This window comes from Nannobrachium achirus (genome assembly GCF_963921795.1).
Source record: "Nannobrachium achirus genome assembly, chromosome: 15".
Classification (NCBI taxonomy): Eukaryota; Metazoa; Chordata; class Actinopteri; order Myctophiformes; family Myctophidae; genus Nannobrachium; species Nannobrachium achirus.
In genome coordinates, this window is record NC_137822.1 from 57,472,363 (window position 1) to 57,601,918 (window position 129,556).

At 42.6% G+C, this 129,556-nt stretch overlaps 1 protein-coding gene across 1 annotated transcript; it reads right to left on the minus strand.

The window, feature by feature from the left end:
• Positions 1-28,437: 28,437 nt before the first annotated feature.
• Positions 28,438-85,348, minus strand: map1b (microtubule-associated protein 1B; the record flags this gene model as incomplete). Its single annotated transcript, XM_080743748.1, has 10 exons — positions 28,438-28,735; positions 30,235-30,473; positions 31,089-31,280; positions 31,883-32,004; positions 33,132-33,782; positions 33,927-38,173; positions 39,610-39,750; positions 49,125-49,207; positions 79,875-79,976; positions 85,234-85,348. 10 exons carry the CDS (start codon positions 85,346-85,348, stop codon positions 28,580-28,582), a joined length of 6,048 nt encoding a protein of 2,015 aa, XP_080599874.1. The 3' UTR covers positions 28,438-28,579.
• Between the last annotated feature and the right edge of the window lie 44,208 nt (positions 85,349-129,556).

Consider the following 129,556-nt stretch of genomic DNA (forward strand, 5'->3'; position numbering starts at 1 on the left):
CTTCTTCCCAGTGCGCACCCTGGTTACTTCCTCCACCCCCTGCAGAGAGGACCCAACGACAGAGCCAGCTTTCTTCACCAGTCTGTTTAGGTTAAACGTGTCACCTGCTCTGTTGTTGCCACCCCAGCATGTTATGCCAAAAAAGAGGACACTTGCCATGACAGACTGATAGAACATCTGTAGCATCCTATTGCACACCCCAAACGATCTCAGTCTTCTCAGGAGGAACAGCCTGCTTTTCCCCTTGCTGTGAATCGCCTGCGCGTTGTCCGACCAGTCCAGTGAACTATTCAGGTGTACTCCGAGGAATTTGTAGTTATCCACGAGCTCAACCACCTCACCGTTAATGGTGCTTGGCACCGGGGGGACTCTCTTGGAGGTGCGGAAGTCCACCACCATCTCCTTAGTCTTGCTTGCGTTGAGCTTGAGATGGTTGTCCTCGCTCCACTGCACAAAGTCCCTAACCACACCATCATGCTCAGCCGTGTTGTCACCCGAGATCTTGCTGATCACTACGGTATCATCTGAGAACTTCTGCAGATGACAGGTCTTGGAGTTGAAGCGGAAGTCCGATGTATAGAGAGTGAACAGGAAGGGTGAGAGCACAGTTCCTTGAGGGGCCCCCGTGTTGCTCACCAGCACATCGGACCGACAGCCCTGCAGTCTCACAGACTGTGGTCTTTCTGAAAGGTAGTCTGTGATCCATGCCACAAAGCCCTTGTCCACCCCCATCAGCGTAAGCTTCTCCGCAAGCAGAGACGGCACAGAATGGTTCAGGGTACATCATAGTTCTGTTACAGTTTGTTCATTAGGCTATCTCCTGTTTACCATTTTGAAATCAGATGGCAGTTTATCTTGTTACCAGAAAATATTTTACTTCTCCATGCACATGCTGTCAGTCTGGGCACAAGCTGAGTCATGTAGGATAGATATTAATGTATTCCTCAGCTGTCTTCCACAGCTGTGACTTAGCAGTCGGTTAATTCTTGCTGTGCGTCTGTCTGTGTGCGTGCCTTTGTGTGCGTGTGTGTGCGCGCATGTGTGAGTGTGTGTGTGTGTGTGTGTGTGTGTGTGTGTGTGTGTGTGTGTGTGTGTGTGTGTGTGTGTGTGTGTGTGTGTGTGTTTATGTACTGTATAGCCGTGTGTTTTCCATTGTCTCCCCCTTACAAGTGAAGTCTTTGTTATTTGTATAACATATTGCACTGCGGAAAGATGATGTAATCTAAACTGGTGGTTCTCAACATGGTGTCTGCTGTCTGGGGACCACCAGGCATCCAAATGGAACTGTATGTCCGCCTCTCAGTGTTAAATTAGAGGAGTTTACACTAGTGGAGGTTGTGGCCCAGAGATCATTATTTTAAAAATGGCACGGAATGTAGATCTGTGGTCTTTGGCAGCGACCGGGCCAATGGCGACTGAGATTAGGTGCACACAAACTGCGAGGACGCACGGACGGACGGACACACGGACGGAGGGGAAAACATACTCTCCCCCTTGCCTTCGGCTGGTGGAGACAACAACCTGCAGGTGGTACTGTATCTGTATCCTCTTTGATTTATCTCTGTGTTAGTCTCGCGTAGCCAGACAACTATTCCACAATCTCTGAATGCTATATAGAGTCTGGAACAGCAGCTCACTAACGGCGAGTAATGGAAACGGGCATTACCGTTCAAGAAAATATATTTTAAAATGTCATTTCTGCTAAGCAGCAAGCTAAACATGCTTCACTTCCGCTTTATCTCGCACTCATCATTTCTATTCCGGTTTGCCAGACTGTATGCCGGGAGCATTTGACCAGGCAACAGTCTGGCCACGCGAGACTATCTCTGTGTGGACGCAGTGTTGGGCATATTGCTTTCGGTATATTAATAAATATCCCTACTGAAACATTTGTTATAGCAAAGTGACTGTAGCACAGTGATAAAGAATGTCATCTATAACATAAGCATTGTTTTCTTTTCTTTGCTTAGTTAGATATGTGATATACAGTAGTTGTGTCTTAAAACGATATACTGAATACTGTCCATTTTTTTTTGGGTAATTGGCCAGTTTAGTTTTTAATACTGGCCAGATAGGCCTAATGCCTTTGTAACGTCCCTGGTTTGTTTCTGGCTGGAGATCTGTGTTACGTCACCCAGGAGGGAGGTGCTCTCCATTCCGACATGTCGCCACTAAATGTAACCCTTTCAGGAATATTCGTCCTCTTCTTGGTTTCTTGTCTCTGTCTCCCGTCTAAATAAAGTAAATCTGACTAAAGAATCTCCTATTCTCTTTCAGTGTCCCAGGGACATCGGTTATTGTTGTTTTGAGAGGTGAGATAACTTTATTTGTTGTCTTAATTTGGAAAAACTGGACCAGTTTTACAGTATATAGTCAACCATCATATAAGCCCAATGTATAGTATTATATACAATAGTATGACAGAGCAAATCCTAGAGGCTACTACCTCATGTTTGACTGAGTTGGAGGACATTTACGGGATTATTCATTATCATAGCCATTACAAAGTTTTGTGTGTTTTAGGATATTTCCTTCACTTGCAGTAACACCTAATATCCTTTTCCTCATAAACATGGACAAGTAAGCAATACATCACAACTAGCACTCTCTATATTATAGCCTAGCAAACAATGCCGTGTTCATGAACTTGTTAGCCAGTCGTGGTTTGAGGGAAAGACAAAAGCAAAGACACCAAATCATTTCCATGTCAGATTTTTATTGTGGTTTGTTTCGAAGGTTTCATCGTTTCTTTTGCATGGGGTCACTTTACATCAAATTTCCCATTAAGGGAAGTAGATGAGGTTTTGCACACAACATCAGAAAAGCACTAAGTCATATTTTCACTGGAAACTAATCGCTAGAGAGGTTAGATATGAGTTTGGGAAAGGGAAGGGAGGATGCAAGATCACAAGACAAATATACAGTATACCACACGCACAGCTGCAGACAAACATGATTAACAATCGCCCGAGAGAAAGGGATAAAGAGTGATTAATAAAGATTTATAGATAGAAAAGAGAGAGAGTCAGCTTTTAGGTGTGTTATTGATTTGACGTACAGTATATGCTATAGAGATTCTATTGCAGGAAAACTGGTACATGGCAAAAACCCGATCAAGGCTTTCCAACCAAACTTGCCGCGCTGAGAACAACTGCTGTTTGTTCTTAATACTGCAAGCGTGGCCGGAATCTCTTGATCCTATTCCTGCTCTAGAGGATAATTCCATGTCAGTAGGTGATGTTTTGCTCAGAACTCTTTCTCAACCAAGGCAGAAACCTGATGTCAATAAATGGAATACATGGCCAGTTCCACGAGTAAACTGACCAGTGCATAGTACCAGAACCTGCAACGTAATATGCGACAACGTTGTGATAACTACTTTGTCAGTTTGCTGAAGGTGCTGCAAGTGGCTCCCCGGCTAAAGTTGATCTGTGGGCTCTCTGTATTGTCATCCATTTGCATCGTGTTGGTTTTAAAGTGTATTTTTCTCTTCAATACAAAGCAGTCAGTCTGCTTCTTCTGTTCTACTGGTTTTCTGAATGCTTACTCTCATACAATGGTTTCTTGCATGCCGAAAGTAGCCGATCTGCAAGATCACCGCGCATTGCTCCGCAGCACATTGTGAGCTTGAAGATCATCTATTTTAGGCACACAACACCATGGCATGGGCAATGGGCATAGCTCAAGCCTTTCTAGAGTGTTATGGGAAAGACAGAATAAATGGACAATGTCACTAGCAGACCGCTTAACTAATACAGTGCCTTCGGACAACAATAACTGGAATTAGCACACAATACTGCAGCACAGCTTGAAGTTCCTGAAATGCTCCGTATACTTAGTCAAGTTACTTAGTCGATGCTTAATATAGTTTCTCAAGCCTATAATTGTGAAGTCCACATGGCAATTCTGAGCAAATTTGATTTCCTTTTGAAAGGAAAAAAAGAAAAGAAGAAGCAATCCGGCCTCACATTGCTCATGCGCATTTCTTCCAACCGTTCACCCTGCCACAAAGCTATTTATAATTATAGTACAGTGCTTTAGAAAAAACAAGAAGCCATAGTAAAATATTCTGCTTGTGAAAAGGGCTCGTGGCCTCATAGCTCAGCAATTATACACCAAAAAAAACGTGGCGTAAAAAGATCAGATCTGGCACGCGGCTACACAGCTGAAAGGAGCGTTCAATTAACTCTGAAAGTGTAAAGATGTACCCGTTGTTCCAGAGGCGTCAATTGGGTATGGCAAAGCTATGGCAGCCGCCATACCTTGGCTACAGGGGAAAATGTTAAAATGTATTTCTTAAAATAAATGAATCGTGCCTGTTGCTAAGGTATGGCAACATGACTGGTGTCTTGCACGCGCGCGAGGGCGCGCGTGCAAGACACCAGTCATGTTGCCATGCCTTAGCCTTTTCTGAACTGACGCCACTGCGTTGTTGGTGGGAAGGGAAGCCAGGGCGAGGAGGGGCCGTCGCTGTCACTGCAACGCCACCAAACACTCCTACTGGCTGGGGCAGAGCCAGTCAGCACAGGGCATGTTAAGCGGTGAGGAGGAGTAGAGTTTTGGGTCACGCAACCATATTTAAAAAAAAAAGAAAATGGCATCATTCAACAGATTTTACCCAAAGATTTTTTTTTTTTTTTGTTATCTCTTTTTTCTTTTTCAGAAATTAGTAGAAACAAATGTATTCTAACAACCAAAAGAAGACGAAGAAGAAGAAGAAGAAGAAGAAGAAGAAAGAATTAGAAGAATTTCATAAATACAAATAAATATTTGGGCATTGGCATAAGGACTAGAATGGATGAAAATGCAAAAAAATAAACCAGTAAGGATCCATGTGTACACTTTCAGAGATAAACACATAAATAATAATAATAATAAAAAACAAATGAAAAAAAAAAAAAAAAAAACATATAAAGTTATCTTCTACAGTACAAGTTTTGTTTAACCTTTGGAAATAATAAATACATTTCACAGATGCAATACAGGCAAAATCCTTCCCTCATATAGCTACAAGCTATCTCGGCAGCGGAGCATATAAATTAACATATTAATCAACAGTCATACACTAAACTTCATAACGCACACGCACGTGCACATACACACGCGCGCACACACGCACACGCACAAACCCACAAATAAATAAAAACAACATAATATACAACTGTTTCCCATTATAAAGCACATTGCCTTGCAAATAATGTAAAGACAGCCATAATGTTTTATGATGATCGGTTAAAATATCCCATTAATTTCATCTAACGTCCCACCGCTCAACCATACATGTACGTCCCGCTGGCATTCATAATATTAAGCATGGCATCTCTTACGTGGTGCTTTGTTTAATATGTTCTAATTAGGTCTAAGCTTACGCGACCGCTACACAGCCCGCTAGATTAAGTGCATCGATTATTATTTTTTACATTCATTTAGACTCTAAGGCAATAACAGAAAACGGGTTAGTTGTGATCCTTTTGTGTGAATATTAAGGACCGTCCAGACATATTTAATTTGTTTTTTCTTATTTTCTTTTGTCTTGGGAGGTCAGATTTATTGTTCAAACATTTTGCTGTTCATTCCATAATAGTCCTGTCCAGTCTACGTGGGAATAGACGGAAGTAACTCGATTTTAGGGCCTTAAGTTAAGTGTGCCAGCGCTAGCATAACTAGATAATTGTTAGCAATACAAGATTATGAGGCCAGGATCGTGTTTTAGTTTGCATTTAGCCTCCCCCCAAATTCAATCCATTTACATCTGATTCCATATCAGGAGATATTCTTATTTAATCTTCGCCTAATGTCTTTATTATCATATTAGATATTATTAATTCATAGGCCAAACTATAGGCTGTCGTCATTCAAGTTATCTATTTGTGTACTTTGCTCTTAAATAGTATAATTTACTGAGCGTACACGACTAATCACATGTCCCTTCTAGTTTTGCATTACACTGTATGAATCATCTTCAGGAAGAATTGTCCACTGTCACCTGTTCTGTGCAGTGGTTCTCAAAAGAAGGGTCCAGGGACCCCTCCGGATTCCAAATGGACCCTAACAGGTCCCTAAATCTGAGAGTGGACAAATGGAACCAATTATCCCTTACGGGTCCATTTGGAGTTTTGTCTCATAGTTATGAGGGGTCCCTGAAATTAAACCCTTTGAGAACCATTGGATTATTTTCTATCGATCATACACCCCGTGAAGCCAAGAATTCATGCAGATTTTGTATGTTTTGACGCATTCCAGTATGATATTTCATGGACTAAAACTAGACTGAAACAAAAACGTTTCAGATGGCTAAAATATGACCAAAACCAAATGAGATTTGCTATATTTTCGTCCATGCCTATAAACTTTTTTTTTTTTTTACTAATTTGAAAAACAAACATAACATAAAATACTTCAAATAGCCGATCCACATCGAAACATGTGAACTTGTAGGTCAGCTATTTGAAATATTCCAAAATATTTTTCAAAATAGTAAAAAAAAAAAAGGCAAGAGAGTTTAGGGATAAGAGGTAAGGCAAGGACGAAAATAGAGCGCCAATGACTAAACTAAATCCAGATTTGCCGTCAAAATCATCACTGCTTGACGGGGTGTGTGACTGATAGAAGAAAAGACATCTTTGGAGGTGAAGCGCTCCTTGGAGGTGACAGAGTCCCTACAGCTCTATCTTACAGGCTGGGAAGGACTCGTCCTGCATGACCACGGTGCTGCTGCTGGCCAGAACCATGATGTTGAGCTCCTGCTGCTTGTCGTGTGTCTCCTGGTACCACTCCCTCATCACGTCAGAGTCGTGGGTGGGGATGAGGGTTACCTGTGGTACAGGGGCGCAGTGGCGTCAGTTCAGAAACAGCTAAGGTATGGCAACATGACTGGTGTCGCGCGCGTGCAAGAAATCAGTCATGTTGCCATGACACCAGTCACGTTGCCATGACATGTTGCCACCTTAGCAACAGGCATGATACATTTATTTTAAGAATTACATTCTATTTTTCCCCCCGTTTCTACAGTCATTTGGGCTGGATATGGCAGCCTGGAACGGTTGTTCAAGTGCAGCTAAACTTGGCATGTTAGTAAATGTGCGGAGAATATAATTATAATACCTTGTTAAAGTGACCATTTTGTAAAACTTTGCATTTGTAGTTATTTTACTGTAATTTTACAACATAATAACCAGCACAGATAGACAAAGAAACATTCATGGATTTATATTTAAAAAGTAACTTTTGTTTTCCCCCCTGGACCCAGGGTATGGCAGCTGCATACCCCTGCCATACCCAATTGACGCCCCTGCGTTAATGTTTCATCACAAAATGACATATTGGATCCCATCACATCATATTGACAAACATTTATTTCTGATAGAGGAACAATATTTTCATGTAACTGAAACACCACGGGAGAGCACCCAATCACCACATGGCAGTGATAATATGGATGTTTCCGACGTCAAGAGTAATCAGTGAAACTGAAACCTCGGCCAACAATAGTCTTCCTGAATTATTCAGATGAAACTCTATTATCATGACGAAACTCTATATTGCTAAAACAAATCTGCCATAGGGATGTCTGATATTGACCTTTTTACCGATAACCGATAACCGATATTGTCCAACCGATAGCGATATATGCTGGCTTTTTCACCAAAAGTCAACTAATTGTCAGGTAACATCACACATCTGTTCAAATAAAATAACTACAGTATCAATATAATATCTAATAAATCTATCAGAAATCTTTTTTTATGTCTTTATTTTTTTCATTTCAAGCAGAAAACCATATCAAAAGACACAAAGCCTCGCAGTGCGAGGCGTTGTGCTTATACAGTAGATCGGCTATTTTCACTAATTAAAAATAAAAATTAACGATAAATCCAAAACGGTTTTGGACATACATGGTTTCCACCCAACAACAGGTGCCGCGCTGCGAGCTTGTAGATCTGCTATTTTTTTCTTCTCTGAGGTGGTACTTGGTGTAAAAGGGTTGAGAACCACTGGCTTAGTTCATTTAGAATATTATAACTAAATACAATCTTTGTGACAAAGCATTACAGCATTATTTTCATTCCTCTCACCCTCAGTGCCGTCTGGTTCTGCCTGTTCCTCGCGCTGCTTCTGTTTGAAGTTCATGACACCATGGTGCATCACCTCCTCTCCTCCTCTCCTCACGAGGCACGTTGACCCACGTCTTGTGTCCAAATGTACACAGCGTCGTCTCATGTTGTCCCAAGTTGTTTAAAGAGCAATTGAACAGAGCAATGTGACATCTATATACATCCCTTGACATAGTTTGAAGCAACACTCAACTCATGCGTCTGCTCCCTATGGTCTGCTCCTAGGTAAACAGAGAAGGAGAGAGAACACTTCCTTGTCAGGTGATTGGGGAGAGCCAACCGGCTGCCAGGAGAATGTATCCCATGGGCTGGGGGGGCATGGCTGGCTTGATTGGTTACGTGGTTTGGGTTTTCTAGCGTAGCTGCCATGGCAGCTAGTGTCAATTAAGGGAGATAGGTTCTTATTTCACCAGACTCTACCTGGCTCCAGGGGGTTGAGGGGGGCCGCGGCCGCTTCGCGGCCGCAGCCAGAGCACGCAGTCCGGCTTGGGTGTCTGAGTCTGGAGCTCTGAGAGAAAAAAAAAAAAAAAAAAAAGCCAGCTGCTAAGCTGAGCTGACCTGTGCGTGCGTGCATTCAGTGCAATGTGAATGCATGTGACTAATTGATAGGAAGATAGAGAGATAGATAGATACGTAATAAACATGATTTGGTACAAGCCCAACTAAAAGGAGATCCCAGTAATGTTGTTGGCTTATTTCCACAGGGAAGTCATTCATGAATGAACTAATTATTGATATAGGACTGTCATAGGTATACAGTGTCATTGACAGTACAGTTCACTGGTACAAGGTCAACTAAAAGGAGATCCTAGAAAAGACTACGCTTATTTCCACAGGAAACCATTGAAGTATCTCATATAACATTGAATGACGGATAGAACAAAGCACTATGCAGGGGAAACAATTTAAAAAATAAAACAATAAAAACAGCCGATCTACAAGGCTGCATATGTGAGCTTGTGGATCAGCTGTTTTGGGCGCCGCCACTGTCGAGGCTGACAAATGAATGATTGCGACCGTCAGGTCGCAGTTACTATCGAAACCTCGAGCAGCTGTCTGTATGTCCGTCACACTTTTGCACTGCTCATATCTCTGCAACCTGCAACCTAGCTTTATTTATTTCATTAATTATTATTATTATATGAGGCCCCTGTCGAGACTGACTATTTATGTATTTATGTATTTATGTATTTATTTATTTATTTATTTATTTATTTATTTATTTATTCATTCATTCATTCATTCATTCATTCATTCATTCATTCATTCATTCATTCATTCATTCATTTATTTATTTATTTATTTCCCTCCCGACTATGTTTCCTTCCATCCATCCATCCATCCATCCATCCATCTATCCATCCATCCATCCATCCATCCATCCATCCATCCATCCATCTTCAACCGCTTATCCGGAATCGGGTCTCCGCCCCCCCCCCCCCCCCCAGGCGTCTGCCTATCGGCTAAATAAATAAATAAATAAATATATATAAACAAATAGCGTACATCTTTCTTCCTTCCTTCCTTCCTTCCTTCCTTCAATAAATAAATAAATAATTAAATAGCGTGCAACCTTTCTTTCCTTCCTTCCTTCCTTCCTTCCTTTCTTCCTTTCTTTCTTTCTTTCTTTCTTTCTTTCTTTCTTTCTTTCTTTCTTTCTTCCTTCCTAAATAAATAAATAAATACATAAATAAATAAATAAATAAATAAATAAATAAATAAATAAATAAATAGCGGTCCCCGAGGGTGTCATCGCGTGCGGGGCGGCGAGCCTGATTATCATGTATATGAGGCTGCATTAATTATGCTAATGAGGTTGGGGGCGTGGTTTGCATTAATTATGTTAATGAGGGGCGTGGTCTGCATCAATTATGTAAATGAGACTGCACAACATGCATTTGACGCGCGCTTTTTGTTGCTAATTACACACGAATGCAGGGGGGGCGGGGCTAATTAGCCTAATTATTCAAATTGGGGGCGTGGTCTGCATCAATTATGTAAATGAGGTTGGGGCGTGGTCTGCATCAATTATGTAAATGAGACTGCACAACTTGCATTTGTTGCTAATTACACGCGAATGCAGGGGGGCGGGGCTAATTAGCCTAATTATTCAAATTGGGGGCGTGGTCTGCATCAATTATGTAAATGAGGTTGGGGGCGTGGTCTGCATCAATTATGTAAATGAGACTGCACAACTTGCATTTGTTGCTAATTACACGCGAATGCAGGGGGGCGGGGCTAATTAGCCTAATTATTCAAATTGGGGGCGTGGTCTGCATCAATTATGTAAATGAGGTTGGGGCGTGGTCTGCATCAATTATGTAAATGAGACTGCACAACTTGCATTTGTTGCTAATTACACGCGAATGCAGGGGGGCGGGGCTAATTAGCCTAATTATTCAAATTGGGGGCGTGGTCTGCATCAATTATGTAAATGAGGTTGGGGGCGTGGTCTGCATCAATTATGTAAATGAGACTGCACAACATGCATTTGACGCGCGCGTCTTGTTACACGCTAATGCAGGAGGCGGGGCTAATTAGACTAATTAGACTAATGGGAGTCTAACTTAATGAGTGGGAGGAGTTTAACTTAATGAGTGGGCGTGGTTTCAACAAGAGGGAGGAGTCTGACTTAATGAGTGGGCCTAACGTAATGAGTTTTGTGGGCGTCGCACGCATTAATTATGTAAATGAAGCCGACTTATGCAAATGGGGGGGGGGGGGGGGCGTGGTTTGGAAATGCGTGTGGGCGTGGTGCGCATACATTATGCTCGCATACATTATGCTAATGAGGGCGTTAAGGCAGGTTTCGCAGCGCGTAAAAAAAGCAGACGACCGTATGTAAATGAAGGGGAGGAGCTTCGTGGTCGTATGCAAATTGGGGGCGGGGCATGGTTTGGAAATGCGTGTGGGTGTGGTTCGCATAAATTATGCTAATGAGGCTGTTAAGTGGCCTTTCCCAGCGCGTAAAAAATGCAGACGGCAGTATGTAAATGAAGGGGAGGAGCTTAGACGACATATGCAAATTGGGGGCGGGGCATGGTTTGGAAATGCGTGTGGGCGTGGTGCGCATACATTATGCTCGCATACATTATGCTAATGAGGGCGTTAAGGCAGGTTTCGCAGCGCGTAAAAAAAGCAGACGACCGTATGTAAATGAAGGGGAGGAGCTTAGTGGACGTATGCAAATTGGGGGCGGGGCGTGGTTTGGAAATGCGTGTGGGCGTGGTGCGCATACATTATGCTCGCATACATTATGCTAATGAGGGCGTTAAGGTAGGTTTCCCAGCGCGTAAAAAAAGCAGACGACCGTATGTAAATGAAGGGGAGGAGTTTAGTCGACTTAAAAAAATTGGGGGCGGGGCATGGTTTGGAAATGCGTGTGGGTGTGGTCCGCATAAATTATGCTAATGAGGCTGTTAAGTGGCGTTTCCCAGCGCGTAAAAAATGCAGACGACCGTATGTAAATGAAGGGGAGGAGTTTAGTCGACTTAAAAAAATTGGGGGCGGGGCATGGTTTGGAAATGCGTGTGGGTGTGGTCCGCATAAATTATGCTAATGAGGCTGTTAAGTGGCGTTTCCCAGCGCGTAAAAAATGCAGGCGGCCGTATGTAAATGAAGGGGAGGAGCTTAGTCGACATATGCAAATTGGGGGCGGGCGTGGTTTGGAAATGCGTGTGGGCGTGGTGCGCATACATTATGCTCGCATACATTATGCTAATGAGGGCGTTAAGGTAGGTTTCCCAGCGCGTAAAAAATGCAGACGACCATATGTTAATGAAGGGGAGGGGCTTAGTCGATGTATGCAAAAAAGTTTCGTCACCAACGCACGCACGCACGCACGCATGCACGCACGCATGTACTGTATAGCTACATGTGTGTTTTCCATTGTCTCCCCCTTACAAGTGAAGTCTTTGTTATTTGTATAACATATTGCACTGAGGAAAGATGATGTAATCTAAACTGGTGGTTCTCAACATGGTGTCTGCTGTCTGGGGACCACCAGGCATCCAAATGGAACTGTATGTCCGCCTCTCAGTGTTAAATTAGAGGAGTTTACACTAGTGGAGGTTGTGGCCCAGAGATCATTATTTTAAAAATGGCACGGAATGTAGATCTGTGGTCTTTGGCAGCGACCGGGCCAACGGCGACTGAGATTAGGTGCACACAAACTGCGAGGACGCACGGACGGACGGACACACGGACGGGAAAACATACTCTCCCCCATGCCTTCGGCTGGTGGAGACAACAACCTGCAGGTGGTACTGTATCTGTATCCTCTTTGATTTATCTCTGTGTTAGTCTCGCGTAGCCAGACAACTATTCCACAATCTCTGAATGCTATATAGAGTCTGGAACAGCAGCTCACTAACGGCGAGTAATGGAAACGGGCATTACCGTTCAAGAAAAAATATTTTAAAATGTCATTTCTGCTAAGCAGCAAGCTAAACATGCTTCATTTCCGCTTTATCTCGCACTCATCATTTCTATTCCGGTTTGCCAGACTGTATGCCGGGAGCATTTGACCAGGCAACAGTCTGGCCACGCGAGACTATCTCTGTGTGGACGCAGTGTTGGGCATATTGCTTTCGGTATATTAATAAATATCCCTACTGAAACATTTGTTATAGCAAAGTGACTGTAGCACAGTGATAAAGAATGTCATCTATAACATAAGCATTGTTTTCTTTTCTTTGCTTAGTTAGATATGTGATATACAGTAGTTGTGTCTTAAAACGATATACTGAATACTGTCCATTTTTTTTTTTGTAATTGGCCAGTTTAGTTTTTAATACTGGCCAGATAGGCCTAATGCCTTTGTAACGTCCCTGGTTTGTTTCTGGCTGGAGATCTGTGTTACGTCACCCAGGAGGGAGGTGCTCTCCATTCCGACATGTCGCCACTCCGACATTGACTTCTTATTGTCGGATTGGCAACACTTCCATAGAGGTTTAGGGTTAGGGATAGGGTTAGTGTCGGAATGGAGACATGTCGGAAAGGAGACATGTCGGAATGGAGAAATGTAACCCTTTCAGGAATATTCGTCCTCTTCTTGGTTTCTTGTCTCTGTCTCCCGTCTAAATAAAGTAAATCTGACTAAAGAATCTCCTATTCTCTTTCAGTGTCCCAGGGACATCGGTTATTGTTGTTTTGAGAGGTGAGATAACTTTATTTGTTGTCTTAATTTGGAAAAACTGGACCAGTTTTACAGTATATAGTCAACCATCATATAAGCCCAATGTATAGTATTATATACAATAGTATGACAGAGCAAATCCTAGAGGCTACTACCTCATGTTTGACTGAGTTGGAGGACATTTACGGGATTATTCATTATCATAGCCATTACAAAGTTTTGTGTGTTTTAGGATATTTCCTTCACTTGCAGTAACACCTAATATCCTTTTCCTCATAAACATGGACAAGTAAGCAATACATCACAACTAGCACTCTCTATATTATAGCCTAGCAAACAATGCCGTGTTCATGAACTTGTTAGCCAGTCGTGGTTTGAGGGAAAGACAAAAGCAAAGACACCAAATCATTTCCATGTCAGATTTTTATTGTGGTTTGTTTCGAAGGTTTCATCGTTTCTTTTGCATGGGGTCACTTTACATCAAATTTCCCATTAAGGGAAGTAGATGAGGTTTTGCACACAACATCAGAAAAGCACTAAGTCATATTTTCACTGGAAACTAATCGCTAGAGAGGTTAGATATGAGTTTGGGAAAGGGAAGGGAGGATGCAAGATCACAAGACAAATATACAGTATACCACACGCACAGCTGCAGACAAACATGATTAACAATCGCCCGAGAGAAAGGGATAAAGAGTGATTAATAAAGATTTATAGATAGAAAAGAGAGAGAGTCAGCTTTTAGGTGTGTTATTGATTTGACGTACAGTATATGCTATAGAGATTCTATTGCAGGAAAACTGGTACATGGCAAAAACCCGATCAAGGCTTTCCAACCAAACTTGCCGCGCTGAGAACAACTGCTGTTTGTTCTTAATACTGCAAGCGTGGCCGGAATCTCTTGATCCTATTCCTGCTCTAGAGGATAATTCCATGTCAGTAGGTGATGTTTTGCTCAGAACTCTTTCTCAACCAAGGCAGAAACCTGATGTCAATAAATGGAATACATGGCCAGTTCCACGAGTAAACTGACCAGTGCATAGTACCAGAACCTGCAACGTAATATGCGACAACGTTGTGATAACTACTTTGTCAGTTTGCTGAAGGTGCTGCAAGTGGCTCCCCGGCTAAAGTTGATCTGTGGGCTCTCTGTATTGTCATCCATTTGCATCGTGTTGGTTTTAAAGTGTATTTTTCTCTTCAATACAAAGCAGTCAGTCTGCTTCTTCTGTTCTACTGGTTTTCTGAATGCTTACTCTCATACAATGGTTTCTTGCATGCCGAAAGTAGCCGATCTGCAAGATCACCGCGCATTGCTCCGCAGCACATTGTGAGCTTGAAGATCATCTATTTTAGGCACACAACACCATGGCATGGGCAATGGGCATAGCTCAAGCCTTTCTAGAGTGTTATGGGAAAGACAGAATAAATGGACAATGTCACTAGCAGACCGCTTAACTAATACAGTGCCTTCGGACAACAATAACTGGAATTAGCACACAATACTGCAGCACAGCTTGAAGTTCCTGAAATGCTCCGTATACTTAGTCAAGTTACTTAGTCGATGCTTAATATAGTTTCTCAAGCCTATAATTGTGAAGTCCACATGGCAATTCTGAGCAAATTTGATTTCCTTTTGAAAGGAAAAAAAGAAAAGAAGAAGCAATCCGGCCTCACATTGCTCATGCGCATTTCTTCCAACCGTTCACCCTGCCACAAAGCTATTTATAATTATAGTACAGTGCTTTAGAAAAAACAAGAAGCCATAGTAAAATATTCTGCTTGTGAAAAGGGCTCGTGGCCTCATAGCTCAGCAATTATACACCAAAAAAAACGTGGCGTAAAAAGATCAGATCTGGCACGCGGCTACACAGCTGAAAGGAGCGTTCAATTAACTCTGAAAGTGTAAAGATGTACCCGTTGTTCCAGAGGCGTCAATTGGGTATGGCAAAGCTATGGCAGCCGCCATACCTTGGCTACAGGGGAAAATGTTAAAATGTATTTCTTAAAATAAATGAATCGCGCCTGTTGCTAAGGTATGGCAACATGACTGGTGTCTTGCACGCGCGCGAGGGCGCGCGTGCAAGACACCAGTCATGTTGCCATGCCTTAGCCGTTTCTGAACTGACGCCACTGCGTTGTTGGTGGGAAGGGAAGCCAGGGCGAGGAGGGGCCGTCGCTGTCACTGCAACGCCACCAAACACTCCTACTGGCTGGGGCAAAGCCAATCAGCACAGGGCATGTTAAGCGGTGAGGAGGAGTAGAGTTTTGGGTCACGCAACCATATTTAAAAAAAAAAGAAAATGGCATCATTCAACAGATTTTACCCAAAGATTTTTTTTTTTTTTTGTTATCTCTTTTTTCTTTTTCAGAAATTAGTAGAAACAAATGTATTCTAACAACCAAAAGAAGACGAAGAAGAAGAAGAAGAAGAAGAAGAAGAAAGAATTAGAAGAATTTCATAAATACAAATAAATATTTGGGCATTGGCATAAGGACTAGAATGGATGAAAATGCAAAAAAATAAACCAGTAAGGATCCATGTGTACACTTTCAGAGATAAACACATAAATAATAATAATAATAAAAAACAAATGAAAAAAAAAAAAAAAAAAACATATAAAGTTATCTTCTACAGTACAAGTTTTGTTTAACCTTTGGAAATAATAAATACATTTCACAGATGCAATACAGGCAAAATCCTTCCCTCATATAGCTACAAGCTATCTCGGCAGCGGAGCATATAAATTAACATATTAATCAACAGTCATACACTAAACTTCATAACGCACACGCACGTGCACATACACACGCGCGCACACACGCACACGCACAAACCCACAAATAAATAAAAACAACATAATATACAACTGTTTCCCATTATAAAGCACATTGCCTTGCAAATAATGTAAAGACAGCCATAATGTTTTATGATGATCGGTTAAAATATCCCATTAATTTCATCTAACGTCCCACCGCTCAACCATACATGTACGTCCCGCTGGCATTCATAATATTAAGCATGGCATCTCTTACGTGGTGCTTTGTTTAATATGTTCTAATTAGGTCTAAGCTTACGCGACCGCTACACAGCCCGCTAGATTAAGTGCATCGATTATTATTTTTTACATTCATTTAGACTCTAAGGCAATAACAGAAAACGGGTTAGTTGTGATCCTTTTGTGTGAATATTAAGGACCGTCCAGACATATTTAATTTGTTTTTTCTTATTTTCTTTTGTCTTGGGAGGTCAGATTTATTGTTCAAACATTTTGCTGTTCATTCCATAATAGTCCTGTCCAGTCTACGTGGGAATAGACGGAAGTAACTCGATTTTAGGGCCTTAAGTTAAGTGTGCCAGCGCTAGCATAACTAGATAATTGTTAGCAATACAAGATTATGAGGCCAGGATCGTGTTTTAGTTTGCATTTAGCCTCCCCCCAAATTCAATCCATTTACATCTGATTCCATATCAGGAGATATTCTTATTTAATCTTCGCCTAATGTCTTTATTATCATATTAGATATTATTAATTCATAGGCCAAACTATAGGCTGTCGTCATTCAAGTTATCTATTTGTGTACTTTGCTCTTAAATAGTATAATTTACTGAGCGTACACGACTAATCACATGTCCCTTCTAGTTTTGCATTACACTGTATGAATCATCTTCAGGAAGAATTGTCCACTGTCACCTGTTCTGTGCAGTGGTTCTCAAAAGAAGGGTCCAGGGACCCCTCCGGATTCCAAATGGACCCTAACAGGTCCCTAAATCTGAGAGTGGACAAATGGAACCAATTATCCCTTACGGGTCCATTTGGAGTTTTGTCTCATAGTTATGAGGGGTCCCTGAAATTAAACCCTTTGAGAACCATTGGATTATTTTCTATCGATCATACACCCCGTGAAGCCAAGAATTCATGCAGATTTTCTATGTTTTGACGCATTCCAGTATGATATTTCATGGACTAAAACTAGACTGAAACAAAAACGTTTCAGATGGCTAAAATATGACCAAAACCAAATGAGATTTGCTATATTTTCGTCCATGCCTATAAACTTTTTTTTTTTTTTACTAATTTGAAAAACAAACATAACATAAAATACTTCAAATAGCCGATCCACATCGAAACATGTGAACTTGTAGGTCAGCTATTTGAAATATTCCAAAATATTTTTCAAAATAGTAAAAAAAAAAAAGGCAAGAGAGTTTAGGGATAAGAGGTAAGGCAAGGACGAAAATAGAGCGCCAATGACTAAACTAAATCCAGATTTGCCGTCAAAATCATCACTGCTTGACGGGGTGTGTGACTGATAGAAGAAAAGACATCTTTGGAGGTGAAGCGCTCCTTGGAGGTGACAGAGTCCCTACAGCTCTATCTTACAGGCTGGGAAGGACTCGTCCTGCATGACCACGGTGCTGCTGCTGGCCAGAACCATGATGTTGAGCTCCTGCTGCTTGTCGTGTGTCTCCTGGTACCACTCCCTCATCACGTCAGAGTCGTGGGTGGGGATGAGGGTTACCTGTGGTACAGGGGCGCAGTGGCGTCAGTTCAGAAACAGCTAAGGTATGGCAACATGACTGGTGTCGCGCGCGTGCAAGAAATCAGTCATGTTGCCATGACACCAGTCACGTTGCCATGACATGTTGCCACCTTAGCAACAGGCATGATACATTTATTTTAAGAATTACATTCTATTTTTCCCCCCGTTTCTACAGTCATTTGGGCTGGATATGGCAGCCTGGAACGGTTGTTCAAGTGCAGCTAAACTTGGCATGTTAGTAAATGTGCGGAGAATATAATTATAATACCTTGTTAAAGTGACCATTTTGTAAAACTTTGCATTTGTAGTTATTTTACTGTAATTTTACAACATAATAACCAGCACAGATAGACAAAGAAACATTCATGGATTTATATTTAAAAAGTAACTTTTGTTTTCCCCCCTGGACCCAGGGTATGGCAGCTGCATACCCCTGCCATACCCAATTGACGCCCCTGCGTTAATGTTTCATCACAAAATGACATATTGGATCCCATCACATCATATTGACAAACATTTATTTCTGATAGAGGAACAATATTTTCATGTAACTGAAACACCACGGGAGAGCACCCAATCACCACATGGCAGTGATAATATGGATGTTTCCGACGTCAAGAGTAATCAGTGAAACTGAAACCTCGGCCAACAATAGTCTTCCTGAATTATTCAGATGAAACTCTATTATCATGACGAAACTCTATATTGCTAAAACAAATCTGCCATAGGGATGTCTGATATTGACCTTTTTACCGATAACCGATAACCGATATTGTCCAACCGATAGCGATATATGCTGGCTTTTTCACCAAAAGTCAACTAATTGTCAGGTAACATCACACATCTGTTCAAATAAAATAACTACAGTATCAATATAATATCTAATAAATCTATCAGAAATCTTTTTTTATGTCTTTATTTTTTTCATTTCAAGCAGAAAACCATATCAAAAGACACAAAGCCTCGCAGTGCGAGGCGTTGTGCTTATACAGTAGATCGGCTATTTTCACTAATTAAAAATAAAAATTAACGATAAATCCAAAACGGTTTTGGACATACATGGTTTCCACCCAACAACAGGTGCCGCGCTGCGAGCTTGTAGATCTGCTATTTTTTTCTTCTCTGAGGTGGTACTTGGTGTAAAAGGGTTGAGAACCACTGGCTTAGTTCATTTAGAATATTATAACTAAATACAATCTTTGTGACAAAGCATTACAGCATTATTTTCATTCCTCTCACCCTCAGTGCCGTCTGGTTCTGCCTGTTCCTCGCGCTGCTTCTGTTTGAAGTTCATGACACCATGGTGCATCACCTCCTCTCCTCCTCTCCTCACGAGGCACGTTGACCCACGTCTTGTGTCCAAATGTACACAGCGTCGTCTCATGTTGTCCCAAGTTGTTTAAAGAGCAATTGAACAGAGCAATGTGACATCTATATACATCCCTTGACATAGTTTGAAGCAACACTCAACTCATGCGTCTGCTCCCTATGGTCTGCTCCTAGGTAAACAGAGAAGGAGAGAGAACACTTCCTTGTCAGGTGATTGGGGAGAGCCAACCGGCTGCCAGGAGAATGTATCCCATGGGCTGGGGGGGCATGGCTGGCTTGATTGGTTACGTGGTTTGGGTTTTCTAGCGTAGCTGCCATGGCAGCTAGTGTCAATTAAGGGAGATAGGTTCTTATTTCACCAGACTCTACCTGGCTCCAGGGGGTTGAGGGGGGCCGCGGCCGCTTCGCGGCCGCAGCCAGAGCACGCAGTCCGGCTTGGGTGTCTGAGTCTGGAGCTCTGAGAGAAAAAAAAAAAAAAAAAAAAGCCAGCTGCTAAGCTGAGCTGACCTGTGCGTGCGTGCATTCAGTGCAATGTGAATGCATGTGACTAATTGATAGGAAGATAGAGAGATAGATAGATACGTAATAAACATGATTTGGTACAAGCCCAACTAAAAGGAGATCCCAGTAATGTTGTTGGCTTATTTCCACAGGGAAGTCATTCATGAATGAACTAATTATTGATATAGGACTGTCATAGGTATACAGTGTCATTGACAGTACAGTTCACTGGTACAAGGTCAACTAAAAGGAGATCCTAGAAAAGACTACGCTTATTTCCACAGGAAACCATTGAAGTATCTCATATAACATTGAATGACGGATAGAACAAAGCACTATGCAGGGGAAACAATTTAAAAAATAAAACAATAAAAACAGCCGATCTACAAGGCTGCATATGTGAGCTTGTGGATCAGCTGTTTTGGGCGCCGCCACTGTCGAGGCTGACAAATGAATGATTGCGACCGTCAGGTCGCAGTTACTATCGAAACCTCGAGCAGCTGTCTGTATGTCCGTCACACTTTTGCACTGCTCATATCTCTGCAACCTGCAACCTAGCTTTATTTATTTCATTAATTATTATTATTATATGAGGCCCCTGTCGAGACTGACTATTTATGTATTTATGTATTTATGTATTTATTTATTTATTTATTTATTTATTTATTTATTTATTCATTCATTCATTCATTCATTCATTCATTCATTCATTCATTCATTCATTCATTCATTCATTTATTTATTTATTTATTTCCCTCCCGACTATGTTTCCTTCCATCCATCCATCCATCCATCCATCCATCTATCCATCCATCCATCCATCCATCCATCCATCCATCCATCCATCTTCAACCGCTTATCCGGAATCGGGTCTCCGCCCCCCCCCCCCCCCCCAGGCGTCTGCCTATCGGCTAAATAAATAAATAAATAAATATATATAAACAAATAGCGTACATCTTTCTTCCTTCCTTCCTTCCTTCCTTCCTTCAATAAATAAATAAATAATTAAATAGCGTGCAACCTTTCTTTCCTTCCTTCCTTCCTTCCTTCCTTTCTTCCTTTCTTTCTTTCTTTCTTTCTTTCTTTCTTTCTTTCTTTCTTTCTTTCTTCCTTCCTAAATAAATAAATAAATACATAAATAAATAAATAAATAAATAAATAAATAAATAAATAAATAAATAGCGGTCCCCGAGGGTGTCATCGCGTGCGGGGCGGCGAGCCTGATTATCATGTATATGAGGCTGCATTAATTATGCTAATGAGGTTGGGGGCGTGGTTTGCATTAATTATGTTAATGAGGGGCGTGGTCTGCATCAATTATGTAAATGAGACTGCACAACATGCATTTGACGCGCGCTTTTTGTTGCTAATTACACACGAATGCAGGGGGGGCGGGGCTAATTAGCCTAATTATTCAAATTGGGGGCGTGGTCTGCATCAATTATGTAAATGAGGTTGGGGCGTGGTCTGCATCAATTATGTAAATGAGACTGCACAACTTGCATTTGTTGCTAATTACACGCGAATGCAGGGGGGCGGGGCTAATTAGCCTAATTATTCAAATTGGGGGCGTGGTCTGCATCAATTATGTAAATGAGGTTGGGGGCGTGGTCTGCATCAATTATGTAAATGAGACTGCACAACTTGCATTTGTTGCTAATTACACGCGAATGCAGGGGGGCGGGGCTAATTAGCCTAATTATTCAAATTGGGGGCGTGGTCTGCATCAATTATGTAAATGAGGTTGGGGCGTGGTCTGCATCAATTATGTAAATGAGACTGCACAACTTGCATTTGTTGCTAATTACACGCGAATGCAGGGGGGCGGGGCTAATTAGCCTAATTATTCAAATTGGGGGCGTGGTCTGCATCAATTATGTAAATGAGGTTGGGGGCGTGGTCTGCATCAATTATGTAAATGAGACTGCACAACATGCATTTGACGCGCGCGTCTTGTTACACGCTAATGCAGGAGGCGGGGCTAATTAGACTAATTAGACTAATGGGAGTCTAACTTAATGAGTGGGAGGAGTTTAACTTAATGAGTGGGCGTGGTTTCAACAAGAGGGAGGAGTCTGACTTAATGAGTGGGCCTAACGTAATGAGTTTTGTGGGCGTCGCACGCATTAATTATGTAAATGAAGCCGACTTATGCAAATGGGGGGGGGGGGGGGGCGTGGTTTGGAAATGCGTGTGGGCGTGGTGCGCATACATTATGCTCGCATACATTATGCTAATGAGGGCGTTAAGGCAGGTTTCGCAGCGCGTAAAAAAAGCAGACGACCGTATGTAAATGAAGGGGAGGAGCTTCGTGGTCGTATGCAAATTGGGGGCGGGGCATGGTTTGGAAATGCGTGTGGGTGTGGTTCGCATAAATTATGCTAATGAGGCTGTTAAGTGGCCTTTCCCAGCGCGTAAAAAATGCAGACGGCAGTATGTAAATGAAGGGGAGGAGCTTAGACGACATATGCAAATTGGGGGCGGGGCATGGTTTGGAAATGCGTGTGGGCGTGGTGCGCATACATTATGCTCGCATACATTATGCTAATGAGGGCGTTAAGGCAGGTTTCGCAGCGCGTAAAAAAAGCAGACGACCGTATGTAAATGAAGGGGAGGAGCTTAGTGGACGTATGCAAATTGGGGGCGGGGCGTGGTTTGGAAATGCGTGTGGGCGTGGTGCGCATACATTATGCTCGCATACATTATGCTAATGAGGGCGTTAAGGTAGGTTTCCCAGCGCGTAAAAAAAGCAGACGACCGTATGTAAATGAAGGGGAGGAGTTTAGTCGACTTAAAAAAATTGGGGGCGGGGCATGGTTTGGAAATGCGTGTGGGTGTGGTCCGCATAAATTATGCTAATGAGGCTGTTAAGTGGCGTTTCCCAGCGCGTAAAAAATGCAGACGACCGTATGTAAATGAAGGGGAGGAGTTTAGTCGACTTAAAAAAATTGGGGGCGGGGCATGGTTTGGAAATGCGTGTGGGTGTGGTCCGCATAAATTATGCTAATGAGGCTGTTAAGTGGCGTTTCCCAGCGCGTAAAAAATGCAGGCGGCCGTATGTAAATGAAGGGGAGGAGCTTAGTCGACATATGCAAATTGGGGGCGGGCGTGGTTTGGAAATGCGTGTGGGCGTGGTGCGCATACATTATGCTCGCATACATTATGCTAATGAGGGCGTTAAGGTAGGTTTCCCAGCGCGTAAAAAATGCAGACGACCATATGTTAATGAAGGGGAGGGGCTTAGTCGATGTATGCAAAAAAGTTTCGTCACCAACGCACGCACGCACGCACGCATGCACGCACGCATGTACTGTATAGCTACATGTGTGTTTTCCATTGTCTCCCCCTTACAAGTGAAGTCTTTGTTATTTGTATAACATATTGCACTGAGGAAAGATGATGTAATCTAAACTGGTGGTTCTCAACATGGTGTCTGCTGTCTGGGGACCACCAGGCATCCAAATGGAACTGTATGTCCGCCTCTCAGTGTTAAATTAGAGGAGTTTACACTAGTGGAGGTTGTGGCCCAGAGATCATTATTTTAAAAATGGCACGGAATGTAGATCTGTGGTCTTTGGCAGCGACCGGGCCAACGGCGACTGAGATTAGGTGCACACAAACTGCGAGGACGCACGGACGGACGGACACACGGACGGGAAAACATACTCTCCCCCATGCCTTCGGCTGGTGGAGACAACAACCTGCAGGTGGTACTGTATCTGTATCCTCTTTGATTTATCTCTGTGTTAGTCTCGCGTAGCCAGACAACTATTCCACAATCTCTGAATGCTATATAGAGTCTGGAACAGCAGCTCACTAACGGCGAGTAATGGAAACGGGCATTACCGTTCAAGAAAAAATATTTTAAAATGTCATTTCTGCTAAGCAGCAAGCTAAACATGCTTCATTTCCGCTTTATCTCGCACTCATCATTTCTATTCCGGTTTGCCAGACTGTATGCCGGGAGCATTTGACCAGGCAACAGTCTGGCCACGCGAGACTATCTCTGTGTGGACGCAGTGTTGGGCATATTGCTTTCGGTATATTAATAAATATCCCTACTGAAACATTTGTTATAGCAAAGTGACTGTAGCACAGTGATAAAGAATGTCATCTATAACATAAGCATTGTTTTCTTTTCTTTGCTTAGTTAGATATGTGATATACAGTAGTTGTGTCTTAAAACGATATACTGAATACTGTCCATTTTTTTTTTTGTAATTGGCCAGTTTAGTTTTTAATACTGGCCAGATAGGCCTAATGCCTTTGTAACGTCCCTGGTTTGTTTCTGGCTGGAGATCTGTGTTACGTCACCCAGGAGGGAGGTGCTCTCCATTCCGACATGTCGCCACTCCGACATTGACTTCTTATTGTCGGATTGGCAACACTTCCATAGAGGTTTAGGGTTAGGGATAGGGTTAGTGTCGGAATGGAGACATGTCGGAAAGGAGACATGTCGGAATGGAGAAATGTAACCCTTTCAGGAATATTCGTCCTCTTCTTGGTTTCTTGTCTCTGTCTCCCGTCTAAATAAAGTAAATCTGACTAAAGAATCTCCTATTCTCTTTCAGTGTCCCAGGGACATCGGTTATTGTTGTTTTGAGAGGTGAGATAACTTTATTTGTTGTCTTAATTTGGAAAAACTGGACCAGTTTTACAGTATATAGTCAACCATCATATAAGCCCAATGTATAGTATTATATACAATAGTATGACAGAGCAAATCCTAGAGGCTACTACCTCATGTTTGACTGAGTTGGAGGACATTTACGGGATTATTCATTATCATAGCCATTACAAAGTTTTGTGTGTTTTAGGATATTTCCTTCACTTGCAGTAACACCTAATATCCTTTTCCTCATAAACATGGACAAGTAAGCAATACATCACAACTAGCACTCTCTATATTATAGCCTAGCAAACAATGCCGTGTTCATGAACTTGTTAGCCAGTCGTGGTTTGAGGGAAAGACAAAAGCAAAGACACCAAATCATTTCCATGTCAGATTTTTATTGTGGTTTGTTTCGAAGGTTTCATCGTTTCTTTTGCATGGGGTCACTTTACATCAAATTTCCCATTAAGGGAAGTAGATGAGGTTTTGCACACAACATCAGAAAAGCACTAAGTCATATTTTCACTGGAAACTAATCGCTAGAGAGGTTAGATATGAGTTTGGGAAAGGGAAGGGAGGATGCAAGATCACAAGACAAATATACAGTATACCACACGCACAGCTGCAGACAAACATGATTAACAATCGCCCGAGAGAAAGGGATAAAGAGTGATTAATAAAGATTTATAGATAGAAAAGAGAGAGAGTCAGCTTTTAGGTGTGTTATTGATTTGACGTACAGTATATGCTATAGAGATTCTATTGCAGGAAAACTGGTACATGGCAAAAACCCGATCAAGGCTTTCCAACCAAACTTGCCGCGCTGAGAACAACTGCTGTTTGTTCTTAATACTGCAAGCGTGGCCGGAATCTCTTGATCCTATTCCTGCTCTAGAGGATAATTCCATGTCAGTAGGTGATGTTTTGCTCAGAACTCTTTCTCAACCAAGGCAGAAACCTGATGTCAATAAATGGAATACATGGCCAGTTCCACGAGTAAACTGACCAGTGCATAGTACCAGAACCTGCAACGTAATATGCGACAACGTTGTGATAACTACTTTGTCAGTTTGCTGAAGGTGCTGCAAGTGGCTCCCCGGCTAAAGTTGATCTGTGGGCTCTCTGTATTGTCATCCATTTGCATCGTGTTGGTTTTAAAGTGTATTTTTCTCTTCAATACAAAGCAGTCAGTCTGCTTCTTCTGTTCTACTGGTTTTCTGAATGCTTACTCTCATACAATGGTTTCTTGCATGCCGAAAGTAGCCGATCTGCAAGATCACCGCGCATTGCTCCGCAGCACATTGTGAGCTTGAAGATCATCTATTTTAGGCACACAACACCATGGCATGGGCAATGGGCATAGCTCAAGCCTTTCTAGAGTGTTATGGGAAAGACAGAATAAATGGACAATGTCACTAGCAGACCGCTTAACTAATACAGTGCCTTCGGACAACAATAACTGGAATTAGCACACAATACTGCAGCACAGCTTGAAGTTCCTGAAATGCTCCGTATACTTAGTCAAGTTACTTAGTCGATGCTTAATATAGTTTCTCAAGCCTATAATTGTGAAGTCCACATGGCAATTCTGAGCAAATTTGATTTCCTTTTGAAAGGAAAAAAAGAAAAGAAGAAGCAATCCGGCCTCACATTGCTCATGCGCATTTCTTCCAACCGTTCACCCTGCCACAAAGCTATTTATAATTATAGTACAGTGCTTTAGAAAAAACAAGAAGCCATAGTAAAATATTCTGCTTGTGAAAAGGGCTCGTGGCCTCATAGCTCAGCAATTATACACCAAAAAAAACGTGGCGTAAAAAGATCAGATCTGGCACGCGGCTACACAGCTGAAAGGAGCGTTCAATTAACTCTGAAAGTGTAAAGATGTACCCGTTGTTCCAGAGGCGTCAATTGGGTATGGCAAAGCTATGGCAGCCGCCATACCTTGGCTACAGGGGAAAATGTTAAAATGTATTTCTTAAAATAAATGAATCGCGCCTGTTGCTAAGGTATGGCAACATGACTGGTGTCTTGCACGCGCGCGAGGGCGCGCGTGCAAGACACCAGTCATGTTGCCATGCCTTAGCCGTTTCTGAACTGACGCCACTGCGTTGTTGGTGGGAAGGGAAGCCAGGGCGAGGAGGGGCCGTCGCTGTCACTGCAACGCCACCAAACACTCCTACTGGCTGGGGCAAAGCCAATCAGCACAGGGCATGTTAAGCGGTGAGGAGGAGTAGAGTTTTGGGTCACGCAACCATATTTAAAAAAAAAAGAAAATGGCATCATTCAACAGATTTTACCCAAAGATTTTTTTTTTTTTTTGTTATCTCTTTTTTCTTTTTCAGAAATTAGTAGAAACAAATGTATTCTAACAACCAAAAGAAGACGAAGAAGAAGAAGAAGAAGAAGAAGAAGAAAGAATTAGAAGAATTTCATAAATACAAATAAATATTTGGGCATTGGCATAAGGACTAGAATGGATGAAAATGCAAAAAAATAAACCAGTAAGGATCCATGTGTACACTTTCAGAGATAAACACATAAATAATAATAATAATAAAAAACAAATGAAAAAAAAAAAAAAAAAAACATATAAAGTTATCTTCTACAGTACAAGTTTTGTTTAACCTTTGGAAATAATAAATACATTTCACAGATGCAATACAGGCAAAATCCTTCCCTCATATAGCTACAAGCTATCTCGGCAGCGGAGCATATAAATTAACATATTAATCAACAGTCATACACTAAACTTCATAACGCACACGCACGTGCACATACACACGCGCGCACACACGCACACGCACAAACCCACAAATAAATAAAAACAACATAATATACAACTGTTTCCCATTATAAAGCACATTGCCTTGCAAATAATGTAAAGACAGCCATAATGTTTTATGATGATCGGTTAAAATATCCCATTAATTTCATCTAACGTCCCACCGCTCAACCATACATGTACGTCCCGCTGGCATTCATAATATTAAGCATGGCATCTCTTACGTGGTGCTTTGTTTAATATGTTCTAATTAGGTCTAAGCTTACGCGACCGCTACACAGCCCGCTAGATTAAGTGCATCGATTATTATTTTTTACATTCATTTAGACTCTAAGGCAATAACAGAAAACGGGTTAGTTGTGATCCTTTTGTGTGAATATTAAGGACCGTCCAGACATATTTAATTTGTTTTTTCTTATTTTCTTTTGTCTTGGGAGGTCAGATTTATTGTTCAAACATTTTGCTGTTCATTCCATAATAGTCCTGTCCAGTCTACGTGGGAATAGACGGAAGTAACTCGATTTTAGGGCCTTAAGTTAAGTGTGCCAGCGCTAGCATAACTAGATAATTGTTAGCAATACAAGATTATGAGGCCAGGATCGTGTTTTAGTTTGCATTTAGCCTCCCCCCAAATTCAATCCATTTACATCTGATTCCATATCAGGAGATATTCTTATTTAATCTTCGCCTAATGTCTTTATTATCATATTAGATATTATTAATTCATAGGCCAAACTATAGGCTGTCGTCATTCAAGTTATCTATTTGTGTACTTTGCTCTTAAATAGTATAATTTACTGAGCGTACACGACTAATCACATGTCCCTTCTAGTTTTGCATTACACTGTATGAATCATCTTCAGGAAGAATTGTCCACTGTCACCTGTTCTGTGCAGTGGTTCTCAAAAGAAGGGTCCAGGGACCCCTCCGGATTCCAAATGGACCCTAACAGGTCCCTAAATCTGAGAGTGGACAAATGGAACCAATTATCCCTTACGGGTCCATTTGGAGTTTTGTCTCATAGTTATGAGGGGTCCCTGAAATTAAACCCTTTGAGAACCATTGGATTATTTTCTATCGATCATACACCCCGTGAAGCCAAGAATTCATGCAGATTTTCTATGTTTTGACGCATTCCAGTATGATATTTCATGGACTAAAACTAGACTGAAACAAAAACGTTTCAGATGGCTAAAATATGACCAAAACCAAATGAGATTTGCTATATTTTCGTCCATGCCTATAAACTTTTTTTTTTTTTTACTAATTTGAAAAACAAACATAACATAAAATACTTCAAATAGCCGATCCACATCGAAACATGTGAACTTGTAGGTCAGCTATTTGAAATATTCCAAAATATTTTTCAAAATAGTAAAAAAAAAAAAGGCAAGAGAGTTTAGGGATAAGAGGTAAGGCAAGGACGAAAATAGAGCGCCAATGACTAAACTAAATCCAGATTTGCCGTCAAAATCATCACTGCTTGACGGGGTGTGTGACTGATAGAAGAAAAGACATCTTTGGAGGTGAAGCGCTCCTTGGAGGTGACAGAGTCCCTACAGCTCTATCTTACAGGCTGGGAAGGACTCGTCCTGCATGACCACGGTGCTGCTGCTGGCCAGAACCATGATGTTGAGCTCCTGCTGCTTGTCGTGTGTCTCCTGGTACCACTCCCTCATCACGTCAGAGTCGTGGGTGGGGATGAGGGTTACCTGTGGTACAGGGGCGCAGTGGCGTCAGTTCAGAAACAGCTAAGGTATGGCAACATGACTGGTGTCGCGCGCGTGCAAGAAATCAGTCATGTTGCCATGACACCAGTCACGTTGCCATGACATGTTGCCACCTTAGCAACAGGCATGATACATTTATTTTAAGAATTACATTCTATTTTTCCCCCCGTTTCTACAGTCATTTGGGCTGGATATGGCAGCCTGGAACGGTTGTTCAAGTGCAGCTAAACTTGGCATGTTAGTAAATGTGCGGAGAATATAATTATAATACCTTGTTAAAGTGACCATTTTGTAAAACTTTGCATTTGTAGTTATTTTACTGTAATTTTACAACATAATAACCAGCACAGATAGACAAAGAAACATTCATGGATTTATATTTAAAAAGTAACTTTTGTTTTCCCCCCTGGACCCAGGGTATGGCAGCTGCATACCCCTGCCATACCCAATTGACGCCCCTGCGTTAATGTTTCATCACAAAATGACATATTGGATCCCATCACATCATATTGACAAACATTTATTTCTGATAGAGGAACAATATTTTCATGTAACTGAAACACCACGGGAGAGCACCCAATCACCACATGGCAGTGATAATATGGATGTTTCCGACGTCAAGAGTAATCAGTGAAACTGAAACCTCGGCCAACAATAGTCTTCCTGAATTATTCAGATGAAACTCTATTATCATGACGAAACTCTATATTGCTAAAACAAATCTGCCATAGGGATGTCTGATATTGACCTTTTTACCGATAACCGATAACCGATATTGTCCAACCGATAGCGATATATGCTGGCTTATCACCAAAAGTCAACTAATTGTCAGGTAACATCACACATCTATTCAAATAAAATAACTACAGTATCAATATAATATCTAATAAATGGATCAGAAATCTTTTTTTATGTCTTTATTTTTTTCATTTCAAGCAGAAAATCATATCAAAAGACACAAAGCCTCGCAGTGCGAGGCGTTGTGCGTATAGATCAGCTATTTTCACTATTTAGAAATAAAAATGAACGATAACCAGCAACGACGATATGATCCCTTGCTTTTCAGCACCGTCGTCAGGGGGGGAGTGGGACTGAGTTACTAGGGCCCAAGCTGGAGGGGCCTTAATTATTTTATACTTTAGCTATTGAAAAATAGCAGATATACAAGCTCACAGTGCGGCACCGAGTGCCACGCTGCGAGCTGAAATGTTGCTTCCGGGTGGTCCCTGGAACTAAATATTATCTTCACATGGAAAGGTTTGAGCCAGGATCGAGCCAGGATCTGACATAGAAACATAGGTTTTTAAAAAAAACCTTAGAAGGATTTGAAATATTCAAAGGCTTGCGCAAATGTTCACGATTTTTCAAAAATAGCGGATCTACAAGCTCGCAGTGCGGCACTTGGGGTCGCACTGTAAGCTTGTATATCTGCTAAGTACCCAAGGCCCAGAATTTGGTGCGACACCCCTGACCCGTCATACCTGTGTGTTGTTCCCCCACTGGGCCTTTCCCTCCAGCAGAGCGTCCAGCACAGCCTTGCTGGGCTCCTGGGCGGTCTGGTCGTTGCCGCTGACCACGTAGTAGGAGGAGCGCACCCGCTTGAAGAACTCTGCGTCCACGTTCTTGGCGCTGCAGTGGTTGGGGATGTAGACCAGGTCCATGTACATGGGAGGGCAGTTGGGCACGGGCGCACCGCCCGATGCCTTCCCACTGCCTGAGCCTATAAGGCACACACGCACGCACGCACACACGCACACACACACACACGCACACACACACACACACACACACGCACACACGCACGCACGCACACACACGCGCGCGCGCAGGCGCGCACACACGCGCACATGCACATACATACACATGCACACACATGCAAGCACGCGTTGACGAAAATAAAACATAATGAAATTGATTAAAGGGAAATTTCACTTTCAAATAAAACAAGAAGTACAGTCTAATACGCGAGGGGGCCCTGATTTTTCCATTACTTTTTTTTTTTCATTTATTTTTTATATGTACTGTAATTCTTTTATGTTTTATGTGAAATATCCTTTTGACCCCATATATATACACATATATATATATACACATATATATACATATTATATACATATATATATAGGGTTCTCAACGTTAGGTTGGGAACCACCAGGGGTCCCTTACTGGTCTATAGCTCTGAGACTACACCAAATGGAAGCATTCGGTTCCATTTGTACACTCTCAGGCTCTCAGAGTTACAGACCTTACACTGAGAAACAGTGGCTTGATGTATTTCATAAAAAATCATAATCTATTCATAATCATGAAACTTCGCTGGACGCAAAAAGCTCACCCGAAGTGGCACTTTTCACCCCCCTGGAGGCCGAGGTGTTGGTGGCGTTCTTTGCGTCCTTCCCTTCTCCCACGCTCTTCTTTGGGGAGGCGGCGGTTTTGGAGTCCTTCACCTTGGACAGCGCCCCCTTCCTGGCCGGCGACGACGCCTTCTTGGTGAGTTTCTTCTTCTTGGTCTTCTCCGCCGCTCCGTCTGCTTGTAGGGCAAGTGATTTTGTTTAAGTTTCGGTTTCAGTTTTCATGAAGGTGACAGGCAGGGGGCCTTCCTCCAATCATGATCAATTGGGGGGTGGGGCCTTGGTGCGCATAAGGCCCGACCCCACTCGACCGTGATTGGAGGAAGGCCACACTCATGATTGGAGTGTGAAAAAAAGTGTGGGCACCCCGCTCTATAGTAACTAGTACTATCAGAACATGGACCCATTTTGTTATTATTTGAATTAAATAAAATCACTTACCCTACCTTTCACAAAAAAAAAAAAAAAAAATACTGAACTAAATAAAAAACAATACAATTCTTTTTTTTTTTTATCTTTGTTGAGTTACTATTACCTACTTACTCTGACCTGTTTGAATCCTCCACCTGTCAAATAACCCAAAGTATAACAAATATAAAACACTAAACACTAACACTAAAACAAATAAAAACTACCGTCATCACGAAAATAAAAATGAACATAAACGAGCAAAACCCGCTCTAAAAACGAATTACAACTAAATTAGAAAAAATATAAAATGTATGTCAAAACTATAACTAAAACTAAACTATAATGAAAAACCCAAAACTATTCTAACCTTGTTTGGCGTCCTGGTTTCTCTCCTCCGCCTTCAGGGCCTCAGGGTCCACCATGCAGGCGTCAGGCTGGGCTGAAGACGGGGCGGGGTCCCTGGCCACCACGGGAAGAGGGTCCGGGTGCCTGTGAGCAGTGTTGATATATCAGGCACATGCAAACTAGGGCATTCACCAAATATTCAAAGTCACTATTCGACGTTGTTCACCGAAGTCGAATATTCGCTTATTTTTATTGTTTTCTCTTTAAAAAACATACATCGTTTATAATTATAATAAAGCTTGGCTATAGATAGGAAGTCATAAGAATGATTTGTCAATGCCCCTGGTGGTTGAATTTGTTAATGCTCTATACCAGGGGTTCTCAAAGCTTTTTAGGCAGTGACCCCCAAAATAAACATATTTGAACTGGGGACCCCCACCCTGACAAGCACTTGGAATTGTAGGTTATACATTTAATGTGACTCGGTTCCGCAGATAAATATTGTGAAAATAGCATGTAGATCTGCTAATTTCAAAATGTTCGCCTCTTTCTTACTTAATATTTGACAGTTTGGCCAGTCCTGTCGAATAATCGACTATTCGAATACTTTGAATCACTATTCGTGAATGCCCTTGTGCAAACATAGACATCAAAGGCTTGAGCCCCTGCCCTTTTATCCATCTGTAAAAAGTGCCCTCTCCAGACCATGAATGTGGTTTTTACTATGGTGAAAGAAACGCAAAAGCCCTCTTTCCATGCCATACCTGCCATTTCCATTACCCTCTCTGTATAAAAGTCAAGCATCGAAAATAGCCGACCTCCAAGCTCACAACACGTCGCAGCGCAACGTGTTGTGAGCTTGGAGGTCTGCTATTTTCGATATTTTCACCAAAAGGCCCTTTTAGAAATTTCAGCCCCTGCCTCTCTAACATTCTCTGCACTTCCCTATTTATATTGACAAGACATTTTGATTTAGTTTTCGTCATAGCCTTTTGAATAAGATTGTATTTAGTTTTAGTCATATTTTAGTCATCTGGAATGTTTTCGTTTTAGTCTAGTTTTAGTGGACTAAATATCATAAGGTTTCAGTCTACGGTTGATTTAATGGAAGTCAAGTTTGTATTTGTTGACGACGTTGTCAATATATTTAGCCTTAGTTTTAGTCATCGTAGCTTAGCTTTTGTTTCGTTTTTGATTAGTTTTCGCCAGTGAAAAAAGCTAGTCGACAAACACCTTTCGGCACAGTTTCAGTCGACGAAATCAACCCTTACCTGTAGGTCAGGGTCCTGTCCGTGGGGAGGGTCTCGGAGTCGTCCTCCGAGTCGATGTTGGCGTCGGCCGTGATGGAGGGACACTCCTCCGTCCCCGGGGGGACGTCAGAGTCCGTCTGGGAGGGCGCCGACTCGCTGATGGAGGTGGGCGGGGTCTCGTCGCACTGCTTGGCGGGCAGCTTGCCCCCGGGAGGCGGGGGTCCCCCTCCGGACTTTGTCGTCAGAGGCTTCTCCTCGTCCAGGGGGTGCTCGGCGTTCATGAAGTACTCGAGGGGGCTGGGGTTGATGAAGGAAGGGGACAGCTCCGTCTTGGGGTGGCGGTACTCGCACGAGGACACCAGACAGAGGTCCACGTCTGTCCTGGACTGGGGAGAGGGGCTTTTCTTGGACGCGTCTGGGCGCCGGGAGTCTGACAGATTGCAGGAGAGAGGCAGATACGACAGGGATGGGATGTTGCGGCCGGTAGGGGAATTGGACTGAATGGTAGAATCCTCGCATTTAAAAGGATTGGTCTCCCGTGCTGGGGAAAGTGCCGCTCCCTTAGCAGGGGAAGGTGAAGGCGACAGAACTTTTGGAGGTGAGGGTGACTTGTCGTATTTCTGCTGTGGGTCAAGGTTATGTGACTTGTCCTCCACAGACAACAGGGTCAGGCTGGCCTCGGTTTTACCTTGTGGAGCTCCTAACACTGGTGATGCATCAGTGGAACGTGAAGGGGATGGCGCTTTTGGAGGTGAGGGTGACTTATCGTATTTCTGCTGCGTGTCAAGTGTATTTGAATTATCCCCCATGGTCAACACGGTGGGGCTCGTTTTAGCCTCTGGACCTCCCACCACTGGTGATGAGTCAGCGGAGACAGGGGAATGCGTCATGGAGGCCATTTTTGGTGTGACTGGAGACTTCTCCACATGCTGTGCCGCGCCCGGCGACATCTCTGCCATGTGGCAGGGCGTGCTAACAGAAGGAGTGGACTGGGATCCATCGGAAGGGGATGCAGAGGCTGCGCGGCCTGAGTCACTCTCTTTAAATAGAATCGAACTATGCTGGGCAGCTGGTGTTTTCATTTCACTGCCTTCTGAGGGGCTGTAGTCCACTTCAGTGGGGCCATTCTCGGTAGCACGTAGGCTGCTTCCCAAGGACGGGTGCTCCGGCGACTGCTTACTAAAGTCAAGCGCTAAGGAATGGTCAGGGGAATCTTGTCCAAACTCTAGGGACATGGTTGATTGCTCTGGGGATTTCGTGTCCTGGCTCCCTGGCCTGGTTTTCGTCTTTGGTGAGATATCTGGGGAGATGGACATGGGCCTGGGGCTGTCCTCCTTGGATGGGGACCCCTCAGCCTCGTGGAAGGTGGTCGGAGTCTGAACCACGGAGACAGACAAGGAGTCATCCACCTCTGTCGAGTGAGGAGAGCCCACCTCGGCATGAAGGGAACGGGAGTCTGTTGCGGGCTCTGGGAAGGAGTTGGTAGCTAGAGAGGCAGTGGATGCTGAGGCTAGGTGTGAGAATGTGTCCTCTGCTACTGCCTCCTCCAGTGGGGTTCCTGACTTGTCGGATGTGGTGCCCTCTGATATTGACATTTTACTTTCTTCTTTGAAACCTGTAAAAGGATTTGTGTCTGGTTCATGCTTTGTTACCGATGCAGAGGACAACACCAAATTACCGTTCTCTCCGTTTGTCTTGTGATCTAAATCAAAAGGTGACCCTTCCTTCTTTGTTGGGGATTCTGCACAAGGCACAGTGGGGCTTTTGGGAGGGGACCCCATCTTCACTCTAGGGGAGGGAGGACCATCTACCGGGCTCACTCTGCTCGAAGAGTCCTCTTTATCGCTTGTGACCTCTACAATTATGGGACCTTCAGCACTTCCCTCTGTCACCGATGGCATAGCCCCAGCTTTCTCCTCCACCGGGGATTGATAGTATGGTGTGTGACCAGAGGATTGAGGTGAGTTCCCCCCATCTAATGCCCTGTCAATTGGGCTGTGGGGGGACTCGGCTGATCCTGTGGCTGCTCCTGCCAGTGTTGTGCACAGTTCTATTGGTGCAGCAAAAAGCGACGGAGCCTCAAAGGACCTCTTGGGATCTCCTGAGGGAGAACGAATAAGGGGCGCCGTGGTGGAAAAGGAGCCGAGTCTGGTTGTGTCATGGACATTTGTTTTGCATGTCTCCCGATCGAACTCCAAGTCCCCCACTGTCTCGCCCGGCCCTGGGGGGAACGCCTTGCAGAATTTATCCTCCTCTAGTGATGAAGGGGGAGATATTGTAGAAGCAGAGTGCTGGTAGTCCCCGCCCTCTGTGAGAACGCTTTTTGAGAGGTCTGACTCAGGACCATCCTGGAGTGGAGAGAGACGCTTCCTCATGTCAAACTCCCGGACGAGGTCCTGGGAAGGGGAGTCGGTGTCATCGTTGGTGATTTCATCACTGATGTCCTTGGGAGTCAACATCTCATCCATCGGTGTAGGCACACTAGAGATCTCCATGGTGGATTGGGTGTGTCCAGACTCCATGAGGTACTCCATGTGTCCAGAGGTAGCGGTGAACTCTTCTGGTGGCTCGTCTCGATTCTCATCATCCGAGGCGGTTTCATCCTCAAAGCCGACTGGGAACATTTCATCATGAATAGATGCCGCTGGGGAAACAGGAGAGGACTCTTTCAGTGCGGTCGATACCATCAGAGCATTTGTCTCTATCTCCATTTTGTTCATGTGCTTATCAGCTTTCTCTTCCCCTAGGGATTGATAGTAGGGTCGAGGTGAGATTCCCACGTCTAATGCCCTGTCAATTGGGCTGTGGGGGGACTCAATGTCTGCACCTGCTTCTTCATCGTGTTCAGATTTGCCCTCGATGCCCTTTGCCTTCTGTGGCTCGTAAACCTCTTCCGTCTCTCCCTTTTCTTCATAATCGCCTCCCTCTAATGTCTCTTCCAGTCCAGTGCCTTCATCCTCAAACTTTTCACTTCCACTTCCACTCAGTTTCACCTTATTCTCTGGGTCATCTGGTGTCTCCTCCCCTTCTCCTTCAGCCTCTGTGGTTGTTATTCCCTCGTCCACAGACTCTCCTGCCTCAGGTGACTCTTTGGTCCGCATTATCTCTTCACAGCAGATCATCTCGGTTTCTTGCTGCGGGGTTTGCTGCACTGTAGCCTCATCCTCCACTAACTCCTCAGCCCTAAGCTCCTCAAAGTCCTTGGTGAGATCCTCTGGTGAGGACATGAGAGATCGCTCTACTTCAAGAGCCTCAGCAACAGCACCTGCACCTGCAACAGCACTTGCAACAGCGGTTGCACCGGCTGCCAATTTAATATCATTCACCTTTGTATCTTTCTTTGTTGATTTTGACTTCCCCTTTTCTTTCAATTTCAAAGGACTTCCAGTATCTTTCTTTGAGGCTTCATCCTTTTTCAAAGGCTTTGGTTTTGGTGCCAATTTCCTCTCCTCTCCAACAGTCTTTTTTATGTCTTTAGAAGTCTTTTTCACTTCTTTCTTCTCTTCCTTCTTTTCCTTCATCGGAGAGTCTCTTTTGACATCCCTTTTAATGTCCTTTTTAATGTCTTCTTTCTTCACTTTCTCGTCCTTTTTGCTTTCCTTTTTGGGTGTAAGCTTTTCGTCTTTCTTTGTTACTTCATTTTTCTTTTCTACTGATCTTTTAGGTTCCTTCTTAGTAACATTGTCCTTTTGAACCTTCGGTTTGATGTCAGACTTCTTTTTCTCCGGAGTCTCATTTTGTGAAGCTTGCTCTACTTTGGTCTTGATTTCTTTTTCAGGTGCCTTTGCCTTTTTAATTGGGGCCTTTTCTTTCTTCTCTGCCTTTTGAGTTTTTTCTTGGGATAATTCTGCATCCGTCTTTGCCTTTTCCGGGACCTCCTCCTTTGATTCCTTTCTGAAGCTCTTGCTTGGTGATGCCTTGGGGGTAGACTTGAGGCTCTCCTTGCTGTCTGTTCTCTGCCTCAGTTTCGCCTGCTTAAGGCCCACAGGGGCCGGCACCGTATTAGGAGACATGGACTTCTGAGTGACAACTGACTGCTTCAAGAAGTCCAGGTGCTTTAGCTTTTCTAAACCTTCAAGGACGTGATGTTGCGTGGCATTTCCAGGAAAGAGAACACGCACAACCTTCTCTGAGGGGTTCGCGGGGTGCCACACAATGAGAGAGGAGATGGACGCCAAGAACGAGACGGGGAACTCAGATTCTTTTCCATTTGGCAGCAGAATGGAGGCCTTGTCTTGGTCACTGCCCGTCCACTGTTTCATAAAGTGCTGCAGCTCCTTGCTGTTCTTTGACGGATTAAGGACGTACATCTCTAGTTTTCCGACACCCATTTTCTGGAAAAGTATGATAGGCTCTATCGTGTTTCCGACGGGTCTTTGCAAAGACTCTATCCTAAGATTGAGCTTGGTGAGGAACTGCTGCGTGAACGCCGCCTCCTCAACATTCCTCCGCACCCTGTAGTTCGGGTCGGGGCTGCTCAGGTTTTCTGGCAGGTTCACAAACACGACGCCGATGTCGGGCGAGATCTGGTTCTTCACCCAGTCACTGTTGCCCTGCGAACCCTGCGACTGCTCCTCCTCCAGCTCGGCGATCTTCCTCAGCAGCATGCTGTTGATGCCGGGCAGGTTGTCGTCGCCGATGTGGGTCAAGAGGATGGAGTCCACCCGGTCCAGGTGTCTCACCAGCTTCCAGAAGCACGACTTCCGGTCCGAGCCGCCGTTGATCAGCATGTTGAACCCGTTCACCGCGAAGAGAGCGGAGTCCCCGCGGCCACCGGGGAAGATGTAGCAGCACGGCTTGGACAGCTTCAGAAAACCGCCCGAGGTGGGCGGCTCTAGCATGTCGAACGGAGACGGGATCTCCACCGATTCCGATAGGTACTCTGTGAACTCCGAGAGGCCCTCCATTTCTGGGAGGATGAGAGTGGAGTTCAGCTTCATGTTGATGAAATCCTGCAGGTTGTGTTTGTCCAGGTTAGAGTTTTTCCAGTCGCCTTGTTCAGGGCAGGAGAGCGTAAGGTTGGCCTTGTTCGCTGGATGAATGGTGCTGAGCAATTCACCAATCTAGGAACGGGGGGACAAATGCAATGTCAAGTTTGTGTTTAATGGCAAAACACTGCAACCAGTAGGGCTGTCATGTTTATGACATTTTACGTGACGATTCAGTCACTCAAATACTTGCGATTAACGATTTCATTGTGTTTCTGTAATTGACAATTACATTCCTGTTTGGCTTGTAGGCTTTGAAGTTGCACATGGCAGATATGACATAACCTAAATATACAAAGAAATTACTTACATATTTGACAATGTTATACTTGAAAAAGAACCTTGATAGTGGTTCACAAGTGGCTCACAACGCGACGCGTTGCGAGCTTGTAGATCGGCTATTTCCACTAATTTTGATTTTTTTTTAGAAATATGATAATTTTTCAACATGTAAACAATTATGAAGATTATGACAAAATAATTGTGATTATGTCAAATAATGGCGATTAGACGATTATGTAATAATTGTGACAGCCTTAGCAACCAGTAACAAAATGTAATAAATAATGCTGGTTAACAATTTTGAAAATATGTTGAACAATGAAGCCTGATTCATGTCTAAGTAACGAAGATAGCCGATCTACAAGCTCACAATGCACGTTGTGTGCTTGTAGATCGGCTGTTTTCAGCATGTGACGGACATTTGACAGACAATAAAATTAAGCCATTATTAAGACTTGGAAAGCATTATAAGTATTATACTGCGATCTACTATTTTTGAAAAATCTTGAAAATGTCTTAAATATTTTAACCTGATTCTATTAATGTCTATTACAAGTTGTTTTAAAAATGGATGGACCACTGATGTTTTCTATCATCAGTGGTTCTCGAACATATTCATGTCAAAGACCCCAAGAATTATATGTATTTGGCCACGGACCCCCATCTCAAAATATGTTGTTCCAGGGACCCCCCACTGAAGCAGAGATTTTGAGTTGCTTTGAAAATGATATATTCAAAGATTTGCACACATTTTCAAGATTTTTCCAAAAAATAGCAGATCTACAAGCTTGCAGAGCTTGAGCTTGTATATCTGCTATTTATCTATAGCAGGGGTCTTCAACGTTTTCAGGCCAAGGACCCCTTAGTTGAGAGAGAGATGAAGCAGGGACCCCCCACAACCTGTTCATAGATTCCATAGTTTCATCATTTGACACCAAAATAAAAAGTGTATTTTGGATTCATGTCAATCTGTGTTTTCAGATATTTAACCACTTGAACTGTCAATACTTAATAAACGTAACCTTTCACTCTGTAATTAGTCTGTTCTTTTCCCCCTTGTTGTGTGATAGAAAAAGGTTTCCATCACACAACAATTTGGAGGACCCCCTGTAGTAACTCTGAGGACCCCCTAGGGGTCCCGGACCCCCTGTTGAAGACCCCCGATCTATAGCTAAAGTATCAAATAATTCCAGGTCTTAATGGGTTGAGCACAAGACATCTCGACTCACCTCTTGGTCGGTGAAAATGTCTATGAAGTTGAAGAAGGAGAAGGATCCAGACTGGAGAATGAGCTCCCCGGTGTTCTCGAAGCATTGTCCAGAGAGCACCAGCAGCTTGTGTCTGGCGGTGTCTGAGATCATCAGACGAGCCTTGAAATCAAAAGAGGATAATAATTTTGTTGAGGATATTTGCTATTGTTGTAACCTGTTCTCTGTTATGTTACTTACAGTCAAGAGGTGTCTATGGAGTTAACATTACTCTAATACAGGGCTCGCCAATAGGCGGCCCGCGGGCCATTTGCGGCCCGCGGGGGGCAACTGTCTGGCCCCCACCAACCCCAGTAATAATGGTGATATAAGAGCAGCAACAACACTAGTAGGCCTATATCATCGTTGTCGGCTGAAAATCTCGTATCTCCAAATTTGTATGTTCTTTCGCAAATCATACAAGGCCGTTGCACGCCTTGCGGTGCGAGGCGTTGTGTGCTTGTAGATCGGCTGTTTTCACTAGTTTAAATACTTTTAAAAATTATAAATTCAAAACGAACGGTTTTGGACATACAAGATTTTCACCCGACAACGATGATATCTGAACTGTCCCTGGAGTAGCAGGAACGCCGCCATCGCCCCCTGCAATGTTGTGGCCCTCGGCTTGGTACCCTAGACATAATTCGGCCCTTGGGGAAAACTAATTGGGGAACCCTGCTCTAATAGACCCCCAGGTGTTATAATATGCAAATGTGTCTTCCCTGTTCCTGAAAGATGAAATACACTGATTTAACGACATCATAAAACCCCTTCGCTTTTCACAATCCAGCAACAGCTTTCTGGGTCATCGCCCACCTGACAACCAGGCATAGGCCTACTTAATGCTCCCCGATAGATAGATTTTATTAATCTATCTATCAAGCAGGGTTATGTCCCCCAGGACTTCAAATTAGCCAAGGTAACCCCCCTGCACAAAAAAGGCAGTAAACTTGACCCTGGCAACTACAGGCCAATCTCAATCCTTAGTTCCATCTCTAAGGTAATGGAAAACATTGTCTATGAACAGGTGGCTAAATATCTTGAAGAGAATAAACTGATCTACGAGTTCCAGTCTGGCTTCAGAGAGTCCCATTCCACAGATACATGCCTCATCTATTTGAATGATTACATCAAACGTGAAATTCACGATGGCAAATATTGCGGCATGGTCATGCTGGACCTCCAGAAGGCATTTGACACCGTCGATCATTCTATTCTGATTGAAAAACTCAAAGCTATTGGTCTTGATAGCACAGCAGTGAGATGGATGCACTCTTACTTGGTGGGGAGGGAACAGATGGTGGAAGTCAACGGAACCCTGTCCCCCCCCCCTCCCAGTAAACTGTGGAGTACCTCAAGGGAGTATACTAGGACCACTGTTGTTCTTAATATACGTAAACGACATGTCATCTGCTTGTGACTGCAATCTGTTTCTGTTCGCGGATGACTCGGCTCTCCTAGTCTCAGGCAGAGACATATTGCAGGTTGAAAAGGCCCTTAACTGTGAACTTAACAAGATCTGCACCTGGCTCAATGACAACAGACTCTCAATTCACCTAGGCAAAACTGAATGTATCCTCTTTGGATCTAGTCAGAAACTTAGCCTAGTTGAGAACTTCACAATTAAAGTAGGTGACACTGTGATAGAAAGAAAAAACCACATCTGCTACCTGGGTTGCATCCTGGAGGCTAACCTATCCAGTGAAAAAATGACCACCAAGGTAATCAATAAAGTCAATCAACGAATTCGCTTCTTGCAAAGAGTTGCCCCGCTGATCAATATTAAATCCCGAAAGACACTAGGAGGTGCTCTTATTGGGCCCCTCATTGATTACGGAGTCCTTGTCTGGTATCGCGACGCCCCAGCTGCCTTAAAGCTAAAGCTCCAAACAGCCCAAAACAAACTAATTAGGGTTGTGCTTGGTCTCCCTCCCCTGACCCACCTTACCGAGCATCACCACGAAAGCGTGGGGTGGCTCAAAGTAGCTGACAGAGTACAGCATCTTGCAATGGGCCTGGTGTACAAGATACACTACACCTCCAAGATTCCCATGTACCTGACAAACTACTTCGTAAAGGTCAAGGATGTTCACGATCATAACACCAGAGGCAGCTCCACTAATCATCATCAGCGTAGATTTAACACTAAACAAGGCGCTAACTCGTTCTCCTGCTATACCATCAACATGTGGAACGCCCTTCCACAAGCCTTAAAGGAGAGCAAATCCCTAGCCTCCTTCAAAATTGGTATGAAAAGTCACCTTCAGACTAGCCTGATTTCAGACTCAGCTCACGCTTTAGTCTGAAACTGTGCTCCATTCTGAGCGATTTACGGGGGACTTTTTTGCGAGCGTGCACGCGCGTGTCCGCGCGCGAGTGATCGCGACGCACGGTGATCGAGACGCATGGTGGACGCGACGCACCGTCGGGGAGTGTGTGTGTGATTGTGTGTGTGTCTCTGTCTGTGCCAGTGACTGCTTCCACACAGAACTGCGACCAGAAACTTGTAATCAACATTAAACAGCTTGGTGAAATCAGTGCGCTCGTGCGTGTGTGTGTGTGTGTGTGCCTTCCTCAGCCTGCCTGTGTGTGTGTGTGTGTGTGTGTGTGTGTGTGTGTGTGTGTGTGTGTGTGTGTGTGTGTGAACTTCGTTTGAATCGTTTCAACTGCTGCGCGGATTGGATATTCGTTAGACCCACCCCACCCCCACCCCCACCCCGCGCGCTCATTGGACAGCCGAAAATAAAAACCGATTCATGTACTAAGCTCCAGACCAGAGAAAGAGTCCACTCTGAGAGTGGGCGGGGTCTCTGGTCTGGAAGCAGGCTACCTTCAGACAGCAGCTACCCGTGACTTGTAAATAGACTAAGCCCCCATGCTCCCCCCCCCCCCTTTTCTTTGTATTCTGCCTTTTGTATTTGATGTTATGCTTTTGAAACTGATATTATCCTAGATAAAGTACTATGTTCTATCCGTCTGTCTTTCAATGTTATATGAGATACTTAAAGTGTGGTTCCTGTGGAAATAAGCCTCGGCTTTCTAGGATCTCCTTTTAGTTGACCTTGTACCAGTGATTTGTACTGTCATGAAACTGTACTTTTTTCTATTGCAAACTTCTAATAAATTCTTCAATCAATCAATCAAAATGAACAGGTGCGTGTGGCCACATAAAATCACGGCACCCCATCGTTAAGTAAAAGTATCAATACTGCAATATAGACATACTCTGTTACAAGTAAAAGTACAGAATTCAAAATGTACTTGAGTAATGCAAGTGTTGGCAACAACATTAAAGTGTTGGCATCAACATTAAAGTCAACACTTCAACACTTAAAGTACCAAAAGTAAAAGTACAAAATGTTTGAAAATAGACAATCTACAAGCTCACAACAAATAGCCAAGGTATAAAATAGGGCGAAACTGATTTATGTATGTTTTATAACATTTTATTGCACAGCTTGTTTGAATGCTTGATTCTGATTGGTCAATTGCTGAAATCAGCGGTCTGATATTTCTGGATAACAGACCGCTGCGCTTGATAACAGACCGATGCCTAATCAAAGGCTCAGAGCACCTGCTGCACTGAGGCTTTACTGTGTGAATCTTGTGCTGTATCCAACATGTCAGCCATGTAAACAAACACACAGCGACATTTACAATGTCATTTAGAATTTAGAACTAAACGTTGCTCAGGGGTAGAGAAACCGTTATTAGAGCACGAAGGGTACCCAAAAGGTTCCCAGTTCGAATCCGGGCTCCCCCTGAGTTAATGTCGAAGAGTCCTTGGGCAACACTCTGAACCCCACATTGTTCCCGGTGAGCAGGTTGGTGCCTTGCATGGTTTCCTCCGCCACCGGTGTATGAATGTGTGCGTGAATGGGTGAATGTAATGCACAATCTCTGTAAAGCGCTTTGGATAAAAGCGCTATATAAATGCACCATTTACCATTTACCAAGAATGTTTTTGAAAACATTTGAAGTGAGAAATAGACAATGCAGTAACCAAATATGGATTCTATTTGATCAACACTTCCTTGTTTGCGTCGAGGCGGCGTTGCGCTCTGCGGACGGCCAGTGCAACACTTTCACTACTGTAAGCAATGAAATATTCTGTTGTTTTTTTACTTGGGTCAATTCATTAATTTATTTAGTAAGTATACCGTGCAATAAGCGGTGGCATATCAACCTGTCGGGCTCCTATCACTCGACAACGACCGCTGAGCAAGATGTTATCCCTTACATAATTTATATTCTGCAAAGAAACTAGTAACTAAAGTTTTCAAATAAATGTAGTGGAGTAAAAGTACAATATTTGGATGTAGAGAAGTAGAAGTAAAAGTATTGGAAATTGGAAATACTCGAGTAAAGAACAAATACCTCTAAATTGTACTTTAGTACAGTACTTAAGTAAATGTACTTAGTTATTTTACATCACTGGTTAGAGTTAACGGCAGGCAGTCAACTGATTAGGGCAATAAGACATTCAGACACAACAAGGGATATCATATTCATTTTAATGTTAGTTACTACTATATGGAGAATAAATACTGCTGCTACAGAAATTAACTTAATTCTTACGGTGCTTATCCGGGACTAATCTCGCAAACTGCTGCCAAATGTGTCGTGCACACTGTCAGTAGGCCAAGGAAGTACTGTATACCTTCATGGAATGTTTTCCCAGATATTTCCTTTAAATTCTTTTGAAATATCAAACATTGAATCTGTATTTGAGGCCAATGGCGGTCGGAACAGGCTAAAACCTTGGGAGAAATACTGATACGTCATAGATGATGGCCGTCACAGACTGGCCAAACAAAATCCTAGATCAACCGGGAAGCCACACTGTCATTAGATTTAACTGTCTTGTTGAATGTGCATTTAAAATATCAAATTAACTTCAGTCGAGTCCATTAGTTAATTAGCTGAGTCACTCTTTCTCCTCTAAACCGTTTTTTCCTTCGCTCTCTGTTTCTGTCTCTCTCGCCCTCCATTGCTGGTGTTCAATCTCCCACAGGGGCGTCACAAGGGGGGGGGGGGGGGAGGGGGGGGGGAGTGGGACTGAGTTACTAGGGCCCATATTTGATACTTTAGCTAGTGAAAAATAGCAGATCTACAAGCTCACAGCGCGGCACAGAGTATCGCGCTGCGAGTGGTGAAAATGTGTGCAAATCTTTGAATTTATGTATTTTTTTAAGCAAACATTTGTAACTAAAATTTTGCTTCTGGGGGGGTCCCTGGAAATAAACATTTTGAGATGGGGGTCCGTGGCCAAACACACATCATTTTGGGGGTCCTTCACTTGAGGCTTTTCAAAAAACACCTTAGAGGGATTTGAAATATTCAAAGACTTGCACAAATGTTCACAATTTTTCAAAAATAGCAGATCTACAAGCTCGCAGCCCTGCTGTGAGCTCGTATATCTGCTATTTTTTCAACACTTAAAGCACAAAATAATGCCTTCCCAGTTCCCCCTATGAAGAACATTCATGGGGGGCCCCACACCACAGTGAATCCTTGTACCCAGGGCCCAGAATTTGGTGCCACTGCCACACCCCTGATCTCCCTGCGTTTCTTCCACTTCAATGTCATCTACTGTTCCAGGCTGCTGGCCAGGTCAAACCTGCAGCGCCGTGAGATGTTACGAATGCACAGCTTGACCGCAGATACAGCTGGGTTGGTGTGAGCAACAGTGACAGGCACGGCAGGGACGTGCTGGCCATTGGGAAAAGCGGGACACCTCCCGAACGGCCGATTCATTCCCGGCCGGTCCAGGCCGGCCATTAGGGAAAAATGTAAATAAAATGTCGTCCTTTGTTCCATTTTGGGGGCTGGGCGGCCGACAAAGTAAATCGTCACTGTCGGGGAGATACGAAGTTTCAAATTTGTACATTTTTTCGCAAAGCAAAGCCCTGCTTCGTCATACAAGGCCGTCGCACAAAACTAGTGAAAACAGCAGATCTACAAGCGCACAGTGCTTGTAGATCGGCTGTTTTCACTAGTTTAAATCATTTTTAAAATGATAAATACAAAACAAACGGTTTTGGACATACAAGGTTTCCACCCGACAACGACTTAATATAACTCATGTAACTGGCCCACTGGCTTGTCACTTTGTCACAAATCTTTGAGTAGCAGCAGCGCAATAGAGAGATCTCTCTCTGTAGCGTGCAATGAGGGCCTCTCTAACTCTTTTTCCCGGGCTGAATCAGGGGCCCAGCACGTCCCTGAGGCACGGGTAACACAGAAAGTGTAACCCCACCCCAATCGCTTCACCGATTTCATCCTGGCATCGCTATTTTGGGCATGTCTTTTTACTGAAGGCGGAACTGTAAAAGATCTTGTCGTACAACAGAATATTTAGGATCTATAACAAATCTGGTGTCTTAATAAAGGCAAAAACAGTGGTTTATGGAAACACAAGATGGCGTCTAATAGCGGCGCGGTTTCCTTGTGGATCTCTGATCCACATCATGTTGATGTTGACATAACTATTGATGATGTCAGTCTTGCACAAATATGGAGGGACAAAATCTGTAAATTATTCACACTAGACTCTGGTGACTACGTCGCACCACCGTTCCAATCGATATGCGCGCGTATAGACACGCCTTCGCGCGTGTGCAACGGGTGTGCAAGACACCAGCCATGTTGCCATACCTTAGCAGCAGGCATGATACATTTATTTTAACTACATTTTATTTACCGTTTCTACGGTTTCTTGGGCAGGATATGGCAGCTAAACTTGGCATGTTCGTAAACGTGCCACAATTAACAATAATGAATTGCACCTGTGCAGCTGACCTGCGGAACCTGGGAATATACCATTTGGTCAAGATGGGGAGAATACAAGTGTGGAGAATATAATTATAATACCTTGTTGAAGTGACCATTTTGTTACATTTTGCATTTGTAGTTATTTTACTCTAATTTAACAACATAATAACCAGCACAGATAGACAGAGACTTTCATGGATTTATATTTAAAAGTAACTTTTATTTCCCCCCCCTGGACCCAGGGTATGGCAGCTGCATAACCTTGCCATACCCAATTGACATCCCTGATGTCATTAGTGGGCATGTGACGGGGGTTAGGTCTCAGTCAGCCAGCATCTAGTACTGAGACTGAGTCATAGGTCCTCTTGGCTGCCTGCCTTCCAATTACATTTTTTTAATATAGTATACACTAGGGCATTCACCAAATATTTGAATATTCTAATATCAAAGTCACTATTTGATGTTGTTCACCGAATTCGAATATTCGCTTTTTTTTTTTATTATTGTTTATAAAGCTTGGCTAGATAGGAAGTCATAAGAATGAGTTGTCAATGCCCCTGGTGGATGAATTTGTTAATGCTCTATACCAGGGGTTCTCAAACCTTTTTAGGCCATGACCCCCAAAATAAACCCTGACAAGCACTTGGAATTGTAGGTATTACATTTAATGTGACTCGGTTACACAGATAAATATTGTGAAAATGGCAGATCTACATGCAAAATGGCAGATCTACATGCAAAATGGCAGTTCTACATGCTCACAACGCCTCGCTTGCTTACTTACCGGTAATATTTGACAGTTTGGACAGTCCTGTCGAATATTCGACTATTTGAATACTTTGAGGTCGAATAATTTGAATACTAAAAATCACTATTCATGAATGCCCTAGCATACACCCAAATCAAATATTGACAATATATACACAGCTCAAACATCTCATCACCAATGCGGATAGCCAAACCAACGGTATGCTGGGGCCTAGTGTTCCAGGCTCATACCACATGGGCTCTGATGCCTGACAGCGTGTCGCGGGTTCGAATTCCGATCCCGACGACCTTTCCTGCGTGTCACTCCCCATCTCTCTCCCCATTTCCTGTCAGCCTACTGTCCTAACAACAAAGGCATAAAAGCCCCAAAACAAATCTAATCGGGTATTCGAGGCATGAGCTACACAGCCAAATGTGTGGGTAGCGCCAACCCAAATTTTGCCAAAATGGCTTGCAATACTGTTCTGTTGGCATTTACTCTCGTTGTGGGCTTCCCTGACACTGAGCTTAACATTAACAAAGTGTAAAAATGACCAATATGTGTTTTTTTTTCTTCTTTTCTTTATTACTGTGGGAGAGTGCAATCATTCAATGCTTCAAGCAACAAAGGTGAACACCAAAAGAACAATTTTGAGCATTTTTGGAGGGGTGCTACCCACACGTTTGGCTGTGTTGCTCATTCCCCGAATGCCAGATCCTTACAAGCTGTACCTCGTTGTAAAGGTGACAAATCAACGATAACAATGATATCAAACACAATACCATTTGGCATAATTAAAGGGGGGGGGGGGGGGGATATAATGGACCGAATGTTGGCAAATTTTGGGTCGGCGCTACCCACACGTTTGGCTGTGGTGCTCATTCCACGAATGCCTGATGCTTACAAACTGCACCTCGTTGTAAAGGTGACGAATCAACGATAAATACAATATAAAACACAATACGAATTGGTATTATTAAAGGGGAGATATAATGGACCGAAGCCAAGTTTCCTTTCTGTTTGTGCTGAGTATATATTAGGGCTGTCAGAGTTAACTCAATTAATTGTAATTAACTCAACGTTATGTTAATCGGAGATTAATTATTTTAATCACAGTTAATCGCATGTTTATTTAATTTAGCCATTTGGCCAATTTGTGGTTTAGGACACTGTTCTCTATGTCAGTGAGCAGCATGCTGCTTATGTTTTGCTGTTGTGGTGTGGATTTCCATGGTCATTGTAGATGCAGCACTGTTGTTACCCCCACAACTCATTAGGCATTACATATCATTTCCTCAAGTTCAACTACTTTCAATAGGGAGCTAAATTATTGGAATGTATCACGGAGGCTACAATATTCTGCACTCAATTTATGTTAACTTACAGTTAGTACATCAATATGCCCACCTGTTAATGTTGGACTTGATTTTATGATTTCATCCCATGCACACCGTTTGTTACTTGAAGACAATTCTGGATAGTATTTGTCATTGTTTCGATAATACATTTGCAAAAGCAAGCAGTTGTCTACGGGAACGTGTCGCTGTTACTACATCTCATCTTTTCGACACCCGACTCTAACCCTCACCCTAACCTTAACCTCCGTGGAGTGAGTCGCTAACCCTCCGGTCGAAATGATGGGCGTTCGCAAAAGCGAGATTTCCCCGTTGTCTACTCCCATGACCCATGCTGATAAGAGTATTAAAAACTTGAACAATATTATGTTTAAGGTAGATTTAGAAAGAATAAAAATATGCGATTAATTTGCAATATTTTCAAAATATTCAATTGAAAACTTGTGAAACGGGGCATTCTGCATAATGAATATTTTCTACTCTTGGTACTTTACGTACATTTTGAAGCCAATAATTGGTATTTAATATAGTATTTTTATGTTGCAATATTGCTACTTTTACAAAACAAAAGTACTTTTTCCACCACTGCTAAAATGCTAACTCTTGAGAGAGCACTTTACCTCAGTGCTGACGGCGTCTTCTGACGGGTTGATAAGCACCACGGTCTCCAGGACAGTGCTTTTGTGGTGAAGAATCCTCTGACCTGAAAAAAAAAAAAAAAAAAAAGGGGATTTAACAAAGGCTACCATACAACTATATCACAAAATGCTAAGCATGTCATTTCAATGTCGTTTAGAATACAGATGCTAGTTTTGATTTACCTGGCATCCTAGTTTCTTACTACATTTCTGCACTGCATTGTCTTTGCACTCCACTTACAGTATGTGACTACAGTATTTATTTAACCTGTCGTTTGTTGGCACCGGCCCTCACCCTGACAAGCACTTGGAATGTAGGAGTTGTGGCATTACATTTTGTTCGACTCGGTTTCCACAGATAAAGGTTGTGAAAACAGCCGATCTACAAGCTTACCTCGCCTCGCAACGCAAGTCGCTGTGAGCTTATAAAATTTGACAATTTGGCCAATGTTTGACCAGTTTAACTCATTAGAGGTCCACAACGTGTCAACACCCCAAACTCTTTGATGCCTCTGTTTGCCCATTGACGCGTTTGACGTGTTGTACAGTAAACTATACTGTACTGTAGCTAATTGCGACCGTCAGGGCGCATTTACTATCAAAACCTCGACCAGCTGTCCGTCTGTCTGTCAGTCAGTCAGTCTGTCAGTCAGTCTGTCACACGTCACACGTCACACTTTTGCCCTGCTCATATCTCCGCAACCGTTGCCCCGATCCATGCCAAATTTTGCACACACACTCCTTGCCTGCCAAACCACAACCTCCACCCAGCAATTATCACATGGCCCTCTTCTAGCGCCACCATGAGGCCGATTCTTGCAAAACACATTTTTGGACACTACTCCTACAGGTTTTGCCCTAAAATCACACAAATCACTACACAGTATGTACACTCGTGTCATCAACATGGACCTGTCCCATATAGCGCCACCATCAGGCCGATTTTTCCAAACACATTTTTGGACACTGCTCCTACACATTTTGGCCTAAAATCACGCTGTGACCTGACGGTTGCTTATCTCCCGATTAGGGAGTCTTACTGGTGTACCAGGCTACCGCGGTGACGAAAACCGCAGGTTGAGAACCTCTGGACCAGGGTTCATGCCGTTTACTCTGACCTCGCACTTCTAAAAGTCGCTCTGGAAAGGAGTATCTTGTATTCTTGTTGTTGTCGGGTGGAAACCTTGTATGTCCAAAACCTTCCTGTTTCTGTTATTATTTTAAAGACTATTTAAAAAAGTAAATAGTCGGTCTACAAGCAGATCTGCTATTTTCACTACTTTTCTGCGACACTTCTGTATGATGAAGTAGAGCTTTCATTTACAAAGAAAATACACATTTGAAAGATAGGAGGTTTCTGGCCGACAGTGACGATCTGCTCGATGCTTAAATTGCAAGTGTATGTAGTGAGTGCATGTATATATACCGGTATATATAGGCACACGGGCTATGCCCTGGATCTAATCTGAGCAGCCCGAGGATGATCTTTCATGTTTCCTGTCAAGTTGATCTGGCTTTTTCTGACCACCAGATGACCTCTCCTTCTCCATCATGCTGCATCTGCACGTCCAATTATCGCCCCAATGACCTGACATCTACTGGTCCTCCGCAAGGCCCGCTCTGTCGTGCTGCGTCACCTACCCGCCCCCGATAATGGATTAGGCTACTAATTACAGACAAGCACGTGATCTTTCTCTATACGATGCACAATAGGACGGATACACTTTACGATATACTTTTGAGACCTGGAACGCATTGTGCATTATTGCGACCATCAGGTCGCAGTTACTGTGAGAAGCTCCACCGGCTGTCAGTCAATCTGTCCGTCACGTCACACTTTTGCCCTGCTCTTATCTCCGAAACCGTTGCCCCGATCCATGCCAAACTTTGCACACACACTCCTTGGATGGCAACTCACAACCTCCATTCTCACATGGCCCTCTTCTGGTGCCACCATCAGGCCGATTCTTGCATTTTTGGACATTGCTCCTATAGATTTTGGCCTAAAATCACGCAAAGCGGTACACAGTATCTCTAAAGTCAAGTCATCAACATGGATCTGTCCCATTTCCCTTATTCCCTCCTGATTGGCTACCATTGCCTTCTAAAGTTTGTGTATGTGACCTGACGGGCGCGTATCTCCCGATTAGGGAGTCTTACTGGTTACTTTAACCATTATGTTATGCTATACAAGCTCACAAGCTCACAAGCTCCCAGCTTGTAGATCTGCTATTTTTGAAAAGATCTTGACATTTTGTGCAAATCTCCCGATTCTATAAATGTCTTCTTCTAAGATTTGGACACATTTTCAAAAATAAAATCAAAAAGTGCAGATCTACAAGCTCACAGCGCAGCACTTGGTGCCGCGCTGTGAGCTTGTAGATCTGCAAAAAAGTACATATTAATAGTATATAGTTAAAGGATAACATAATGGTTATAGTGGTCTCACACCAGAGGGAGTGATGTGGTAAAGAGAGAGAGAGAGAGAGAGAGATCGTGGAGCAGAGGATTTGAAATGTGCCTGAACTGCGGTGATAATAATAATAATAATAATAATAATAAATGCTGTTTTGGTTTTTACCGGCCAGGATGTCCGGAGGGAATAATATTTTCTGGTCTTTGTCAAAAAGAAAATGGCCCAAAACCGGTAATTACCGGCCCAACGCGGTCGCTGAGATACTGTTAGATTTAACATTTCACTGCAACAGAAAATGCACACAATGCATGGCCCGTACGACACCATGGTATTTTCTGTGAGACTTCCAACAAATAATAAAGCATGACAAGAACTATAGTCTGGCTGCTCTGTAGGCCAGTGGTTCTCAACCTTTTCAGGCTAAGACCCCCAAAATAATCATATTTTAACTGGGGACCCCCCCACCCTGACGAGCACTAAGAGTTGAGGCATTACATTTTCTATAACTCGATTCTATTGTGAAGGCGTTGTGAGCATGTAGATCGGCTATTTTCACAATTTCTTCCTCGAATATTTGACAATTTGACCAATGTTTAATTTGTCATTTTAGAGGTATTAAAAAGTCCTTAAATTGTCACTCAAATGTGCAGATACCCTCTATACACTTAAACTTTATGTTGGTTTGTTTACTGTTGAGTGAGAAAACAATGTTGCATATTAAGTTAATAATTTGGGGACCCCCCAAAATAATTTGGGGACCCCCCTGGGGGTCCCGACCCACAGGTTGAGAACCACTGCTGTGTGTGTGTGTGTGTGTGTGTGTGTGTGTGTGTGTGTGTGTGTGTGTGTGTGTGTGTGTGCGTGTGTGCGTGCGTGCGTGCGTGCATGCCTGCATGTTATCTCTAGGATGACACAACAGTTTACTGTAGGTTTGTCCGTCTGTCTGTCTGTCTGTCTGTTTGTCTGTCTGTCTGCTAGGCCAATTTTTTCCCATACATATTTTATATAGACCGTTTCTCATGATGAAGCTGTAGCCATTAACCCTAGGCAGGGGCTTCACAAGGGGGGGAGTGGGACTGAGTTACCAGGGCCCAAGATGGAGGTGCCTTAATTATTGTATACTTTAGCTATTAAAACATAGCAGATACTGTATACAAGCTCACAGCGCGGTGCCGCGCTGTGAGCTATTTGAATATAGGCTACTGTATGTATTTTTTAAGCGAACATTTGTAACTCATATTTTGCATCTGGGGGGTCCCTGGAACTAAATATTTTAAGATGGGGGTCCGTGGCCAAATACATCATAATTTTGGGGGTCCTTCACATGAAAAAGTTTGAGCACCGCTGACATAGAGAAACATAGGTTTTTCAAAGAAGGAATCGTCACGATTTTTAAAAAATAGCAGATCTACAAGCTCGGTGCCGCGCTGCGAGCTTGTAGATCTGTTATTTTTCAATAGTTAAAGCACAAAATAATGTTCCCAGTCTAAATGGATTAAACCCCCCACCCTATATGAAGAACATTCATGGGGGGCCCGCAGTGAATCCTTGTACCCGGGGCCCAGAATTTGGTGTGACACCCCTGACCCTAGGGCTGTCCTTTCCCACGGAAGAAATTGGCTTTGACATTATAGTGCCGTTGCACTGAGCCAGTTATGTTCAAGATATTTACAATAATAATGCTGCAACAACAAAGCATGTCAAGTGCGAACTCTGCCTCTCTCCGTCTATAATTATAACTCGGAGCAGGTCAAGTATTCATTCCGTAGAGGTTCATAGCATCGTCAATCAGGCACGTGCACACATACAGTATACATCAAAGGGGGCTTGAGCCCCTGCCCTTTTAACCGTCTGTAAAAAGTGCCCTCTCCAGACCATGCAAATAGCCAACCTCCGAGCTCACAACCCGTCGCAGCCCGATGCGTTGTGAGCTACTGAGCTTGGAGGTCTGCTATTTTCGATATTTCCACCAAAAGGCCCTTTTGGTGCCCCTCTAACATTCTCTGCATGTCCCTGTCATCGATGGCATCACACTTGACCCCACTTTGTGCAAACTGGACTGCAGCGGCAGCAAAACTCAATGCCATTCTTAGAAAAGGCCTGAGGAAAAAGCTTTTTATTATGACCTCAAAACAAACGAGGTCAACGCATCGTTCTACCTGCTAATATCACAGTTATTAGAGGTAGAGTGGTGTCATGTTGATGCAGATAAATTTATGTTTCTACATTGAATTGTTTTTGGTATCAATCTGACCTACTAAAAAGGACAGAATGTGAAATGTAAGGACAGCGAATCATAATGATGGGTATGTATTGCTTCCAAACAGGGACGTGTAGAGAATGTCAGAGAGGCAGGGCCCTTTTGGTGAAAATAGCAGACCTCCAAGCTCACAACGCGTCACACTGCGACGCGTTGTGAGCTTGGAGGTCCGCTGTTTTCGATGCTTGGTTTCTACGCAGAGAGGACAATTCTTTCAACATAAGATGCTGTGTTCAAGTTCAGGAGAATTTGGACAAGGCAATTCTCTTGAATGCTGCCTTCAGGTATGGCATGGAAAGAGGGGCATTTGCATTTCTTTCACCATAGTGGAAAAACTGCATTCATGGTCTGGAGAGAAGGCACTTTTTTACAGACGGATAAAAGGGTAGGGGCTCAAACCCCCTTTCATGTATATTTGTGCATGTGCCTGCTTCTAAAACGACCTGCAAGCTAACACCATGTCGCATCGTTGCAGTCTGGAGTAACCAGGCGATCAGACATGTCCTCCTGCTGACTCATTTGAATTTGGGGGACATCTCAACTCACTGAATGGGCTTGGACGCCGGAGAAAACCGGCGCTATCAAACCCACTGTACATCCACTATACATCTACTGCTACATTGCGAGAAAAAAAACTCCACCGGCTGTCAGTCAGTCTGTCAGTCTGTCAGTCCGTCACACGTCACGTCACGTCACGTCACACTTTTGCCCTACTCATATCTCCGGCACCATTACCCTGATCCATGCCAACCTTTGCACACACACTCCTTGGCTGCCAAACAAAACACATTTTTGGACACTGCTCCTACAGATTTTGGCATAAAATCACACACATTGGACTGCAAATCACAACCTCCGCCCCTGATTTCTCACATGCCCCTCTTCTAGCGCCACCATCACGCAAAGCGGTACACAGTATTTGAGTACTTTTTCCACCACTGTCGCTCTCTCCATCTCTCTCTCTCTCTCTCTCTGTGAGAGGCTAGCAAATGTCACATTTGCTCCCGTCACTGAGAGCGGTCCTACGCGTCAGACATAACACCACGCACCAGCTGAGAATATAGACAGTTTTCCTTAGCACTCTCATGTAGAAGGCGCAGTCAGCCTTAGCTGCGGTGTCACTATAGTGCAGGGGTCTTCAACAGAGTTACTACAGGGGGTCCTCCAAATCTTTGAGTGACAGAAAGTTTTTTTCTCCTTTTTTTTTATTAACCACTTGAACCCTATAGTGACCATATTCTGAGAACTTTAGCCAAAAATAGCAGATCTACAAGCTCACAACGCCTCGCAGCTTTTTCTGCAAAGAGTTTTGGTGTAGAGGGGGGAAAAGCAGACTAAGTACATAGTGACAGGTCAAGTTTATTAAGTATTGACGGTTCAAGTGGTTAAATATCTGAAAACACAAATTGACATGAATCGAAAATACACTGATGATTGTGCTGTCAAACAGTGAAACTATATGGATCCCTGCTTCATCTCTCTCTCTCCACTAAGGGGTCCTTGGCCTGAAAACGTTGAAGACCCCTGGTATTGTACGTATGTATGTCCCACACTTGGCTCATTGGCCAAGCTCAATGAAATGAGCACCGCTCACTTCACGCTGGGTGTGATTTTTTTATTCCAACAGAATAAATGTTCTTCTCTAGTGGCTCTCAGCTCTTGCCGCTGCGTTTCTCCCTCATGATATTCAGCTGACCCTGACTATAATTTTCTATGTCACTTGACCCTGTCTCCAAAGTACAAAACCAACACTGTCAAGGGGAAGTTCCCAGTGGTGGAAATGTACTCCCATATCTGTACAGTACAATTCTGAGGTACTTTTACTTTACTTGTGTATATCAATTTTTCAATGCTTTATACTTCTACTCCACTGCATCTCAGAGGCAAAGGTTGTAGTTTTTACTCCACTACAATTATCGTGACTGTCAGGTCGCAGTTCTATCAAAACCTCCACCGGCTGTCAGTCTGTCTGTCTGTCTGTCTGTCTGTCAGTCTGTCACGTCGCGTCACACATCACACTTTTGCCCTACTCATATCTCAGCCACCGTTGCCCCAATTTTTGGACACTGCTCCAACAGATTTGGCCCTAAAATCACGCAAAGCGGTACACAGTATCACTACAGTCATGTCATCAACATGGATATTCCCTCCTGATTTGCTACGATTGTCTTCTAAAGTTTGATTTGAAAACAGCAAATTGCATGTACTTTGATTCAGATTAGGATTATTACAAAACATACAACCAATCAAGCCCTAATTTATACTTTGTCTATTCGAAAATACCCGGATCTAGAGGCTTGTGATGAGATGTGTTGAGAGTTTGTAGATTAGCTATTTTCAAGATTTTGACAAATTTAGAAAACTTTCTGGGGTAAAACGAACACATTAAAAAACTATTTTTGGCACTTTAAATATAATTTGCCAATACTTTTATACACCTTTACTAGAGTCAAATCTTGAATACAGGACTTTCAATTGTAAGGGTACGGACACATCAAAGTATGGTTGCCACTTTGCCAGCTGATATAATAAGTGGATTCCGCCAATACATTTAAATGGGAATAGAGCAGATTTTTGGAGATTATAATTACATCTAACGATGCTTCTCCTCCATTCACATTTGGTGAATGTAGCCTTGCCCAGGAAAATGTTATGTCTTTAGGCGGAATCCATCGATCATCAGGTGTTTGGACCCTTGAACCGCTAAACCCTCCTGATGGCCGGGTCGGCAGTGGTGGCCAAATCACTGCCCATCTCCTCCTCCTGGCCAAGGCTAAACTCCCCTGTCCTGCTCTATTTATTTTTAACCAACAAGAGGCTCCTCTGGGAAGGTATTGGGTGGGTCCCTCCTGAGGTCTTGAGAAATCTACCATTTATGGATTTCTCCAAAAATCTGCTCTATTCTAATTGAAATGCATTGGCAGAATCTGCCCTCATAGGTAGAATAAAAGTGAGTTATATATGACCATGCCCTGGCCGTGCCCTTATAAACAATTCTACATTATAGTATTGCCGAGTAAAAAAATAAAACGAGTAGCTTATGTTTTCCACCACTGGCAGCTCCCCTGGAAGCACAGAAGGAGGCAGCCTGGAGTGGAGAAACGGAGACCTAAAAATACCAGCAGTGGCGTCACAAGGGGGGGGGGGGGGGGGGGGGAATTATTTTATACTTTAGCTATTGAAACATTTTGAAAAGTGGTGAAAATGTGTGCAAATCTTTTAATATTTCTTCGATTATATGTATTTTTTTAAGCGAACATTTATAACTCAAATTTTGCTTCCCTGGAACTCAATATTTTGAGATGGGGGTCCGTGGCCAAATACATATAATTTTGGGGTTCCTTGACATGAAAAGATTTGAGCACCACTGACACAGAAACATAGGTTTAAAAGAAAAACTTAGAAGGATTTGAAATATTCAAAGACTTGCACAAATGTTCATGATTTTTCAGTGCCGCGCTGTGAGCTTGTATATCCGCTATTTTTCAATAGTTAAAGTACAAAATGTGAGTGAATCCTTGCACCCAGGGCCCAGAATTCAATGCAACACCCCTGGGTCCCTGTGTCTGATGACACCGCTGTCAACCCCGCTGACATTTTCATTTACTCAGCCACCTGTGTCACCGTCGCGCTAATGTCACACACTATTATTTTGATTGGTGATTCCGTCTGCCCTGATTAAACTGCCTGCCCGCAGAGAATAAACCCAGTGCCTGAGGATTCTCAATTATCATGAATACGATATCACACCCTATAGACGGCGTATCAGGAGAATGACTCGCACAGACGAGCCGATATATGGTTGTTGTCGGGTGGAAACCTTGTATGTCCAAAACCGTTCGTTTTGTATTCGTCATTTTTAAAGTGATTTAAAATAGTGAAAATAGCAGATCTACAAGCACACAACGCCTCGCACCGGTGTGTGCTTGTAGATCTGCTATTTTCACTAGTTGTGTGCGACGGTCTTTGTGTGATGAAGCAGGGCTTTACCTTGCGAAAAAACGTACAAATTTGAAACTTGGAGATACAAGGTTTCTACCCGACAGTGGCGATACACACACACACACACACACACACACACACACACACACACACACACACACACACACACACACACACACACACACACACATACGTGCATGCGTGCACACACACTTGTGCATGCCCGCACTCACTCACACACACACACACACCATGAAATGTGATCTGTCATTCTTAATCGCTATTGATCATTACCTGGAGTCATGTCCTGAACCATTCCACATGGGGGGGGGGGGGGGGGGGGGCACGCATAGATTTGTGGTTTCAAGATGGGACATTTTCATTCTCTAGTTGCCTCTCAGGCCTACAGTGGGTGCAGAGGGGATGGGCAGGAGAATCTATAATAAGAAGGTAATACAGCCCTCTATACGACACAAGGAGTCTCAGTGTCTTTCCCTGTCTCGTCTTTCCTCTCTCTTCCAGCTCCAGTGTCGATTTTGCGGACTGAAACAATGACGAAAAATGTCCGTTGACTACCTTTTTTTTTTTACCTACATTTAGACTAGACTGTTAGGGAGGGACTAGTTGAGGAGAGATCCAGTACAACTAAAAGACAAGTCATTTTATGTTTGGTTGCACCCGGGTGTTGCGCTCTGAAAATAGCGGATCTACAAGCTCACGACGCGTCGCATCGGCTATTTTCAGCATGCAACGAAGCGTAAAATCAGCCGTCATCAAGGCCCGACAACATCTACAAGCACACAACGCCTCGCGGTGCGAGGCGTTGTGTGCTTGTAGATCGGCTGTTTTCGCTAGTTTAACTCATTTTTAAAATGATAAATACAAAACAAACGGTTTTGGACATACAGCACAAGGTTTCCACCCGACAACGAAGATATGGTGTGTGCTGTGTAGGGTCTGTGCTTCCCAGAGGCCCACAGTGCACAGAGGAGTCCTAACTCACTGTGATGTATAGCATATCATCTGTCAAGCAGACTGGGTAATCACATTTTGTCCTCCCTCTATCCTTCTGTCTACCAACAGGCAGAGTAAACAGACGAAGCATCGACTGCTGCCCTGCGTTTTCCCCCGCAAGGATTGCAATCCCACAAAGTGAAATGATAAATGTTTGTTTAACATAAACTAAATACTGTACATGAACGCTGCAGGACTTTACCGTGTATTCTCTAGTGCAGGGGTCTTCAACGTTTTCAGGCCAAGGACCCCTTAGGTGAGAGAGAGATGAGGCAGGGACCCCCAGATTGCATATAGTTTCATTGTTTGACAGCACAATCATCAGTGTATTTTGTCAATGTGTGTTTTCAGATATTTAACTATTTGAACCATCAATACACACATCAAAAAACTTGACCTTTCACTCTGTACTTAGTCTGCTCTTTTCCTCCTCTACACCAAAGCTCTTAATAGCAGATCTACAAGCTCACAACGCCTCGCAGCGTGAGGCGTTGTGAGCTTGTAGATCTGCTATTTTTGGCTAAAGTTCTCAGAATATGGACACTAGGGTTCAATTGGTTAATATATAAAAAAGGAGAAAAAAACGTTCTATCACTCAAAGATTTGGAGAACCCCAGGACCCCCTAGGGGTCCCAGACTCTGTGTTGAAGACCCCTGTACAATAATATGCCAGGTCAATGCCCTTGCATCAGTCTACATAACATGCTATCTACTGTTAGCCTTTACATAAGCCTGAAAGGTCATCAAGGCTAGGGCGAGGGCTACGGGCTAAGGTGGAGTCTGAAGAGGCGAGTCTTCAGACGTAACGCACAATGTGCTGTGACGCTGTCGTTGATTTAAATAAATAACTAGACTGCACTCTGTCGAGGTGCCAACTTGCGCCTTTACACCCGTGGCCATAAATGGCCTACTTGTGCACCAGCAGAGCGCGCAAGTACTTTGATCGGTGATGGGTGACGACACCTGTTGGTTGGTGGTGACATCTCAGTGATCTCACATCTAGAGAGAGGGTTATTTATATCAGGTCGCTCTTGTTGGTGGCGACGTCACCGAGAATGCTGCTCCCTCATTGGCTAAAGGCTCTGCCTTTGTACTGTCCGCCGGAAACAGACAGGCGGAAACAGACAGACGGAAACAGAGAGTGCCAGAAATGCTGGTCCCTGATTGGGCTACGGGCTTAAACAAAGAAGGACACCGACATACCAGTACATACGCGGCCGAAGGCAGTACGCAAGTAACAAGGACACAGCCCTTTTATACCAGCTTGGGCCTTGTGGACTAGCCTCGCTAAGGTGGTGACATCACCGAGAAGTGAGCACAAAGCCAGACGTGACGCCGCGCTACTCCTACCACAGTTTTGGTGTCACACGCTTTGGCCATATATGTCATACCGACCGGCTCCATCGGGACTCCTTTTTTTTAAAGATTTGTTTTTGGGCTTTCATGCCTTTATTGATAGGACAGTATAGACTGACAGGAAATGGGGGAGAGATGGGGAGTAGTCTCGCGTGGCCAGACTGTTGTCTCCGTGATTTGCAAATGCTCCCGGCATACAGTCTGGGGGACGGAAGTTCTAACGATGAGTGCGAGATAAAGCGGATGTGACGCACCCACTCCCTTGGTGCAGTAGCGATAACAAGTCTATTGGATGTGTTGTCTTCTTTCAATATTTTTGGGGGCGTTATTTCGTCTTTCTCTGGTGTTACTGATGTTACTTCCGTGATGTTTTCAAATGTTTTCTTAAACTATACATGCATAACAAGAATATGCCGCTCGAAGTGTGTTTCTGTTATGTTTCCAATGGGACTACAGTTCAGTGCAGCAGTGACTACTTCCGTTACTCGCCGTTCGGGAGCTGTCTTTCCAGACAATAGTTTGGAACGCGTGTCAAAGGTTGTCCGGATCGGGAATCGAACCGCCAACGCTGCCAAGCATCCATGCCTATGTGGCAATGCCTAAGTGGTATGCGCCTGTAGCCTAGCCAGCTAGTCATCCCGACCCATGTTAAAACAAGGAGGGAATGCAGTTAGTTAGCTAGATGCATTAGTATCTAGGCTGGCCCCAGGCTAATGCGCCTGGACCAGCCCCCGTTTTAACTCTTCTACTGCCAAATCTAGGCTTTCTTATTGTCTGTTACCTGCCATCAAAATACCTCACCTATGTGATTTTATAGATTAACTCTTTTACTGCTACGGACGTTCCTGTTCGCCCCAATTCTGAACGCTTCTCAAAGCCAATACGAACGCTCGTTCTTTTACCTTGTTGATGTCCATAAGCTGATGAGGGGTCGTGCGGGTGTGTACAGTAAAAACATCTCCCGTAATGCTGCTCTCAAAAATCCACTACACGTTAACATCAATGCATGTCCAATTCACTTCCTTGTTGTTTTCTCTCGATCTGTTGCTCTGAAGCGATTCAATGATCTGAATGGATGGCAAGCCGAATGTCCCAATTCACATTAATTCTTGCATGAGGCTGCCCTCTGCTGCCAGTATGGCCAAAGTACATATGTAATAATGAAGAAAAACAATTAAAAAGAAAAAAAAGAAAAATGAATAGTTCATTTTCGATAACGTCTCAAAGGTAAGCTGCTTATTGCTGGCACTAGACCCAATAAATAAATAATAACATCTGGCAGTAAAACTGTATCCATCCATTATTTCCACCCGCGATGTTGTGTAAAAGACGGCCACATGTCTCATAGTGTTATAAAAATATCAGGCGGCCGCGATCCTTCATCACAAAGAGAGAGCCAATGGAATGTGCCTCGTAGTTGCTGTGGCAACCGCAGACACCCGCCCTCCCCATGTGCTCAGTCTGGCTCCAAAACAGGATTTGACGAATTGGCATTAAAAGGGTTAATTGGTGCTTAATTACTAAAAATCAAACCTTGGTTCGAAGTAGTGAAGGGGTGATTTTTTTTAAGTGGTGAAAGCCGCTTCCAAGGAGTGGCTTTGTCTGTCCTGTACAGTCTGTCCCATAGGCTTCCAAGGAGTCCTGTGTCCGTGTCATGCAGTATTGAGGATTGGTCAAGCTTCACGTGACAATTTGGCCCTCCAGACAAAATCATTCATTCATTAAGAATAAAAATTCACCGATTCACTTCGAACCGAGGTTTGATATTTTTATTCTGTGTTCTAGAGCTATACTTTCTAATTCATTGTGCTTTAGTTCTATATGTTTATGAATTCTGAATGAATGAATGATTTTGTCTGGAGGGCCAAATTGTCATGTGAAGCTTAACCAATCCTCAAGTCATGCACGGGACATGTACGGGACAGACAAAGGAGCAGACAGACAGGTTAGTGAGTTTGGTTTCTTAGCTTCTTAGGTTGTCAACCTGTGGGTCACCAAATGTTTTGGGGGGGTCCCCAGATGATTAACCTAGTGTGCCACATTGTTTTCTCACTCAACAGTAAACAAACCAACATAAAGTGTAGGTGTATGGAGGGTATCTGCACCTTTCTAAAGTGACAATCTAAAGACTTTTACCTCTAAAATTACAAATTAAACAGGCAGAAATTGTGAAACTTGTGTTGTGAGGCATTGTGAGCATGTAGATCTGCTAGTTTCACAATAGTCTCTGTGTGTGTGTGTGTGTGTGTGTGTGTGTGTGTGTGTGTGTGTGTGTGTGTGTGTGTGTGTGTGTGTGTGTGTGTGTGTGTGTGCGTGCGTGTGTCCGTGTGGTGACAGAAAATAACCGTGCTTCAAAAGCTCACAAGAATGTATACTTCGTCTGTACGACGGACGAAGTATACATTCACTACTAACTGATACGGTCCCGCCCCCTTTTCAGACTGTAGAAAGACCACATGTACTACTGTAGCCTTCGTTGCGTGTCCTCCCATCTTTAAGGAAAATATGGGAGTACTTTTCCCCCACCCACCGCTGTCCACCACCAATGTGACCTGAGTCATGCACGGCACGGCAGCCATTTTGCACCGGACAAACACTTACATCAGTTTGAGGTCGGAGAGGGAAGGAGGGGGGAGGGGAAGGGGGGGTGGAATCATTGAGCCAATTCAGGGACGTGCAGAGAATGTTAGAGAGGCAGGGGCTGACATTTCTAAAAGGGCCTTTTGGTGGAAATATCGAAAATAGCAGACCTCCAAGCTAGAGTTCTCAACGGGCCTGAAAATTAAGGCCCGGCCCTAACTGGGCCCTAACGGGGCAGGCCCGAGGCCCTACCCAGCCCTACTAGTTAGCATACATTTTAGGCCCTACCCGGCCTGAAAACATCGGGTCGGGTCGGGTATGGTCGGGTCTATCTAGTAATAAGATAATAAAAAAAAAAAACTTTTTTCATCAAGCCCGAGACCCTATCCGGCCAGACAAATTAGCATACATTTTAGGCCCTACACTACCCTAAATGTCGGTCGGGTTCGGGTATGGTCGGGTTCGGGCAGAATTTGGGAACTCTTAGAGGTCTGCTATTTTCGATGCTTGAATCCACACTGAACTACGCATAATCAAGTCAATACCGGAGATTTCTACACAGAGAGGGCAATTCTTTCAACATAAGATTCAAGTTCAGGAGAGTTTGGACAAGGCAATTCTCTTGAATGCTGCCTTCAGGTACGGCATGGAAAGAGGGGCATTTGCATTTCTTTCACCACAGTAAAAACTGCATTCATGGTCTGGAGAGGGTATCTGTACCTTTCTAAAGTGACAATCTAAAGACTTTTACCTCTAAAATTACAAATTAAACAGGCAGAAATTGTGAAACTTGTGTTGTGAGGCATTGTGAGCATGTAGATCTGCTAGTTTCACAATAGTCTCTCTGTGTGTGTGTGTGTGTGTGTGTGTGTGTGTGTGTGTGTGTGTGTGTGCGTGCGTGTGTCCGTGTGGTGACAGAAAATAACCGTGCTTCAAAAGCTCACAAGAATGTATACTTCGTCTGTACGACGGACGAAGTATACATTCACTAGTAACTGATACGGTCCCGCCCCCTTTTCAGACTGTAGAAAGACTGTACTACTGTAGACTTCCTTGCGTGTCCACCCATCTTTAAGGAAAATATGGGAGTACTTTTTCCCCCACCCACCGCTTTTTACAGACGGGTAAAAGGGCAGGGGCTCAAGCCCCCTTTGATATCTATGTGTGCTCGTGCCTGAGCCAATTACACCGAGAGATGATTAGCCAGATGGAGGTAGCCGGGTTGGAACTGTTTACCAAAACAGCAGGAGACACCATAGGGAACCCCTATATACTACACCTGCTCTGCTGTCCATCTATCCCTATCTCTATCAACTATCGGGGGTCTTCAACTAGGGATCGACATCGGAATTGGCCAATATAAAAAATCGGCAGGTATGATATCAAACCGGCCGAATCGGTGACCGGCAGGTCACTGACATAAATACCGGTTTTATGCCAATTGTGTCTATGGCACTGCACAGCATGATGCTCTGGTCCTGTGACTAAAGTAAATATTAGCAAGTAGCAGCCAGCCTACTTAGTGGCAGCCTACAGAATACAGATGGTGCTGATTACCTTTGCAATGTAAGGATATATTCCATAATCCTGTGTCAATGTCGTCTCCAAAAAGAAGGGAAAAAAAGCATGCGTCATCTGCTTTCCTCCTGCCTAGTCCAGACCGTCATATTAGACTGGATATTGTCTGTGATTTTGGATATTGACATCACCACTGGCATCACCAGGAATGCTGGTCCCTCATTGGCTGTTAATGATGATGTTGCCAGAGATGCTGGTCCCTGATTGGGCTATGGGCAAAAACAAAGATGTACACCGACATACATAAAAAGGCCAGTACTATAGTAACTCTGAGGACTCCCGAGGGCAGGGTTTTTCAAAGTGGGTGCCGTGACGGCAGTCCAGGGGTGCCGCGAGATAATTTGATGATATTTGGAATTTATTTGGACACTTGAAAAAATATTTTGTATCATTTTAAATTAAGTACAAAGTTATTTTCAGTCAGTTCTAACCAAAATGGCTATTATCTCAACCTTTTCCTCGCAACATAATCACTAAAATATCGTCACTGTCGGGCAGAAACCTTGTATCTCCAAGTTTCAAATGTGTTTTGGTAAAGCAAAGCCCTGCTTCATCATACAAGACCGTCGCACAAAACTAGTGAAAACAGCCCATCTACAAGCACACAACGCCTCGCGATGTGTGCTTGTAGATCAGCTGTTTTCACTAGTTTAGTATATTTTATAGATGATAAATACAAAACAAACGGTTTTGGACATATAAGGTTCCACCCGACAACGACGATATGCTATAAATATAAGGTGCTGGGAGTGAGAATTATAATGTAGGGGTGCTTCAGATTAAAAAACAATAGAGACAAAAAGGTTTGGGAACCCTTGCCCTATAGGGGTCCCAGACCCTTGGTTGAAGACCACTGTACGGTATGTGTCTTTCCCCCTCTTCTTCAGTTCAGCTCAGTTGCCTGTCACAATTATTGCATTATCACCAGATCCCAACTGTTTGAGCTCATCGCAATTATCGCCATCATTAGAATCGTTTTCATTTGTCTGTATAAAAAAAACAGCTGGATAACATTTGACAGAATGTCGTTGTCCACACTCTTGTATCCACTATCACCCCCTATGTTCATTTGGTGTAAAGCATTTATAAATATCTAGGAAATGTCGATTCAACATCTACAATCTCACAACACGACAATGCGCTGCTTTTGAACAATGGGGGGATACAGTAGTTAGTTCTATAGCCTAGGCGTTGCAATTAGTTGTTTACATGTTTGTCATATCTGGCCTGTGCAATTTCTGTTTAAGACAGGCCTCTCTCTCTCTCTCTCTCTCTCTCCCTCTCTCTCTCTCTCTCTTCAATTCAATTCAATTCAAAGGGCTTTATTGGCATGAGAAAACATACATTACCATTGCAAGATAATGTATGTACAATTGGGGCGCATAGCGCTATTTCGAGGTCCTGTTGTTTCGAGGTCCCAGAAGTCAGAGGCTAACCTGCCAACGCTGGTGAAGGCTAACTTGGCGAATGCTAACTCTAAGCCTAAACCCTGACCCTAAACCAAACCCTAACCGGACTACTGGGACCTCGACACAACAGGACCTCGGGGAATATGGATATTTTGCCGTACAATTGAAGGGAATATAAATGATATGTTCTCAGAGCTGTTACATTTCAAAAGGCAAAGCTAACTTACAAAACCATAAGACTGTGCATTTGCTGTCAGGAATAGTTGGCCTACATACCCACATAGGAAAGGTTGTGCACAAATAGCAGTTGTTAAAGGTAATTGCTCTGTTTAAGATTTTCTACAATTATTATTATAATTATTATTATTTCAAATGTACTGCGTGTACAGTATTACTACAATTGACATTTTAGGCAGGGAAAAACACTTAGTGCCGTGCTGTGAGCATGTACATTCCCGGTTATTGGGCTAATGAACCAATAGTTAGTTTTCACAGGTTTGCTGTGGTTCATGTCGTCCTACTCTTCCGTGTCTCTCTCTCTCTCTCTCTCTCTCTCTCTCTCTCTCTCTCTCTCTCTCTCTCTCTCTCTCTCTCTCCACACCCTTTCTTCTTTCCCTTGTCCTTTGTGTTCTCCTCCCACCGTTCTTTTTCAGGGACAGAGACAAAACCGTCGGGGGAATTCTGAGTCTGCTAATTACACCGCATCTCTGTGCTGCGTCTCTGCCGCGTTGCAGGGCAACCACCATCACCACCACCACCACCACCGCGCACAGGGAGGGGAACGGGAGACAGGAGCGGAGGAGGAACGAGTACAAACAGGGTGGGGTGACAGCAATGGCGTCAGTTCAGCAAAAGCAAATGTATGGCAACATGACTGGTGTCAAGAATTCATCAATATCACTTCAGTTTAACCACTTATACTTAGTAAAACTGACCTGAGTTGCACTTGGTACGGCCTAAAGTACACCAAGTCTCTTCACCAAAAATAGCAGATCTACAAGATAGTAAATGGTGCATTTATATAGCGCTTTTATCCAAGGCGCTTTACATAGATTGTGCATTACATTCACCCATTCACACATTCATACACTGGTGGTGGAGGAAACCATGCAAGGCACCAACCTACTCACCGGGAGCAACAGAGTCTTGTTCAAGGACTCTTCGACATTAACTCAGGGGGAGCCCGGATTCGAACTGGAAACCCTTCGTGCTCTAATAACGGTTTCTCTACCCCTGAGCTATGACGCCCCTGGCTAACAAGCTCACAATTCTAAAACAAATTGTCAAATCGTCGGCATTCATTTAATGAATGCCTTAAATCAGTGCTTGCTAATCAGTGCTACAGCTTTCACAAATAGATTTGCTGTCCATCCATCCATCTTTAACCGCTTATCCGGAATCGGGTCGCGGGGGTAACAGTTCCAACTGAGACCTCCAGATTTCCTTATCCCGAGCAACTTCCTCCACTCCCTCAGGGAGAATACCGAGGCGTTCCCAAGCCAGTTTGGAGATATAATCCCTCCAGCTGGTCTTTGGTCTGCCACGGGGTCTCCTCCCAGTGGGACGTGCATCGAGAACCTTCCTAGGAAGGCGCTCGGGGGGCATCCGTACTAGATGCCCGAACCACCTAAGCTGACTCCTTTCCAAGTGTAGGAGCAGCGGTTCTACTCCAAGTCTCTCTCGGGTGACTGAACTTCTCACCCTATCTCTAAGGGAGATACCAGCCACCCATCTGAGGAAACCCATTTCAGCCGCTTGCACCTGCAACCTTATACTTTCGGTCATGACCCACACTTCATGACCATAGGTGAGAGTAGGAACGAAGATTGCTCGGTAGTGGTTCATGTAAAATGCCGTCGCTGTCAGGCAGATAGCAACAATATGCACATGGTAGAATCATATTACTACAGTATACCATATTACTGTCATATTATTGTGTTGCAGCATGGAATACTTTGGAGAAAGGCAATAGACTATAAAACTAACTATCTACAGTATGAGAACAGATTCTCTGTGCTTTAGAAATTATTGTTCACTGCAGCCATCAGCAGTCACAAGTTCACAAACTCAAGGTAGATCTTCTAGCACCTGACACAAGAACGTGTGAGATTAATGACACAGTCATATATACAGTATACACTACACAGTACTGTACTGTAAACCCTGGGGGTCAGACTATGCAAACTGGACAGTTTCACTCTCCTTAACTGGCCAAAATGACATAAAATGGAGTTAATACTAGTCAAATCTATCCAACACTCTTTGCAGTTCCCTCTAACCCAGGGGTGGGCATTATTTTTTCCATGGGTCCACATGAACAACAGAAAGGGCCGCATCTTGCTCCCCACAAGATGTGCTCCCTGCAAACTAAACACACAGCTTTACCTCCGACTTCAGTAAATAAATACTTAGTTAGCAGTCAATTTTTTGTTGAAAACCCGGCATTCAGCATTGATTTTTCTTTTTTTAGCCACTTTAGACATTTTTTAAGGCAGGTTGTCTTGACTTGTGACCAGTCTGACCACCTGCTTGTTATTGAGACAACATCCAATGATCACGCACATGTGCTGATATACGCATTGTGTCCGTATGTATGTGAATAAAAACTTCAAAATAAAAGCAATGCATGTGGTAAAATTTGAAAATGTGTTTATTTTGTAATTTGCCATTAACCCTACAAAGGCCGGTCAGAATGAACCAAAGGGCTGGGCTGCACAATGCCCAGGTTGATTGATTGATTGATTGAAGAATTTATTAGCAGTTTGCAATAGAAAAAAGTACAGTTTCATGACAGTACAAATCACTGGTACAAGGTCAACTAAAAGGAGATCCTAGAAAGCCGAAGCTTATTTCCACAGGAACCACACTTTAAGTATCTCATATAACATTGAAAGACAGACGGATAGAACATAGTACTTTATCTAGGATAATATCAGTTTCAAAAGCTACTGCTCTAACCTAATGCATTTCATCTCTGTCAATTCTAAAAGGAAACGAGGCAACAATCTATGGCATAATCTGTGACGTATGATAAGGTTTTCAGCCCATTCTGAGCCGCACTGACTTCCTTTATAAAATATAAAAGAAATATAAAACATATTTCGGGGGAGAAAAAAGTGGCGCTGGGCTCTGATCAGTCCAGAGGTTTGGGAGGATTATTATATCTCCGGACACTCACATGCAGTCATGCGCGCACACACACACACACACACACACACACACACACACACACACACACACACACACACCTACACACACACACACACACACACACACACACACACACACACACACACACACACACACACACACACACACACACACACACACACACACACACACACACAGACAGACCTATCCCTTGATGGCTCACCTCCTACAGAGCACTTACTTTGAGATGTTTTGAGATGTACTGTATCAGCTGTTGCCATCTGGCAGGAGACTGACTAGCCAAGACGAAAGGGTACAAGAAAGAACTTATGCCCTGTGCTGTGGCTATTTTAAATGAGTACATAACGAAATACACGCCCACACCAACACACACGCATGTACGCATGTGTCCATCCATCTCTCGCTCTGTTTGCTCGCTGTTTTTTACACAGAATGTCAATGGCAAATTTCATTTGTCTTATTGCAACCGTCAGGTCGCAGTTACTATCAAAACCTCCACCGGCTGTCTGTCAGTCTGTCGGTCAGTCACGTCACGTCACACTTTCCCCCTACTCATATCTCCACCACCGTTGCCCCTATCCATGCCAAGCTTTGCACACACACTCCTTGGCTGCCAAACCACAACCTCCACCCCACATTTCTCACATGGCCCTCTTCTAGCGCCACCATGAGGCCGATTCTTGCAAAACACATTTTTGGACACTGCTCCTACAGATTTTGCCCTAAAATCACGCAAAGCGGTACACATTACAGTATGTCTACATTCCCCCTACACCCAGGAACCAATGGCACTTACAGGCCTCCGATTAGGGAGTCTTACTGGTGTTATGTTATGTTACCGTATCATATCTAATCTACAACAGTGCTATGGGCATGGTGTTTCTATTGATGGCCGAGTCCTGCTGTCCATAACCAACATGGACCCCAGCCAAGCAGAGAGACCTGTGTGTGATCAAGGCCACACTTCCCCCTGACTCACCACATGTCCTGCTGTCGATCCATTCCATCCCCTATAGCCCCTATAGGGTGACATCTGCCAGTCACACTGGCAGAAGTGTGACAGAGGGGATTTCTATTTTAAAATCAAATATTGTTTTAAATGTGGTCAATTATAAGGACAACTTTGTTTTTTTACAACAAGGGTTCACATTTTAGATTGTAATTAGAGAAAATAAAAAGTGAGTGTTAAAATGTTTTCTTTTGCTTCGTTCTATTGTTTTATTGCGTTTACCGTGCTAAAATGTGGGGCATGCGTACGCATGGGGGCATGCGTACAAGTGGCTAAATATGTATTTTTAGACACAATAAGCCAGCAGTTATTGCTATTTACAGTAACTCTTCTAGCCCCCATAAGTCACATCCAACCATGAAAGGTTGTAGCTTGTAGATCTGCCATTTCCACTACTTTCTGAAAATGTTTGAAACTATATTAACATTTCTCAACATGGAAATGATTATGACGATTATGCAAAATAATTGCGATTACCTCAAATAATTGCGATTAGACGATTATGTAATAACTGTGACAGCCCTATTTAGGTGAGTCTAATGATCATTCTAACAATGTCCTGCCAATCAAAATATGTCAGAATTTGATATGTCATTAAAATGTATGTTGACATGGCACACTGACTATCTAGAAAATAAAGACATGGCACTTCATTTCAAAAAGGTTGCTGACCCCTGCTCTATAGCGTCCATTCTTTACCTTGCTAAAATCCACTGCCATAGGCGGGCATAGAAGCTGACAGCCAACAGGGCACATCCGGAGAAAGGTAATAAAGCACCAGTGCTTAGCGTAGGTCTGTGGGGAGTTCTAGTACAGCTGACTATGATCTGGCGTCGGATGCTACCGCTATGAGGTAAGATTTCTTTCAAAGGCTTAATTTATGAGGTATTAAAAATGGACAACGCTGCAGCTGTTAATTTCTGCGGGAAGGCATGAAGCACTTCCTTTCCACGGTAAATGTAAGCACTTATAAGAGCCGGAGAGAGCGAGGCAAACAGGCGCTCAGCGGATAAAAAGAGCTAAAACGCTGTAGTGAAAAGGTGCTCATGGATCAGATGGGGTGAAATTAAGCAATATTACACAAGAGGGTGTGCATTATCACGGTTATCTGGCACGACAGTCTTGCTGCAGGAACGAGCCGAAGGCGAGTTCCGTAGGCAGGGCTGAAGTGCCAGATAACCGTGATTAGGCAGACCCTCGAGTGTAATGTTGCGATTATACAACTGTAGCCCTTAAAAAAAAAACACGTCAATTTCATTGTAATTAAGATATTCAATGGGAATTTGTAATTTTTTAAAGCCACATTTAGCTGCTATGTCCCTGAACTTCACATGAAAACTGCTAGCCTAGCCGCCTAGCATAGTTTGGGGAGAAGGAGAGCGCTCAGCTGAATTATTTGCTTGATGAGACAGTGCAGTAGTGCTCGTTATCTGCACTGTTGAAGAGCCTGTTTTTCATTGAGAGCCCGACTACCCGCTGTATAACATCAGTTAACAAATGGCACCAGGCCCTGATGAAGGCCACTTTTAGTCAAAACATGTTGGTTTTAGAGCCAGACCGATGTATCGGTCGACCAGATGTATCGTAATTTTTGGACCCCGATGTCGGCAACGGACATCGGTCATTATCTCCCCGATGTATCGGTCATCTTCATCATCTAGACCAACATTTGATGACATTTAGCCACTCAGACCCACAACGTAGAATATATTGTCGTTGCCTGTCGTTGATCCATTTGGTTTCATTTTACACTCAAGAGTTAAAGATCTTATGAGGGTCCATTTGGTTACAAAATCTCTATCATTTAGCTGAGGACCACCTGGAAACCCCTCAAGGACCACTGGTGGTCCCCGGACCATTGGTAAAAAAAGGAAGTTTAGGCTATTTATTATTATTTTATATTATTACAAAACATCGGTTAAACATCGGCAATCGGTGGTCTGGCACTCTCCATCGGCGAACATCGGCATCGGTCCAAAAATATGGCATCGGTCGGGCTCTAGTTGGTTTAAATAAAGGCTGTTCTCTCTTTTAACCTTGAGTGCCCGGAGCTCCTAGCCTGACTCTCAGCCTGAATTCTCATTTCATTTCACTCCATTATTCAGTCCGAAAGCCCTTGCTACTGCAGCCGTTTCTGGGCGTTGCCAAAGAGGCAGTCTTCGGCGATTGGTTCACTCCCATGACTGAGCCTGATTTGGGGATTTTGAGGTGGTTTGGGTTTGCTCAGGAAACTCTCAGAAATTTGCCCTTTCATGACTTTTCCTTAACATACAAGCAAAGTCTTGTTTTTTTTCCTACGATTTCAGACATTTTGTAAATATGAGATAAGACTTTTTGAGTGTTTCCTGAGCAATCTAATTCCATTTCTAAATCTCAAAAAAGTCACAATAGTGGCTTCCGGGTATGGCGTCTAGCTGAGTAGACGTGTGGCTCGCTCCTCCGTTTAAACTAATACTATTTATATGTAAAAATATACCGTCCTACACAAAATAAGCGAGCAATTAGTTACTAAAGTCGCGCTGATGGCTTTTAATGCTTCCAAGACAGCAAGACCTCGGCAAACAAGGCAATCTAAGATAGAGTTTGCTTCGTCAGGCGGAGACGCCGACCGGCGTGGAACCGAGGCGAGTGGAGACAACATGGCGGCCGAGGAGGGGGCTCCCCACGCCGGGGGCTCAGAAGCTGGAGCTCGGCCAGACCCAGTCTTGGACGCAATTATGGCTTTGAAAGCAGAGTTCAATGGAAGATTCGACCGAATGGAGGCTGCCTTTGAAGGTGTAAGAACGGAGATAGCTGGATGTGTGACACGAGTGGCTGAAGTAGAAACCCGGGTCTCTGACGCCGAGGACAACATCAATGGTCTACAGGCCAGAGTGAAGATACTGGAGAAGGAAAATAAAGAGTTGCAAACAAAGGTCCTCGACGGGGAATCGAGATCCAGAAGAGCCAATTTGATTTTGGTGAACGCAGGAGAAAGGGACATAACTGACGATGTACTCTGTTCCTTTTTGGAGGATTGGATCCCTAAAACGCTGAAAGTAAAGTTGACCTCCAAAACCTTCCTCGGTCGGGTGCACAGGCTCGGCCGCAGGGGAGAACGAACGGACGGCCGCCCGAGGACCATTATTATGCAGTTCCCGAATGACAGAGACCGTGCAGCAGTATGGGAAGCAGCCAGAGGAAAAAAGAAGTTGGAGATTGGGAACAGACCCGTTTGGTTTCATGAGGACCTGCCGGCTGTCCTCTACAAGAAGAGGAAAAGATTCGACGCTGTCAGAAAGAAACTCGGGGCCATGAAGATCCATTGTGGGGTAAAGATGCCGGCTTGCAGGCTGCTGGTGACCTACTTGGGAAGAACCCATGCATTCGAGGAACCAGACGGCGCGGAGATCTTTGCGAGGATAATTGAAAGAGAGACGGCCAGAGAAGGGGACCAGAACCAACAAACACCAGAGGATGAAGAAGGTGGCCCGGAGTCGGAAGAACCACTGACCACAGCGTGAAGGATAATGTTGTTACTCTAAACGGCGGCCTGGCCTGAGGCTAGCAGCTATCTTCAGCCCCATCAGTAACTGAACTACAGGACAAAAAGACTCGAGTCACCACCAAATATATCCTTTTACTACTTAAATAGGGTCTTGATTCGGGCAGGGGTTGTATAAATTGAACATGGAGTTTATTGTACATTTATATTGCATTTTTTCTTTCTCTTTCCCTTTTTTTTCCCACTGAAACCTTGCTCTTCTGTTTGGAATCTGGCGTTTTTGTTTGTATATATATATATTTTATTTTTGGGGCTAGATAACGACCAGGTTAGCTACTACTGTTGTCTTTAGAAGTGAAGGGTTGGGGTTTTATTTATTTTCCTTTCTAAGTGGTAATTATATTTTAAGATGTATATGAGCATATACCTCCTCACGTTATGCCAACATAAGAGGTCGGGGGCCCGGGGCTGTGGGACGTTTTCGTCGTACCACGGGGTTCCCGATGGCAGTATGGAGCGGGGGTTTTATGTATAGTTGCCACTGTTTATATCGTATGTTCAGCTAAACACTAGCGGGGCTATTTTGGTTGGAAGTGCGGTCACTCGATGGCTGCTATCTTGAGCTACCGCTAGCTCTGCTGTTTACGTTTATATTAGGCTACCTATGTTACTCTTACTGATTTTTTATGTTATCCCTTTAACGTACAGGCCTGGCATAAGGTGGATTTGTATTTCATAAATTGTGCTATAAGAAGTGATGTATAGTTGTATGTAGGAGGTGGAGAGAATGATTTATGTTTACACGAATCTAGAACTACAATTGTTAGCTAATGTGGCGAGGTTGCTACTATACAGAACTCGTTATCCCATCATGCACCTCGTGACCGTCTCGGTCGCTTTTCACGTCCGGGTCATAGTAACCATAGCAACGTAGCACAGGCACGGAGCTGCGTGCAGGACAGGGGATGACACTTTATGATACGCAGGCTCGCATGGAGAGTCAGTCAAGGGACCGATGTGGAGTGGTCAGTTAAATGTAAGGTGTTTTAGACGAATATAATCATTGAGGGAAGATACACTTTTATATAGTGTAATACATTACAATAATACGTACATTAACATAAGGAATGTGTGTATATATATACATATAAAGATAGCAGAATATATATATTATATAATAATATAAAAAAAAAAAAAAAAGGAAACAAAAACTAAGTGGGAGGGAAGGGGGGGGGGGGAATCTTACTGTCTAATGAATATTGCTCAAGGGCTAGTTATTACTTTGAATATATAGGACTGTTTTGAAATATAAGGAGAGAGGAGCCCACTGAGTGGGGTTATGGCTAGGTTTTGGGAAAACCCAAGTGATGGGGAGAGTACGAGACCTAGAGAAGGGGCCCCGGCTAGGCCGGGGACTGACCCTTCACTCTTGTTTGGGGGGGTAGGGGGAACAGCGTTTTCACCCCTGTCTTGGAGGTTTCTTTTGTGTGTTTTTTTGTTTTCTATGTGTTTTTTTTGTGTACGTGTTGAGTGTGATGTGGGCTGTATGCATCAATATTTTGTGGACCAAGTACGATGTCTAATAGAAATTTTACGGTAATATCGCTTAATGTAAATGGGCTGAATAATCCAGTTAAACGTAGTAAAGTCATTAGTAAGTTGAAACGTGAAAAGGCACAAATAATATTTTTACAAGAAACCCATCTCTCTCGGATGGAACATGAGAAACTCAAAAAGTTTGGTTTTCGTAACACTTTTTATAGCTCCTGTAAATCAGGGAATAAACGTGGAGTTGCCATACTAATTCCTAATGCCATAAATGTTGAGTTTATAAACGACTATGTTGACAAAGAAGGTAGATATATTATGGCTAAATGCAAGATAGAGGGTAGTGTTGTCTCCTTGGTGAATATATATGCCCCTCCAGGGAGTAACAAATCATTTTTCAAACAGATCTTTGACCTGATAATAACACAGTCTGAGGGAATATTGATCTGTGCTGGAGACACAAATAATATTCTTAGTAAATTGGATACAACAAATAATAAGATGGATAAGTCATCACAAACCAAAACAATAAACGCCTTACTAGATGAATCAGGAATGTTTGATGTTTGGCGAGAGTTTCATCCATCAGAGAGAGATTACACACATTTTTCAGCTCCTCATTGTGTTCATAGAAGAATTGATTATATATTCATGTTCAGGGGTGACAGACACAGAATAAGAGATTGCTCATTGGGCACTACTGATATATCTGATCACGCTGATGTCCATATGACCTTACATCTGGATAGTAGACCAAGAAATACACTATGGAGATTAAATACAGGTATTCTAAATAACAAGTTACTCACCGACAGCATCAGATCGGATATTAAAACATATATACAGGATAATGATACTGGTGAGGTTAGTCCAGTAATGGTATGGGATGCTGCTAAAGCAGTACTTAGAGGCAAGATGATCGCTATTGCTTCAACTTTAAAGAAAGCAAAGGAATCCATATATCGAAATGTAATCACAAAATTACAAAAATTGGAACAACATAAAAATATCAGGGATGACCAATTACTACAGCAGATTAAGGATGTAAGGAAGGAAATAGATGATGTTTATAAAAATGACCTTGAGAAAAAATGTAGATTTATAAAACAAACATATTATGAATCTGGTCCAAAAGCTACTAGATTATTGGCCAGGCGGCTACGCAAACAACAGGCGCAAAACACAATTTATAAAATCAAAAACCCTCAAACGGGGGAGATTTCCAGTAAGTTGGATGACATTGAGAGTGCTTTTGAGACATATTACAGAAACCTTTACACACAGCCTTTTGAAGTAAACGAAGAAGCCGCAAAGTCATTTCTGGATTCCTTGGATTTGCCCTCCATTGGAGCAATACAAAATAAAATTATGACGGCTAAAATTACACCAGAGGAAATAGATAAGGCAATCTCTAATCTCAGAACAAACAAATCACCAGGGAGTGATGGCCTACCGGCCGAGTGGTTTAAAACTTTTAGGGAAGAAATCATGCCGTTACTCTTATCTTCTTTCAATTATACGCTTAAGGAGGGAAAAATTCCTCCCTCATGGAGTGATGCAATCATAACAGTGATTCCCAAGGAGGGCAAAGATAAGGAACTATGCGACTCATACAGGCCAATATCTATATTGAATGTGGATTATAAGATGTATGCCTCAATTATGACGAGACGTATGGAAACTTTTTTACCTGATCTAATAGATACTGGACAGACAGGCTTCATCCGAGGCCGTCAGACCCAGGACAATATAAGACGGACGTTACTTATTATGAACCACATAAAACAACATAAAGTAAGATCAGCATTAGTAAGTTTAGATGCCTTTAAAGCTTACGATACTGTATCCTGGGACTTCCTATTCCTAGTACTCCAAAGATTTGGTTTTAATGAAGAGTCAATTAAATGTTTCAAAACTTTGTACACCAAACCCACAGCAAGGGTAAAGATAAATGGTCACCTATCAAACCAGTTCACTTTGACACGCGGAGTCCGTCAAGGTTGTGTTTGCAGCCCAGGACTGTTCGCGATTTTTATAGAGCCACTGGCACAGGCAATCAGAGAAGACCCACAATTACAAGGAATCACTATAAATGAATCAGAGCATAAGATAGCACTATATGCTGATGATGTATTAATATATATGAAAAACCCTGACATCTGTCTCCCCAAATGAATGAGCTCCTTGGAAATGTTCGGTCAGTTCTCGGGCTATAAACTCAATGTGCAAAAAACGCAAATACTCCTATTTAATCAAAAGCCTTCGAAAGAAATGGAAGAATGTTGTAATCTCAATTGGAAATTGAAATCGATTAAATACCTGGGAGTATGGTTGACTAAGGATATCTCAAAACTGTATGAAGCAAATTACCAACCCATAATTACCCAAATTAAAAAGGATGTGGAAAGATGGTCTCTGTCACCCCTGGACTTCAGCTCTAGAATAGAATCAATTAAGATGAATATGCTCCCTAGAATATTATATCTTTTCCAGTCTTTACCGGTTGAGGTTCCTGAAAAGCAGTTTAATGAGTGGGACAAAATGATATCCAGATTTATATGGAATGGGAAAAGGCAGAGAATTAGATACCAAACACTACAACTTCATAAAACCAAGGGAGGGATGTCTCTACCTAATTTAAGGGAGTATTTCTATGCAGCCCAAATAAGACCGTTAATATGTTGGTGTGATAAAGATGTTGAATCCAAATGGAAAGATCTTGAAACCAAATCGATTGACATCCCTATCCAGACATTGATTGGAAATAAACAACAGGCTAATTCCTATTATACCATATTGGACCCACTCACAACATTTACTTTGAAGACATGGTTTAAAGTGGTGAATCGACTTAAAATGGAAAGGGCGATCAGGGTGTTGAGGTGGCCTGCTTATGACCCAGATTTCAAACCTGGAGTATATGATCATACCTTTAGGCGGTGGGTTCGTGATGATGTCACCTCTTTTTGTACTATAATGGATGACAAAGGATTAATGAGTTTTCAAAAAATCAAAAAAGCATGTCGACTACAAACAATAACTAATAAGGACTTATTTAGATATTTTCAACTACGGGAGTATTTTAGGGAAGAGGTGGTGTTGACCGAACCTGCGGCTGCGAGTGATGATTTGTTAAAGGTTTTTGTCCAGGCCTATAAAACGGAGTCCAAAAGATCAATATCTAAATTGTATAATGGCTTGGTATTATCCAGAACTAACTCCACAGAGTATATTAGGAGCAAGTGGGAAAAAGACCTGGAGATAAGTATTACTACAGAAGAGTGGGAAAATATGTGCAACACACAGTGTACATCCACCAGCTCAAGAATGTGGAGGGAGTTCTGTTGGAAGAATTTGGTTAGATTTTTCATAACACCCCAAATTAAATCAAAGCAATTGAAAGTTGTTCAGCCATGCTGGAGACAGTGTGGTCACATGGGGGTGGGCCATGCTCACATCTTCTGGTCGTGCCCTAAAATTGAAGAGTATTGGAAGGATGTACATTCCATCATGGGAAAGATAATGTCTTTTGAGTTGCCTCTGAATTGTACCTTGCTATTACTTGGAAATATCCCAGAAGAGATTTTAACACCTGATAAATACTTAATTAAGATTTTCCTAGCTGCAAGCAAAAAGGCGATTACACGTCGCTGGTTACAACAGGATCCTCCAACTAAAGAAGATTGGATTTCTATTATAAAAGAAATATACACTATGGAAAGGCTAACTTTTATACTTAGACTACAAGAGGACAAATCAGACAAATATTGGGAAAAATGGATTCTCTTTCAACAGCCCATGGACATTGCTTAGAATAGAGACATTGTACTGAAGATTGTATCTTTAATTGTCGACATAAGATGTACAGCCCAACCTGTTCAATGTTTTGTTTTTGTTTTTCTGTCTTGTTTTTTTGTTGTCTTTTGGTAGTTGTTTTATCTCTGTTTGCCTTGTTTGGCCTCGTGTTTTGTGTGCTTAATAAAAATTGAGTTAAAAAAAAAAAAAAAAAAAGTCACAATAGTAAAGCAGATGGCGTTGTTGTTAAGCGACCCTTATTCATGTGGCTGGCTAACATGTTGCCACTTACACCAGTGTGTATTGGCTGGCTGATGACGTAGCTCCCCTAACCCTATACTCTGATTCGTTGGAACAACATCCAATCAGCAACGACCTCGCCTACGTCACAAGGGACGTTCAGAAATGCCTATGAGAAATACGAGTCAACTGAATCATTTCCAGACTGTGATGCGAAGAGACAAAACAAATCGCGGAAACGGAGAAAGGGATTTCATAGCCTCTCAGAGCCAAATGAACACTTACTGATTTAACAGTGTATTGAGTCTGGACTTGGTTTCTCTGACAGTTTTTGTCTGTCTTCAGGGCCGCCACGATCACGAAAACAGCTGAATTGTGCAAGGCCTGTCTGTCTGTCTGTCTGTCTGTCTGTCTGTCTGTCTGTCTGTCTGTCTGTCTAGATAGATAGATACCTTTATTATCCCAAGGGGGAAATTTAGTTGTCCAGTAGTAGCACAGCAGTATACAGTTATTTACAAAGTTACAGAGACGTAAGAAAGATAGATAAGAGGGAAAAAAACAAAACAAAGACAAGAGCAGTACAGTACCAATAAGGAGAAGGTGCATCAATAGAGGGGGCGAATAATATATAAGTATATATACATAAAGTGTCTTGCAAAAGAGACCATAGCAGTCAATGCTAGTTAGTGCAAACAAGTATATCACTGTCATTGTTAAACAAAGCAAAAATACTCAGAAACTACCAACACTAACAACCTAATAGTGCAGTATCAAAAATCAGTGCGAAAAAAGAAGAAACTAGGAAGCGTGTCACCGCAAGGCGCACATGAGCACTCTTCCTGGAAGGTCCTTAGAGGTCAAAGTCAATACAGCCTGTCTGTCTGTCTGTCTGTCTGTCTGTCTGTCTGTCTGTCTGTCTGTCTGTCTTACCTTTGACATCGGCAGAGAAACGCGCGGAGTGTCGGGACACAAAGAGCTTGAGTTCCTGGTCCAGGTTACAGTCAATGAGGTTGGTGTCCCATGAACGGATTCCTGGATGGTGTATGAGGAAACACAAGAAGAGAAAAATCAATAGAAGAGAAAGAATAACAAGGAGGAGGAATGGCGACATGAACAAGTCAAATGTGTCTTTTCATCTGTATAATTGAGTACCTGAGACCAACAACTTATGCTGCATTCACACTGAGAGAAGTCAAGCTAATGGTTGGCTTGGTAATTCAATGTAATCTCTATGCCAACCAGCTTTAAACATTTCCAAGCTTTTTTTCCAGCTTGGAAATTTTAAAAGCTGGTTTGCATAGAGATTACATTGAATTGCCAAGCCAACCATTAGCTTGGCTTTTCTGTATGTGAATGAGGCATAAGTCCATATTTTATGGACTTAGCAGATAACATTAAAACAGACAATTGAACAAAATGAGGGGGGAGTGCATTAAGAATTCAACAGATTAAAAATGACTAGTTTGTGGCTTACAGTCTGCTAAATCAAAAAAATATCTATATAAAAAAAAATGACTGTTATTCGTCACAGGTACTCAATTGATGCCTGGGGAAAAAAATCAACATCCTGACTAAAATTAAAACGTTTGGAACAGGTCTAAACATAATCATACATGTTTCATTATAAATCCCACACACCTGTTTGAGCCTGTATAGACTCCTTGCCATTCAATATGGCAAACCGAACAAGAACAGGTTCTGTTCTGGCATGAGAGGAAATCTATAACCAGACATACAGTATGCATTTAGCCGTTTCTGCTCTGTCCCTGGGCCACAGTGGGCCAGGCTCAACACCAGCCTTCTGAGATGAGTGATGCTTATCACCCTGCCCTTTATTTAACAAAGGAAACGTTGGTCCGTTTTCCGTTCCCTTTCTAAAATTAAGGAAACACAGAACACAATAATATTATCATATCTGCGTTGTCGGGTGGAAACCTTGTATGTCCAAAACTGTTCGTTTTGTATTTATTATTTAAAAAATTAACTGAACTAGTGAAAACAGCCGATCTACAAGCACAAAACGCCTCGCGGTGCGAGGCGTTGTGTGCTTGTAGATCTGCTGTTTTCACTACTTTTGTGCGAGGGCCTTGTATGATGAAGCAGGGCTTTACTTAAAGAAAAACATACAAATGTTAAACATGGAGATACGAGGTTTCTGCCCGACAGTGACGATATATTATATTAAGCGTTTTATGTACAGGTTTGGTCTGAGCATTTCCATAAATCCGGGTAGTTTGATCATAGAAATAAGTCGCCATCAGCAGCGGTCGCGCACGGGGAGAGGCCTTTTAGTGAAAACCTTGCATCTCGCTGAATGCGGCTCAGCGTGGCGAAACCATGGGCTGATTTTGTTGTTTATTTTCCTGCTTCACCGTAAAAAAAGGAAGCAGGAGGCTGCATAAGGGTGACCTTAAGGATGGTGATGTAAGCCAGTGGTTCTCAACCTGTGGGTCGAGACCCCCAAGGGGGTCTAAAATACCTTTTTAAAGCTAAAATGGAATGAAATGAGAAAAGACCATTGCTGCATTAAACGTAATCAACAAACTATACAATAAAAACAGGTCAAACATTGGCCGAATATAAGAAACAGGCAAACAATTTGACAATAGCTGTTCTACAAGCTGTTTTGGCCCCGACTCCGAGCTTGAAGATCGGACATTTTCACAATATTCATCAGCGGAACTCGAGACAAACTAAATGTAATGCCTCAACTCCCACAATTCCAAGTGCTTGGCAGTTCAAATATGATACTTTTGGAGGGTCCCCATAGTTAGAAAAACATGATTATGTTGGCCGATCGAGGCATGAAAAGGTTGAGAACCACAGACGTAGGCAACGCAGCTGCTGCAGCTAATCAAATATATAATGGATGAGTTCGATTTAGGTGTGTGAGGAATCTGTAAGCATTGACCGCTGTGCGGTGGCACACCCATGGTTGAGGGGCACACCTAAATCCAACACACCCAGGGGTTCTCAACATGTGGGTCAGGACCCCCAGGGGGGTCCCAAGACTATTTTAGGAGGTCCCCAGTTGATTAACTTAATGTGCCACATTGTTTTCTCACTCAACAGTAAACAAACCAACATACAGTTTAAGGGTATAGAGGGTATCTGCACATTTCTAAAGTTACAATTTAAGGACTTTTTAATACCTCTAAAATGACAAATGAAACATTGGCCAAATTGAAAATAGCCGACCTACACGATCACAACAACTCGCAACGCGAGGCGTTGTGAGCATGTAGATCTGCATATTTTCACAATAGAACTGTTATACAAAATGTAATGCCTCAACTATGAGTGCTCGTCAGGATAGGGGGGTTAGAATATGATTCTTTTGGGGGTCGCAGCCTGAAAAGGTTGAGAACAACTGCCCTAGCCTGCCATGCTTTAGGATTTGACATCGCAGATTGGGATTCCATAGATACAGTAAAACCCGTATCAAAACCTAGTTTGATAATGCGTTAGGCCACAGACCCCCGTCCGTGGCCTAATGCTTTATCAAACTAGGGGTCCTTGAAATTAAAAAGGGTTGAGAATGAGAATCACTGCCTTTTACTTTATCCATGCACCACAAAATAGGACTTTGAATTGAGATGTGATATTAAGCTTATGCATTACAGAATACATAAGTGCTGTAAATCTTTATCACATGATCCTGTTTTCTGATACTAAGGCATCCAAGCCTAAAACAAAGGGCGTGGCAAGTCGAAGTGCCCATCACATGACAATCCAGAAAATTAGCTATGTATGTGGTTCATGATGTGTGTTTGGAAGACAGCAATAAGGAAATGGGTCTCTAAAAACAATGACTATGACTTGTTGTTTATAGATGATTAGGCTATTGTTTCTTTTTATTCAGTATTCACAGAATATTCAGGGTTGGGGGGCAACAATGGCATCAACAATGTTGTCACACATAAATATCCGTGATGATATGGCATTGATTCAACAAATAAATCATGGAAGGTCCTGCACAATAACCTCAATGCACAATGACTGAAAGCCATTTGTAATTGAACAGGTTTAATATAAGAATCCTTTCAAATTCCCTTCGTCTCATCGCATCATGTTACTTCAATACTTCTGATTTAAATATTAATCGATCCACTTAAGCTATATATACAGTATATATGACACACTCACTTGCTTGGGCATCAACACGTCTTCATGATGTTTCTTTCTTATTATTTGTGATAGGGCAGGGAAGTAAACAAAGTGTTTCCATAAGGCTATTATTGGCTACCAAATAGGCCTATATTCCTCCTGCCTATTATAGCTTAGGCATATACAGTATATAGCCTAGCCTACAAGGTTTACAGATACCGTCACATTATTTTAGTCAAACAAATAGCCTAAGCTGGCACGCACAATCTTATGTTATGCCTGGTGTCAAACAACCTGTAGCCTATATATTAGGCCAGGGGTTCTCAAACGTGTCACATGCCTGCGGACCCCCTTTTGAAAATATGTGCCAGGGACCCCCTATAAGACAAGATCTTTACAACTCTAGCCGTGATTCTCAACCATTTTAATTTCAAGGAACCCCAGTTTGACATGCATTAGGCTGGGACTCCAATTTAGGGCCTATATTGTAAAATTAAAGTTAATTTAACACAGAGTGTACTAACAGATGGACCTGTACCCATAAGGGTCCATTTGGTTCCACGTACACTATCTGAGTTACAAACCCATAAAGGTCCATTTGGTGCCTAACTATCTATCGCTGGGGATCCCCTAGGACCTCCACCAAGGACCCCTGGGGGTCCCCGGACCCCACTTTGAGAACCAATGGCGTAGGCCACACTTTACGCAACATACTCTGGCTCATCATCATGGCCATATCTATGTGAATAGCGCTCCTTACGACTTTCCGTAGGGACCGCAGTGCGGATCGGGCCACGCCCACTAGCCGGTAGACAGACAGCTGGATGCGGGACGTGCCTGTGGTGTGTGTGGGGTGATGATGCATGCATGTGGCGGACACATAATGATGATGCGCCCCGAAAACAGACGATCTCAAAGCTCACAACAATGAATTTAGCACAAAGGGCAGGGTAATATTCTGAAGCCATAGCCACTAGTTGGGTAGCCTAATAAAGGTATCATCATTTGAAATAATGGCAGATCTACAAGCTCACAAACCCGCCCTTGCATCATATCATATGGCATCGCTTTGATTGTCACACATTTGTGTCAATCAGTGCGCATTTAACGCGCAGCAACCCATTAATGGATTAAGATCTTAACGGATAAACGTTTCGGATAAAGGCTATTGGATAATATAGTTTTGCCATATTGATCCCCAGCCCCTCCCATCATTATCAGGCCTATGTCATCAATTCTAGTTTGACTTTAAAGAGGCCACCACCAGACAGTGAGACCTTATAACTTCCCTGAACCCGAACCCCCCCGTGTATTGTTTCTATGAACACCGATCGTGATCACCAAAACACCATTTGCCTTTGTTTTGCTTTTTCATATCGGAATAACAGCCCGATCATGGGGCCAATGTTGTCAGCATCCATAGCGCGCAGACACGTGGATCATCATCAAGTCCGCTAAAAGAAATACTAAAGCTGACAAGAATGATTCAGCATCTTTCCTTCTCCCATCCCATCCCATCTATGCGTCAATAGTCAAGGCTCGGCCACCGTAGCGCTGCCTTTCTTTGGCCGCAGTCCAAGATCTGTATGAGTAATCGGCGCCCCTTCCCCTGTAAACACCTGCTATAGCCTACGGATGGGGAGGGTCGGGACAGACAGTAACTAAAGGGGGAGGTGGTGGGGGGTGGTATTGTTTCAGGGCGTTTTTCCCCTTTTCACAATCAGAATCATCTCCAATCTGTCCTGAATTCCGCGTGAGGATTTTATGTATTCCCATGTGTGCGACACCGTCGTACGGAGGGAGCACGGAATAGGCTACAACAACATTATAACTTCAACGCAGTTGTTTCACCATAACACGCTTTTTGTGATCTAGAGAGTTGTGTGCGCCTGTTGACGCCCACCGCCGGACAGCCCAGAGGCGTCAATTGGGGTATGGCAAAGCTACGGCAGCTGCCATACCTTGGCGACAGGGGGGAAATAATAAAATGTATTTCTTAAAATAAATTCATCGTGCCTGTTGCTAAGGTATGGCAACACGACTGGTGTCTTGCACGCGCGCCCTGTTGCCATACCTTAGCTTTTTCTGAACTGACGCCACTGCGGACTCTAAAAAAGCTCGCTCCTCTGGAAAAAATGCCAACCCAGCCTCTCCTCTTCTCCTCTCTCAGGCTCAGCCTTACCTTTCTCGATGTCCGCAATGGCACACTTCAAGTGCTCCTCCGCCACGATCTCGCCGATCACCACCAGCAGGTAGAATTTGCTGTCGACAAAGTGCGTGGACGTCGGCGAGGCCATGGCGTTGCCGCCGCTGCTGCTGATGATGCTGCTGCTGGTGCCCAACGTTAGCGTCTCCATCACCGCTGCGGATTCCACAAGAGTCGCCATCCTCCTCTCCTCAGATCCTTCTGTGTTTTCCACCACGCACGCACGGCCCCAAACACTCACACGCGCGCGCTCGCGCACACTCTCACACGCGCACTGTCACGCACACACACACACACACACCGTTAGCCAGTGAAGCAGGGAGGCGTTGGATCTCCAGACTTGAGCTACAGTATAGGCTGAACGCCGATAGGAGTGGCCCCAGCCCTTTTATACCCGCAGACCAGACACCGTCACCACGCACTGTGTGTGTGTGTGTGTGTGTGTGTGTGTGTGTGTGTGTGTGTGTGTGTGTGTGTGTGTGTCTCATATTCAGTAACCGGGGAGAAGGAGGAGAGGGTGAAATTCGCACACTCACAGGCTGATGTCATCCTTCAGTGAGCTCAAAGCAACTGGAACAACAAAGAAAGACACATGTATAAATGTATATCCAACACAAGTATAAATAGATAAATAGTGTAAAGAAAGAAAACAGAGCAACTGAATGTAATTATATGGCATAGTAGCAGGTTTAGGCATAGTAGCATTCACCAGGTTAGCATTCACCTGCGTGGGACTAATGGGGAGGAACAAATGCTCTACCACTGAGACATGGGCTTCTTGCAGGGACAGCCCATAAGGTGAACTAAAACAAGCGCTCTAACCCCATATACCCTATATATTTATTCATGAACATGTTATCCTAATATTCATGATGAAATAGCAAAATAATAAAACTACTCGTTTGTGAAAGGAGTGGGCAGTTCAGAAACCCGCCTACCAGAGACATCATCATCGACGGGGAATCCAAGATTATAAAAACTGCATGCAGGCTTTCTATTCCTGAAAGGTTACCATGCTATAATGAAAGCCATTGTTCTAGTGATAATACACGTTTAAATGTTTAAAAAAAAAATCCACCTGTAGATCTGCATAACGATGATGTCACTGGTAGGCGGGATTCTGAACTGCCCACAGCCCTCCTCATATGTATAGTTATTTTATGTGAACATTAGGCTATGTGGAGATAGGTTGAAAAGTGGTCAAGTTGTCCTTTAAAAGGATGAGGAGCCCTGGCTATATGGCTAATAAGCCAAATATGCCATATTACATTATAATTGGCTACAATGTAAAATTAAAAACTCCTTAAATATTTTACCAGTAAGACTCCCTAATCGGGAGATAAGCAACCGTCAGGTCATTATATATATATTATTATTATTATTATTTTGTATTTTAATAAAGGGGCTGTTGTCTGTTATTAAAAGCAACAATATGAAACAGCTGCATGTGTTTGTGAGGGAGTCCTGTTTCGTATAATAAAATGTCAGGAAACAGGGAAATTGACCCCTTACTTGATGGCGACCATATTTCAATCAATGTTTCTAAATAACTGCCCTATTTCTGTTCACTAAACAGTGGTTCGCACCTTTTCTGACTACTAGTTAAAGGGGAGTACCACTAAGCACTAATATTCAACATGTAACTATGTCAATATACCTTAGAGTTGTTGTTGTGAGGAAATAGAACAATGAAGTCATGACGTGACTCGCTCATCCCCTGGTTCCACGGAAGTAATTCTCTATGGAGAATAACATTGGGTCATCTTAAATCGTCTCATATAAGCATTGTGGTCCAAAAATAAACAAATGGTCTTTGCGATATTGTCGACGAGGTGGCTCTGTATGGTTTATGATAGTCAGTCACTCATAAGTGATAAAGCCAGCGAAAATGTAACTAATTCGGCGACAGTAACAACGTTTTTTCACCATCAGTTTATTCTTCATATTTATATGAGTCAAACCGCTGAGATCATTTGAACACAGTTCTTATATGACGCGATATGAAAAAAGGTCTAGGGGAATTCAGAATGGGGGAAGAAAACCGCAAACCAGGTAGGATGTGTAAATTACGTCACACTTCACTACTCTATACCGGTAAGAAAAAGGTCATGTGACTTCATGAAGATGTATACTCTTTGGCTTGCAGAGTACACCTTCCCCTTTAAGTGCATGGTCAGATGTGTGGGCCATGTGCATTTCCAGAGCATTTTAATCCATTTAGGCCTAGAATTATGGAATGCTTTAACTTGAAAAATAGCAGATATACAAACTCGGTGCCGCGCTGCGAGCTTGTAGATCTGCTATTTTTGAAAAATCATAAAAAATGTGTGCAAATCTTTGAATATCTCATTTTTAAAGTGAACATTTGTAACTCAAATATTTGCTTCTGGGGGGTCCCTGATACAAAATATTTTGAGACGGGGGTCGGTGGCCAAATACATGTCATTCTAGGGGTCCTTGACATGAAAGAGTTTGAGCACCACTGACGTAGAAACATGCATTTTTCAAAAAACCTTTAGAAGACACTTATAGAATCGGGTCAATTCAAACGTTCACGATTTTTCTAAAATAGCAGATCTACAAGCTCGCAAGCGCGGCACTCGGTGCCGCGCTGTGAGCTTGTAGATCTGCTATTTTTTTTATAGCTAAAGCATAAAATAATACGCAATAATGCGTACCCGTTCTAATGATCAGTCCAACGATCAGAGGAACTAACATAGTAGGATTTAAGTTCCCATGTCTGCTCATTTCTTTGCGTCATTGCTTCCAATTTCAGTTGTTTATCCTGACTGTTAGTCTGACTGTTAGTAAGGGAATATTGATAAAAACCTGGGAATAAATTCCTTACCAAACAATTTCTTCACCAATGTGTTCGTAAAGGTGTCTAGTAACATATCTAACAAAGATTGAAATTCAACATCCCTAGGAAAGTCTTTGACAGCTAGAGTAATTCTGGGTCTCATTCACTTGCTATACACTGTACTATAAGGGAAAAAATGACTCCCAAAAAATATGCTTTAACTGGGATGTGAGGGGTCTAACTAGTTGTTTTTAATTATTCTGAATCCATTGCAAGCATTTGTTTTGCACGAAAAACATTCATTGGGCTAAATACAGCCCATAAAAATTATGGTTTAGTGATGAGTTATCACTTTTCACAGTGGTATGGGGGTCCATTTTTAGCCCAAGGAATGTTTTTCGTGCAAAACAAATACTTGCAATGGATTCAGAATAATTAAAAACACCTAGTTAGACCCCTCACATCCCACTTAACGCATATTTTTTGGGAGTCATTTTTTCCCTTTTAGTAGTGGGAAGTGAATGAGACCCAGAATTACCCTAGCTGACAAAGATTCTCCTAGGGAGGTTGAATTTCAATCGTTGTTAGATATGTTACTAGACACCTTTACGAACACATTGGTGAAGAAATTGTTTGGTAAGGAATGTATTCCCAGGTTTGACAGGTATTCTGCTAATTTTCCCTGACTAGGGTTTATGGGTTATTCTCTCACCGTGAAAGAAACCAAACTAAACGTTTCACGTGAAAGAAATATCAGAACACAGACGAGTGTTAAAGACAGGGGACAACAGAGCCTCTGGGGAAAGACAAATCAAAAGATAAAAAACATGACAGCAAAACGTTGTTGTCGGGGGGGAAACCTTGTATGTCCAAAAACCGTTCGTTTTTATCATTTAAAAAAATGAACTAAACTAGTGAAAACAGCCGATCTACAAGCACACAACGCCTCACACCGCGAGGCGTTGTGTGCTTGTAGATCTTCTGTTTTCACCATTGTTGTGCGACGGCCTTGTACGATGAAGCAGGTCTTTACTTCACGAGAAAACATACACATTTGAAACTTGGAGATACGAGGTTTCTGCCCGACAGTGTGTGTGTGTGTGTGTGTGTGTGTGTGTGTGTGTGCGCGCGCGTGTGCGTGTGTATACATATGTGCGTGTGCAGTGTGTGTGTATGACTGTCAGTTTTACCAGTACGTTTGCTTATGTGTAATGCGAAGTGCAGAATATGACGCACGCACGCACGCACGCACGCACGCACGCACGCACGCACGCACGCACGCACGCACGCACGCACGCACACACACACACACACACACACACACACACACACACACACACACACACACACACACACACTCTCTCTCTCTCTCTCTCTCTCTCTCTCTCTCTATTTACAAAGGGGGTTCCCTCTGACAGGCTTCACTAATGTGATTCTGTCTCATGGACGGGGTCACACAAGGTGCTTTATTGACTTAAAAACGTCATCCCTAAGGGAGCAGCCAGACATGGGGCCCCCCCCCCCCTCGGCTGCACCTTACATATAAATATTTCAGCAAAAGGGGGGAGGGGGGTTCCAGGGGCCCTTGGGGGGGTTGTAGGGGGGGTCCACGGCATAGTTCTAGCAAGAAGATCTGTTTAACCCCTTCTCTAACTCTAATATACTTGGGACATACTGTATCTTGAAAAATCTTGAAGAATTTGGAATAATAAAACGCCTCGGGGCGACATGCGACCTCGCCCTTTAGGGTGAGGTTGCGCCAATTCTTGGCCATCTGGCCAGTGATGCATATCGGACCAGTTACCCATATATGGAGACCCCTGCATGATAGTCAACAATGTTATGTCAAAACATGCCCATATGTGGGCATTACCAAATTACCAAATATCACCTGTGATGTCACAGTGACAAGGGAACCAACCCATAGACTGTAAAAATGTGTACACACACACACACAGACAGACATGACAAGACAAGACAAGACAAGACAAGACAGACGGAGACAAGCTGTGACATTTTTCATGGTAAACTGCGACCTTCGGTCGCAACAAGTTCTTAACCCTAGAACACTAACGTAGGGAGATTTTCACCAGGACAATTTTGTTTATGTGATTTTCATAATGTTGCTGATGTCTGAGGTGGGTGGGGTCTTGGGTACCTTCAGGATGATCAGTGACATCATAGGGGTGTGTTTCCCTGCCCCATCCCTGTTTTTCTCTACAGGCAGGTGTCTGGGTGAGTTGCAGCGTTAGTGATTAGGGATGGAGCCCTGATCAAGGGTATAGCTCGATAACCCAATAACAGATTTATTGAGTACCCGGTATCAATAAGCTTATGGCTTATCAAGCTTGTTATTGAGCATATAGCAGCCCATGATGTCATGTTTAAACAATCAAGACAAGAGGCGATAAAGAAATGATTACAGTACTATCCATAATATAAACCATTTAACACTCATTGCACACTAATGAATGATTGTGTTGATGATATTTAATGATATTATTTAATGATAATATTTGTTACTTTTGTCAGTTGTCATCTTCATAGATGGTGGTCAGCCACAAACTCACTATCACAACAACTGGCCAATAAAAAAAGATACCAGTTATGTTCAGAATTTGCCATCTCACATCGTTCCACAAAATATTAGAAAACGCTCAATAGTGGGCTTGATAAAAGCCCGGCTCAATAAGCAGGATCGATAAGGCGCTCATTATCAATAAAAATTAACGAGCTCCATCCCTATTAGTGATAGAGGGTATAAAATAAAATAAAACAGCCCATTCTTTATTGGCTGTTGACTGTGCCAAAGGAGACGTTCCCAGCTCCTTTACTTTACTTTAAGGAATATTTTAAAACAATACCCACCGATTTTGCACCCCCATGATAGGCCTCCCCACCCCTTATATTCAGGTATTATGATTATAGGAGGAAGATCTTTTCAAAAAAGTGTTCAGCAAATGCATTTTTTTTTGTTTTTATGTGGCCACACCCACCTGTTCATTATATATACCTGGTTTTCACCTTTTCAAAAAGGGGAGGGGATGATACATGGTGTCATTAAAGCGGTGTATTTCGATTGGACCTTTTGACTCGAAACCAAAAATACACAGGGAACACACATATTCTCATAACCACACCCGGGGGTCTATTAGAGTATTGTTAACTCCATAGACACTTACGAAACAGAAAATACTATAGAAACTGGTCGAACATTGGCCAAATTGTCAAATAATATGAGAAAATGGGTTTTGGGAGGCGTTGTGAGCTTGTTCAACTATTTTCTCAATATTCATTAGTGGAAACCTAGTCAAACTAAATGTAATGCCTAAACTCCTACACTTGCAAGGTTTGGCGTCCCCAGTTCAAATTATCATTCTTTTTTGTGGGGTCCCAGCCTGAAAAGCTTGAGAACCACTGGTTTAGACAACAAGGCTGGGCTTAAGGGTCACGTGTTGTTGTGGCGGCCACCGGAGGAGGCCTTGGATGATACAGCATAATCAAACATTTATCACTCACAGCTGGGGAAGAAATGGACGGACGCATTAAATATACAAAAGGCTGCGGCCATCACTCTGCAGGACCTGAAGTGATTTTCATGTTGGTGCTTACATCCGAGCTTTATGCCTTGATATACTGTACATGGTAGAAGTTGGACTATTACAGTAATGGTCCATTGTGTGTGTGTATTCGTGTGTGTGTGCGTGCGTGCATGGGTGGGAGGGTGGGTGTGGGTGTGGCCATGTGGGGATTCACAGCAAATTGTTATATTTATAAGGGGAACCACTGTTAATAGATTCTAACTCTTGCTGGAGGGTATGAGGGTCAGGGACGTGCTGGCCATTGGGAAAAGCGGGACAACTCCCGAACGGCCGGTTCATTCCCGGCAGGTCCAGGCCGGCCATGAGGAAAAATAAATAAAAATAAAATGTCGGCCTTCGTTCCATTTTGGGGGCTGGGCGTCCTACAAAGTAAATCGTCACTGTCGGGCAGAAACCAAGTTTCAAATGTATACATTTTTTCGCAAAGCAAAGCCCTGCTTCATCATACAAGGCCGGTGCACAAAAGTAGTGAAAACAGCAGATCTACAAGCACACAACGCCTCGCGGTGCGAGGCGTTGTGTGCTTGTAGATCGGCTGTTTTCACTAGTTTAAATCATTTTTAAAATGATAAATACAAAACAAACGGTTTTGGACATACAAGGTTTCCACCCGACAACAACGAAATATAACTCATGTACAGTAATTGGTCCACTGGCTTGTCACTTGTCATGATCTGAAATGGCAAATCTTTGAGTAGCAGCAGCTCTATGCAGAGAGATCTCTCTCTATCGCGCGCCATGAGGGCCTCTCCAGCTCTTTTTCCCGGGCTGAATCAGGGGCCCAGCACGTCCCTGATGAGGGTAATATCCATGCCCCTGAATTATACATGCTGCTCCTTTTGGGAAGACGTAGACTTCGCTGATATTGTGGATACTTGTGTTTGATACTAATACAGTTTAACAATTCAATTAAAATAAATGTATTCTAACCACATTAAGCCTGGTGTCCCTATTGTGGGTACATTTCCAGAGTCTTTCAACATTTTTTACATTCAAAAGTAGCAGACATTGCAGATCTTCAATCTCACAATGCATTACGATGCAATACTGTACGTTTTGAGGTTATTGCAACTGTAGGTCGCAGTTTACCATCAGAACCGTCACAGCTTGTCCGTATTCGTCCGTCCATCCAGACGGACCTGTACACATTTGTAAGGTCTGTGGGTTTGCCGATCTGACATCACGCTCTGGCTTCACCGCGATGTCACACTAACAGAATCCCTTTTATGCATAAAGGTTCCTGATGTCATCAATATTAAGCCCATATAAACAGGACTTCATATGGGAATGCCCATACCGGTATATGGAGGCCACATCGGCCACATTAACAGAATCCATACATGTATATGGCCAAGAGGACAGATGGCCAAGACAGCCCATATTTGTGTGGCTGGTTCTACAAACAGGGATCTCCATGTATGGGCATAAAAGCGTATGATGTCAGATGTCTTAGACATCATGGGACTTTCACATAGAATAACTGAATAACTGAGTATGTTTGGGCTCTCAAAGCATATCTCCATACAGTACATGGATGGGTACCAGGGGTACCTGGGGCGTCTTACTAGTAGATACGCTATTTTCACTATTTGACGTACTAAGAAGTGTATGTGTGTAGCATAATGCCTGTTATGTTTGTCCACTTAGATGATTGATTGATTGATTGACTGAGGTGCAGGTGTAGGTGTAGTCCGTCTAGGTCTATAGAGTCTAGCACTACAATTTATTTTGTAGTCCTAGACCCTAGGACTACAAAATAAATTGTATAGCACAGCAGTGGTCGGATTCATTCTAATCACCCTTGCACTACTTAATTCACAAGAGCCTTATCACAATAGAGATACAGCCAATATCTTGGATTCTCCATTGTTCAGGGATTTTCCACTTATGTCCATTATGTGAATATAAGTGTTGTTTATGTTCTGAGTGAGATGACACAGGTTTTAAGTCCTTGAAGGCACCGGTGTAAATGAATGACTTCGAACTTAGAGCCTTTGTCTCTAAAAGTGGAGTATGCCTCGGCCCTTAGGTTTAGGCATATAGCTTTAATGAGGTTAGGGTTAAGGTTAAGGGTTAGCTACCATCTGACTAATGGGACATCGGAAACAATGACATGGCACCCATTTTTGGATGCCATGGTAAGTTTCCAAATGAGCGAAGTCGTCCTTTTAAGTGATACTTTAGAGAGTGCTACCAAAACAAGTACTCAAATGCTACACAGTAAACCCATACGTAACATCTGTTTACACGTGCAGATGCAAAGACAAGTGGAGTGCTAGGGGATGAGGTGGAGGTTAAATGCCTAAATAGGTGAGTTGGGAGGACATTTGATCCCAGAAGGTTCATGTTGATGATTTGTTTGGAGACAGCCAGATGCCCTGACTCAACATGGGGCCACAATTGAGATGTTATCATCATGGCGCCACATAAGAGTGCTTAGAGAGAGAGAGAGAGAGAGAGAGAGAGAGAGAGAGAGAGAGAGAGAGAGAGAGAGAGAGAGAGAGAGAGAAGGTCTGCGGTTTAAATAGGCTTCTTATTTAACTGCACTCCTGCAATAATTAGGAGTTTCCGGTGAAGGACCGAACAGAAGACACAGGCTCCCATTATTGCGACCGTAGGTCGCATTTACTATGAAAACCTGCAGCTCATATGCGTCAGTCAGTCACGCCCTTATGTTATGTGTTTCAGTCAGTCAGGCCAAGACAGAATTAATTTGCAAGTTTGACGTCACAGGCCACGGCAACCACACTTGCAAATTAATTCTGTCCTTGTCCCTCTTATGCCCATATATGGACTGGAGATCCCTGATGTCATCAATATTAATCCCACATCTGGGAATGTCCATATATGGACATATTGTGTCATCTCATGACAACCAGTGTGGTTGTTGCGACGCAAGTCACACTTGCAAATGTAATTCCCTTTTATGCTCATATATGGAGTTCCTTGATGTCATCAATATTAAGCCTACATCTGGGAATGCCCATATATGGGCATATTGTGTCAGTCTCTGTTGTTTCAGCCCGAGGTAGCTTCTTTCCCTTTACTGGTTATTGTAGAACAGGGGTGGGCAACTTTGATGATGGAAAGGGCCACTATATTTTCACACTCACTCCAGAGGGCCACAATTCATATACAGGGTTCGCAGCGCGACACGTTTTGAGCTTGTAGATCTGCTATTTTTTGCTATTTTTGAATTGGAATCCTGAATTCTTTATTTTAGCTATTTTTGATTTGGAATCATGAAAAGTAAAACTTTTATTTAATTTCCAATGCATTTATATGCTCTTATGTTAACTTTATGAACTTAAATACAAATACATTGTGCTTAAAAAAGACTAGTACTAGTCATTGAGCTACTAATATGGTTACACTCCGCCATTCCGAAACATCGCCATTCCGCACATTGACTTACATTGTTAGCCTAACCCTAACCCTAACCCTAACCTAACCCTAACCCTAACCCTAACCCTAACCCTAACCCTTACCCTAACCCTAACCCTAACCTAACCCTAACCCTAACCTAACCCTAACCCTAACCCTAACCCTTTCGGAATGGCGATGTTTCGGAATGGCGGTCTGTTGCCACTAATATAGACTGAAGTAATTAAAGCGGGTCATGTTTGGATGTTTGGAATTGTAACAGCTGAAATCAATAATATCAGTATTCTGATATTAACCTGAGGGCCGCATTAGTGAAGGTGGAGGCCGCATGTGGCCCCCGGGCCGCCAGTTGCCCATGTTTATAGCTGTAGAAGATAACTTTTTCATCAAGCGGTTGCATACAGATATTGTATGACACAGTGGTTCAAGTGTAAACTCTTAAGGTGTCAGACCGCCATTCCGAAACGCCGCCATTCCGAACATTGACTAGGGTTAGGGTTAGGGTTAGGGTTAGGGTTAGGGGTAGGGTTAGGGGTAGGGTTAGGGTTAGTTAGGGTTAGGGTTAGGGTTAGGGTAAGGGTTAGGGTTAGGGTTAGAGTTAGGGTTAGAAGTCAATGTTCGGAATGGCGGTGTTTCGGAATGGCGGGGTGTAACCGGGAATGGCGGGGTGTAACCAACTCTTAAGGGGAACACACACTGGACGCGGAGGCGGCGCGGAAGCGGCACGTCAAAAAATACAGCCCCGTTATTTTCAATGAACTAACCCACACCGGCGGCGTCAGACGCGCGCAACCGCGGGTCTGCCGCCTCGTCTGCCGCGCCGATACGCTGCTGTTCTATTTGTCCAGCGTTGCCGCGCGGTGAACATGTTCTCCCATGGTTCTCCCCACCGGGGGAAATGGATGTGCTGTGTGGCAGCGCGCCGCATCCAGTTGGGGTTACCGTGCGGCACAGCCGGCACTTAACGTGCGTCGATACCGCGACGCGACGCTGCGCAGCCGTCCGCGTTCAGTGTGTGCTCCCCTTTACAAAGCTATCCTTCCTGACCAGCTTGTTCATTTTGTTCAGGGGTGGAAAGTAACTAAGTACATTTACTCAAGTACTGTACTTAAAGGAATAGTTCACCCCCAAAATGACTTTTTTTTCCTATTGATTACAAACATTTCTTTTGAATCATTTTGAAATTCTTTAACACAGCTCCGCTCTTCTGGACGGTCCCATGGCACAAAATATTTTCAGATGTGGGTCCGCAGAACAAAATAGCATGAGCAGGGACGTGCAGAGAATGTTATAGAGGCAGGGGCTGACCATTTCTAAAAAGGCCTTTTGGTGGAAATATCGAAAATAGCCGACCTCCAAGCTCACAGAGCTTGGAGATCGGCTATTTTCGGTCTGTGATACCACACTGAAATAACCATAATCAAGTCAATACTGGAGACAATGCTGCATTCAAGTTCAGGAGAGTTTGGACGAGGTAATTCTCTTGAATGCTGCCTTCAGGTATGGCCTGGGAAGAGGGCATTTGCATTTCTTTCACCACAGTAAAAACTGCATTCATGGTCTGGAGAGGGCACTTTTTATAAAGGGGCAGGGGATCAAGCCCCCTTTGATGTCTATGTGTGCACGTGCCTGAGCATGAGGAATAGGCTACTGATTTAGAAGACATGTATGGAATCAGCCTCATGCAGGCCTTAATGGGTTGATGAACACGTAGGCTTCCCCTGGACACACAGCCAGGCAGAGACTGCTAATGCTTTTCCTGGCCTGGTCATTCATAAACCTGATTTTCCGGAGGAAGTAAGCTGTTTAGAAGCCTATGCTGCCAGCGGCCCTGGGTGGCTACAGGGCCACTTGCCACTTGGAACCATCTCAATCAGTCCATGCTTGGAATGTGTAGCCAGGGTCTTGGGATGGTGTGTGGTTTTGCGTCCGTATGTGTGGTTGTGCAGGGGTGTCGCACCAAATTCTGGGCCCTGGGTACAAGGATTCTCTGTGGAACCCCTGTGCTTTAACTATTGAAAAATAGCAGATATACAAGCTCACAGCACTGAGTGCCATGCTCCGAGCTTGGATCAACTTTTTTTGAAAATTTAAAAAAAAAACCTATGTTTCTAGGCCTGGGGCCAATTCTGATATCTTCACAAATTGGTACCACCCAAGGTGACCGTACATTTTTTACATTTTTGACTTCCTACATGTCTCTAGTTTACATTTTGGTATGATAACCCTTTCTGATACCCAGCTTAATTGATGTTATCACCCGCTAGAGTCGGTCTCCCATCGACTTTCTATACAGGAGGAAAATACCCAGAAAAAGATTTTTTTTCTGGGTATTTAAGGAGGATCTGAGGGGTCTAACTAGGGGTTTGTCATGATGCTGAATCCATTGCAGGCATTTGTTTTGCACAAAAAACATTCAGTGGGCTAGAAATGGCCTCAGAAAACAATATATGTATGGGTGAGTATTCATGTTAGTCGGAGGCCTTAGGGGTTTTTTTTCTCGTGCTAATCAGTCTAAAAGTGCAAAATTTTGCACAGATGTAGCTCAGGGCATGCTCTAATGATTTAGCTGGGGTGCCCGAGTCGGCGACCTTCGGGGTCGCCACAGCACCCACAAAACTCTGAAAAGTGATGACTCATCACTTTTCATCACTAAAGTCGATGGGAGCCCAACTTGATTTGGCCGCTGTGGCGACCCCGAATGTCGCAGACTCGGGCGCCCTAGCTAAATCATTAGAGCATGCCCTGAGCTACATCTGTGCAAAATTTTGCACTTTTAGACTGATTAGCACAAGAAAAAAAACCCTAAGGCCTTCGACTAACATGAATACTCACCCATACATGTATTGTTTTCTGAGGCCATTTCTAGCCCACAGAATGTTTTTTGTGCAAAACAAATGCCTGCAATGGATTCAGCATCATGACAAACCCCTAGTTAGACCCCTCAGATCCTCCTTAAATACCCAGAAAAAAAAATCTTTTTCTGGGTATTTTCCTCCTGTATAGAAAGTCGATGGGAGACCGACTCTAGCAGGTGATAACATCAATTAAGCTGGGTATCAGAAAGGGTTATCATACCAAAATGTAAACTAGAGACATGTAGGAAGTCAAAAATGTAAAAAATGTACGGTCACCTTGGGTGGTACCAATTTGTGAAGATATCAGAATTGGCCCCAGGCCTATTCTATGTCAGTGGTGCTCAAACCTTTTCATGTGAAGGACCCCCAAAATGATATGTATCTCGCCACGGACCCCCATCTCAACATTTCGGTCCAGGGACCTCCCAGAAGCAAAATTTGAGTTACAAATGTTTGCTTAAAAAATATTCAAAGATTTGCACACATTTTCATGACTTTTCAAAAATACCAGATCTTACAAGCGGTGCCGCGCTGTGAGCTTGTATCTGCTATTTTTCAATAGCTAAAGTATATAACATAACTAGGGCCCCTCCACCTTGGGCCATAGTAACTCAGTCCCACTTCCCCCCCCTTGTGACGCCCTTGTGTATGTGTACACACACAAGGGGCAGCAGATGAGAGGGCCTGTAAGCATTCTTACATTGCCAAAGCATTACAGTATGATACAAACATGTAATTAGATATAGACTGATGCCAGGTCATTGTTGATCTGGCATCCTAGTGTACTTGTGTACTTGTTTCAATGTACAGATTATTGATGCTGATTCTTGGTTTACCTAAGATCCAAGATGACTATATCTATGCATTTGATGTAGCCTATTACCTTGACTCCATCGTACGACAACTTATAAACAAAGCGTAACCCTGGAGACTTGACATTTAGTATTAGGTCTTATGATCAAATCAAGAAATCTTTGCCATGGACACGTTTGTGTACGGACATGTTGTTGACCCCTGCTTCCAACAGCACTGTTTGAAAACTGTGGCCAGCAGAATAGTCCTTGATGACAGGAAATAACTGGAGACCTGATGGGGGTCTGCAAAACAAATACTGTATATACAAATTATTATTATTCTTTTCAGGAGAGCTCTCATAAAGCAACAATATCTCAGCATTATAACTGCCTGCTTTGAATCATACATTTGGGATCAGTTTTACAACAATGCTGTAAAAATAGAGCTATACAGGTAGCAGTAATGAACTGGTAAGGGCAGCATGTGCATGTTGGACATGGACATTTAACTTGACTGCTTGCACCCCCTGCTGGTAACAGGGGATATAACCTACTTATCACCAATACTAGCCTCGGGATCCAGGCATTTCATTCAAGAAATATATATTGTAGATGCACGATACGAAGATTTGGTCATCACATTTGCAAAGACCTGTGATAAAAGGCTCTTCTGGTGGTATACATGCATGAAAATGGCCATGCCAACTCCCAACATCCCCAAAGACATGATACCAGCACTATATTTAATAATAATAGTTACCTTCTTCCTCCCGAGGGGGGAAATCGAACAAGGGACAACCAGGGGCTCTGGTTCCCCGGCAGGCTCCCAACCATTCAGTTATGCCGCCCCCTATTTGCCCTCAGTGTGAAAACAAAACTTGAAGAAAGGGGGGGTTTCTTCTGCAATAAACTCCATTCTGTTATATCTCCCCTCCATTATACCTCCCCTTTAATAATACCAAATTGTATTGTGTTTTATATCATTTTTATCGTTGATTCGTCACCTTTACAACGAGGTACAGTTTGTAAGCATTGGGCATTCGTGGAATGAGCAACACTAAACGTGTGGGTAGCGCCGACCCAAAACATGCCAACATTTGGTCCATTATTTCCCCCCTTTAATTATGACAAATGGTATTATGTTTGATATCATTGTTATCGTTGATTTGTCACCTTTACAACGGGGTACAGCTTGTAACGAGGCACGTTTGGCTGTGTAGCTCTTGCCTCGAATGCCCGATGCTTACAAGCTGTATTTCGTTAAAGGTGACGAATCAACGATAAAAATGTTATAACACAAAAAAAATGTATTACTACAGGGGGAAATATAATAGACCGAAGTCAGGTTTCCTTTCTTTTTGTGCCGAGTTTAGATTTCCCATAACTTGCTCTGCCCAGGTGAGTGTTACATGTATGAACATTGCTATGCCGCCTCTAAACAGCCCTAGAGACAGATGGCAGCACTATTTGAACCCACTGATTCCAAAAACAGAAGTGAAAGGTGGGGGGGCCTTATTCAGCTATTTAAACGTGCGTGCCAACTGCCAAGAAATAAACCCACCTCGACAGAAATCTCGCCTCACAATACTTTAGACAACTCAATAGGACTACATGTACATTTCTCTGAACTTTGACCTTAAACCAACCACATACCTTCATGGTCAATTCACTTATTCTTTCCAAACAATGTGAGAAGGTCATCTATCACTGCCACTGGTCAACATGGGCAACATTTTACTGTGCCACATTGGGGAAATCTCGCCTCACAATCACCTACACAACTCAACGCATACCACCTTTCACCAAACAAGTTCCTCAGTAGGTCTATTCACTGTTATGGAAACCACGGGAGAAGGTAATATTCTATCACTGGTAAACATGATTTTACAGAGCCAAACTGAGAAATTCAAATTCAAATATGCTGTATTGGCATGACAAGCATTCCTACATTGCCAAAGCATTACATACAGTATGATACAAAATAATTAAAGGTGTCAAAATTATCGCGTTAACGGCGGTAACTAATTGTTTTTATTAATTGCGTTAAAATATTTAACGCAATTAATCCAAAAGCAGAATGACCGGCCGTGGAACACTGTCTGCGGTGGAACACTGTCTGCGGTGGAACACTGTCTTACTGTAGCCTATAGCGCAGCCACTAAGCTCCTCCATCCCCCCTCCCCTTTGTACACACTACACACGAGCATGATGTCAGACTCGGCAGTCAGCAGCGAGGGAGAGCTGCTGTCTCAAAGTGAAACAGGATTTAGATCATTCACTGGAATAATACCTGATGATTATCATAGAATACATCTAAAAAATATATAGTCTACTCTAGCCTACTTCTACCTCTGTTCCTAAAATCCGCGATGTTGTTGGTGTGCTGGTCTGGGTGCTCCAAACTTACTTGGATCAGATGAAAGACGCACGGTAACACTGCCAGGCATGACATTAGCTTAACGATCGCCTAGCTTGTTGAAAATGCGACCCAGATAGATCTGACGACATGCAATCAACACGTTCAGCACAACATTAATGGCAGCAGTTACAAACGCTTGTTTTCTCTGTCTCGTGCACGTGTGTCAGCTGTTTTATCTGTAACCTAGATGTCAAATAATTCTGTGTTATATTGCAGTGGTTCTCAACCTGTGGGTTGGGAACCCTAGGGGATCCCCAATTTTATTTTGGGGGGTCCCCAGATTTTAAGCTCAATGTTAACATTGTTTTCTCACTCAACAATAAACAGACCAACATACAGTAGGCCTATAGGTGTGACATCTGCACATTTCTAAACTGAATTAAGGACCATACCTCTGGTCAAACATTAGTCAAATTGTCAAATATTAGAGGCAGAAATTGTGAAAATAGCAGATCTACATGCTCACAAGCATGTAGATCTGCTATTTTCACAAGCAAACAGTCAAAACTAATGTAATGCCAACTTCTACAATTCCAAGTGCTCGTCAGGGTGGGGGGGTCCCCAGTTCAAATATGATTATTTTGGGGGTTCACAGCCTGAAAAGTCATGTGTAAAGGCCCATTCCCACTGGGCCAGATAACAGATAAAAAAATCTCTTTCTCCAGATATTTTTCCATTCAAAGTGGATGGTAGATAGGCCTACAGATAAAAAAAAATCTCTGTCTGATTTTATTTATCTGTATCTACCATCCACTTTGAATGGAAAAATAAGAGATAAAGAGATTTTTTTTATCTGTTATCTGGCCCAGTGGGAATTGGCCTTAAGCCAGTGTTTTAGACGTAGCCATAGGCCTGTTGTATAAATATTTGCTATTGCTACACAATAAATGGTAAGGTAAAAAAAATGTATAAATAGTAATAATAATAACAATAATGATAATAAACATATATATAGGCCCACATATTGTATGACAAATGTATCTTTGCCTTTAGCTTGCCATTACCGCAACAATATACATAAAGAAATGGCATATTTTGGACATAGTTCGATTCGTGATTAATCATGATTAATTAATTTTTGAGCTGTGATTAATCTGATTAAAAATTTTAATCATTTGACAGCCCTAAAAATAATACATATTCAGAATCAGAACAAACAATATAAACAAGACAACGAAAAAATATACGCAAAATGACATTAGTCTATTCATTGTGTTTATAGTGTTCAACCATTGTCCCTCATTTTGTGGCAGGCGGCTACATATTTTGCTGCCAACCTTGAACATTTGGCTTTCTCACTATAGCTAATAGGGGATTGCCTGTATAGTCAAACTGTATCTTAGTTTTTGCTATTTGTGTGAATTTAGGGTAGTAATTCTTCTCTTATGGGTTTGTATTTGTCACATGTAGTCAAGAAGTGGAGCCCTGTCTCCATCACCTCTTGACCACAGTGAGAACACAGCCTGTCCTCTATGGGCAGCCAGGTTTGTCGATGTCTGCCTTTTTCGATGGCCAGTCTGTGCATACTCACTGAGTCTGTACATTGTTAAAGTTTTAAACGACCTACAGTACACCGACTACGTTCTTGTGGTTGGCACAACACAGTCACCTCATTCCCTCCATATTCTCTGACTATAGTCTGTTTTAACCCAGAGCAAAGAACCCTTTATTTACCGCAGTGGTTCTCAACCTGTGGGTCGGGACCCCCAGGGGGGTCCCCAAATAATTTTGGGGGGTCCCCAGATGAATAACATGATGTACAACATTGTTTTCTCACTCAACAGTAAACAAACCAACACAAAGTTTAAGTGTATAGCGGATATCTGCACATTTCTAAAGTGACAATTGAAGGACTTTTTAATACCTCTAAAGTGACAAATTAAACAATGGCCCCATTTTCAAATATTAGAGGCAGAAATTCTGAAAATAGACGATCTACATGCTCACAACGCCTCGCGTTGCGAGGCGTTGTGAGCATGTAGATCTGCTATTTTCACAATAGAACCGTGTTATACAAAATGTAATGCCTCAACTCTTAGTGCTCGTCAGGGTGCCCGGTTAAAATATGATTAGGTTGAGAACCACTGATTTACAGTACCCTCCTTTTATTTAGCATATTCTAATTCACCATACAACCATTGTCACATCAAAAACAACAGACATTCAACTTGTGTTTTCCACCAGTTACTTTTGGAGAGCAACAGTCGTACAACTAAATATAGGCCTACGAATTGTTCTTATAACCTCCCTATTCTGCTGGCCCGTCTGTTCAGATCCATGGGCCAAGTCATTCAATGCCTGTGTGTGACAGCCAGATGGAGCAGTTACACAAACATAATAACTAGCCTGATGCTAGATTAGATATTCTCAGTGAACCTTTATCATTTCAAGGACGCCCCAGTTTGAAACGCATTAGGCCAGGGGTGCCCAAAAGGTAGATCGTGATCTACCAGTAGATCACAAAGGCTGTGCAGTTAGATCACATGACATGCCCTACAAATATATAATTCAAATGTAAAGAAAAATATTGATAAACAATTCTGTCACATCTTCATTCATGTCACTTGAATTAAGGTGACTGATTGATTGACATAAAAAGGGGCCTGTCAGCTCCCTTCATGGCTTCTAAAGTAAGCATTTTCAAGAGTCAGTAGCATTACAAATAACGCCAAAAACATACCACTTCCACACAGAATGGGATGAAGACCTTTTCCCCAACTGTTTCCCATTTCAAATGTGTTTGTCTTATATGTAACGCCAGTGCCACTATTATTCCAAAGCCACCTCAGGTACATCCTTATTGGGGTGGATAGATCATGTCGAGCTGGTCATTTTAAAAGTAGCCCTCAAGTCAGAAAAGTGTGGTCACCCCTGCATTAGGCCATGGAACCTCATTTGATATAGCCTATCCTCTTTCATTTCTGGGATCCCAATCCACACTGAAATCCTCAGGGTTAATTTAACTTTGAGCAAGTACCATTTGTACACTCTCAGGAGTTACAAACCAGTAAAGCCCCTTTTCGACTGCAGCTTTAGCACCACACTACACGACACCACACCGCACCACATAAAAATATCTACATTTTCCATTACACAAAAGTACCCCTATCGGTAAGAGACAAATTGACCCTATAATTATATTACACTATAAAGGATTATAACTGTGTTTATAACACAATAGAATCTATTCCTGGTGGTCTAAATGAAAAGTCAGTGAGTGATCAATCATTATGAAGTGTTTGGCCCTGTTTTTTGACCTAGCTCAGACCTACTCTAGATTGGATACGTTTTAGTACCACGTTGAGTACCACTTTCACACCACTCTACTCAGGTCCTTGTAGTGGAAAACCTGGCACAAGTGGGCGGTGTGTGGAGTGGTGTGGTGTTGGGCCATGTCAGTGGAAAAGGGGCTTAAGTGTCCATTTGGACCACCTGGTGACCCGTGCCGTGTAATCTACCCCACCTAAACCAGGGGTGTCAAATAGGGATGGTCCGATCAGGTTTTGTGGAACCGATCAGCGAGCACCGATCACAAAAGTTTGATCACCCGATCCCGATCAATCACCGATCCGATCAAGTTATTATTTATATTTTCTAAATGTTAATGTTTTAACTTTATTTCATTCATTCACTCATGAATTCATTTATATATTTGCCTTATAGTTATTTACCAGCATTACTATGTATTTATTATCATAGCAGTAACTAATTATTCCTTCAGCACTGTGGAAATCAATACCCCAAAATGGCCTCAAGTGGGCATACTGAACGGCTGGTTGATCAGATGCACCGATCCGATCGGATCGGTGAATTTACCTTTTGATCTAAACCACCGATTATCGCCGATCATGCTTTGATCGGCCGATCCGATCCATTGCCGATTGATCGGTAACATCTCTAGTGTCAAACTCCTGTTTTGGGGGCGAATTGCTGCGCCTAAAGAGGTCCAATGTGGCCTCCGACATGGTTTTCGGAAAAGTAAAAACATACTGTACTAACTGTTATGACTCCACTGCAGTTCTACATTACAGTTTCACTTACTAATATCATTTATAAATTGAATAGGCTCTATGCATATACGACATTTTGTTCTACTTCCGGGTGTCTTTGGACTTCCTTCACAGGTGTTACTGATGATACTAATTAAGGCTCTGTTTGATTTATTGCACAGTGGTTCTTTAATATCAAGGACCCCCATAACTCTGTACAAATGGAATCAACAAATGGAATCAAATGGACCCTTGCTGGTCCATTTGCTTCCATGTGTACACTGTCAGAGTTACACACCTGTATGGGGACATTTGGAACCCACTCAAGAACACTTTGAGACCCACTGGTGTAGCAGAGTGTTTCCAGTGAGCCAACATGCACAATATCAGCACCCTGACTCTGTTTGACCAGAATGGAACAGACCCTTCATTAGTATCATCGGTAACACCTGTGAAGGAAGTCGAAAGACACCCGGAAGTAGAACAAAATGGCATATATGCATAGAGCCTATTGCTCTACTTTCCAATGGATTATTTGGGCTCCTTAAACCACGTCTCATATCTTGTATAGTGTGCAACTGTAATAGCAATAATTAAAGTAGCTATTCTTAATAATAAACAACAATTGCACTACTGTTTATATGGCAATGACTGATACAACAGGTTGGAAAACAAAGCCAGAGACAGCTGTGTAACTGAATGTGTGCGTGCGTGCCCGCAAATGGCCACGGTCCTTAATGAAGTCGCCTTTTGCCAAATGCAGCCCTCACTCCAAAATGACAGTGCTGAGCCTTTGTTGACAGAGATGGACACTGGACACTGGACACAAGCTTATTGCTCTTCATCCTCATCAGCTAGACTCCAAAAGCAGTGGGCTGGACCCTGACAATCCTGATGACCCTGTAATTACCTACAAATACATTTTAGATCAGGGGTCTTCAACAGGGGGTCCTCAGAGTTACTACAGCGGGTCCTCCAAATCTTAGTGTGATAGAAACTTTTTTTCTCCTTTTTTATATTAACCACAAACCCCAGGATCCATATTCTGAGAACTTTAGCCAAAAATAGCAGATCTACAAGCTCACAACGCCTCACGCTGCGAGGCGTTGTGAGCTTGTAGATCTGCTATTTTCAGCAAAGAGGATTGATGTAGAAGGAAAAAAGAGCAGACTAAGTACAGAGTGAAAGGTCAAGTTTATTAAGTATTGACAGTTCAAGTGGTTAAATATCTGATAACACAAATTGACATGAATCCAAAATACACTGATTGGGCTGTCAACGATAACAGCTAGGTTGTGGGGGTCTGCTTCATCTCTCTCTCAACTAAGGGGTCCTTGGCCTGAAAACATTGAAGACCCCTGGTTTAGATTCCTCTTTGTTAAGGCCTTATAAATCAGTAGTTCTCTAACTTTTTTGTGTCAAGGGCCCCCCAAAATGATCTCCTCTCCCCCCATCTGAAAATGTTTCAAAACACTTTCGAGATGTCAAAAAAGAAAAAAAGGACAATAGCTTGTAGATTTTTGAATAGCCAACACCAAAATCGAAAATGTCACAGATGCTTTCCCGGTTTTCATTCCCGGGGTAAAATGACAGATTATTACAGTTGTTTGTTTGGCCGTGTGGCATAGGAATCTGGTTGTTAATGTTGTATGTGCTCTCTGTACCATAATTATTTTATATTCTTATGTGTCGTGTTAGTGTCAGGTTTTGTTTTTTGTGTTTTTTTTAGTATATTGTATATTTGTTTTGTTTTGTCTGAGCTTTGAGTGTGGTCTTTTGTTGTATTGTATTATTTTGTCTTGGATGTCTTTAAAAAAACGAGAAAAAAAACAAAATAAACATATTGTTTAAAAAAAAAATGACAGATTATACCAATACCGATTTATAATAGATGAACATCATCAGTTCGATTAACCTTTTCACCCCTATACTTCACAGAATGCGATTTTTCACTGAGTTCCAGTAAAAAAAGGGGAAACGTTTCAACTTTTGGCCTCGATTAGAACATTCCGTCCCGTGTTCAGCTCTGCACAATCTCAAGCTCTGGTTTTGAAGTTGAAACGTTCAGTTCAGCCCAGGACCAGCAGAAAAGGAAGTTCTCACATCCTCCTGATACTTGCGCTGGCCTCTGCTCAGTAAGCGCTTTGTTTTGGTTCCTGCTAAATTTAAGGCGCAATCGCGTTTTATCTGCTTCTCAGGCCCCGTCTTATCTATGCAGTGACTGAATGATGATCATGTTTACTCAGGGACTGAGTGACTGCATGCATATATTCTATCTTTATCCAGTAAAAAGATACACAAACACATGCTCACAATCAGTATCCTCATGATGATTGCCTACAACGGTGGTTGTAGGAATAACAATTTCAATGATAAACTCTAGGCCTATAGCAGTAGTTTTCAACCCTTTCATATCAAGGTTTATTTATTCTGCATTTGAGCCACGGGCCACCATTTGATGAGATCTAGATCCAAAGCGTAGAATATTTTGTTATCGTTGGATAAGATTGAGTCAAGATAACAATTCTCTAATTGTGAAGCCTTCTTGTAAATTAAGTGATGCAGATGTTTAAGAATAATATAACTCCATTTTTTTTAGTCCATTTGGTTTCATTCTACACTGTCAAGAGTTAAAGATCTATAAGGGTCCATTTGGTTACCAACTCTGCATCATTTAGCCGGGGACCACCTGAACCCCCCAGGAGGGGTCCCCAAATTATTTTGGGGGGTCCCCAGATGCTTAACTTAATGTGCAACATTGTTTTATCACGCAATGAGAAACAAACCAATATAAATTTGTAAGTTTTAAGTGTATAGAGGGTATATGCACCTTTCCAAAGTGTCAATTTAAGGACTTTTAATACCTCTAAAATGACAAATTAAACATTGGCCAAATTGTCAAATATTAGAGGCAAACATTGTGAAAATAGCAGATCTACATGCTCACAACGCCTCTCAACGCGAAGCGTTGTGAGCATGTAGATCTGCTATTTTCACCGTAGAACCGTGTTATACAAAGTGTAATGCCTCAACTCTTAGTGCTTGTTAGGGTGGGGGACTGGGGGTCCCAGTTATATATGATTATTTGGGGGGGTCGCGGATTGAAGAGATTGAGAACCACTGCTCTAGAGTGATGATGAGTGAACACATGGGCCATTATATTTGGAGTTGGACCTGGCCCTACCGCTGGCTTACAACATGAGGAATCAGGAAAATGGGAAGCAGAGAGGGCCTCAGGGCCAGCACCTGCTCTGCACTGTTTCTGTTCTGTGTACAGGAAGTCTGCAGGAAGGTACCGATGTTTCTGGTGTTGGCACATTTCACTCCGGTTTTTTTCATCTCACTCATTTCACTTTGTCTGCTGACCTCACTCAGCAACAAAATAAAAATAAAATAAAACAAAAATAAAAATAAAACAATTCACAGGAGGCAAGCAGTGATCACCCCATGATGTGCACTGCAACGTGGTTTCAAATGCACTACATTGCAGGCGTTTTTTGAGAGTAAAAAACTAAAAAAGAAGAAGAAGACACGTGTGACATGCATGATCTGGGCAGATTGCCCGGGGACAACCCTATGTTCCCCAGGTTCTATGTTCCCCAGGTTCTATGTTCCACACTTACCCCTCAAAAAGGTTCTATGTTCCCCAGGTTCTATGTTCCCCACCCACCCTCCCCACAAAAAGGTTCTATATTCCCCTCTCAACCAAAAACAGGATCTACTGTATGTTCCCCACAAAAAATGTATGTTCCCCACTCAAATGCAGGAAATGGTGGGACATCTTGGCCAGGTGCCCAGATGTCTCCACCCCTAAGTGCCCACTCGTCTATGTGCCCACTCGTCCAAATGCCCACATGGACCTATTGGCCCATATAAGTGGGGAACATAGAACCTATTGTAAGTTGAGCGGGATACATAGAACCTTTTTTGTGGGGGTAAGTGGGGAACATAGAACCTGGGGAACATGGGACCTTTTTTGGATAAGCGGGGAACATATAACCTTTTTTGGGGGGGTAAGTGGGGAACATAGAACCTGGGGGACATAGGACCTTTTTTGGATAAGCGGGGAACATATAACCTTTTTTGGGGGGGTAAGTGGGGAACATAGAACCTGGGGGACATAGGACCTTTTTGGGGTAAGTGGGGAACATATAACCTTTTTTGGGGGGGTAAATGGGGAACACAGAACCTGGGGAACACAGAACCTGGGGAACATAGAACCTGGGGAACATAGGTATGGTCCCGATTGCCCCAGGAAATCTGCCAATCTCAACCCAAAACAACGGGTATGGGTAATCTGAGGCACCCAGTGCTCTAGACCAGGGCTTCCCAAACTTTTCAGGTCGAGACCTGAAAGAGAGATTAGAGGTTTGCCCGGGACTCAAACTAGTGAAATAATAGCAGATCTACAAGCTCACAACGTGTCACTTCGTGCCACGTTGTGAGCCTGTAGATCAGCTATTTTCACAGCTTCTTAAACATTTGTTTTCCAATTCATGGAATTTGCTTTTTCCTTTGATTTCCTCATGACATTACTGATTTCCTCATGACATTACTGAAAATAATGATTGAATTTGTTTTGGATTCATGAAAATTCATTTTGAAACGGTTTTGAAATACCTGTAATTCAAAACAAAATGTAGGAAACCAAGAATAAAGCGATCCATAAAAATGTGTCCGTTACCCACAAATGGGTCCCGAAACCACTGTTTGGGAACCAGTGCTCTCTAGACCACTGCTTCTCAACATGGGGTCCGGTTACTCCACAGTGTCAGTGTGTGTCCGGTCAGGACCCATGAAGCAGACCAGAGAGGAGCAATATGGATCAAGTCAAGCGATTTACGATTTACTTATCACAATTACAAGGGCTTATGGGAGGTGAGGCAGGCTGGGTGAAACAATGAGGCAAGTCCAAACAAGAGAACCGTCTAAATAAGCCAACAGTGGAGTGGCCACCAGTGAAAAGTGTGGGTGTGGGAAAGGCCAATAAGCTTGGAGGCAGTACATGTAGGCTAAAGAAACCTGCTGAACACCACTATACCCATGAGCTGGTTCAGCAGAAGTAGAAGACCAGGGGCGTCAATTGGGTATGGCAGGGGTATGCAGCTGCCATACCCTGGGTCCAGGGGGGAAAATAAACTTTTAAATATAAATCCATGAATGTCTCTTTGTCTATCTGTGCTGGTTATTATGTTGTTAAATTACATAAAAAATACTACAAATGCAAAATGTAACAAAATGGTCACTTTAACAAGATATTATGATTATATTCTCCACACTTGTATTCTCCCCATCTTGAAAATGGTATATTCCCAGGTTCCGCAGGTCAGCTGCACAGGTGCAATCCATTATTGTTAATTGTGTCACGTTTACTAACATGCCAAGTTTAACTGCACTTGAACAACCGTTCCAGGCTGCCATATCCAGCCCAAGAAACTGTAGAAACGGGGGAAAAAAATAAAATGTACTTCTTAAAATAAATGTATCATGCCTGTTGCTAAGGTATGGCAACATGACTGGTGTCTTGCACGTGCGCGAAGGCGCACGTGCAAGACACCAGTCATGTTGCCATAACTTAGCTTTTTCTGAACTGGACGCCACTGTAGAAGACCATCTACACCAGGTCTCTGAGCATATATGTCAAAGGCCGGGTTTCCCAAAGCGAGTTTAGCCCATATCGTAGCTCATGCATGGTCGTAGAGACCACGCCCCGACCGTCATGTTCCTGTGTTCACATGGGTTCGGGCAGAGTGAATTATTTAATTAGCCCCCTGTCAAACGATGATGTCACTGGTGGATGGATTTGACCCACCCACAGCTCTCCTATGAGACCCAGACTGAGTAGGAAAAGATTGTGCTATTTTATCATGAACATTAGTGAGGAGCTGAAGACAGGTTGAAAAGTGGTGAAGTCCTCCTTTAAGTATTTTGAGGTATTTGTACTTTACTTGAGTATTTCCAATTTCCAATGCTTTTACTTCTACTCCACTACTTCTCAGATCCAAATATTATACTTTTACTCCACTACAATTATTTAAAACGATTAGTCACTAGTTACTTTGTCACTGATATGATATGGGGGATGCAGTGATTGCGCCTGGCCAGTGTTAACCATCCTTTGCCAACAGGGATGCCAGCTTGTCACAAACTCGCCCTCCAAAACCACAGCATTTTGGCCAGGCCATGTTTACAGATCCAAGTATAGGGACAGTTATCAGGACACCATGGGACAGAAATCCTTGGGAATATTTGTGGGGGAAAAAAGAGGTGTATTTCTGTCACATGATGGGAGCCAGTGGGCTTCCACGCTTGTGAGTTCAAGATCAACTCCAGACAGAGGCATCTAATTCCACTTACAATATCTATTTAAAAACAAGCACTCCAGTGCTTTAGTTCAGTTACAGATTTGTCAGAGCAAGTTTCACTTTAAGTTGAGTAGTATTTGACCAGGAGTATCTTCACTACAGTATGCTTTGACTCAAGCACCGAGTACTTTGTCCAACACTGTCCAAGACCAATATTGATGCCGCAAAAGAATCACTATTTTATTGCCTCAATATTATGACATACCACATTATCATTATGTTTTTGTATATAGCTTCTCATGGTGAGAGTTGTACCTACACTTTTGTTTATCTGCAGCCGTTTTGTTCATTCCTAAGCTCTTCACTGCAGTTGATGTGTCATTTATTCTATACATGGTTGTTTAAGCACAACAAAAAAAGGTATTATAAAAGTTAATACATCAAGTGAAGACCCAACGTGGTTTATTTGTTACTCACAGTATACAGGTAAAAGCACCGAAAAGGTTTGCATGGCAGGTTTCATAAGACTGTGCTAATAACAAGAAAATGTAACAATAGGCTAATAATGAAGACTGTATGTAAGGGGGGGAGAAAGTATAGGTAAAGACACTTAACAGCAGTGGGAAACATGCAGAATGTAAGCCATTTACCATGAGAGGGAGTGGGTTGTTGGCTGATTTACCACTTGGCACTGGCACTGTTTGGCACTCGGCTTCGCCTCGTGCCACAACCCTGAAACAACCCACGACCCTCGAATGGTAAATTGCTTTTCAACCACTTCTACCATGAATGAAAGAAAACACAGTTGTAACTTGCAAGGATCTTGGAAATGTTACAACTGCAACACAACAGTGGGCGGGGTCCATGAGCCAACTCAAGGTTGTTGACTGATTTACCACTGTTTTAAGCCAATCAGAAGCCAGTATCTGAACATGTGACCACACAAAGTGGTAGAAATTGGGGTTTATATGGATTGTACGATGTGCAGAAAGTTGTTGAATGCAGTTTGTTTTGTTTTGATTTTAGTTTTTGTCCTCATCTTTGTTCAGGCTCTGACAGCCTCGGGGGGACAGGCTTCAGCCCCAGGCTTTGAGACACCTCAGAGACGCTTGCCATTCCTTGTCCTCACAGAAGAGCTATTACCATACCTTATAGAGCGTCGCAGCGGAAGTGGTTTCCTGGTGCCACTTAATATTCCCCATTCATTTTCGCCATAGACTTTTACAAAAATATTTATAACAATTATGTTAAGCCTAGAACCAAGTCATCCAGGATGGCAGTGAATCATGACCATACAACGTTTGTTTCTATGAAAAGAACATTTTGAAAATCGCTGAACAAAGGGTAGTTATTAAATGTAGTATATCAAATAATGTAATATTAAAATATGTTTTCAAAGGTTGTATGGGCATGATTCACTGCCATCCTGGATGGCTTGGTTCTAGGCTTAACATAATTGTTATAAATATTTTTGTAAAAGTCTATGACGAAAATGAATGGGGAATATTAAGAGGCACCAGGAAACCACTACCGCTGCGACGCTCTATTCCATGGCTTGGTTGAATGCTTGATTCTGATTGGTCAATCGCTGAATTCAGCGGCGTGTCATTTCAGGATAATGACCATTCCACTCAATAACAGACCGCTGACTAATCAAAGGCTCGGAGCACCTGGCTGCTCTGCTTGGAACTGTATTGTATGCTCTTTCCAACATGACAGCCATGTAAACACACACGTCACACACATGTCATTTACAACTAAATGTTTCTCCCAAGAATGTTTTTGAAAACATTTGAAGTAGTAAATAGCACCAACATTTTACAGTCTAAAAACCACAGAAATGCTATTGATCCTATTATACTTAATATTACTATTATACACTATTATTGTTATTGCTACTACTTGAATTTGCTTGTACAGTATAGCTCCACTTAACATGACAGCACATGCGGCTTCTTAGCCAATCCCTTGTGGCTGTACTGTAGCTTTACAAAAGATGGCCAAAACGCAAAACCTCATATCTGAAAAATTCACTTTGTTGGGGAAATGAAAAAGGTTTTGGTGTTCAACACCAAAACCCCCTATCTACTATTTCTAGGTAAAAACCTCCTATCTGCAGTCGACAACATGCAGATAGGAGTTTTTTACCTAGACATAGTTAGGCTATTTCCTTTTGTTAAATGACACTTTTTACAGCACTTAATTGAGATACAAGTATTACCATTAACATTTTTTTTATCAAATGTTTCACCACCTGACACCAATCATTAGCAATCAAGGAAATGCAGAAGGTTTTGAGCTTCATCATTTTGCCACTTTTGCAAACCTGTCAAATGTTATGTTCTAGTCACATGACATTTTTTGCAAAATGAGGGGAAGAACGACCTTGCAGAAAGACCGACCATGTGCAGCATAGCCTGTTGTCCTCATTTCAAGTGAAATCCAATTTTTTTTTTCAGTTTTGTGTTTTGGCCATCGTAAATATGTTTATTTTCTTCACATCTTAATTTGAATTTATCATTGCTGTAGTAGGCCAAACATATACGAAAACACAAACATGTATATATATATATATATATATATATATATATATATATATATATATATATATATATATATACACACACACACATACATACATATACCGAAGAGCCGAAGAGTATAGGAACAGGAAACAGGGCAACTTACAAAAAGTTTATTCATTAAAAACAAATATAACAATTATACCTTTGCCATTTAACAACTTATCCTGAACCTACAGCATTGTTCACACATATTATAGCATGCGTAAATACATCTGAAATGAACATCCTTACATTAAATGTGATAACAGTTTAACAGTTTTGATCAACAGAATTACTACTAAAAACCATGTTGTTTGAGCTGATTTGTTCTAATGCAATCTGGGAACCCATCGTCAAAGAAAGGGCGACACCTGCGCAGTGACTCTGAGGCTGTCTCGAGAGATTAGTTCTAATGTAACTCTTGTCACACTGTTGATAAGGATATGGTTTCTCTTTCATGTAGAATGTGCTCATGATGTCACAAGATGATTGACTGAGTAAAACCTCTTCCACAATAACTACAATGAAAAGGTTAAAACCTGCGTGAACCAGCATGCAAGCTTGTATACAGTTTGAGAGTCTATAAGCTTTTTCACACAGGTCACACTGAAAGGTTTTCTACCCTGTGTGAATTCTCTGGTGTCTCATTAAGCTGGATGACTCAGTGAAGCTTTTTCCACATTGTTCACAATGGAAAGGTTTGTGTCCTGTGTGAATTCGCTGGTGTTTTATTAAGTAGGATGATGTAGTGAAACTCTTTCCACATTGATCGCAATGGAAAGGTTTATATCCTGTGTGAATTATCTGGTGTGATAGTAAGTTGGATGATCTAGTGAAACTCTTCCCACATTGATCACAATGGAAAGGTTTATGTCCTGTGTGAATTCTCTTGTGAGTTAATAAATGGGACGATTGAGCGAAACTCTTCCCACATTGATCACAGTGGAAAGGTTTGTGTCCTGTGTGAATTCTCTGGTGTTGTGTTAAGTAGGATGATCTAGCGAAACTCTTCCCACATTGATTACAGTGGAAAGGTTTGTGTCCTGTGTGAACTCTCTGATGTACTTTAAGGCTGGACATTGCAGTGAAGCGTTTTCCACACTGGTCACAGTGGAGTTTTGGATCAGCCGGGCTTCTTTGTTCAGCTACTGCCGGTAGGACAGGGAATCCAGACGGACGATGCAACGCTGGATTGAAAACAAAGACAAAGTGGAACATAGTTTAGAGGTAGAAAGATACAGTACAGATACCTGTACAACACTGAAGGTCCTTACATACTGGGAGTGTGATGAATAAACAATCCCAATATTCATCAGTGAATATTTCACATCAATCTATTAATTTGCTGATGCCTCACTCATACAGGAAGCTTTTATTTACTAGTCTGGGATCCACATGCCCTAAAGCTCAAGGAATAGGGTTGAACCTGTGATGTTCTGCCGCACTTTTTATTTCTGTTTTATCTATTAGTTTGGTCATTAAGGTCCACAGAATGAGAGGCCTGCTCTGCCGGAAACATCGCGAAAAAAAGTTATGGCCATTTGTATATTCACTGTCCCATTGACTCCACTACACAGGAAAGGAAATATATTATAAAAAAGAAAAATTCTGCTTTAAGTAGCATGTGAGGGGTCAAAATGGAGAGTTTTCATGATTGTGAATCCATTGCAAGCATTTGTTTTGCACAAAAAACATTCCTTGGGCAAGAAAACTAACCAACGAAAGTGTGAAAAGTGATGAGTCATCACTTTTCACAGTCATCACAGTGATGAGTCATCACTTTTGACACTTTTGTTGGTTTGTTTTCTAGCCCAAGGAATGTTTTTTGTGCAAAACAAATGCTTGCAATGGATTCAGAATCATGAAAACCCTCCATTTTGACCCCTCACGTGCTACTTAAAGCAGATTTTTTCTTGTTTATAATATATTTCCTTTCCTGTGTAGTGGAGTCAATGGGACAGTGAATATACAAATGGCCATAACTTTTTTTCGCGATGTTTCCGGCAGAGCAGGCCTCTCATTCTGTGGACCTTAATGACCAAACTAATAGATAAAACAGAAACAAAAAGTGCGGCAGAACATCACAGGTCCCCTCCCATTTTGAGGGACTGGATCCCCGGCTATTACTCTAAAACATTTAACCGGTTTTGGATATAAATTATGTCATTGTATTACCATGTCATTCTTTGTGGATGTACTAATAACACAGACAGCATTTTCACTCTTTGAAAGCAGGAAAGCATCTGCGTGCGCCATTTTATATTTTGGCTATTCAAAAATAGCAGTTATACAAGCTCACCGTGCTTCACTTTCACAGAGAGCTTGTAGGTCTGCTATGATAGTGTGAGAACAGCTGATTTCGAAGGCTTTATTTTCTGCTTGAAAAGTACAGGTGTAAAACATGAGTGAACTAGAAGCCTGACCTGGTCTCCACCAGGTCAGGTATTAATTATTGTGGCCTCCTGGTGGCGCTACATGTGAAAAGGGTACCATGTCTTCTTTGGCCTTTAACGGTGACGATCACATGACTGTTGCGATACTGGCAATTTCATTACAATTGCACGCTGTGTTCATGATTTGAGGCATTTTGTTCGAAATGGATCAATCCGTTTTGGCCTCAAAAGTTTGGAGGCCAATCTTAGCCAATCAGGATGGAATATTTAATATGGGACAAATCCGTCTTGATCATATGACTGTAGAGATACTTTCTTCTGATTTTTGTTAATTTTGGATAAAATCCGAAGGAGTAATATCCAAAAATGTGTCTTACATAACCGCTGATGTGAAAAATGCAAGGAAAGGGTTTTTCCTTGTCCTCTAGGGAGTGTGCTTACAAAGTTTGAAACTGATCGGTGGAGTTATAGGTAAAACCACAAATCGGCCTGTTATAGCGCCACTGTTACGAAGGCTTTCCACATCCTCTGGCTTGTTATCTTCTAAGCTGGTATAACACAGGGATTCCCATATATGGAGATTAATATCATCACATGGATCTCCATATATGGAGCTGGCCATGAACCTCCACGTCTGACATCACAGACTCCAGATATGGATATAGCTGAGTCACTCTGACATCACAGGAATGACTCGACCCACTCAGCGAAGGGTATATAAAGGCCTGCATTCTCCGGACAAGACGAGATCCAACAGCGCTCCCTAGGATCTCAGGACTCCTCTCAGCACCGGACACTACCGGACACTGGATAATAGGACATCGGACAATGGACACAGACCTATCCATAATTCTACCTTCAAGACATCCAAAGACACTTCAACCTCAACCAACTCATATTCAGTTCCCAAGATATCTGGCCTTACAACCCAGATATCTTTGTACCATACAAACCTTTGACTACCTTGACCATGTTGTTAGACATCCCGGCAGTGGCGTAAATATGGAGTGTGCAGCTGGTGCGACGCACCAGGGCCCAGACACACAGGGGCCCATGAAGGAATAAAAAAATAAAAAATACAAAAACCTGAGTGGGCCCTGAGGGGGGTGACAGGGGTGGGTCGGTAAAGTAGTCTGAGAATGGGTTTAGGTGCTGAGTAGCTGCCTAGGCTAGGCCCTAGCTGGTGGAGTGCCGAGTGAATGATAATTTGTCCAATCATCCTTTGAGACCTGTCAGCTGTGTGTCAATCAGTCAGGATGGGTCGCGTCTATTTAATGTGCAGCACTGAAAGGCTTGCATTGTAGACCTAGTGTTCTATGTATTTGGTCATGTCAGAGCCCTGGTCATGTTTATAGGCCTATAAAAAAAAGTGCGCACCAAGCAACATATCCAGGTCCTCCCCTGAAGCCCCAAAGACACCCGAAAATGACTTAATAAAGGAAACCCGTTTTAGTCGACTTTATACCCAAAAATACCCATTTTAGCCGACTTTATAACCAGAAATACCCGAATTTTTGCGGCACCGCCGCATAGCAGCGCCAAATGTCTCCTGGCTTTGTGCTCCCCCTAGTGGGGACAGAGTTAGGCGCCAGTGCTTACTGCAATGATATTGTTTATGTCCTTTGTACATTCTTGTACTTCTGCTTATGTGGACATAAATAAACATTTCAAATGTCGCTTGCGCTTGTGTCTATAGGGGTGTGTGGGGTGGGTCGGGGGGCCCACAACAAATAACTGCACCAGGGCCTATCACAATGTTGTTACGCCACTGCATCCCGGTTTAAGTCCATTCAGACACCACTGTGGTGGGTCCTAGTTCCAACCTTTGAATAACAGTCCTTATTTATTAGTAGTAATTAACAGCCACCATGAGGCTGATTTAAAAAATTTGAAGTGACATTTTTTCCTCTGCCTAGTGGTAAAGTGTGCACGATTTCATGATAATTGCATTCTGTGTTTGTGATTTGAGGCATTTTGTTCAAAACGGCCCAATCCTACAAACTTTGGAAGCCAATATTAGCCAATCGGGATGGAATATGGAAAATCAGACAGGTCCATGTCGATGACATGACTGTAGAGATACCGTCTACCGATATGCGTGATTTTTGGCCAAACTGTACTGTCAAAAAATGTGTTTGACAAAAAACTGCTTCATGGTGGCACTATAAAAGGCTGATGTGAAAAATGCAGGGAAAGGGTTTTTCTTTGGCCTATGGACCGGTTTCTTGTTTACAAACATTGAGACTAAATGCACAGGTGATTTAAAAAAAAAAAACGGCCTAACGGGAGGGTGTGTGTGCAATTTCCTGATAATTGCACTTTGCGTTTGTGATTTGAGGAATTTTGTTCAAAACGGCTCAATCCTACAAACTTTGGAAGCCAATCTTAGCCAATCAGGATGGTATATGCAAAATCGGACAGATCCATGTTGATCACATGGCTGTCAAGATACTGCCTACCGATTTGTAGGATTTTTGGACAAAATCTGTAAGAGTAGTGTACAGAAATGTGTTTTGCAAACATCGGCCTCATGGTGGCGCGGAGGGAGGAACACGCCGCCCATATATGTCCTTAATATTGATAACATAATATCCTTAATAATGTCCTTAATATTAACAATATAGGAATCTCCATATATGGGCATAAAACGTACATAAGTAATGCCAAGCAGGGCCTTGGTGAGTTAGGGCCTTGGTTTGATGCCTGTGGATCTCCATATATGGGCATTTATGACATCAGAAATCTCCATGTATGGGCAAAAAAGGTTTTTTCTTTTTCTGGGAATGACTTTTTATTTTATTTTATCCTTTTTTAATAATAATATGTATCCATATACATACAATGAATATATGTTATGCCCATAAATGGAGATGGGCATACAAAAACGTATGTTAATTCACCGTTTGTCAGCCTTCTGATTGGTCCCTGAGACTCCCTGACTGGCCAACCAGAAAAAACCATTCACTTTTTGCTATCGGGGGTGGAGTTTGTGCAGTGGAGAATGTTGTTTCAGGCTTTCAGCAACTGTCCTTACGGCCGCGGCAGTAGGGGGCGATCTCGCTCATCATAATGAATAAGCTTCAACAAACTAGTTCACATGGACCTTATCAATGGTCTAACTAGTTACGATTGGGTACATATATTTTAAATGGGCAGAATTACGAAAAGCCAGCCTATTATGTGAGGAGAACAGATTATAGTTCTCCTCTTCCTACCCAAGATGCAATGCGCTTTCTTTTTCTATTTCTATTCTCTCTCTGATCCAGAGGATTAAACTAATTAAAACATATATTTTCGGGGGAAAATTACTGTTTTGCTATGTAATTACTGTACCTTTTTCTTCCCTTTTTATTAATATCACGTAGATGTGTTTTTTTTGGTACTTTATATAGCTGTAATGAGGCTATGACGAAAAAGAAATCCCATCCACTTCCACTATAAAAGAATCTGCAATAGTGATTCTGTCCCACTGGGATTAAACAAATTAAAACATATATTTTCGGGGAAACCCCCTGTTTTGCAATGTAACTACTGTACCTTTGTCTTCCCTTTTTATTAATATCACCTAGATGTTTTTCCTTTGATACTTTAAATTGCAATAATGCTATGAGAAAAAAAAAATCCCATTCACTGCCACTATAAAAACAATCTGCCCAGGGTTAATGTCCCAGCATAGTAACAGGGCAGAATGGGGCGGGATTTGCAAAAGCCTGAATTAGTAATGTCAAGCAGGGCCTTGGTGAGTTAGGGCCTTGGTTTGATGCCTGTGGATCTCCATATATGAGCCATATATGGTACCCTAACATTCTCATTTTCGACCTGGAATTTATGACATCAGAAATCTCCACATATGGACATAAAAAGTTTTTCTTTTTCTGGGAATGACCTTATGGACTTTTATACCCTGAGAAATCTCGTAGCGTGTCTGACTGTCAGTACAGGATGTGATGTCACGTGACATCCTTTTTATGCCCATACATGAGTCATTCTGTACCACATCACTGTGACACTCTGACATCACACAGACATCACTTTCTGTACAGCCAGACAGACAGACAGACAGACAGACAGACAGACAGACAGACAGACAGACAGACAGACAGACAGACAGACAGACAAGCTACGAGGTTTTTCAGGGTATAATGCGACCTTCGGTCGCAAATAAGTAACTTACTGAGGTGTTCATGGTCTTTGGGCTCCTCCTGCTCAGCAGAACTGCTGGGGTTCATAGAGTCCATCTTCACCTCAAGGCTGGAGTCCACAGTCACTTCTGATTGAAATGATTGACATAAGGAGGAGTTATGAGAAAGGACAAGCATCAATGCATTGATATTTTCATACAAAGATACCCATATTTGGTCATACCATGACATCAGAACTCTCAGGTAGAGATAAAGATACACTGATCTCCATATTTTGGCATAATCTCCATATTTGGACATAAGGGACACAGACATGTTTTTGATGCATCCAAATATGCTGCTGATGAACAACACTGATTTGTGCATGATGTGTCCCCTGGGTTCCTCTGATACACCCATACACCCATATATGGGCACATCGGCTGGATGGGCGGTGCTAGTAGGTGTTAGGGCCACGTATCGACTTGAATTTGGAGAATAGAATTTCCATTTCAGCTTGTCTTTAACAGCAAAACTAATTCTAAATTGTCTAGAAAACATGGCCAAAATTTGGACTGCAGGGCTAAAATGATTTATCAGTAGGTATCGATTTATAATAATATAAATATTGGCCAAAGACAGGAAGACATTTGAAGTAATCTATACTTTTCTTAGTATTTTTATTTAGGGATACTTTCAATCAAACATACTTGATAGACATTGTACTACATAATACATTTCTAGGAAGGGAAAAGAGTAGATATGCATTAACCACCTAAAGCTCTATGTACAATTAGTGAAAAGGCAGATCTACAAGTTAGCTGCAAATTGCAACACTAGATCTTGCAACACTAGATTTTATTTTATCGGATGAATCTAGGGTTGCAATACCTCCCATAGGCAGCCAATGCATCAACACAGGTTTTTGCTATCTGATTGTAATAAACGGCTGTATGGAAAGCTTGGAGTATCCTCTTTCTATCTGCAAAGTGTTTGTTTCATAAAAATCCACCATAAACATGTTAGGAGCTACTTTCTATCAAGAAATTGGCTTCAGGTGATTATTTTTTCTAAGTGCTGGAGTTTGGAAGCGCTTGTGGGAAGCCACTCAGCGGTCCTGTGTACCAACTGGTTCTAAATGTCACATAATGCAGGAGGCAGCGGGACGCTGCGTAATAGAAGACGAGCGCTTCCGAAGTTCAACACTTGTAAGAGTAAATAAGAGAAAATAAACCATGTCTGCTCGGATTTCTAGACAGAAAGTAACTCATAACATGTCTACAGCGGAGTTTTATGAAAGAAACACTTTGCAGATAGAAAGAGGATACTCCGAGCTTTCCATAGAGCCCCACTATAGGTGAATTTGAAGTCGTTTATTACAGTCAGATAGCAAAAAACTATGTTGATGTATTGGCTGCCTATGGGAGGTATTGCAACCCTAGATTCATCTGATTAAAATAAAATCTAGTGTTGCAATTTGCGGCTACCTACAAGTTTACAATACATTGTGAAGTGACATGTTGTGACCTTGTAGATCAGCCTTTTCACTGCATTGATATTGTAATATAATTTTTTTTTTAAATCACACCCAATGTGAAGTGAGCCGTGGTCGTACTCGCATAACGTCTTCAGACTAGGATTTGAGTCTATGATGTACAGGCTATGCTACACACACACACGTTTTGCTAAGGCAAAACGCTGAGGAAAAAGGCTACAGACACACGCACAGACACTCTTAGGAGCGGTTTACCACCGCTCAAAAATATGCTTTGTAATTTGCACTTTTAAAACCTTGAGCATTTTTAACTGATGTCAAATCTACAACGAAACAAGTAACTTACAAGTAACTTACTGAGGTGTTCATGGTGTTTGGGCTCCTCCTGCTCAGCAGAACTGCTGGGGTTCAGAGTGTCCATGTTCACCTCAAGGCTGGAGTCCACAGTCACTTCTGATTGAAATGATTGACATAAGGAGGAGTTGTGAGAAATTACAAGCATCAATGCGTTGATATTTTCAAAGCATGAACTTTTGACTATTTTAGCATTTCCAAACGCAAACTACTCCGGTACTTTACCCATTTAGGCATTATTGAATGCTTTAACCGGTGAAAAATAGCAGATATACAAGCTCACAGTGCCTCACAATATTTTGAGATGGGTGTCTGTGGCCAAATAAAGATAATTTTGGGGGTCCTTCACATGAAAAGGTTTGAGAACCACTGTCATAGTAGTCTCTCAAGAACAGACTAACTGAGCTCCAGTTAAGCGAAAAGGACCTTTTCTTTGACGATGGCTAGCCAGATTGCTGACATAGAAACATAGGTTTTCTCCAAAAACCTTAGAAGGATTCAAAAGACACTTATAGAATCGGGTCAAAATTCTAATTTTCAAGATTTTTCAAAATCCAAAAAATAAATGGTTAAAGCATTCAATAATTTTAGGCCTAAATGGGTTAACTTAAAGATAAATTTAACAGATCAACTTTAACTTGTAGTGGAGTAATAGTTGACCAGGAGTATCTATACTTTGACTAAAGTAGTGGAGTTGAGTACTTTGTCCAGCACTGATCAGAACATGTAGGACAAAGTACTATAGGTGACATTCAGGTGATAAACACAGGCAGGGCTACAGACAGGATACTAACATTAATCAGCAGCTTACAAACAGCAGACAGACAATTGACTCACTGCCAGACAGACAGACAGACAGACAGATGACAGGCCTTTTATACACAGCAGGGCTAACAGGACACAGGTGAACACAATCAACATGACACACATGAGAGGTCACATGACTGCAGATCACATGATGTAAGAGGAGGTGAGGAACAGTGTTTCACATTGGGATTTATGTGTGTGTGTGTGTGTGTGTGTGTGTGTGTGTGTGTGTGTCACTGACACACACACACACACACACACACACACAAACACACACACACACACACTTAGAGCCCCCGACGGCGACGTGGCATTGAAAAAATAGTTTTTTTTGGGGGGGATAGTAGACTGACAGGAAATGGGGAGAGAGATGGGGAATGACACGCGGCAAAGGTCGTCCGGATCGGGAATCGAACCGGCGACGCCAGCAGGCACCATAGCCTAGTATATGATACGCGCCTTGACCACCAGGCCAGCAGGCGCCCCCAAAATAAGTTATTTCTTATAACATATTATATGATTGAATGTTTACGTTAGTGCAAAATGGTATTAATCGTAATGAAACAGCACTATTGTATAGTTTATTAAAAGAACTCGAGTTGAGCGGGCGTCTGGCTGACTCCACCATGACAGTTTTCACGGATCAATCAGAGTCCACTAGCGACTCTCACGTGGGCAGAAGAGCACCAATCAGAGTCCACTAGCGACTCTCACGTGGGCAGAAGAGCTCTGAAGGGAGGGGGCTGGGGGGGCCACCAGACGCCAAACCACGTGCCCAAAGCACACAACCCTGATTGGCCAAACAGTGAAGCTGTTTGGGGAAAAAGAATCTAAACCAAGCGGTACCAACCAGACCACAGATATAAAAAGCTAGATACCTCCTCCGCCGCTGCAGTTCATTGGCGCGACTGGTCTCAAACACCGCTGGCGGAAGTGCGTAACTGTGGAACTGCGGAAGGCACTCTGCCCCCCCCCCCCCATATCTGTGTACAAGACCGTACTACAACACCACTACCGCCAGGGGGTGTTGCTTTTCGGTCTGGTTTACCAGGCAAGCTCCGACAGCCTCAGGGGGACAGGCTTTAGGACACCTCAGAGATGCTTGCCGTTGTGTTCCTTGTCCTCACAGAAGAGCCATAATTACCATACCTTATTCCATGGCTTGGTTGAATGCTTGATTCTGATTGGTCAATCACTGAATTCAGCTGTGTTTTATTTCAGGATAATGACCATTCCACTCAATAACAGACCGCTGACTAATCAAAGGCTCGGAGCACCTGGCTGCTCTGCTTGGAATTGTATTGTATGCTCTTTCCAACATGACAGCCATGTAAACACACAATGTCATTTACAACTAAATGTTGCTCTCAAGAATGTTTTTGAAAACATTTTAAGTAGTAAATAGCATCAACATTTTACAGTCTAAAACCACAGAAATGCTATTGATCCTATTATATTTATTACTAGTATACTATTATTGTTATTGCTACTACCTGAATTTGCTTGTACAGTAGCTCCACTTAACATGACAGCGCATGCGGCTCCTTAGCCAATCCCTTGTGGCTGTACTGTAGCTTTACAAAAGATGGCCAAAACGCAAAACCTCATATCTGAAAAAAATCACTTTGTTGGGAAAATGAAAAAGAAAATGTGTGTTCAAGACCAAAACCCCCTATCTACTATTTCTAGGTAAAAACCTTCTATCTGCAGTCGACAACATGCAGATAGGAGGTTTTTACCTAGACATAGTTAGGCTGTTTTTTTTGTTAAATGACACTTTTTACAGCACTTAATTGAGATTATTTGAGATAAAGTTTTACCATTAAAATTGTTTTATCAAATGTTTCACCACCTGACACCAATCATTAGCAATCAACAAGGCAATGCAGATTTTTGAAGGTTTTGAGCTTCATCATTTTGCCACTTTTGCAAACCTGTCAAATGTTATGTTCTAGTCACATGTCATTTTTTGCAAAATGAGGGGAAGAAAGACTGACCATGTACAGCATAGCCTGTTGTCTTCATTTCAAGTGAAATCCAAAAACCATGACATTTTCAGTTTTGTGTTTTGGCCATCGTAAATTATTTATTTTCTTCACATCTTAATTTGAATTTATCATTGCTGTAGTAGGCCGAACATGACACATACATCGAGTGAGAATAATAAAGGTTCAACATCTGTCAACTAAAAATTGCATCATATATACACACACACACACACACACACACATATATATATATAATTTGGCCTGCAACTATACATGAACCGATATCGAACCGTTCGATACGAGGGTCTCGGTTCGGTACGCGCTACGTACCGAACGATAATTAATTATACTAGCATGTGTTCACTGTAACTGAACATAAGATTGAGCCGAAGAGTATAGAGGAACAGGAATATAGAGGAACAGGAAACATAGGGCAATTTACAAAAGGTTTATTCATTAAAAACAAATGTAAAAATTATACTTTTGCCATTTATAGGCCAACAACTTATCCTGAACCTACAGCATTGTTCACACATATTATAGCATGCTTAAATACATCTGAAATGAACATCCTTATATTAAATGTGACAACAGTTTAACAGTTTTGATCAACAGAATTACTACTAAAAGTTGTTTGAGCTGATTAGTTCTAATGTAACTCTTGTCACACTGTTCATAAGGATATGGTTTCTCTTTCATACAGAATGTGCTCATGATGTCACAAGATAACCTGACTTTCACCAGATGGTGGCAGCATTGCGTATATAACGCTCTGCATTACCATCTGGGCTTGCTCGGCCAGAGTTGATAACACTCGTAAAGTCCCGGGCCGGACCAATCAGCGGCAGCTATGGGCGGGCTCTGAGCGGCTCTGAGCCAAGAGTCTGATAGAGACACACGGGCGCCTACAAATATGGCCGTCCTATTGTGATAGCGACCCCACTTCGGGTAAGGGAGAACGGTGCACTGCAAGCCAGCCCATAGAAAGTCATTGCAATTCAGCTGTGGTTAGCCTAATATTAAAATAATCCTACACGAACTGCAGACTATCTTGATTTGAATAAAAATATGTTTCCAGATGTATGGCCTGACCCTGACAACATATCTTCATGTTTTCTAAATACATGATGTGTGTCACATTTAATTTGCCACTTGAATGGATTACCCATAATGTTAACAGAGAAGAGGGGAAACGGCAGACACAGAACCTGTCGCTTTTCAGTGACATCACTGTCTTTACTGCTGTGCGTTTATGAGCGCCGACTTTGAAGATCCCGACCTTTTCAACTACGGAGTGGATTCTCCAGGTTAGTATTAATCCAAAAATAACCTGCAAGACTCCGTTTGGAAAAGGCGAGATGCGATCATTTCCCAAAAATAAACAGCCTAATTATACATGAGAGACGAGCGTATCTGGGTATAGAAAACCTCAAGGGATGCGTCCATGACGTGTGTACCATGCGACCACCTAAACTTAAGATTTCCAATGCTAGCACTTTTGACTCACAGATGAAGTATATTAAAGTATATTGTAGGTAGTGTATCAAGATGACAGATATGCCACTTTAAAAAGGCAAAGATAAACTCATGGGACACTTTATTAGAACACAAAAAAAATCGCTAATGCCTCAGTAGTCAACCACTGAAATTATGATATTTCACGATGCCTCTCATTGGGATTGCATTGGCAGCTGCAGTTCACCGTTCATCCTTACCCGAAGTCGGGTCGCTATCACAATAGGACGGCCATATTTGTAGGAGCCCGTGTGTCTCTATTGCAGACCACGTGGAAACCCAGGAGGCGGATTCTGGGTGCAATGTCATGCAGACAGGCCAATATGAGTGGTTGGAGTTGGCACTCCCAGACTGTGATAGAAACGGCCACATCCAATCACCTGCTACAGAAATTCAAAAAATGGCCCGCCCCTTACATCGAGTCTGTCCGAGAGAGCCCAGATGTAAGGCAGAGCTTTACGCACTGCTGCAACTATCTGGCGAAAGTCGGGTTAGTCACAAGATGATTGACTGAGTAAAACCTCTTCCACAATAACTACAATAAAAAGGTTAAAACCTGCGTGAACCAGCATGCAAGCTTGTATACAGTTTGAGAGTCTATAAGCTTTTTCACACAGGTCACTGAAAGGTTTTCTACCCCGTGTGAATTCTCTGGTGTCTCATTAAGCCGTCTGATCTAGCGAAACTCTTCCCACATTGATCACAATGGAAAGGCTTATGGCCTGTGTGGATTTTCTTGTGCTCCATTAAGTGGGATGATCTAGCAAAACTCTTTCCACATTGATCACAATGGAAAGGTTTGTGTCCTGTGTGAATTATCTGGTGTCTTATTAAGTGGGATGATGTAGTGAAACTCGTTCCACATTGATCGCAATAGAAAGGTTTAAATCCTGTGTGAATTCTCTGGTGTTGTGTTAAGTCGGATGATCTAGCAAAACTCTTCCCACATTGATCGCAATAGAAAGGTTTATGTCCTGTGTGAATTCTCTGGTGTTTTGTTAAGTCGGATGATGTCGTGAAACTCTTCCCACATTGATCACAATGGAAGGGTTTGTGTCCTGTGTGAACTCTCTGGTGTGATAATAAGGTGGATGATTGAGCGAAACTCTTCCCACATTGATCACAGTGGAAAGGTTTGTGTCCTGTGTGAACTCTCTGGTGTGATAATAAGGTGGATGATTGAGCGAAACTCTTCCCACATTGATCACAGTGGAAAGGTTTGTGTCCTGTGTGAACTCTCTGGTGTACTTTAAGGCTGGACATTGCAGTGAAGCGTTTTCCACACTGGTCACAGTGGAGTTTTGGATCAGCCGGGCTTCTTTGTTCAGCTACTGCCGGTAGGACAGGGAATCCAGATGGACGATGCAGCGCTGGATTGAAAACAAAGACAAAGTGGAACATAGTTTAGAGGTAGAAAGATACAGTACAGATACCTGTACAACACTGAAGGTCCTTACACACTGGGAGTGTGATGAATAAACAATCCCAATATTCATCAGTGAATATTTCACAGGCAGCTTTTATTTACTCTAGAAAATGTAACCGGTTTTGGATATAAATTATGTCAATGTATTACCATGTCATTCTTTGTGGATGTACTCTTAACACAGACAGCATTTTCACTCATTGAAAGTGGGAAAGCATCTGCGTCATTTTAGATTTTATATGTTGGCTATTCAAAAATAGCAGATATACAAGCTCACTGTGTTTCACTTTCGCAGCGAGCTTGTAGGTCTGCTATGAAAGTGTGAGAACAGCTGATTTAGAAGGCTTTATTTTCTGCTTGAAAAGTACAGGCGTAAAACATGAGTAAACTAGAAGCAGTGCTCTTCCGAGCACAGGTCTCCACCAGGTCAGGTATTATTGAGGCCTCCTGGTGGCGCTACACGTGATGTCTTCTTTGGCCTTTAACGGTGACAATCACATGACTGTTGCGATACTGGCAATTTCATTACAATTGCACGCTGTGTTCATGATTTGAGGCATTTTGTTCGAAATGGATCAATATGTTTAATCTTAGCCAATCAGGATGGAATATTTAATATGGGACGAATCCGTCTTGATCATTATGACTGTAGAGATACTGTCTACTGATTTTTTGTTAATTTTGGATAAAATCCGAAGGAATATCCAAAAATGTATCTTACATAAGTCGGCCTCCTGGTGGCGCTATAAAAGACTGATGTGAAAAATGCAGGGAAAGGGTTTTTCCTTGGCCTCTAGGGAGTGTGCTTACAAAGTTTGAAACTGATCGGTGGAGTTATAGGTAAAACCACAAATCTGCCTGTTATAGCGCCACCATGAGGCTGATTTAAAAAAAATAAGTGTCATTTCTTCCTCGGCCTAATGGGAACGTGTGTGCACGATTTCATGATAATTGTGGGCTCGCCTATAAGGCGAGCACACTCTAGATATTGTCATTATTTATTGTGGGCTCGCCTATAAGGCGAGCACACTTTAGATATTGTCATTATTTCTTTATTGTGGGCTCGCTGAAGGCGAGTCCAGCTTGTTATACCCCAGTTTATGTTTATTTCTAACTTCCAAGGTTCCCCCCACTTTCTTCGTCCGCTTTCAACTCCCTCACACTTTGTGCTAGAAACTTCGTTCCAACTTCAACATGTTCAGCTTTCTACAGTGATGTGTGCTTATATTTTTCTTTTCAAAATATTTCATATTTTTGGAAATATTTAACTTTTAAACTTTTATTTTTCCTCCTTATAATGGGAGTCTATGTAGAAAAGTGCCCACTTTTCTGGTGCAAATTCTTTGTGCTCTTATAGCTCTTTCATACTTTCACATAAAAACCTCGTTCCAACTTTGAAATGTTCAGCGAGGTTTGAAGTTTCATTGTTGTTTTAATAATTTTGTAAAAAAGTTTATACTGTTTGAAATATTTAACTTTATTCAT